This window comes from Muntiacus reevesi, chromosome 5 (genome assembly GCF_963930625.1).
Source record: "Muntiacus reevesi chromosome 5, mMunRee1.1, whole genome shotgun sequence".
NCBI lineage: Eukaryota > Metazoa > Chordata > Mammalia > Artiodactyla > Cervidae > Muntiacus > Muntiacus reevesi.
Window position 1 is genome coordinate 43,010,517 of NC_089253.1, and position 111,654 is coordinate 43,122,170.

At 58.1% G+C, this 111,654-nt stretch overlaps 13 protein-coding genes, 1 long non-coding RNA gene and 1 other non-coding gene across 24 annotated transcripts; 7 read left to right on the forward strand and 8 right to left on the reverse strand.

The window, feature by feature from the left end:
• The first annotated feature begins 5,447 nt into the window (after positions 1-5,447).
• RAD9A (RAD9 checkpoint clamp component A) lies at positions 5,448-10,762 on the forward strand. 2 transcript variants are annotated; one of them, XM_065937888.1, is made up of 11 exons: positions 5,448-5,598; positions 5,684-5,754; positions 6,226-6,354; positions 6,799-6,913; positions 7,001-7,100; positions 8,524-8,633; positions 8,750-8,859; positions 8,941-9,005; positions 9,097-9,237; positions 9,968-10,181; positions 10,451-10,762. In XM_065937888.1, exons 1-11 carry the CDS (start codon positions 5,565-5,567, stop codon positions 10,544-10,546), a joined length of 1,185 nt encoding a protein of 394 aa, XP_065793960.1. In that variant the 5' UTR covers positions 5,448-5,564; the 3' UTR covers positions 10,547-10,762. The 2 variants fall into 2 exon arrangements, with proteins under 2 accessions (XP_065793960.1, XP_065793959.1); XM_065937887.1 differs by having other exon boundaries at positions 8,750-9,005.
• A 427-nt stretch (positions 10,763-11,189) lies between these two features.
• On the reverse strand, positions 11,190-14,653 carry PPP1CA (protein phosphatase 1 catalytic subunit alpha). The gene is made up of 7 exons (XM_065937889.1): positions 14,513-14,653; positions 13,870-14,001; positions 13,493-13,723; positions 12,751-12,855; positions 11,940-12,163; positions 11,724-11,858; positions 11,190-11,632 (listed from the first exon to the last, which is right to left on the reverse strand). Exons 1-7 carry the CDS (start codon positions 14,565-14,567, stop codon positions 11,522-11,524), a joined length of 993 nt encoding a protein of 330 aa, XP_065793961.1. The 5' UTR covers positions 14,568-14,653; the 3' UTR covers positions 11,190-11,521.
• Positions 14,654-15,627: 974 nt separating this feature from the next.
• Positions 15,628-21,374, forward strand: TBC1D10C (TBC1 domain family member 10C). Its single transcript, XM_065936581.1, has 9 exons — positions 15,628-16,095; positions 16,811-16,910; positions 17,121-17,228; positions 17,315-17,421; positions 17,608-17,722; positions 18,399-18,464; positions 18,573-18,762; positions 20,243-20,397; positions 20,697-21,374. Exons 1-9 carry the CDS (start codon positions 15,944-15,946, stop codon positions 21,042-21,044), a joined length of 1,341 nt encoding a protein of 446 aa, XP_065792653.1. The 5' UTR covers positions 15,628-15,943; the 3' UTR covers positions 21,045-21,374.
• A 3,584-nt stretch (positions 21,375-24,958) lies between these two features.
• On the forward strand, positions 24,959-25,031 carry TRNAE-UUC (transfer RNA glutamic acid (anticodon UUC)). Its single transcript has one exon. It is a non-coding gene; the product is annotated as a tRNA-Glu (tRNA).
• Positions 25,032-26,907: 1,876 nt separating this feature from the next.
• Positions 26,908-36,535, forward strand: CARNS1 (carnosine synthase 1). Of its 2 annotated transcripts, XM_065937890.1 has the most exons (10): positions 26,908-26,966; positions 27,410-27,447; positions 28,766-29,039; positions 29,819-29,908; positions 30,168-30,655; positions 30,888-31,062; positions 31,148-31,233; positions 31,953-32,184; positions 32,293-32,573; positions 33,622-36,535. In XM_065937890.1, the coding sequence occupies exons 2-10, from the start codon at positions 27,445-27,447 to the stop codon at positions 34,846-34,848; spliced, it is 2,856 nt and encodes a 951-aa protein (XP_065793962.1). In that variant the 5' UTR covers positions 26,908-26,966; positions 27,410-27,444; the 3' UTR covers positions 34,849-36,535. The 2 variants fall into 2 exon arrangements, with proteins under 2 accessions (XP_065793962.1, XP_065793963.1); XM_065937891.1 differs by lacking the exon at positions 28,766-29,039 and having other exon boundaries at positions 26,909-26,966.
• On the reverse strand, positions 28,807-32,542 carry LOC136169797 (uncharacterized). The gene is made up of 3 exons (XR_010663438.1): positions 32,412-32,542; positions 30,798-30,998; positions 28,807-29,598 (listed from the first exon to the last, which is right to left on the reverse strand). It is a non-coding gene; the product is annotated as an uncharacterized lncRNA (long non-coding RNA).
• Positions 36,536-37,385: 850 nt separating the features above from the next.
• Positions 37,386-43,248, forward strand: RPS6KB2 (ribosomal protein S6 kinase B2). The gene is made up of 15 exons (XM_065937894.1): positions 37,386-37,547; positions 37,841-37,881; positions 37,981-38,101; positions 38,513-38,581; positions 39,589-39,736; positions 40,796-40,853; positions 40,948-41,048; positions 41,126-41,216; positions 41,299-41,389; positions 41,505-41,612; positions 41,925-41,987; positions 42,123-42,200; positions 42,284-42,391; positions 42,485-42,597; positions 42,828-43,248. The coding sequence occupies exons 1-15, from the start codon at positions 37,470-37,472 to the stop codon at positions 43,015-43,017; spliced, it is 1,458 nt and encodes a 485-aa protein (XP_065793966.1). The 5' UTR covers positions 37,386-37,469; the 3' UTR covers positions 43,018-43,248.
• Positions 43,249-43,347: 99 nt separating this feature from the next.
• On the reverse strand, positions 43,348-45,707 carry PTPRCAP (protein tyrosine phosphatase receptor type C associated protein). The gene is made up of 2 exons (XM_065937895.1): positions 45,362-45,707; positions 43,348-44,177 (listed from the first exon to the last, which is right to left on the reverse strand). Exons 1-2 carry the CDS (start codon positions 45,500-45,502, stop codon positions 43,572-43,574), a joined length of 747 nt encoding a protein of 248 aa, XP_065793967.1. The 5' UTR covers positions 45,503-45,707; the 3' UTR covers positions 43,348-43,571.
• Positions 45,708-45,838: 131 nt separating this feature from the next.
• Positions 45,839-51,254, reverse strand: CORO1B (coronin 1B). Its single transcript, XM_065937892.1, has 11 exons — positions 51,139-51,254; positions 50,158-50,357; positions 49,619-49,741; positions 49,366-49,495; positions 49,011-49,192; positions 48,800-48,919; positions 48,015-48,119; positions 47,787-47,932; positions 47,474-47,531; positions 46,457-46,735; positions 45,839-46,301 (listed from the first exon to the last, which is right to left on the reverse strand). The coding sequence occupies exons 2-11, from the start codon at positions 50,353-50,355 to the stop codon at positions 46,176-46,178; spliced, it is 1,467 nt and encodes a 488-aa protein (XP_065793964.1). The 5' UTR covers positions 50,356-50,357; positions 51,139-51,254; the 3' UTR covers positions 45,839-46,175.
• A 3,992-nt stretch (positions 51,255-55,246) lies between these two features.
• On the reverse strand, positions 55,247-58,037 carry GPR152 (G protein-coupled receptor 152). The gene is made up of 3 exons (XM_065937085.1): positions 57,941-58,037; positions 55,722-56,794; positions 55,247-55,625 (listed from the first exon to the last, which is right to left on the reverse strand). The coding sequence occupies exons 1-3, from the start codon at positions 58,035-58,037 to the stop codon at positions 55,266-55,268; spliced, it is 1,530 nt and encodes a 509-aa protein (XP_065793157.1). The 3' UTR covers positions 55,247-55,265.
• A 783-nt stretch (positions 58,038-58,820) lies between these two features.
• On the forward strand, positions 58,821-61,934 carry CABP4 (calcium binding protein 4). Its single transcript, XM_065936666.1, has 6 exons — positions 58,821-59,198; positions 59,595-59,625; positions 59,710-59,853; positions 61,232-61,341; positions 61,647-61,794; positions 61,906-61,934. The coding sequence occupies exons 1-6, from the start codon at positions 58,821-58,823 to the stop codon at positions 61,932-61,934; spliced, it is 840 nt and encodes a 279-aa protein (XP_065792738.1).
• A 6,152-nt stretch (positions 61,935-68,086) lies between these two features.
• Positions 68,087-73,193, reverse strand: TMEM134 (transmembrane protein 134). 5 transcript variants are annotated; one of them, XM_065936582.1, is made up of 8 exons: positions 72,954-73,193; positions 71,923-71,987; positions 71,400-71,489; positions 71,165-71,241; positions 69,121-69,198; positions 68,906-68,950; positions 68,621-68,674; positions 68,087-68,481 (listed from the first exon to the last, which is right to left on the reverse strand). In XM_065936582.1, exons 1-8 carry the CDS (start codon positions 73,125-73,127, stop codon positions 68,399-68,401), a joined length of 666 nt encoding a protein of 221 aa, XP_065792654.1. In that variant the 5' UTR covers positions 73,128-73,193; the 3' UTR covers positions 68,087-68,398. The 5 variants fall into 5 exon arrangements, with proteins under 5 accessions (XP_065792654.1, XP_065792658.1, XP_065792657.1 ...); XM_065936586.1 differs by lacking the exon at positions 71,923-71,987; XM_065936585.1 differs by lacking the exon at positions 69,121-69,198.
• An 8,444-nt stretch (positions 73,194-81,637) lies between these two features.
• On the forward strand, positions 81,638-88,180 carry AIP (aryl hydrocarbon receptor interacting protein). 2 transcript variants are annotated; one of them, XM_065937899.1, is made up of 6 exons: positions 81,638-81,856; positions 85,003-85,182; positions 86,540-86,728; positions 87,125-87,301; positions 87,404-87,537; positions 87,869-88,180. In XM_065937899.1, exons 1-6 carry the CDS (start codon positions 81,758-81,760, stop codon positions 87,939-87,941), a joined length of 852 nt encoding a protein of 283 aa, XP_065793971.1. In that variant the 5' UTR covers positions 81,638-81,757; the 3' UTR covers positions 87,942-88,180. The 2 variants fall into 2 exon arrangements, with proteins under 2 accessions (XP_065793971.1, XP_065793970.1); XM_065937898.1 differs by having other exon boundaries at positions 81,639-81,856; positions 87,404-87,545.
• A 114-nt stretch (positions 88,181-88,294) lies between these two features.
• On the reverse strand, positions 88,295-102,272 carry PITPNM1 (phosphatidylinositol transfer protein membrane associated 1). Of its 2 annotated transcripts, none has more exons than XM_065937897.1 (24): positions 102,080-102,272; positions 101,043-101,165; positions 99,362-99,576; positions 99,155-99,276; positions 98,728-98,952; positions 96,709-97,035; positions 96,517-96,612; positions 96,327-96,431; positions 95,544-95,605; positions 95,195-95,451; positions 94,684-94,873; positions 94,475-94,582; positions 94,066-94,223; positions 93,776-93,981; positions 93,128-93,298; positions 92,325-92,489; positions 91,932-92,080; positions 91,681-91,791; positions 91,137-91,253; positions 90,803-90,951; positions 90,563-90,712; positions 90,288-90,471; positions 89,877-90,005; positions 88,295-89,255 (listed from the first exon to the last, which is right to left on the reverse strand). In XM_065937897.1, the coding sequence occupies exons 2-24, from the start codon at positions 101,118-101,120 to the stop codon at positions 88,992-88,994; spliced, it is 3,738 nt and encodes a 1,245-aa protein (XP_065793969.1). In that variant the 5' UTR covers positions 101,121-101,165; positions 102,080-102,272; the 3' UTR covers positions 88,295-88,991. The 2 variants fall into 2 exon arrangements, with proteins under 2 accessions (XP_065793969.1, XP_065793968.1); XM_065937896.1 differs by having other exon boundaries at positions 88,296-89,255; positions 96,327-96,434; positions 102,080-102,271.
• A 1,270-nt stretch (positions 102,273-103,542) lies between these two features.
• Positions 103,543-105,890, reverse strand: CDK2AP2 (cyclin dependent kinase 2 associated protein 2). Of its 2 annotated transcripts, none has more exons than XM_065936588.1 (4): positions 105,205-105,890; positions 104,789-104,889; positions 104,568-104,700; positions 103,543-103,958 (listed from the first exon to the last, which is right to left on the reverse strand). In XM_065936588.1, the coding sequence occupies exons 1-4, from the start codon at positions 105,284-105,286 to the stop codon at positions 103,831-103,833; spliced, it is 444 nt and encodes a 147-aa protein (XP_065792660.1). In that variant the 5' UTR covers positions 105,287-105,890; the 3' UTR covers positions 103,543-103,830. The 2 variants fall into 2 exon arrangements, with proteins under 2 accessions (XP_065792660.1, XP_065792661.1); XM_065936589.1 differs by having other exon boundaries at positions 103,543-104,074; positions 105,205-105,888.
• Positions 105,891-111,654: the final 5,764 nt, after the last annotated feature.

Consider the following 111,654-nt stretch of genomic DNA (forward strand, 5'->3'; position numbering starts at 1 on the left):
ACAAGCCTGAGCTTTCCCCTTCCCATCTGCAGCCTTAAAAAATTCCATCTCCTCTACCCTTCATCTCGAGCCCTGCAGACGGAGGGGAACTGGTGTCTCAGCTGTGCTCGGAACCTGGCAGTGCCAGCCCCCAGCAGCTGGCCAAGATGGCGAGGGCTCATCTTCTCCCTACGGGGGGCAGAGGGCACGCCGAGGGCCCAGGATCAAGCGGGGAAAAGGCCCCCACCCTGCACCTCTTCCCGGGGCTGGCTGACTCCTACCCCTACCTAAGCTCTCCCTCTGAGCAGTCTCCAGTTCCTGGCCTCCAGACCTTTCCTCTGTGAAGTTACTGTGGCGGGCGGTCCCTCCCAGTTCCTAGCGTGGATTCACCCTGGCCTCAGCTGTGTTGCTGATTTATTCTGTCCCTGGTCCCGACCCCAGAATATCGTGGGGGGACACTCCAAAAACAGAGGAGTCAGGACACAGTAACCAGAGGAACAGCAACACTGACCGTGTGGACAAAGGGCTTTATGAACATTGAGAAAGTTCATCTTCACGGCCCTCTAAGATAGGGACTGTTAGCTGTTTCTCCCCCAATTTACAGATGAGAAAACTGAGGTCCAGAGAATATAAAAGCAAAGCATTCATTTGCACAGAACCTGAAAGCGATGAGGCCAGGATTCACACTCAGGCACACAAGGGCCTAGAACCCCATGGTCCACCTCAACAGACAACGTGGCTTCAAGTCTTGTGAACTTTCAGAATCCGACATTCTGGTCATCCGACCTACGTTTACTAAACCACTGCTACGTGCCAAGCTTGTTCTGGTTGCTGGGAGAAACGCCAGGGAACAAAAAAGGCCCAGGCCAGGCTTGCCTCCGAGGGCTGGAGGCACCTGGTGTGCCACAGACCCATCAGCTCAGTGCCCGTCAGCTCAGAACTCCGTCCCACACCGGGAAACCCCAGCGTCACCACGCACACCCCATCTCCCGTGTGTGCACAGCCCAGCCTCGGCAGCGTCAGGCCCCCTGGAAGGGATTTTTGTCCTGGACTCTCTTTCCCACACTTAGAAAAGTGTGTCTAACACGTTTGTTTATTTGTTTGTTTTTTAGTGTGTATTCAGATTGCTGCTGCCGCTGCTAAGTCACTTCAGTCATGTCCGACTCTGTGCAACCCCATAGACGGCAGCCCACCAGGCTCCTCTGTCCCTGGGATTCTCCAGGCAAGAACAGGGGAGTGGGTTGCCATTTCCTGCTCCAGTATTCAGACTGACCCTATTAGAAATGTTCATTTAAAAAATTATTTATAGATGGTTGCGCTGGGTCTTCCTTGCTGTTCCAGGGCTCTCTCTAGTTTCGATGAGCGGCGGCTACTCTTGGGTGTGTGCGGGCTCCTCATTCTGGGGGCTTCCCTTGTGGGGCATGGGCTCCAGGGCTGGCGGCTTCTCATCCGCCGTACCACCAGGGGAAGTCCTAACATGTGTTAAATGAATGAATTACTGAGCTCTGAGGATTCTATGATTTCAAACCTAACAAGTTGGGTGAGAAGCGGCGGTTGAAATTTCCAGATAATTATTTTAGAAGTTTGAAATGGTAACCACCTTCCTCCATTTCATATCTACTCCCAAGACACACACACACACACACACACACACTCCCAACATAATCACATACTGTGTACTTGCAGGAGGCCATCTCTAATGTGGGGTATGGTGAAGACTGTAAGAATGTGGGGTTTTAAAAACTCTTGAGACAGCATCTCATTCAACCCGCTCACTTTATCAAGGAGGAAACAGACCCAGAGAAGGGCCTTGACTTGCCTGAGGCCGTCTGTGAGCAGGGCTGGAGTCCCCTGTGCCTCCTCCCTTCTGGACCTGGAAGGCCTTCTTGGCTACGCCAACTGCCATCCTGGGGAGGCTGCCTGACCTCTGATGAGAGAGTTCCCTTCCAGCCCCACAGCCTGGGGTAGCAGGCCTGCCAGTTCCAGCTCTTCCCCAGAGTGGGGGTGGCTAGCAGAGGGGCTCAGAGCAGTTGGAGGGCCCCTTGTAATCTCGGCACATCAAGCTGGGAAGGGGCATCTCATGCCACCAACCACATTGCACAGTCGCAAACACGGGAGGGACTCACCCAGAGTCACAGCGGAGTCAGTGCTGAGGACAGACCAGAGACCCAGGACTCCCGATTCCCAGCTCTAAGCTCCTTTCTGGTGTCTGAGCCCTTCCGAAGGGTCAGGAGGTTCCTGGCTTTGGCAGGTGTGTGTGCGCGCACGCACACATATATATAGCTTAGGAAAGACTCATCAGAAGTTCAAAAGCATTTCTGTCTCCTTCTCCCTCCCTACAGGCAAAGCTATGGCTTTTCCAGTGGTCATGTATGGATGTGAGAGTTGGCCCATAAAGAAGACTGAGCACTGAAGAACTGATGCTTTCTAACTGTGGCGTTAGAGAAGATTCTTGAGAGTCCCTTGGACAGCAAGGAGATCAAACCAGTTAATCCTAAAAGAAATCAACCATGAATATTCACGGGAAGGACTAATGCTGAAGCTGAAGCTCTAAAACTTTGGCCACCTGATGTGAAGAGTCAACTCATTTGACAAGACCCTGATGCTGGGAAAGATTGAAGGCAAAAGGACAAGCGGGCAACAGAGGATGAGATGGTTGGATGGCATCACTGACTCAACGTACATGAATTTGAGCAAACTTCGGGAGATGGTGAAGGACAGGGAAACCTGGTGTGCTGCAGTCCATGGAGTTGCAAAGAGTCATACACGAATGAGCAACTAGACAACAACTTCCTCCCCCCAGAGCCTCGCTCCAAAGCCTGGAGGCTACAGGACCCTACAGCCCCTTAAGAGTCAGAAGCAGAGACCTGGCTGTTCGATGAGTTACAGCTCCCCTCCCTGCCTCCCAGGGAGTGTTGGATCTATCTCCTGTTCCAACTGGGCTGCTCAGGCAACGGCTGGGGAAGCAGTGGAGAAGCCATGAAGGCTCGGCTGATTCTCACTGGAATAAAAAAGAGAGAGGGTGAGATCCAGGGAGGAGGAGTAAAATAAGGAGAATAATAATGAATGCTAGGTTCTCTGTTTGGGGGGTGGTGGACTGGACAGAATGTGGGGTGACAGCTATCATCCATGGAAGGGTAGGACTGTGGGCAGGGCTTGGAAGTTTTATTTAATCACAGCACCGTGCTAAGAGGCAACCAGAGTCAACTCAGTTTCACTTGGATCACACACCTATTCACTGAACTCGTACTTACTGATCACCTGCTGAGGGCCGGGCCCTGGGGGAGGTACGGTGACGCAGTAACAAACACAACAGACTCAGTCCTGGCCTCACGGGGCTGACATCCTAGGGAAATGGTGAAGGACAGGGAAGCCTGGTGTGCTGCAGTACCAATCATCCCAGTACAGAAGTAGACATATGTGAAATAATGTTGAGTTGTGCTAAGTGCTGTGGATGACTCGGAGAAAGGGATTAGCTGGATGATGGGGAGGGGGCCTGGAGCAGGGAGGCAGAGAAGGCCTATTTGAGGATGGGCACCTGAAGCTGAGCCCTAGGAAGAGAAGGTGCCTGCGTGTGAGAAGGGGGAAGAGCATTCCAAGTGGTGGGAACAGCTTATGTGGACAGCCCAAGGTGGAGAAGGATGTGGTTGCTTCCCAGCCCAGCTGCAGAGGGAGGCCAGAGACAGGTAAAGAGATGGGCAGGGCCAGAACCTTCCTACAGGTTTGGGGTAAGGGGTTTAGTTTTTGGTAGCTTATTTATTTATTTAGGCCATGCTTTGTTCCCTAACTAGTGGTTGAACTTGCGCCCTTGGCAGTGAAAGCTCAGAGTCCTTACCAGTGGAGCCTCAGGGAATTCCCAAGGGATTTAGATTTAATGGCAAGTGCAGTAGTTGGAAACCACTGCAGGATCTAAACCGGGGAAAGGCATGACATGATTGACATTTTAGGAAGGTCACTTTGGCGCTGTCTGGAGAGTGGAGTGGAGGGGCAGGGAACCACTCAGAGTGCTCCCACCATCATTCAAGTGAGACATGATGGTGGCCTGAGCCAGAATGATGGTTATGGACATGGGAGAGGAGGACCAATTTGTCATCTGTTTGGGAGGCAGAGCATTCAGGGCTTGCTGAAGGATTATAGTATGTAAGGGTTGGGTCAGGATGGAATCAAGGATGAGTTCCAGTTTACTGAGCTAAATGCCTGGGTACAAGTGGTACCATTTACACTGAACCCCTTAAAAGGCAAGAATAATCTCCCGCAGTAATCCAGGGAAACCTGGTGAGGGAGGAAAACTGAGGGTAAGGAGAGGAAGTGGGGTCCAGAATTGCAGGCCCGGAGCGCAAGGGTCCCGCAAACGTGGCTTCCTTACTGGCGACAGTGCCAGAGGAGCAAGGCCCTAAAGGAACGCAGGGGTGCCCGAGGGTCCCTCAAAGCACACCAGGTGCTGCAGGAAACCAGAGGTCAGGAGCCCATCCATGACTTGCCCTCCTCTTCACTCACTTGAGGACCGATGCTGAGGACGAGGGGAAGACCTGACCGGAGGACTGCTGTGTACCTGCTCAGTGGTGTCCCACCCTTTGCGACCCCATGGATTGTAGCCCATCAGACTCCTCGGTCCATGGGATTTTCTGGGCAAGAATACTGGGGTGGATTGCCATTTCCTCTTCCAAGGGATCTTCCCTACCCAGGGATTAACTCAGCCCTTTTGGCACCCTCCCTTGGTCTTTTTCAAACGGCCAGAGACGCAGGGGTCTATCCTCATAAAACGTTTCCAGCGCTTTCCATCAGAGACCCTCTTTTTCAGCAGCCCCCATCCCCCCTCTCACAGACGCACTTCCCTCCCAACGGAGGGAAAACCCCACGCGCTGCTCAGAGTCTTTCCTCTCGCCTTCTCCTGCCGTCCACATCCTTCTACCCCTTTCCGTCCGAAGAAGCTTCTGTTCTTCGGGATCAAAGGAGGATCGCCGAAGCCACGGCGAGCAGCCACCTCCCGCCCCGGGATGCTGTAGCAAGGTGCGTTACTATCTTTTCAGAGCTGGTAGTTGCTGCTTCTGTCCGCGTCCCCGGCCCGCTGGGACGGGGTGAGACGGTCTTGCATCGACCCCGTACGCACCCCCCGGCGCCCGACAGACGTCCAGGAAATCCGTACTAATTTTGTGACCCCGGCCGGGCCCGCCTGCCCATCTCTGGATTCCGGGCCCACAGTTCGCTCCCGGACACCCTCTGGGCACCTCGCGTTCGGGCGCGCGGCCGCTGTGGTCCCAGCTGAGCCGTCCGGCTGCCCGGGGCGCTCGAGGGCAGAGGGTGTGCCCGGACGCCCTGAGGAAGCCGGCACTCCCGGGTCACGTGACAGGACCCGCCCCGGGCGCAGACTCCGTCACGTGACGCGCAGCCGGCGAGCGTCTTTCTCACGTGACAGAGCTGCCGGCCTGCGGCCCAATCAGGAGGCGGGGGCGGGGCTGCCGGGGGCGGTGCGCGGGAAGGCAACCCCAGGCCGCCTGGAGACGCGGGAGCGATCCGGAGGGGTCGTTGAGCTGGGGTTCGGCCCGGAGCCCGCCGCCTGCCCCATCCCGGTCACTGGGGGCAGCATGAAGTGTCTGGTCACGGGCAGCAACGTGAAGGGTGAGTCGGGGCCGGCCGGGGGCTGGAACCACGTGGGACGGCCCGAGGCGCCCGCAAACCTCTGTCTCTCCCCTCCTCCCCGCAGTGCTCGGCAAGGCCGTCCACTCCCTGTCCCGCATCGGGGACGAACTCTACCTGGAGCCCCTGGAAGACGGGGTGAGGAGACCGGGTATGGGGGAGTGGCGTGAAAGTCCCAACAGGGAGCCCTGATCGGGGCTCGAGGCTCGCCCCATCAGGCAGGGTGCCCATGGGCACGTTTGCTGAGTTTAGCAGGGGCCTCCCCTGTTGCTGGGACGTCCCTTTGGGCCCTGTCATCTTCCCAGGCTGGTGTCCGAATCGAGAACCCTTGCCCTCCCTAAAGTGCCTGGTGGGGGTGATTAGGTAAAAGGCAGGGGGGCTGAAGGCTGGGTCGTGCCCTTGCTGTGGAAGGGGCAGCGCTGAGGCCCACTCGGGATTGGGGAAGGCTGCATGGAGGACACCACGGATGACTGGAAGGAGAGGGTGGGCTTCCGCAGGTGATGGTAGAACGGAAGCCGTTGGGGCAAGTGCCTGGGCGAAAGCTGGCCTGAGGGCTGGGCCCAGCACTGCTGGTGACCACGTCTTTCTCCCCACTTTTCCTGGCCCCAGCTCTCCCTCCGGACCGTGAACTCCTCCCGCTCGGCCTACGCCTGCTTCCTCTTTGCCCCCCTCTTCTTCCAGCAGTACCAGGCGGCCACCCCTGGTCAGGACCAGCTGCGCTGTAAGATCCTGATGAAGGTGAGGCGGGTCCCTCAGCAGTGGCAGGCACTCCCCCAGGAACCCCTCCCCGTAGTGCAGTTTGCTCCGGGGCACACAGCAGGTGCCTGCAGGGGGAGATGTATACCGGAGCAATCCGGTGCAGAACGCAGGGCCAGGACCAAGTAGAGACATCCATGGGGATAATGGGCCACATGGAGAGGGTAGCTGAATCTGCCAGGGACCTGCAGGGAGTAAATGACTTTGAGGTTGGTCCTTGAAAGATAAGCACGTCTTCTGAAGGCATTCCAGACCAGGGTAAGAGCACGAACGAAGATCTGAAAGGGTGCAGATATCTGCATGTGTGAGGGGTCCTTTCCTGGTGTGACAGTGCTGAGCCCATGATGGGCCAGAGCCCAAGGGGACTGGACGTGAGAGCCAGTTGGTGGAGGCGCAGTGCTGAGCGGATGTGTTTCCCTCGCCTAGTCCTTCCTGTCTGTCTTCCGCTCGCTGGCAATGCTGGAAAAGACTGTAGAGAAATGCTGCATTTCCCTGAATGACAGGAGCAGCCGCCTGGTAGTTCAGCTGCACTGCAAATATGGTGAGTGAGCAGCTGGCTGACCCAGGGGTCCTTGCAGTGCGGGGTTAGAGGTTGGTGAGCCCACTGAGACCCTGTCTGCCCATCCAGGGGTGAGGAAGACTCACAACTTGTCCTTCCAGGACTGCGAGTCCCTGCAGGCCGTCTTCGACCCAGCCTTGTGTCCCCATGTGCTCCGTGCCCCAGCCAGGTGAGCACGCCCCTGGGTGCACGCTGAGCCCTAGGCTTTTCTCTTCCTTCTTTTGGCCTCAGGAGTCAGTTTAAGGAGGCACCTCCTCTGTTTTTCCTGCAGGGCATCTGTGACCCTTCAAGCGTTCATCTGACCGGGTTTGCTTTCAGGGCCTTGACTGGCTCTTTAAGGGCAGAGACTGGAGTTAGGAGGGGCCAGATGTTCCCTTGTTCCATGTTTCTCTCTGTCTCCTGAGTCTGTATTCTCCACCTCAAAGTCTGACTTGGCTTTCTGACCGCTCAGACCCACTCTGACTCCTCTTTCAAAGAACAGGTCTCCGGCTTGCCCTCACATCTCCTCTGGCCTGAACACCTTTGAAGGTCCCTTAATTTTTGTGGCTCCAGGACTTGTAACCCTTCTCTGATCTGGTTATCCTTCTGGGACGATCCCCATTCAAGGGCAGCCTCTCTTCCTACCTGGCTGGGTCCTAGCCCTGAGGGGTCCTCAGGCCGCGGCTGGACAGGGAGGTCACGGTCCTGGAGGGCTGCCTGAATAAGCAGCTATAGGAGAGGAGCTGTTGTGGGCAGCCACAGGGACCATGCAGGGCCTGGGAGATGGGGAGCCCAGCAGACGCCAAGGTCCCTGGAGAAGACCAGATAGGAGTGGGTCCCCTCCCACCTGCCCATGTGCAGGGTGCCCCTTGCACTCGAGTAACCCAGGGTCTCACGTTTCTTTGCTTTTGGTAGCCCCAGGATGTGGTAACTTGAAGGTCCCTTTGAGCCCTGACTTGGTTTTTCTGAGTTGTGTTGAAATAGCACTGCCCAAAAAAAAAAAAAAAAAAAGAAATAGCACTGCCCAGGATTCCTTTGGGTAGAGAAAGAGGTAATCAATCCATGGTCCGGGTTTGGAGGATTTTTCTTTCTTTTAAAACAAGTGATGGTTTCTCTTTGTCTTATGGACAATTTCAAATTCATATTAAGCAGATAACCAACTTCTGTCCCAGTTGTCTTGAGGCAAATTCCAGGTGTTATTTCACCTGTAACTCTTTACCAGCTTGTCTCTACTAGACAGGGACCTGCAGACTGTTTATAAGGCAGTGTTTATGTGGACAGTGTGGGTCTGGTCTCCCAACCCTGGATGGGCAGGTGCCGCCTGCCTGGTTCAGTTCAGCCCAAACCGCCTGAACTTCTTGCTGCCTTCTGTGACCCTGTTCTTGTCTGCCTCCATCTCTTGCAAGAGGACTGCTCTCCCACAACATCCTGGGAGCCTTGGATGAGGCAGGGACCGTGTCCTGCTGCTCCCATGCTCCACCCCAGGGCCGTACTAGGCCTGGCCTGGTTCTCTTCGGACGTTGCTGTGCCTCTCTGTCCCGCCTCAGGTCCTCTGAGAGCAAAGCTGCTGGGTGGGGCCGAGCCTCAGGTGTGATGTTGTGCCCCCCTCACAGGGTCCTGGTGGAGGCTGTTCTCCCTTTCCCCCCCGCACTGGCTGAAGTGACGCTGGGCATCGGCCGTGGGCGCAGGGTCATCCTGCGTAGCTACCAAGAGGAGGAGGCAGGTGAGGGGACCGATGGGGCCTGGGGCAGAGAGCAGAGACTGGGTGGGGGCGGGCAGAGAGCAGAGACAGGCTGGTGGGGCAGAGCCCGGCTTCCTCCTGTCGCTGCCTGCCCCCAGACAGCGCTGTCAAAGCCATGGTGACGGAGATGAGCATCGGAGAGGAGGATTTCCAGCAGTTGCAGGCCCAGGAAGGGGTAGCCATCACTTTCTGCCTCAAGGAATTCCGGGTGAGGTTCCTGCTGTGCGCTCACTGCCCCGTCCACCCCTCCTCCCTGCCCTGCCTCCATGCTCTGCTTCTCCGTTCCCAGGGGCTCCTGAGCTTCGCAGAGTCCGCCAACTTGTCCCTCAGCATTCACTTCGATGCCCCGGGCAGGTAAGGCCCAGCCTTGGGATAGGGAGGGGAGCGCTCTGGGGTGCCAGAAGCCGAAGGGCCTTGACCATGCCTGGACCTGTCACCTGCCCAGGCCAGCCATCTTTGCCATCGAGGACTCTCTGCTGGACGGCCACTTTGTCCTGGCCACACTCTCGGAGCCGGACTCGTACCCCCAGACCCCGCGTGCCCAAGAGGAGCTCCAGCAGCCAGAGCCCCGGCTTCAGGCTCACAGGTGAGAGCTCCGCCCACCCTGTGCACCCAGGCTGGAGCCTGCCACTTCTAGCGTCTGCACCCCCCACCCTGTGCACCCCCCATCCCCACTTCCTGTCGAGCCCCAGCCCTTACAGTGCTCCTGCTTCCAGCCCTGCAGGCTCAGCCCCACTGGTCAGCTGTACTCAGAGATCCCCCCACCCAGGGAAGTGTCCCCAAGGTCGGGCTGGCTTCCTTCTCTGGCTGAGACCTCCTCCCAAGCCAAGGAGGGAAAAGGGCTGCCGGGAGGCAGGGGGCTGCCTGGGATGGGGGAAGCAGGTGGCTGAAAGGGCAGGTGGGTTGGGGAGGAGGGGCCCAGCGTAGTCTAAGCGGAGGAAGTTTGGCCTGGCCCTCCGCCCAGCATGTCCCTGGGCCCCAGTGCTCTCCAGTTCCTGTCCCCTGGGAAGGTGGGGGCTTGGGCCCCAGGTGGCCCAGCTCATTGGACTTGCCGCTCCCCTCCCCCAGCCGAGCTGAAGCGGCCCCCAGGATGCCTCCCTCAGGCCTCTACCTGAACTCTGATGAAAGGATTCTAGGTCGACCCCCTCCGGGAAGCAGCCACTTAAAACACCACCCCCCATCCTTTCCCCTCCCACCAAATCAGGAAGTAATAAAACTAAGAGGTCACCAGTGGTCACTAGGCTCCTGCAGGCCCTGGCTGAGCCCTCCAGGCGGGGCCCTAACTGTCCCCTGGCTGATACTGTCTCTGCCTGTAGCACACCCCACCTAGACCTGGATGACTTTGCTGTCGACGACATGGACTCTTACATGATCGCCATGGAAACCACCGTGGGCAGCGAGGGCTCCCGGGCACTGCCCTCCATCTCCCTTTCACCTGGCCTCCAGCGCCCCTGTAGCTCCAGCCCCCACTCAGAGGAAGAAGATGACATGGAGCCCAGCACAGTGCCTGGGACTCCCCCGCCTAAGAAGGTAGGGGCGAGAGGCAGAGGGGCTTCCCTGGTGGCTCCGACGGAAAGAATCCACCAACCATGCGGGAGACCTGGGTGCAGTCCCTGGGTGGGGAAGATCCCCTGGAGGGCATGGCAACTCACTCCAGTATTCTGGCCTGGAGAATCCCCATGGACAGAGAAGCCTGGTGGGCTACAGTCCATGGGGTTGCAGAGTCAGAGGCTGGGATGGGAGGCGGAGGGAGGGAGCAACCTCCGGAGCTCATTCGGCTTCCTCTGTTCTCTCGCCAGTTCCGCTCGCTGTTCTTTGGCTCCATCCTGGCCCCTGCACACTCTCCTCAGGGCCCCAGCCCTGTGCTGGCTGAAGACAGTGAGGGCGAAGGCTGAGCTGGAGAAGTCCGTGTTTGAGGACTGGGCCAGATGAAGCCCCGCCCCACCCCTCTCCCAAGGCCAGCCAGGGCAGGTCTGCTCTCCTCCTTGGTGGGTGGTAGAGGTGCGCCCTGCTGGAGCTGAGCTGACTGGTCCTGCCACCTCCCCCAGGGCCTTGCCTGGCCTGGGTCTTGTTGTTTCCCTTCAACCTGCAATCATTCATTCAACCCTCAATCTATCATGTCTCTTCCCAGTCTCGGTGCTGAGCTGCCCTCTGCAGGGAATTCCCTCACCTCTTAATCGAACCCTGTGGCCAGAACTGGGGGACTGCCTTCTCTAAGCCCACCTCCCTAAGAAAGAAAAAAATCATTGTGGGGCTTTTGCCCCTGCTGATCCACTTTCTGCCAATCATGACCTGCCCCTCCCTTAAATCCTGAGTGCACCAGTGGGATCTCCTGTGACTGGCACACACTGTTTTGCTTGCTTTCCCTGAACTCTTTGGCCGTGGCTTGGAAATTCCAAGGGACCCTGTGGACCTGAGCATGTGGCTGGGGTTTTCCTGGCTGGGGCCCCAAGCCCAGCAAGCCTCCCAAGTGGCTCTGGGCGGAAGGGTTGCCAGGCCCAGTGTTTGGGACAAGGGAGACAGAGGCTATGGCAAGAATCCAGCTTTGACCTTTATTCAAGAGACCAGATGGGTTGCCCCAGGATCTGGCTGCCAGCCCTGAGCCCAAGCAAGGCTGGAGATCCCCAGTCTGGCCCTGCTTTGCCCTGAGCTGCAGCCTTAGCCCCAGGATCCTGCCTGCAGCCGCTGTAGGTACAAGCGGGAAGAGCCCTGGGGGACTGGATGCTGCTATTGATTCATAAAAAAAGAGAAATACACCAAGCCTCCGTGTTCCCCATGATGGGTGGGCCTGGGGGGCCAGCATGAGCCCCCTGCAGCCACGTGATTTCTGTACAATCCACCATCTGGGGCAGAGGGCGGGCACACGGAGGCTATTTCTTGGCTTTGGCGGAGTTGCGGGGTGGGGTGATGGGCCGGCCTCCAGGGTTCAGGCCACTGAACTGCCCATATTTCCCCTTGTTCTTGTCGGCGGGCTTGAGGATCTAGAAGAGACAAACTGGTGAGGTTCAGGGGGCCGAGCCATAAGCCCCAGGGCCCACCCACCCCCAGCCCGACCCCCAGCCCGACCCCCACCTGGAAGGAGCACATGAGCGTCTCGTCCACACTCATCATGGCACCTGCGTTGTCAAACTCGCCGCAGTAGTTGGGGGCTGAGAAGAGTGTCACCAGCTGCCGCTTGGCAAAGAACTCATAGCCGTCTTCTACTACCTGGACGAGGGTGGAGGCGGTTAGTTCAGCAGGAGCCGGCTGCCAGTCCCGCTCTCACCCAGACGGGGGCTGCCAGCCCACCTGGTGTGCCCGGCAGATGAGGTCCAGGTCATGCTTGTGCAGGAACTTGGCCACCACCTCGGCTCCAAAGGTAAAGGAGACGCCGCGGTCGTTCTCGCCCCAACCCTGCACATCCTTGTCAGGGTCAGACCACAGCAGGTCACAGAGCAGGCCCTGGTCGGGCACGTCGGTGGGCCGCATGATACGCCGGATCTGCTCCATGGACTGTAGGTCTGGGGACAGGCCTGCAGGGCACGGGGGGCAGGTCACCTCCTCCAGGCAGCCTCTGCCAGTCAGCCTCTGCCCCCCACCTCTCTGCCCTCTCCAGGATTCCTGGGAGCCTACACAGGCAGAACTCATCACCTTCTGCCTCTTCCAAGTCCCTGTCCTTTCAAGGAGCACACAGCTCCCTGGAGAAAGGGTTAGCCGCTCAGTCGTGTCCGACTCTTTGCAACCCCACGGACTGTCCAGGCAAGAAAGCTGGAGCGGGTAGCCATTCCCTTCTTCAGGGGATCTTCCCAACCCAGGGATCAAACCTGGGTCTCCCGCATTGCAGGCAGATTCTTTACCATCTGAGCCACCAGGGAAGCCCTGGAGAAAGGGGACAAGCAAACTCCACGCAAGAAGGTGAGGCCATGACACAACGGTGCAGCCTAATGCTGCAGCGCGAGGGGACTTCATGGAAGAAGTACTACCCATACCAGGACTCCAGGGAGAGTTGTTCCTGGCTTCTGGGAACACATCTTCAGCTGATGACGCCTCTGTCCCCAGGGTTGCTCGCCCCAGGAGGCTCATCCTTCCCAAGCATTCACACCCCCAGAGCCATGCTCACCTCCGTGGCAACAGAAGATCTTCTCGTCCACAATGGCAGCAATGGGCAGGCAGTTGAAGCAATCAGTGAAGGTCTTCCACAGTTTGATGTTGTAGCGTCTCTTGCCTACCCAGGGGGAAGGAGACAGCTCACCAGAGGGCCTCTCTGCCCCACCCTCAGCCCTGGTCTCCAGGCCTTCCAGGGCACATTGTGTGTTGCTCAGACACAGCTAGGAGGAGAGAACAGAAGGCAAAAAAGGAAACCGAACACCCGCCCCCCTACTCCCAGAACACCCACTGCCTCCCAGACAATTCTAAAGCAGCTGAGTCCCCAGGAACCCCAGAATTCCACTTCTGGCACGACCTCAAGGTTGGCACCCACCCCCAGCACAAGAGCAGGGCCAGGTTGAGATGGGGTCTGGTTCATCTCGGCTTCTGGCTAACAGAGGAGTCCAGTCCTGACAGGCATCCTAAGTGCTTAAGTACCGGATGCACTGGGGGGGGAGTGTCAGCAGATGAGGCCCTGCCTCAGAATCCTGGCAGCCCTTCAGTCAGCAGCCACCGGCCAGGTCCCTCCTGAGTGCCAGGACCCGCTCTAGGAGGGCAGGGGAGGGCGGCATGGGCTGGTCTACCTTCACGGCGCTCAGCTTAGCAGGTGTTTGTCAGACGCTGACACCCCAGCACCAGGTCAGCACGAGGGTCGCACTGAATGGCAAGGAGCGCCCTTCAGGCCCAGGGCAGCCCCGGACGCTCTGCCCACTCACACTCGTCATAGAAGCCGTAGATGCGGTTGATGCTGGCACACTCGTGGTTCCCACGGAGCAGGAAAAAGTTCTCTGGGTACTTGATCTTATAGGCCAGCAGCAGGCAGATGGTCTCCAAAGACTGCTTGCCCCTGTCCACGTAGTCCCCCAGGAACAGGTAGTTACTCTCTGGAGGGAAGCCGCCATACTCGAACAGCCGCAGAAGGTCATAGTACTGGCCATGAATGTCACCTGTGACCCAGGGAACCAGGTCAGCACTAGGGGCAGCCTAAACGTGAACCCAGGGTCAGAGTTGGGCCCAAGGGAGGAGGGACTTGGGAGGGGGGGCAGGCAAGGCCGCTTTCAGGAGGCCACGGGGACCTGGGCTGGAGGCTCACCGCAGATCTTGAGGGGTGCCTCCAGCTCCAGAAGAATGGGCTGGCTCAGGAAAATCTCCCGGGATTTGAGGCACAGACCACGGATCTCGTTCTCTGTCAGCTGTACATTCTTTCCAGGCCTGGAGCCCTGCACTGGGGGCGGAAAGAGGCGTCAGGACGCAGGTTCCTCAGGCGAGAAGAGGGTGAATGATATCGGTGACCCCACAGGCACTTCTGGGTGGGGGCGCCTGGGCCTCCCGGCCCCGCCTTGCCCAGGGGCAGCTGTTGCTGCTGAGCCTCCTGGGACCCCCAAATGCCCTCAAGGCGCTCGCGAGGGGACTGCTGTGCGCAGAGGCCACCCAAAACCTCCAAGCACAGGACCCCTTCCTGGGGGACTAGGCTTCTCGGGTTTCTCCCTCAGCCAAGAGCCCAGGCCAATCCTTACGCGCCACCCCCAACGCCGATCCTGCTCTGGAAAGGGGAGCAACCCCAGACCTCCCAGCGCGCCGCGATTGGGGTGGGGGGAGGCGACGAATGTGGCCACGGGACCTCGCGGCCCGTCCCCGCCCAGTCGAAGCTGGCCCTGGGAGGGGCGCGCCACTTCCGGGCCGGGCAAGGGACCAGGGCGCGGCGGGCGCCCACCTCCCTCGCCGCCCCTGCCAACCTTCCAGCAGGCGTCCGATGATAGAGTCGAGGTTGAGCTTCTCGCTGTCGGACATGGCGGCGCCGCCGCTCTAGCCCAGCACCTCCGGGCCCAGTCCTGCCTCCCGCCCTCCCGCGGCCTCCTTCCGGCCTGGTGCTCCTTCCGCCCGCCCGGGCCCGCCCCGCCTCCTCGGCCGCCCGCCCCGCCCCGCCGCGCCCGGCCCCGCCCCGGTCCGCCCGGTCGCCCGCCGCCCCTGCGCTCTAGCGCCTCCACTGGACGCCAGGCCCCGGGCCTGAGGCGACCCGGGAGGCGGGGCCTCGGCTAGGGGGCGGGGCTCGGTTGACCTGTGGGCGGGGCGCAGCCTACAAGGGGCGGGGCTTCACGGGGCGAGGTCGACTCTAGTTCCGCCCTTGAGGAGTTACCCACCCTTGCACTGAGGATGTGCGGCCGGAAGTAGTGTGAAGTTGTTTTTCTCTTTCAAGGGCCCAGTAGTTCCTCCCACTTCTGCCCCGGGCTGGAAGGTATTGTGACCTCATTGGTATCTCATTGGGTCTCTCCAGAGAGTGCAGATTAAGTCCACGAAGTGCAGGAAAGGAAACAGGCTCAAAGATAGCAAGGGTTGTCTTCAGATTGACGGAGGAACTCGTACCTCTAGGGTCCCTGTGGCCTGCAGACCGCTGACCAGACCCAGACACCTGTCACTGAACTCCGAGCTCATTTTGGTCCCCATTGCCTAATGGTGCATGCTACATCATTATTATTATTTTTTCATGTCTCATCCTTGTGTTTTGAGTAGCGCAGTAATGCCTTACTGTTTGACTTGTCGAAAGCATTAACAAAAGAGGAAACGTTAAATAAAGTGTAATGCTCACTGGAACCCTGAATTGAGTATTTTATTTGCCGGTGACCTCACATCTGGAGGCGGCGTGGCCTCTCTATCTCTGGCAGGCCCTGGCTGCATCACACCCAGCACAAGAACCCAGGCCTGCACCCACCCAACCCACCGGGGTGGTGGGAGGAGCCCATGGCCCAGGGCCACCGGGGCAGGCCGGAAGAGCCCTGGAGAGGAAGGGGTACCCCCCCCACGCACTTGGGAGGGGCCCCCAGCGGGTTGCTGAAGCTGTGGCTGAGGAGGAAGTGAGAGGAGGAGGTGAGGTGCAGCAGGGAGGTAAGCTGGGCTGCTGAGGACAGGGGCTGGGCCTGGGTCTCCAGTAGGGGGCCTGGTCTTTCTGCACCATCTGGGCCTGTGCCGCACCCCAACCCCGCAAGAGGAGAGGGGACCGAACGGGTGTGGTGCGATACCCTGCAGCCTCTCCTCCTAGACCAAGCGAGCAGGTCCTGGGGCTGAGGCCTGGCTGAAGAGGCGCCCCGGCCCCAGGCTGGCCAGGAGCCCCCGCTCACACTGGCTGTCCCCACATCTTGCAGCCTGCAGCACCAGGGGTTGGTGGCGCCATGGCCCAGGCCCTGGGCGAGGACCTGGCGCAGCCCAGTGAGCTGCAGGATGACTCCAGCTCTTTGGGGTCCGACTCAGAGCTGAGCGGGCCTGGCCCATATCGCCAGGCTGACCGCTACGGCTTCATTGGGGGCAGCGCAGCAGAGCCAGGGTAAGTGGGGAAGGGATGAGGGGATTACGGGGTGCTGGGCCTGATGGTGGAGGCTGAGAGCTGAATTCTAGAGTGAGGCCCAACCTCAAGGGTCCTCGAAGGGTCTGGGGACTCAGCTAGTATCACCTGTTTTCGGGTTCTAGATGGAATCTCAAGGTTAGCAGGGCTGTGGGGGGTGGGTCCCTGTGTGTCTCTTCCTCCCAGTCTCTGAGGGTTCCCAGAGGGGCTGAACCCGCTTCTCCTTTCAATCCGGCCCAGGAATCCCGAAGTCATAGAGCCCACACTTCTTTCTCTACCAGTCCTCCCCCTTCCCCAGGTGCTGATAGGAAGACAAGTTCGGAGATAAGATAGGGAGGTCACACCGCCATCAGAGACAGAATCAGGCTCAGAGAAGACTCCTGGTTTCTAGCTCTTGGGCTCTGTCTACTCAACTTCCCCGATGAGTTGTCTGTGTCCCCATCCTGGGGGACAGTCAACCAGCCCCTCCCCCAACACACACCTACACACCCTCTTCAGTGTCTCCTGCTGCCGCCCACATCGGAGCCACATCCTTTCCTGTCCCCATGACAACCACTGGCAACTCCTGGGTGACAGGTCACTCCCCACCCCAGAGATTCCCAATCTCAAGGGCCAAGAGTTGGGCTCACCCAGGTAGCAGGAAAGGTGGTGGATGTGGCTGTCCCGTGTCTGGACATCTGGTGCCGTGTATCCCCAGGCCGGGTCACCCTCCTGCAGACCTCATCCGCCAGCGGGAGATGAAGTGGGTGGAGATGACTTCACACTGGGAGAAAACCATGTCTCGGCGGTACAAGAAGGTGAGGGGAGAGCGGTCCCACGCGGGCCTCCTTGACTTGTCCCCCTTTGCCTGGCAAAATTCAGCCTCCTGTGTCCCAGCACCTCCAGCCTTCGCTCCTTGCTCCTCGCGGAGACTCTTGCCCGCTAATAGAGTGTGCCTGAGGCCTGCTGAGAGGAGCAGGGGAATCTGGCGTGGCTGGCCTAACGGGGTGCCCTGGCCTCACCTGCAGGTAAAGATGCAGTGCCGGAAAGGCATCCCCTCGGCCCTGCGGGCCCGGTGTTGGCCCCTTCTGTGCGGGGCTCACGTGTGTCAGAAGAACAACCCTGGCACTTACCAGGTGAGGGGACCGGCGGGGGTCCCAGCCCTCTCCCCTAGCCCTTCACCCCTCTGGGCCTTCACCTCCACCTTCTTGCCCACCTGCAGAACCTGGCTGAGGCCCCGGGAGACCCGCAGTGGATGGAAACCATTGGCAGGGACCTGCACCGTCAGTTCCCGCTGCATGAGATGTTTGTGTCACCCCAGGGTCACGGGTATGAAGCCGGAGATGCCCAGGGACCCCCAGCCCCCAACCCCCAGGCGCTTTGGCCGAGTCCCTGACCCTGGCATCTCAGAGGACCCAGCAAGGTCCCTGAGGGGCCGAGGCCTGGGCAGGGGCCGCCAGAGGGTATGGGAGGGATGCCGGGAGGACTGGCCCCTGACGGGGTCTTCTGGCACAGGCAGCAGGGGCTCCTGCAGGTACTGAAGGCCTACACCCTGTACCGGCCGGAGCAGGGCTACTGCCAGGCCCAGGGCCCTGTGGCCGCTGTGCTGCTCATGCACCTGCCCCCGGAGGTGAGTGCCCTCAGCCCTGTGGCAGGGACCCCAGACCCGGACGCCCACCCCCAGGAACTCTGACTTCAGTTACCCGAGACCCAGTGACCTAGGGGCCAAGGCAACCTGTGCCCTGGACTGTGACCACCCCCCCCCATCCCCTGGAACTCTGGCCTCCGGGACCTAGGATCCTCAAGTCCCACACAAACCTGTCCTAGTGAGTGAGGGCCTCATGATTGCCAACCTCAGTGACCGCCAAGCCCAATGACCTTGATTCCAGGAACATCGAACCCTGACCTTTGGCCCAATGATCTAAAAGTCTGGATGTTACCACCTTGACCTTATGACCCTTGATTCTGAACCCTGTGATCATGATCCCTGACCCCAATGACCCCAAGAACCTAAGACTTGAACTTTGGGACCTCCGCTACCCTTGACCAGTGAGCCCCCACCCTGTGACCCTCAAATTCAGCCCTCTGAGCCCTGTGACTTCCGACCCCTACACCCCTTGGTAGGCCTCTTTCTAGGCAACGGGGAGCTTTGTGGTAAGACCCACCCCCCACAACCCCACCCCCAGCACTGAGACCAGGCTCCTGGCTCCAGAGTCACCCCAGATGGTGTCCAGGCCCTCCCCCGTGCCCCTCTCCCCCTGCGGGCCCCTCTGCAGTGGGCACTTAAGGCCTGTGTCCGCCCCCAGGAGGCCTTCTGGTGCCTGGTACAGATCTGCGAGGTTTACCTCCCTGGCTACTACGGGCCCCACATGGTGAGAGGCTGGGATGGCGCCCGAGAGCACGGGGGAGGGCTGGCTGGGGGTGGGAGCCTGGCCACTGGGTGGGGCCTGGGGTCGTGGTGCTGACGGACGTGGCTGCAGGAGGCTGTGCGGCTGGACGCCGAGGTGTTCATGGCCCTGCTGCGACGGCTGCTCCCGCGCGTGCACAAGCACCTGCAGAAGGTGGGCGTCGGGCCCCTGCTCTACCTGCCCGAGTGGTTCCTGTGCCTCTTCGCCCGCTCCCTGCCCTTCCCCACGGTGCTGCGTGTCTGGGACGCTTTTCTCAGCGAGGGTGAGTGGGGGGCCGGCCAGGGGGGCGGGGGCGGGAGGGGGTGCCTGGTGGGCACGGAGGGTGAAGGTGCCAGCTCCGCTCTGCCCCGCCGCCACTGCCGACCCTGATCCGGGGCCTGGGTGCTGGGGTGTGCCGAGGGTAACCCGCTCTTGGCCATGCATCACCAATGGGAGGAACAGCAGCCCCCGCCGCCAGCAGTGAGGCCACCACAGGGAGGGCTAGAGTCAGGGAGGCTTCCCCGAGGTCGATGGGGCAGGAGCTGGCGACACCACAGCAGTGGCACAGCTCGGGGACTGGGCACGGTGGGGGCACGGCAGGTGGAGCCCCCAGGCCCTCAGTGTGAGCCCTCGGGGGCCAGGCGCGGCTCTGGGAGCCAGGGCCACTTGAGTGAGTGAGACCTACATTCTGGTGGGGGTGGGGATGGGAGGCGGCGGTACCAAATTAACAAGATATTTATAGATTGTCATAAGTTCCGCAAAGAAAATAAAACAAAGGACGTGCCAGAGTGTAGGGGAGCGGCGGGAGAGGGCTGTTCAAATATGCTGGCGGCCGCCCCTTGGAAGAGGCAGCCACGCGGAGCCTGGTGGAGAAGGAGAGGCAGGCAGGACCCTGTCTGCAGAGTCCCGGCCACAGATGACTTGAGGGGTGCGGGCGTGGGGAGAGGTGCCAGGCCAAGAGCGGGGGGCAGTCAGAGCAAAGCTGAGCTGGACTCTGGGTCTTTGGAGCTCTGCCTGGTATCCCATCAGCGGCACACTTGCATTCCGTTCTATACGGTTTGTCCGGCGGTTGCATGGTAGAAACCATCAGTGCATCTACTGAGCAGCTGCTCTATGCCCAGTTGGCTTCAGACTGGCTTAGCGTTCTAGCCCCGGATGTCCAAGTCCCCGTCCGCTTGTCCTCCCCTGCAGACTCAGACCTCGAGGGTGGGGCGGGCGGGGCCCCCGTGGAGGCACCCTTGCCGTTTGATGATGGTGACGACATTAGTAGTCCTGTTGTCCGTTTACACAGCATGGTGGTCACCATGCCTCACTGGTCCCCCGACTGCTTTTCTCAGCAGACCCGAGGCTGCCAGGGAGGGGCTCTGAGGCTCCAGGAGCAGGCCAAAGTCACGTGCATGTGCGTGCCTGCGTGTGTGTGTGCACATGTGCTTAGGGGTGAGGCGCTCTGGCTTGAATCTTTCTAGAATCAGAAGCTCACAGATCTGAGCTGGAAAGGCTGTCCCGTCACCACCCAGCCCCTCGCTGGATGGGATGAGGAGCCGAGGCCCAGAATGAGAAGGCCTGGTGTGAGGCTGTCAGTAGCCCTTGGCTCCTGGCAGGCCGCGCTGCCCGCAAGCTTCAGTGGCTGCTGGGACCCGCTGGCCGGTGCCCCCACATGGCCGACCGGCTCTCAGTCTAGGCGGCAGAGCTGCAGGAGGGTGGAAGGAGTCTGGCTAAGGACAGGTTCGGGCCCGGGCTGAGAGAGCCCCACCGGCCTGCAGGTGTGAAGGTGCTGTTCCGCGTGGGGCTGACCCTGGTGCGCCTAGCGCTGGGCACCGCTGAACAGCGCCTGGCCTGCCCGGGACTCCTGGAGACGCTCGGCGCCCTTCGATCCATCCCGCCTGCCCAGCTGCAAGAAGAGGTCTTCATGCCCCAGGTGGGTGCCCCTTGCCTGCCCCCTGCAGTGGCCCGGCAGCCCCCTGCACAGCTGGAGAAACTGAGGCCCAGAGGGAGTAGTCACAGTAAGCATGGGGCTCCCTGCTTGTTCTCTGAGCAGCAGAGAATGTGGAAACCCCAGGCCTCAAGTGGCTTTTTGTGGCTCCCTTAGTCTGTCTCTTTGTCTGTCTGTCAGCCCCTCAGCCCTCAGCCACTTCCTGGGGCTGTGTACTGCCCGCCCTGCGGGGATCTCATCGTTTCCTGCCCTCCCCCAGGCTCAGTATCAACCACTCCCCGCAGGTGCACGGCGTGGCCCTGTCCGAACTGGAGCTGCAGCGGGAGATCAAGGCCCAGCTGGCCCAGCTGCCAGCATCAGCATCCGAGCCACCCCCGAGGCCGCAGGCCCGCCTGCCCGGGGCCCCGGCCATCTTTGAGACCCAGCAGCTGGCAGGAACCCAGGGGACCCCCCGGCCTGAGGTGCCCCGCATCGTGATACAGCCCCCAGAGGAGCCCCAGCCACCCCGGCGCAAGCCCCAGACCCGAGGCAAGACTTTCCATGGGCTGCTGACCCGGTCCAGGGGCCCCCCTATCGAGAGCCCCGCCAGGTCCCATCGAAGCTCCACCTCCTTCCTGGACACCCGATTCTGAGGGTAGGTCCCACTTTTGAGGGTACCGTGGACTCAGGGTCCCCCTGATCCCAACTGCCTGAACAGTGGATGCCAGCCTCGAAGTGGGCACCGCACTTTACAGCTGGGGTTGGATGCCTCGCTCCTTTCCCGTGGACTGCCTCAGGCCTGAGGAGGATGGAAGGCTGCAGAGTGGGGTTTGGAGAACCCAGGCCGCCCTCCACCCACAGGGCTGCCCCGGTGCTTGGGCCCTTGCACACATCAAGCTCGCACTGGAGGTGTGCGCGAGAAAGGGCACGGGCTGGGCCACGGGGACCCCAAAAGGCTCCTGAGGGGTCTGGAATAAAGTCTGAACAGAAGCCTGCATGTGGTCAGGTCAATGCCCTCTGCCCCCCCAACCCTCCACCAGCCACCCCCTCCCCTCCACCTTGGCTCCCCTCACGGCCCCGCCCCTCCTAGTCCCGCCCGGCTCCCCAGGGCACAGGGAGGCTGCCGGTTGGCTGCCGGAAGGTGTTTACCAGCTACAGGAACCCACAGCAAGCGCCCAGCCTCTTGGGGCCAGGTGAGGCTCCTGTGCCTGGGCTCCCCCAATGGACGCTGGGCCCACATGTGGGACTCTGTCTCCTCTTCTGCTCCCTCCCCTTGCTGATTTCAGGAGCCCCCCCAGCGGTGGGAGCACTCTAATCCAAGTCTGCACCCCCCCCCCCCAACCCTGGGTCCTGGTCCCGTCCTCAGAGAGAGCTGGCTGAGAACAAAGGCCTAGTGTGCCCAGACAAAGGAGAAAGGCCCCGCCGGCCCTTGCCCCCTCCCGAAACCCTAGCCGCACCCCCTGGGGACTGCCACCATGGAAACCCCCTCCCACACTCGCTAATTGCCCCCGTGGGTGCCCGAGGTGCCTGGGACAGGAGCCATCGCCGGGACAACGGGGCTGGTTCCAAGGCAGGCTCGTGTCCCTGCAGGGCCGGTCTCGGTGCCCTGCCTCCTTGGGTGCCCTCCCCCGAGGGCGGAGGGCGGAGGGTGGGGGCATGGTCAGACTCGGGAGTACCCGGAGAAAGTGACTGCAGTCTCGCTTCAATGGTGGAGTGGTCAGTGCACACTTCTCAATGGCTGTGCTGGAACACGTTGGCACCCTCAGGCCCCTGATTCCACATGGGCTGCTGACGAGTCCACGGCCGCAGGAAGACGCTCACTCTGAGTTGCTATTGTTGTTTAGTTGCTAAGTCGTGTTGGACTCTGCAACCCAACCCCACGGACTGCAGTACGTCAGGCTTCCCTGGCCTTCACGTCTCCCGGAGCTTGCTCAAACTCATGTCCATCCAGTCGGTGATGCCATCCAACCGTCTCATACTCTGTTGTCCCCTTCTCCTCCTGCCTTCAGTTTTTTTCCCAGCGTGAGGGTATATATATACTTTTCTTCTTTTAATTTTTATTTATTTGTCTGCATCAGGTCTTAGTTGCAGTACAAGGGATCTCTAGTTGCAGCATGTGGGATCTAGTTTCCTGACCGGGGATCAAACCTGGGCCCTCGGCATTGGGAGCGCAGGGTCTTAGCTGCTGGGCCACCAGGGAAGTCTCTGTTTATATACTCTTAGGGTGCTTACTATGTGACTGGCCAGGTCCATCCCACTTTCAAGGAGCCTCTGGTCTGGAGGGACTCACACGGAGGTCCAGACACAGAGCTGAAGTTTGCCTGGGCGGAAACTGAGTTTGCCAGGAGAAGAGGCAGTTGGGCCTGAGCTTTGCTGCCTATGGCAACCCGCTCCAGTATTCTTGCCCGGAAAATTCCATGGACAGAGGAGCCTGGTGGGTTACAGTCCATGGGGTCACAAAGAGTCAGACACGACTGAGCAACTAACTTTCTTTTGCTCCCCCTCCCCCTATGTCAGCCACCTTGAACCTGACACCCACCCCCACCTGTCCTCCAGGGGGTGCTCTGTCTCTCTCCTGTTCCCACTCAGGGGACTAGCAGCCCCAGTTCCCTGCACCTCGGCCTGGAAGGGGGCTCGGAGGAGGCCGGGCACGCACCTGAGAGTACTCAGCCTGTGGGAACCAAAGCTGGGCTGGCATCTGCCTGGGTCAGCCCAGGGGACAGGGACAGGAGTGTGGGGGAAAGCAAAGAAGTGGAAGGGCAGACGAACCCCTCGTGGTTGGGGGGCATGGTCTTATCTCGACTGCCACCCACCCCAAATGTCTCCCCATCCCCACACTGTCCAGAGGTCAAGCTTGGACTTCCTGTAAAGTCCTGCTCAGGGTGGAGTCCTGTCCCCAGGCCGCAGGTGGTCTTGAAGCAAAGCCACAGAAGCGGAGCCCAGAACAAAGGTCACCTCCAAAGCTGCCTAAAGCGCCCCTGATCATCACTAAGAAGCTTCCTGACTCCTAATTTGGCAAAGATGCCCACTCCAGTAAACACCCTATGACGCCCCAATCAATCACATAACTCCCACCTTCCAGCAGGAATTTTCTTTGTCTTGAGGCTATAAAAATTGGATATTAACCCACAAAAACTGTCGGCTTTCTCTGCTCTGTCAGGAGGTTGGCCCACGGCACTCACAGTGCCCACTTTCTCTCTGCTCTTTGTTCTTAATAGACTCACTCCCTTCTGAAATGCTCTGTGTCTGGAAATTCTTTTCCAACCCGCGTTCGGACTGCCTCAACACATAGGAAAGGCTGTCTCACTCTCTCTGAGCCTCCATTTCCTCCTACCAATAGTGGGATAACAGCAGCTCCCACCCCGGCCCCAAGAGCACTCCACTGGGGTCATCTTTACTGGGATTACTGTCTAGTGGAGCTGGGCAGTAGCTCAGGCATGGCCTCGCCTCACCCCACCCCTACCTGGCTCAGCTCCGCCTCGGGTGACCTCCAGGCTCTCCTGGCGTAGACAGAGCAAGACTGTCCTGCCAGCCTGCTTGCCCCCACCCCCGCCGAGTCCCAAGGCTGCCATAGCTCGACCCTGATTTTCCTCTCTCTGTCCACAAGGCAGATGCCATCACAGCTGATGCCCAGTCAGAGCAGTCTGGGGGTGGGCATAGGACCACGCCGCTCTATGTGCGTATGCTCTGGCATAGGGAAGACCCCGGCCCTGCCCCTCACCAACTGTGTGGCCCTCGGCAAATCACATCGCCTCTCTGAGCCTTGATTGCCTCATCAATAAAAGGCAGAGAATCACAACTGCTATGGGGTAGGGTTAAGTGAGATACGGCACATAAAACACTCCGTAGTGCCTAGGACAAGTCAAAAAACATTTGCTAACACTATTGCCTTCTGCTAGGCGCCCCGTGCCCAGCCAAGCCTGGGCTAAAGTAGGCATCATAATCCCCATTTAAGGATGAGAAAACAGATGCTGCACTGCTTGTGTTAAAAACAAGACAGCAGGAACTTCCCTGGTGGTCCAGTGGCTAAGACTCTATGATCCCAATGCAGGGGGCCCAGGTTTGATCCCTGGTCAGGGAACCAGATCCTACATGCTGCAACTAAAGATCCCACATGCTGCAACTAAGACCTGGTGCAGGCAAATAAATAAATGTTAAAAAACAAGAACAAGACAGCAGGCCCAAGATGGAGTCACTGATGCTAAGCCCTCCATCACCCAACTGAGACAACTTAATTACTGGCTCAGTTGGTAAAGAACCCATCTGCAATACGGGAGGCCAGGGCTCGATCCCTGAGTCAGGAAGATCCCCTGGAGAAGGAAATGGCAACCCACTCCAGTATTCTTGCCTGGGAAATCCTGTGGACAGAGGAGCCTGCTGGGTTACACAGTCCGTGGAGTCAAAAGAGTCAAACACGACTTAGCACCTAAACCACCACCACCAATACAGCTCCAACTCTCCTGGAAATTCTATCTTTTAAGGCAATCAATCTGGAATCACCTGACCAGCACTAGTGAGGTCATCTACTCCTGCTGTCCCCCCAAAATAAAGTGACTTTGCAGAGAATTCCTTGGCAGTCCAGTGGTTAGGACTCTGTGCTTTCACTGCTGAGGGCCCAGGTTCAATCCCTGGTTAGGGAACGAAGATCCCAAGCCACGCGGCAAGGACAAAAGAATAAGGGGGAGAAAGTGACCTTGCAATAAGCAACCCGCTTTTTTGCCTGAGTATAACTTTTGTGTCTGCTCCCTTCTGCCGATTAAAGTCTTTATCTGCACAACCCCTTGCAGCTCCTTTCTGTTAGCTGGATGGAATGCTGCCCAATTCATGACCCGCTGGATAAAGCTGATAAGATCTTTAAAATGTGCGCTGCTGAATTTTGGTTTTTAATACGTGCTAAGTGTCAACGCTCGTGCTCTTTGGTGACGTCCATGCCCTCACCCCTCATCCCTTCCGTGGGTCTCCGTGGAGCTCAGGGTACCCACACAGAGAGAGGATGGACCTTCTAGGGTGGCCGTGCCTCATTCCAGGAGCCTGGGCCGGCCACGGGGAGGAGCAGAGTGTGGATCTGGAGCAGGGGGGCCCAGAGCAGCCCTGAAAAGCTGGGTGGGGGGCTCCAGATAAGTCACTTCTCCCCCCAGTCCCTGCTTTGGTAGACGGGGGTGGTCCTCACAGGCTGCTCTGTCTATAGCTGTAGAAAGAGCTCAGGGCAGCCATCTTTGCCCCCACAAGGGCTGCGGGGTCATCGGTCCTTCCCCTCCAGCCCGGGAGGCTCTAGGGACCCACCAGGGGATCTCTGGAGAGAGGGTCTGCGGGGGAAGACCTGTAACAATCGCCTCCCTGTTCTGGGTGCCCAGCACAGGGAGCTGTGATCATTTTAACTCACTCCTGGGAGGCAGAAACACACAAATAGGAAGAGCAGATGAAAGGGGAGGTGCCGAGGTCCCGCAGCTGGATCCAGGGGGGAACTCACCTAGGGGGACACACCTAAGGAGAGGGTGTGAGCCTCTGGCTGTGTTTTCTGGGGGGGGGGGGGGGAACATGTGAGTGTGAGTCAGGTCTCTTGCAGTGTGCTTCTGTGGCTGTTTGGATGGGTGTGTCGTAAGGATGTGTGCCTTGGGAAGATAGTGGGTGTAACTGTGGGTGTCCAGTGGACCTGAGTGCTGATAGGCAGGGCAGATCGTGTAGACACCCCCTTTCCTTTCCTGTGCTCAGACCCACGGGAACTCCCAGCCCGGCCACCCCCTTCCCTCCTGGCCGCCCCTAGGGCAGTGGGTGTCCCAGGGAACTGCGACTGCCCTCGTGGGGCCATCTTACCCAGTGGTCACTACTCTGGAGGGGTCCGGGAGAGTTAAGGAGGGACCCTGGGGATGTACAGGGACCCCTGTTCAAGAGAGCCTTTCTAGGCATGCCATCTGCTATGGGGCAGGGTGCTCCTTGGCAGACAGCTGTGGTGGGGGTGCTTGGGGAGTTCAGGACTCCATCCAAGGGCAAGGCATCAGACTGTGAGCCCCACCAGCTCTCCTGGGCACTCCACCCCCAGGGTCAAGCCCTGGTACCAGTCTCTGCCAACTTTCCCTTCCCTCCCCGCCCTCCCCCTCTATCCTCTCTGCATCGCTCTTCTACTGTGGGTCTCTCTGTTTATCCCCCTCCATCCTCTGTTTGTCTTTACTGTAGCCCCTAAGTCTGTGACCCTCTGGGATGCTCGCCGTCTGTTAGAACCTGGCCCTCTCTTCGACTTACTGTGGCTCTAAATGTCTCCTGTCTGTCCCCCTGTCTTTCCCTGGCCCGCCGGCCGCCCTACCTCTAACCAGGTCGGGCCGCGCCCACCCCGGCCCCGCTGTGGCCTCAGGTTGGGATGGCTGGCGGAGGTTTTGGCGGGAGGGGTGGGGCGGGTTCTCTGGCTGGAGGCCTGCGGGCCCGGCCCCTGCGCCCCGCGCCACCCCCGCCCGGCACTGGGCATGCCCCGGTCGCTTCTATATAAAGCGGCGCCGCCGGGGCCGGGCGCTCTGCCGCCGCCGAGTCCCGCCGAGTCCCGCCGGGTCCGTACGGCCCGCAGAGCTGCTACTGCGCTCCAGGTACCCCGGCTGCTGCCCGCGCCCCGGGGAGAGCCAGGGAGGGGGCTGGGGGCAGGGGCCGCGGGGACAGGACCTTGAGCGCCCGCGACCCCCGGGGGGACCTGCGACACTACCTGCACCCCGCCACCCCGCCTTTCCCAGGCAGCGCGTGCACACACGGGGGACCCGGTGCGTCCCGCCGCTGGAAGGGCTGAGTGCCAGGACCCCCAGCGCTGCCGCGCGCAACTCGGGATGTGTGAGCTCTGGGTGCGCCCCCTTGGGGTCCCGGTGTCAGAAATCCCTCTGTTTCCTTGGAGTGGGGGTGGGGCAGCCTTGGACACCTCGGAGTTCAGGCAGGAGAGGCACGGTGGCTGCCACCTCTCCACCCGCAGGGTCTTAGGGGCTGGACGCCGCGGGGTAGAGACCCTGGCTGCCCTGATTCCCCGTTTGTCTCTCTCCCTCAGCCTCTCCCACCAGTCTCAGCCTCTCCACCTGTACGATGGTGAGTCTCCTCTCCTCCCTCCCCACAAAGCCTGAGACCCTAACCAGGGGGAGGACACAGAGGGCAGCAGCGGGCACTAAAAACCTAGCCCTGGCCTGGCCTGTGCAGGCAGCTCAGACCCGAGACCAGCTGCGTGCACACCACTCGACTCCCCACCATGCGCCACGGGACAAGCAGCTGCTGGGGTGCCAGGCACTCCGTCTCTCCCCATCAGCCCCGGGAGGCGGGCACTCTCCGTGCCCTTTGGCATTCATTCATTCTGCCACATTCATTATTGCCGTGTGCCCGGCCCCATTCTAAGTTTGGGGACATAGCAGTGAACCCAGTGTGGGCTCTCAGGGAACGCAACTTCTAAGAGGAGGCACCAAGGCTCAGAAATTTGGCACCAGGAAACCGGGATTCAAGTCCAGGTTGGAGGCCCAGAACTCTGCCCTTCCGGCTGCCTGCAACAGGTTGTCTCCTGATGACCGAGGGGATTCTCTGGGTCCAAGCCATATCAGGGCCCCGGGGGTGGGCAGGGAGGGCACCAGGCAACCCCAAGGCCCAAGGAAACCTCATGACTTGTCCGGGGAGGCCCAGCCTTTCCCCTGGAGGACAGGCCCACCTGTGTCCCCACCTGTTCACCCTGAGCCTCTGAGCAGGAGTCAGGACTCAGCCAGCCTCAGAGGGGCAGGGTATAAGATTTCATGCAAAGAGCACATTTCCATGACTCAGAACATCTGAAAAGAAGGACACCAGCTTTTTACTTACCGGTGCCTGGCCCAAGACTGGCCGCATAGCAGATCCTCGGGCCTACTTGGGGAAGACGCTGGGCCGGGTTCACCTACATATTTAGGTCTTGGCAGAACTCCATGATGGCCTGTGGGTCAGTGAGGCCAGAGAGAAGAAAACAGCCCAAGAGTGACCGCTTGGTTCATTCGTTCATTTATTCTTCAGTCATCAAATGCTGAGGTGCATGACAATGTGCCAGGGCTGTTTCAGGTGCCAGGGCTACCTTGATAAACAAAACAGGCAAAAACCTCTGCCCCTGTGAACCAGGCTGGGGCAGACCTGGGTGTGGGATGACAGGGCAGTGGTCCTGCTAGAAGCACATTGCTTTCTGCCCCCACCCCTTGGGGCACCGCACGTACAGTTTGCAAAGCGCTCCCAGCTGCATGTTCCTGCTGACAGGCCTTCACCCTCCAATCCAAGCCCATCCTCTTTGGTTCCCAGGCCTGGGTCTGCCCAAGGTTAGGAGACGGGGGGGCTTAGACCCTTGGGTGACTTAATGTGGCCCTTGCCCACCCTGCCCAAGACCCACCACTTCTGCCCCCCTCAGCTCTCCCTGGATCCGCTGGGTCCCGAGTGGGACTGCCCCCTGGGCTCCAAGGACCTGGAGGAAGAGGAGGGCCCTTGGGGCGGGGGCTCTGGCCTGCCGCCCCCGGGCTGCTTCCCTGGCTCCTGGCGCCACGACGTGGGCCTGGACTGCAAGGGCTCCCCCGAGGGGGCGGACGCCCAGGCCTGGACTGTGCACTACTACAGCCTCCTGCAGAGCTGTCTGCAGCAAGCGGGCCTCCCGGAGACCCAGGACCGCAGCCAGGTGCCCCGCACAGGTGCCCGAGGGCTCCAGGGAGGGGGGCACCCCGGGGGGCGGGGGGCACCCTCAGCCCAGCCTGCTTTCCACCTCTGTCAAGGTCAGCCCCTTCCCCCCAGGCTCGGACTCGGTCTGAAGCCAGGAAGGTGAGGTCAGTCCAACTCTGGCAGGCAGGCGTTTCAAAGGGCAATTGGCACCAGTCAGGTCAGAGATCAAGGCTTCCCTCCCACCCCCATAAGATCCAGCCCTGGGACTTGCAATCCATGTCCAGTGGGGCCAACGCTTCTGTAGAAGTGTCTCGGGAGTTGCTGTGGAGGCAGCTAGCAGTTGGGACCCAAGATTTCTCCCCAGCTTTATCTGTTTTATGTATCAGGCAGCCACAGAAGAGCCTGTGTGGACAGAGACTTTACAGCTAGAATAGGTGAACATCACAGGCTTGGTCTCAGAGTAACAGATGGGGAAACTGGGGTGCAGCGACTCCTCACCCTGCTGCGGACCAAGGGCCACACAGAAAGTGGCAGAGCTCAGGCTAGAACCCAGATCTCCAGGCATCCAGCCTCCAGCGTCTTCTGGACCAGCTGCAGAGAGAAGGGGGCAACGTCACTGAGCGGGGGTGGGCAGGCAGCCTCCCCTTCCCTTTCCAGCCTCCTCTGTCCCCTTTACTGTTCTCATCCAATAACCGGGAAGGACCTGGGGGGCCCAAGTATGAGGCCAGGGCCACGGGGGCAGGGAAGGGCAGGCAGAAAGACAGCAAGGGGAGCCCCTGGTGAGCTTGGCATCATTTTCTTCTTTCCCAAGGCTGCCCTGGGGCGGAGGTGACCTTGTGCATTCTGGGGTCCCCCAGCACCTTCCTGTCCGTGCTGCTGGAGGCTGGGGTCCAGAGCCCGGGTGAGTGTATGCCCAAGTTCCCCCACCCCCTCCTACGGAAAGGGCAGCCCTGCCCTGGCCCGGCCACATCCCAAAATACCCGCCGACCCTGGCAACAGCCTGCATTCCACTGGACCAGCTGCCTTGCTCCGGAGGCGGGGTGGGGGGGGTGGGTTCTGGGAGCAGCTGCCCCCTATGACCCAGGGGCCCAGGCGGGAGGTGGAGGGCATGGGGGCATCAAGCCTTCCCTGGCCAGCAAGCCTCCTCTCTCTGCCCACAGGAAACATGCTCCTTTGCCTGTCCCCCGCTTGGCTGACAAAGGTGCCAGACCCGGGGCAGCCGGGTGAGGCAGCCCTGCTGGTCTCCAAGGCCGTGAGCTTCCACCCGGGGGGCCTGACATTCCTGGATGACTTTGTCCCCCCTCGTCGGGCCACCTACTTCCTGGCCGGCATGGGGCTGGGGCCTGGCTGGGGTCGAGAGGCGGCCGAGCTCGCCCGCGACCTGACCTGCCCCACCGGAGCCTCAGCCGAGCTGGCCCGGCTGCTAGAGGACCGGCTGCTGACGAGGCGGCTGCTGGCTCAGCAGGGTGATGTGGCCGTGCCAGCTACCCTGGCTTTCACCTACAAGCCACCGGCACTGCTGCGGGGAGGGGATGCCAGCCCGGGACTACGGCTGGTGGAGCTGAATGGCAAAGAGGGCCAGGAGACACTGGTGAAGGAGGAAGTGGGGGCCTTTCTGCATTCCGAGGCCCTGGGTGATGCCCTGCAGGTAACCGGCTGCTGCCCCTGAGCCTGTGCAGATGCCAATGGGAGGGGACCCCCTGGATGGTTACAGGTCTTGCCAGGAAGCCGTCCCCAGCTTTGAGCCCCCGCCACTGCCCCATCTTTGTGATAACCACCTGCTTTCTTACCTCCGTGTCCTGACTGGCTCCTATGGTATGAGTGTCCCACCCTGCAGAGACCTGGGTGGTGAGGGCACCGCCTTCCCCTCCCTGTTGCAGGTGGCCGTGAAGCTCAGTGGCTGGCGCTGGAGAGGGAGGCAGGCCTTGCGTCTGTATCCACGAGCTGAGCAGGGCCCAGTGGTGGACACAGTGCTGGCGTTGCTGGAGAAACTGGAAGAAGAGGAGAGTGTCCTGGTGGAGGCTGTCTGCCCACCTGCCCAGCTCCCCTTCCCAGGTGAGGGCCGCCTGGGCCAGCCCAGGGTGGCGCTTGGCTCGGCCTCCTGGCTGCTCTGTGCTCAGGTCTCACCGCCTCTCCCCAGGCAGCCCGCCCCCCGGCCCTGACCTGGCCCTGCGGATCTGTGCGGTGGTGTGTCGGACACAGGGTGACAGGCCCCTGCTGAGCAAGGTGAGCCTGGCTCGGTTTCAGGTCACGGTCCTGCTGCCGCATCCGTTTACTTTCACTGAGTTTCTGGGGGACCCCTGGGCAGGGAGGACAAAATCTCCGGGGTGAGGACTTTGGTTGCCTCTGGAAGGCCTCCTGGTCTGACGCGGTTCTTTCCTCTTCCACCCATTAGGCACCCCTCCCACATCAGGAGTCTTACCTGGTATGCCATGCTGGCTACCAGGGCCCAGGGCTGAATCCTCTTCCCCTGGAGCTCTTGCCCACAGAAGAGACTGACCCAGGGTCCCTGATACCCCTTAGGAGGGGTCTCCAAGCTGGGGAGTTCAGGGAGGCTTACGGATCCTCCTGGGTACACAGTTCTGGGCCAAACTGAGAAGGAGAGATTCAGCCTTGCCCTCAGGGAGCTTTAGGGTTGGGCCCACCAGGCTGGCATAGCGCTCCCCTCACCAGCGCCAGAGCTGAGGACCTAGGAGCAAGCATACTTGGCACCCTTAGGGAATAGAGACCCCCAGCTGGGCCTGGACGCCTGGAGAGAATCCCGCAGGCGGACCAGATGAGCAGTGACAGGGAGGGTGGTTTGTGCAGTCTAAGTCACACTGGAGGACAGGACTTGTTGAATGTCTAGGGAGGAGTGTGGCCGGGATCGTGGCATGGGGGAGGTGTGCTGGGGGCGGGGGATGGTCCCCGGAAGGACCAGCGCCCTGAGTCGCCTCCCTGCGCAGGTGGTATGCAGCGTGGGCCGTGGGGACCGGCCTCTGCGACATCAGAGCTCCTTGCCCCGGACGCTGGAGGCGGCGCTGGCCCAGTGCGGCCTGGCGGAGGCTTCTCAGGTGGCAACCGTGCGGCAGCGCGTCAAGGCGGCGGCCGAAGCGGCGCTAGCCGCCGTGCTGACCCTTGAGGCCGGCCTGAGCGCTGAGCAGCGCGGAGGACGCCAGGTCCGCATTGACTTCCTCGGTGAGTGCGGGGCCTCCGGGGATGAGGACCGGCGGAGGTGGGGGGCGGATCCCCCCGGAGGCCCGAAGGCGGCCTGCACTGAGCCCGCGCGACCCCTGCCCGGCCCAGGGGTGGACTTCGCCTTGACGGTGGCTGGTCGTGCGCTGACCCCCGTGGCCCTGGAGGTGAACGGAGGCCTGTGTCTGGAAGCATGTGGCGCGCTAGAGGGGCTATGGGCAGCGCAGCACCTGGGCCTGGCGGCCGAGGAGGCGGCGGCCGCGCCGCTGGTGGAGACGATGCTGCGACGTTCGGCGCGCTGCCTCATGGAGGGAAAGCAGCTGCTGCTGCTCGGCGCGGGCGGCTTCAGCAAGAAGTTCGTGTGGGAGGCGGCGCGCGACTACGGGCTCAAGGTGGGCGGGGCTTTGAGTCCCGGTGGGCGTGGCGGAGGCGGGGCCCGGGCGGTGTTGGCCTCGGGGCGGGGCCTATGCGGGGCGGTCCAGCTTGGGGCTTCCCAGGCGGAGCTAGTGCTTAAAGAACTCGCCTGCCGGTGCAACAGATGTTGAGACTAGGGTTCCGATCCCTGGGTGGGGAAAATCCCCTGGAGGAGGGCACTGGAGTGCTCCACTCCAGTGTTCTTGCCTGGACAGTCCTCATGGACAGGGTGCCTGGCAGGCTACGGTCCATAGGGTCGCGGAGAGTCGGACACGACTGAACCCACTTAGCACAGAGCATCAGCACAGGGGCGGGGCCTGTTGCCCCGCCCAGGTTAGAAGTCTCAACTTTTTTTTGGCCCCTCGCTGAATTTTGTTCCCTCTGGGAGTAAAAAGCACCCCCTCGGGCCACTGGGCCACCAGTCCCAAGCCCTAACCCTGTTGGTTTCCCTACAAACCCAGGCCAGACTGTGCCTGCCAGTGGGAGTTGACCAACCCTTTTTGACACCGTCTCTCACCTAGATCACTCCCCCCACCTCCCTCCCTCCTGCAACTGTCTTTCCTCGGGCTAAATCTTATCCCCTGGTGGCTCAGACGGAAAAGAATCCATCTGCAATCCTGGAGGCCTGGATTCGATCCCTGGGTTGGGAAGATCCCCTGGAGAAGGGTATGGCAACCCACTCCAATATTCTTGCCTGGAGAATTCCATGGGCAGAGGAGCCTGGCAGGCTACAGTTCATGGAGTCGCACAGAGTCAGACACGACTGAGCGACTAAGCACACAGCAAATCTTACTGAGCTCCCAGTTTAAGCACTGCCTCCTCTAGGTTGCCTTCCGTCCCCTCTAGGCTGGATTAGGTGTCTCACCTCTGTACTTTTCACTCAGTCTTCATCAAACACACTTTGAGCGCCTAGCACTGGTGAGCCCTTCTCCCCCGAGGGCTAGGACCATATTCCAGGCCCCATCCCACTGCCCAATGCCTCACACGAGCTGATCTTGGCATGTCACTGTTCTGTGGTTTCTGCAGATACACCTGGTGGAGTCCGACCCCAACCACTTTGCGTCCCAGCTGGTGCAGACCTTCATCCACTTCGACGTCACGGATCACCGGCGGGATGAAGAGAACGCCCGGGTGCTGGCGGAGCTGGTGCGGGCACGCGGCCTGCAAGTCGATGGCTGCTTTTCCTACTGGGATGACTGCCTGGTGCTCACAGCCTTGCTCTGCCAGGAGCTGGGCCTGCCCTGCAACCCGCCGGCTGCCATGCGCCTGGCCAAGCAGAAGAGCCGCACCCAGCTGCACCTGTTGTGCCGCCGTGGCCCACCCTGGCCCGCGCCCTCCCTCTATGCTGTCCCCTGCTGTCCACTGGAGAGTGAGGCCGATGTGGACAGGGCTGTCCGCCAGGTGCCCCTGCCAGGCGTCATGAAGCTGGAGTTCGGGGCTGGCGCGGTGGGTGTGCGGCTGGTGAAGGATGCCTCGCAGTGCCGCGAGCACTTTTCCCGGATCGCCCGAGACCTGCAGGGCGAGGCTGACCACCCGGGCATTGGGTTGGGCTGGGGCAATGCCATGCTGCTGATGGAGTTCATCGAGGGCACGGAACATGATGTGGATCTGGTGTTGTTCGGCGGGCGGCTGCTGGCTGCCTTCGTCTCTGACAACGGCCCCACGCGGCTGCCTGGCTTCACTGAGACCGCAGCCTGCATGCCCACTGGGCTGGCCCCAGAGCAGGAGGCACAGCTGGTGCAGGCCGCCTTCCGCTGTTGCCTGGGTTGCGGGCTGCTGGATGGGGTCTTCAACGTGGAGCTCAAGCTGACCGGGGCTGGGCCACGTCTCATTGAGATCAACCCCCGCATGGGCGGCTTCTACCTGAGAGACTGGATCCTGGAGCTTTACGGTGTGGATCTGCTGCTGGCTGCGGCTATGGTGGCCTGTGGCCTGCGACCTGCCCTGCCCGCCCACCCCCGCGCCCGGGGCCACCTAGTGGGTGTCATGTGCCTGGTGTCCCAGCACCTGCGGGCGCTGAGTTCCACCGCCAGCCCCGAGACCCTGCAGGCTCTTCACGACCAGGGCCTGCTGCGCCTCAATCTGCTGGAGGAGGCCCTGGTGCCTGGCGAATATGAGGAGCCCTATTGCAGTGTGGCCTGTGCTGGGCCCAGCCCGGCCGAGGCCCGTCACCGCCTGCTGGGCCTCTGCCAGGGCCTGGGCATCGATGGGCCCCACTACCCCGTGGCCTACTTCTTGTCCCACTTCAAATAGCGCTGGGGCCAGAGGACAGGGGCAAAGTGCTGGAGGGGGGCGCTGTGGTACCCTCTGCTCCCTGGAGCCCTCCCTGCTTCTCTTCCCGCGGCCCCGCCCCGCCCTGGGCTGGTCCACTCCAAGGCCCCAGGTCTTTCCAGAGCCCAGGGCTCTTTGGACACCAAGGCCTCCTGGACTTGAGGGCCACAAAAGAAAAGATCTGGTGAGCCGCCGCGGGCCTCCGTCCAGCCCCACGGCTGCCCAGGACGCTAGCCATGGAGAAGCCGCACCCGCACACACAGAGACACACACCCTGCCCCCAGGTTGGTGGGAGTAGGCCCAAACTCAGCCCATCCTCCCCACCCCTCCAGATCTGTTTCTCTTCCTGCTGCCTACAGAAGACAGCCCAGCTGGCCCCTTGCCTTGAACAAATCCCGAGAAAACCTGAGACTAAACCCCTCATCCTCCTACTCTCACCCCCTCATTTAACAAATTCTAGATAGTTCTAGAGCCTGCTGACAACTTTTGGCAGTGCCCCGTCTGCCTTATTCGGCCTGAGCAGTAGAAGCAGGTGACCTGGGGTCAGCAGTAACCATCTCCCCTCCAGGCAGACACTATTGCCCCATTTTACAGACGAGGAAACAGGCTCAGAGAGGAAAAGCCACTGCTTCAGTGCCACTGTGACTGAAGGGAGGAGGAGAAGATGCACCATCCAGATTTCTGCTTTTATTAAGCTGTACCCGCCCACTCAGCTTCTTGGCCCCGCCCACCTCCTTGCCCTCATTCATATGTGGTCCTGAGACAGGCGAACACCCCTCCCATGCAGTGTGCACCTTACCCGCCAAGCTCTGGTGCTTTGGCCTCAGGCACACCTAACCTGCATTGGCAGAGAAGACTACACTCCTGTCCTCATTCAGGGGAGGCTGCTCTAAGAACTCTTTCTCCGTGCAGCACAGGAGCTGTGGACAGCTCCACAAGCATCCCTCTCCAAATAAAGGCTTATGGACTAGTGACATGAGCAGAGTTTGGGCCAGGTTCTTGCCACTTGGACAACACTTCTCAAGCCTGGGTAGACAGGGGACATGGAAGGGGGAAGGAGAGGTAGTTAAGGGCTAGCTGTAGCATCTAAAAAGTCAAAGTGCTAGTCGCTCAGTAGCTGGCGAGGCTCCTCTGTCCATGGGATTCTCCAGGCAAGAATACTGGAGTGGGTTGCCATTTCCTTCTCCAGGGGATCTTTCCAACCCAGAGGATTGAACCTGGGTCTCCTGCTTTGCAGGCAGATTCTTTACCGTCTGAGCCACCAGGGAAGGATAAACTGCTACACTGCCAGGCCTCTCAGTTCACCACTGGAAAGGGGCATGCCAGGGGCACCCACACCAGGACCCAATCCTGAGGGTTTCCTGAAGGTGGAATTACAGCAAGGGCCAACCCCAACCAGATAACCCTTCTCCAGGCTGGAGACTGAATTCTGTCCATTTGAATTCATATCTAGCCTCCACGGTCCAACTGGAATGCACATCCAGACAATTTCCAAACTGTCGGAAATCATTCAAGGTCTGATCTGGCCCAATTCACACCCCCAGAATCCCATCCAACAAGAATCCGTGCCCACATCTAAACTGACAGACCAGGTTTGGCATGTTCATTATTGTAGTGTTGCCAAATACAAGTTCTTGTGCCTGACGCACAGCCCAAGCCTGTATTTATGGGTGGTTTGATGAGACTCGAAGGAACCCATCTGGGGAGGAATCTGTGGCTCAGACAGTAAAGAATCTCCCTTGAGTGTGGGAGAAAGTGAAAGCGAACTCGCTCAGTCGTGTCCGACTCTTTGCGACCCCATGGGCTCTAGCCTACCAGACTCCTCAGTCCATGGCAATTTTCCAGGCAAGAGTACTGGAATGGGTTGCCATTTCTTTCTCCAGGGAATCTTCCCGAGCCAGGGATTGAACCCGGGTCTCCAGCATTGCAGGCAGACGGTTTACCGTCTGGGCCACCAGGAAGTACTCAGGTTCAATACCTCGGTCGGGAAGATCCCCTAGGGGAGGGCATGGCAACCCACTCCAGTATCACTTTCACTGGCAACAAAGCCCAGCAGTGAGCTGAGTACGGAGCAGTAAATGCTCTGACTTTCAAGTTCTCCAGCCGAGGAGCACATTAGCGAAGCCGTGATGCAGCCGCCAGCTCCCTTTCAGGGTCGAACAGAAATACTGGACCTGCCTCTCACCGCCACCCAGACAGCCCGGCAGCGCAGGGCTCCACCGGGGCTGGGAATTGTGTTTACGCTCAAACCTGCATGCACTTCCGACTATCCACGCCCAAACTCGCCCCAGAACCAAAATAGTCGCCTCCCAGGAGGCTCTCGTCCGGTGCCGCCCCCGAGGAGCTGTGTTGGGAAGACGGAGTGGCCGGCCGAAACCTGGGTCCGGCTGGATTCCGCATCTCAGCACTCTGGAACTAACACTCCCGAGATGCCTTACGGCAGACGCCATCTTTTCCCGCCGCAGACTCGGGGGCGGGGCAGTCTCTTGCGTCATAGGTGCGCGAGGCTGTCGCGGAATGATGACGTAAGGCCCCAGGCTCCCGGCCTGTCAGTCAGAGCGCAGCTGGGTGCGCGCCGGTGGGCCCGCTGGGCCGGCGCAGCGATGGCGGCGGTGTTTGACCTGGACCTGGAGACAGAGGAAGGCAGCGAAGGCGAGGGCGAGCCAGAGCTCAGCCCCGCGGTGAGTGGTCCGGCCGGGCGCCGTTTGGTCCCGGCTCGATCCCGTCATCCAGGCGGTGGGATCGCCCGGGCACCCCGTAGCAGAGTGGGCTCGGCTCCCGCAGACGCTGGTTCGTCTCAGACCCCAGCCACTGTTGAGATCTGACCCTCCCCACACCCCGATCTATCCCGCACGCTCCCGGCCCTTCCCCTGCGTCTCCCTGTCCTGACCCTCTCTTCTGGGCTAAGCAGTCCAGCTTTGGGGAGAGGGAGCCTGGCACCTCCCTTGGCTCTTACCCCCTCGGTTTCTCACAGGACGCGTGTCCCCTCGCGGAGTTGAGGGCGGCTGGCCTGGAGTGAGTGAGGGTCGTGTTGGGGGAGGAGGGAGTGGGCTGGGGAAGGGGACCTGAGGACCGCAGGAGCGCATTGCCCCCGTTAACCTCCTGTGTCTGCAGGCCTGTGGGACACTATGAGGAGGTGGAGCTGACTGAGAGCAGTGTGAACCCGGGCCCTGAGCGCATCGGTCCCCACTGCTTTGAGCTGCTGCGTGTGCTGGGCAAGGGGAACTATGGCAAGGTACTGGCTCTCCTCCTTCGTGACTGGCCTCATAGCCTCAGTTTTGCTGCACCAAAGGGTCTCAGAACTAATTAGACTTGTAGGGACTACCCTGGTGGTCCAGTGGTTAAGACTCTGCACTTCCAGTACAGGGGTGCAGGTTCTTTCCCTGGCCTGGGAACTAAGATCCCACCTGTGGAGCTGCCAAAAAATTAAAAAAATAAAATAAAATTAGACTTGTAAATCAGCCTCTGATTGAACTCAGAGGGAAGGAAGGAAGAGCAAATCCTCTCAGAATTGGCCTTGAAATCTTTACTGTCCCACCCCTGGGTGGGCCTAGGCTTTCTTGGTCCCAGGACCAGAGCTTCAGGGTGGAGCTTTTCGAAGATAGGTATGGAGAGGGAGGTTGATCCTGTCTCCCCTGCCCTACAGGTGTTCCAGGTGCGAAAGGTACAGGGCAGCAATCTGGGCAAAATATATGCCATGAAAGTCCTGAGGAAGGTGAGTCATTCATTTTGCCTACAGCTCATCACTGAGTGACTGCCATTCCCAGTGCACTCCGTTGGGCTTTTTGGGGACAGCAGTGATTGTGGGAGAGGAGATGGTCACTGTCTTGAACATTTGCTTGTTTATCGTCAATTTCGATTATGTTGTTTTGCTGCACTTCTCAACTGTGGACCCTATGACCTCCCAGGGGACATTTAGCAATGTCTGTGTACATTTTTGAGTCATGACTAGAGGGGGGATGCTACTGGTACCCAGTGGGTTGAGGCCAGGGATTCTACTAAAGATCCTGCAGTGCAAAGATAGTCCCCCACCACAAAGAATCGTCTGCCCCAAACATCATGAGTGCAGAGGCTGAGAAACACCATGTTGTTCAGTCGCTAAGTCATGTCCGTATGGGTTCTGCTTCTTGGAAGAACTGACCCACTGGAAAAGACACTGATGCTGGGAAAGATTGAAGGCAGGAGGAGAAGGAGACAACAGAGGATGAGACGGTTGGATGGCATCACCGACTCGATGAACATGAGTTTGAGCAAGCTCCAGGAGTTGATGATGGACAGGGAAGCTTGGCTTGCTGTAGTTCATGCGGTTGCAAAGAGACGGACATGACTGAGTGACTGAACTGAACTGAAGTCATGTCTGACTCTTTGTGACTCCATGGACTGCAGCATGCCAGGCTCCTCTGTCTTCCACTATCTCCCGGAGGCTGCTCAAACTCTTGTCCATTGAGTCAGTAATGCTATCTAACTATCTCATCCTCTGCTCCCCCCTTCCCCTTTTGCCCTGATTCTTTCCCAGCATCAGGGTCTTTTCCAATGAGTTGGTTCTTCACATCAGATGGCCATGCTACTAGGATAAACCAGTCCCTGGAAAGCATGGTTGCTGATAGCAGTAGACTGTGGAGAAATATAGCGGGGTGATAGAGGCTGGCCAGGGAGGGTCATGACTGAGGCGGCTGAGGGAGTTCTGGGCATCCACCTTCTAACCCATCCCTGCCTCTGCAGGCCAAAATTGTGCGCAATGCCAAGGACACGGCACACACGCGGGCTGAGCGGAACATTCTGGAGTCGGTGAAGCACCCCTTCATTGTGGAACTGGCCTACGCCTTCCAGACTGGCGGCAAACTTTACCTCATCCTTGAGTGCCTCAGCGGTACGAACGGGGATGCAGCCGGGGGGCGGGCAAGGCCAGAGAACCAGTGCAGGGAGCTCTGGCGGGGAACTGGGAGAGATGTGGGGAGCAGAATGGCGGGGGGCCCCCACCTCATCCATCCCTCCATCCATCCATTCATGCATGCATACATTCATTTATTCAGCAAACGTCTGTCCAGAGCCTCTTGTGTTCCTCCCCTGTGTTGGGGCGAATGGGAATGGTGGGAGTTGGTGGAGATGTCCAGAGGGTTGTTCTGTCCATTTCCACTGCGACTCCGTCATGTCCTGGTCCTCTCTCCTGCGTGCCCTGCATCCAGTTAGACCCCGGTGCAGGTGGCTTATTCTCTCAGGGTCCATCCTCTCTGCTCTCTCGGGGGGAGGGGAGGAATCCCAGTGCTTTCTTAATTGGCCTCCAAGGCTCCAGCTCACTCCCTTCCTAGTGTCTTCTCCACGAATCCCAGGGTTGCCATCTCAGAGCACAGGATTGTCCCCACCCTCCTGCCCAGAGCTCTGTGCCTCCCCGTACCTGCCTGGATGGCCTCCTTGGGCCCAGTGTCTCCTGCTTGCCGGAAAGTGATTGGAGCCTGTTCTTCCTGCTGGCCCCAGCTGTACCCATGAACCCCGGGGGCTTCATTCCCTGCATGCCATCTCTGCATGCCCTTAAGTCTCACCGCTGCCATGGACTTTCTCTGTCCGCTCACGTGGGGCTGGATTGTGTCCGCCTGCCCCCTCGGTGAGGGTTTTGGGGTTAGGCTCTCGGAGCTGTAGCCTCGGGTTGGCGTATCCGAGCGTCCATGTGTGTCCGTCTCCCCATTAGACTGAGCGCCCTGAGGGCTGTGGCTGGGTCTCTTCATCTCTGTCCCCAGCTTCACCCCACACAGGGCCGGGCACCGAGTAGGCGTCGGTAGATGTTTGCTGAATTGAATTGAATCCCCACGGCAGCTCTGGGAGGCAGGTAGGGCAGGAATTCCGAGCCCCACTCTCCCCGAGAACAAACCGACACTCGGCGAGCAGAGGAGCTTGGTCCCGGCACGCAGCTGCTAACGTGTTTGTGTCACAGGCGGTGAGCTTTTCACGCACCTGGAGCGAGAAGGCATCTTCCTAGAAGACACGGCCTGGTGGGTGTTACCTCTTGCCTCTCTCCTGAGGGGGTCCAGGGCCTGGGCCTGGCTCCAGCCCCACCCTGGCCTTCACTCTGTCCTGTCCCTGCAGTTTCTACCTGTCAGAGATCACACTGGCCCTGGGCCATCTCCACTCCCAAGGCATCATCTACCGGGACCTCAAACCTGAAAACATCATGCTCAACAGCCAGGGTGCGCAGATGTAGGGAGGGTTGAGCCCCATGGAGGGCAGCGGGGCTGGACCCTGACCCTCTAACATTTTCCCTCAGGCCACATCAAACTCACGGACTTTGGCCTCTGCAAGGAGTCGATCCACGAGGGCACCGTGACCCACACCTTCTGCGGCACCATCGAGTACATGTGAGTGGCCTCCGGTGGGGCCCGGGGCGGCAGCGCAGCCAGGCAGGGCTTGGTCTGACTGGCGGTTCCACCTGGCCCCCAGGGCCCCCGAGATTCTGGTGCGCAGCGGCCACAGCCGGGCGGTGGACTGGTGGAGCTTGGGGGCCCTGATGCACGACATGCTCACTGGATCGGCAAGTCCAGCCTCCTCGGGAGGGTGGGCGTTGGGGCGGGAGGAGGGGCCCCTTCCGGGGCAGGGGCGGCCCATGGGAGGCCTGCAAGGCGCCTCTCACCCTCTGCCTTCTCCAGCCGCCCTTCACTGCAGAGAATCGGAAGAAAACCATGGACAAGATCATCAGAGGGAAGCTGGAGCTGCCCCCCTACCTCACCCCGGACGCCCGGGATCTTGTCAAAAAGGTGGGGTCCCCCCTACCCTCGGTCCTGCCCCATCTTCTCTCCCAGGCCCTGCGTGCGTGCCTGACCCTCCCTGGGTCGGGGTTGCTGGACCCCCCACCCCGCTGACACACACACACCAGACACTGTACGTTTGGAAAGAGAGCACTTGCTATGGGGTCCGAGACGTCAGCTGTCATACAGACCAGCTGCCAACCCTGGACAAGTCTCTGCGCGTGCGTGCTAAGTTGCTTTGGTCATGTCTGACTCTTTGCAACCCCATGGACTGTAGCCCGTCAGGCTTCTCTGCCCTGACCCTCTGCCTTTGTCCTGCAGTTTCTGAAGCGGAATCCTAACCAGCGGATTGGAGGGGGCCCTGGGGATGCTGCTGATGTGCAGGTGAAACCATCGTGAGGGGGCATGGCCGACCTCCCGGGGTGCCTGGATGCAGTGGGCGGGGCCTCAGGGCAGAGGGTGTTTCTGAGGGAGCCAGGGTTTGAAATGTTGGCATGTTCCTGGGTGCTCTGCTCACAGAGGCACCCCTTCTTCCGGCACGTTAATTGGGATGACCTCCTGGCCCGCCGTGTGGACCCCCCTTTCCGGCCTTCCCTGGTGAGTGGAGGCCCCGCTGGCCTAGGGGTGGGTGGGGGCCCCTTTCCTGGATGCCCCTGACCCTCCCTCCCGGGCACCCACAGCAGTCGGAGGAGGACGTGAGCCAGTTTGACTCCCACTTCACGAGGCAGACGCCGGTGGACAGTCCAGACGACACGACGCTGAGTGAGAGCGCCAACCAGGCCTTCCTGGTGAGGTCGGGGGCCTGAGGGCTGGGGGCCAGGCCGGGCCGGGGCCAGGGAGCCACTGACCCTGGGCATCGCCCGGCCTGGCCTCTGCCCCAGGGCTTCACGTACGTGGCGCCCTCGGTCCTGGACAGCATCAAGGAGGGCTTCTCCTTCCAGCCCAAGCTGCGCTCCCCCAGGCGCCTCAACAGCAGCCCCCGGACCCCCATCAGGTACCGTGGGGGCGCGGCTGGCTCCAGCCGTGGCTGTGCCGCCAACCCCAGGGCCGCCCTGGCCATCTCGTGACCAGCCTCAGCCTCCGCTTGCCCGTCTACTGTGGGGACTCCTGTGGGTGGGCACGTGACCACACAGCCTGAGCTCCAGGCGGGGGAGCAAGGGGGGAGAGTCGCCTCTCCTGGCCCCAGGCCAGAAGACACTGATTTGGCCTCGATTTCCCCTGCAGCCCCCTGAAGTTCTCGCCCTTCGAGGGGTTCCAGCCCAGCCCTGGCCCACAGGAGCTCGTGGAGCCCCCACTGCCTCCCCTGCTGCCTCCACCACCGCCGCCACCGCCCCCGAGCACCGCCCCCCTCCCCATCCGACCCCCCTCAGGGACCAAGAAGTCCAGGAGGGGCCGCGGGCGCCCTGGGCGCTAAGAGAATGGGTGGGGATGCGGGAGGCGGGACCCTGGGCCAGTTCCAGAGACCAGGAGCCGTGCCTCAGGGTGCAGGAGTGACTGGTGTGAGTGGGTCTCGGTTGGGGTGGCCGTGACCCGGAATCATGACCACCAGGGGCTGCAGGCTGTGGCTGCCGGTCAAGGGGCCGCCTGCCTGGCCTCCTGCAGTTGAGCCGTGCCCTTGGAGAATTAAAAGTATCAAATCATGGCACCGACCTGGCTCTTCCTTGGCTTCCGGGGCAGAGGTGGTGCCCAGACGAATCCCAGTTCAGGGATGGGAAGGGTCATGACAGGACCACAGATCCGTGGAGCTGGAGGGATTTTATTTCCGCCCAGAGCCCCTGGGGATGAATGGCCTTGCTGGAGGGGCCGGGGATATGCAGACTTGGGGACAGAACTACCGGGGGGGCTGGGGCGGGCGTGACAGTCCGAGGCTCTCCAAGCGGGGGTGACCTGAGTCCAGGGTAGCTGCGTCCAGCTGCGGCAGCTCAGAAGCAGAGGGACGGTGGCTGGGGTGTGGCCGCAGGGCCGTGCCTACAGCGCGGTAACATGGAGGCCCTGGCCGCCGGCTGCCCGGGAGCTGTCGTCCCAGGCTGCGCTCCCAGCGAAGGCGTGCAGGTCACTCAGCAGGGCCTCGGCGCTGCCCCCCGAGCCCGCTGGCCCCTGGCAACCAAGACCCAGGCCACCCTCCACGTCATCGTCGCGCGCTGCCCCAGCCGACTCGGGGGCCTGCGGCGGGCTGGGCCCCTCTCCCCGCCGGTCCTCTTCCTGGGATCCGGGCTCATCTTGGCCACTGACCAGATCGTAGTCGTCTTCCACATCTGGCTCGTCCTCCTGCTGCTCTGGGTCCTCATCTGGTGAGCCCAGCTCGGCCCGGAGCCAGCGGCCTGGCGGGCTGGCCCAGAGCAGGCGGCGAGTGCGGCCCCAGAGCGCAGCACCCAGGCGGGCCGGGTGGTAGTAGCCCCCCGAGTCCCGGCTAAGGCGGCGCCAGGCCAGTGCCAGGCCAGCAACCAGCAGCAGGAGCAGCAGCAGCAGCAGGACAACGGTGACTGAGGATTTGGAGTTCGTGGCACTGCCGCCCGAGCCCAGGGCCCCGGGCAGGGCCAGCAGCGTCCAGAGCCCTAGAGCGCAGGGCAGATCCTGTGGGGAGATGGTCAGAGGCTCACTGCCTGGGTTGGTTGTCTCTTGGGCAAGTTTGAAAAGCCCAAGTGCTTACTCAGTCACGAAGGCCCGTCCTGGCTCTGCGATAGCCGGCCACCCGTGCCCCACGCCTCCCACTGCACCACCGGAGCCTGCTCCTGGTGCCCTGGCCGCACCTTCAGTCTGGAACACACCGTCCCCCCGAGTGCCCCCCGGCTCCCTGCTCGCCCTGGCCCAGGGTGCCTTCAGTCAGGCCTCACCTCCGTGGATGCCTACCTTGACATTCACCCCTGTGGCCCAGCCCTGTTCACCCACCCCTCCCCAACACAGGGGGATCGCTCTGCTTGTGTGCCATGCTTATCATTTTATCTTCCCACCAGGAAGACAAGGATCTTTTTGGCTTAAGCACCTAAACGACTCCTAGCCCAGAGTAGGGGATCAAGAAATATTGGTTGAGTGGGTTAAGACTCTGCCCCCCCTCCCCCGGGAGGTGGGGGGATAGAAGGGAAGGAAGGCAAGGCTGGCTCTTCCTGAGACCCAGGAGGGAGGCACCCAACCCCGAGGCAACTCTTTTCTTCCATTTGGCCAAGTCCCAGGACGGGGGTCACTGAGACCCCTCTTCCTGCCAGCTGTGGGACTGCCCCAGCTGCAGCATTTCCGTTCGACTGCGTCCCTGGGGGCCTCAGGCTTGCAGGGCCAGGGGCTGGGGAGGCGAGTGCAGCTGCCGGAGGAAGCCTGCGGTCGGAACAAGGCAGGTGGGGGGTGTGAGGGGGGAGGGGTGCCGAGGTGCAGGCAGGCCTTTCCCCACCCGGCTGCCTGCCTGGCTCCCTGGCTTCTGGGATGCAAGTCCTGACGGTGCGCGTGTCCCAGGCTCCGGAGCAGAGCAGGTGAGAGTCCCTCTGGGGGGTCTTGGGGGGGGGGGGGTTGGGCACACAGAGCGGGGCGCTGAGGGCCACCCCCTGAATCCCACGGAGGCCCAGGTCTAAGGTGAGGTGAGAGGCCCAACTCCGCCCCATGTTTGTCCCGCCCCGGTCACCCACCTCTGCCCACGAGCAACCCTACCTGACTGCTCAGTGTCCCCAGGCCTGTGGGGGGGTCCTTCCTTAGCTCCTGGGGGGCCCAGACGTTCCAGCCCTGACCTCCTGCAGCCCCTGCCCCCAGGACCCAGTCGGCCCCATGCTCACCATCAGGCTGTCGCCTCTCAGCGCTGGGTTCCCACCTCCAGCTCTGGCTGTGTCGAGTGCGAAATGAGAGCAGCGACGGCAGCTGGGGTTCATCGGCACTTCCGCTTCCTGCCCAGAACACCCTGCCCGGCCCTCCCACATGGGACCCCGGCGGGCCCCTGGGGCCTCTCAGGACCACCCTGATTCACAGCAGATCCTCAGCGGCCTCTTCCCCTGCCAGGCTGGGGCCATGCGGCCTGTGGCCTGGCCTCCAAGAAAAGGAGGAACTGGGCATCCGGCTCAAAGCAGGGCAGGCCCTGGAGGCATCCGCAGGGCTTCTGCCTCCGTTTTCCTACCTGACAGATGTCAGGGAAAATGGTGGGGGGGATGCTCAGGGCCCCCTCTCTCATGTCTGTGATCCCTGGGGGTATCCCGTGTCCCCAGGTGCCCAAGCTTCCTTTCCCAGCCCCACCCTTGTAGCAGAAGGGCCAGCCTGGCTTTTTAGAAACAGCATTTTATTTGGAATGAAAATATAGAGCCCAACCCTCCTGCTTCCTCAGAGCAGGGAGCAGGAGGGCTGGCTGGAGGCGGGAGAGGTGGTCCCTCACAATAGCAGTGCTCCTTGGTACAAAAATCCTCGAACAGTAACGCTGACCAAAGCCCAAAGCCTGGCGGTGGCTCCAGCCTGGGCCCACGGGAGGGCCCCCCCAGAACCTGCCCCAGAAGCTCTCAGCAGGGGCAGGGGGGCAGCCCGCCTGCAGTCGGTGTGACAGAGGCTGAGTGAGACGGGGATGGGGGAGGAGGTGACGGGGAGCAGCGTCCGCGGGCCGAGGACCTAGGCATCTCCGTTCTCTATGCGGCCGAGCTGCTCCTCCAGGCGGCTGATGCGCGCACCCTGCTCCTGGACCAGCGCTCTCAGTGCCTGCAGCTCCTGCATCACCTCCTCCAGCTTCCCAGTCTCCTGCGGGAACACCAGCAAGGGGCCCGGCGTTGTGGGACCACAGCCCTCCCCACATCTACCACGGGGCAGGGGCCCGGGGCCCAGAGAGGGCAGTGAACGGTTTGGGCAGGCACAGCAGACCTGGGCAACACCACCCCGCGCCAAGTGGCACATACCCTGGCTCCGGCAAGGCTGCCGCTGAGCGCAGCGATGTTGGTGGAGGCCGCAGGCGCGGAGGGCCCCGGGCGGGGGGTACCAGGGGCCGTGGCGGGCCGGCTGTCCGATAACACGTTGCGCCGGTTGACCTTCAGGTCCCGCTGCTTACTGGGCACGTAGGCCTCCCGCAGGGAGATGAGGATGGGGCTGGCGTCCCGCCCGCTCACCCACTCCTCTGCCTCCAGGGCTGCCTCGGGCCCAGCCGTGTCTGGATACAGATCATCCTGGAAGAGGTCCGACTGCCCCAGGGGGTGGCAGAGGGAGGCCCGGGTCAGCTAGGGGCCCACCTGCAGGGTCCTCTCATCTGGACCCTGAGCAGACACCTCCTTGCCACTCTTCTGACCTCCGGGCTGGCAGCCCATCAACCCGTCTTCCAATGCCCTGACCCCTAGTGACCTTTCTAAAGCTCCAATCTGTCCTTTCACTTCCCTTCTGGATGCCACTAACAGCTCCCTCTGAAGACTCCTCCCACCTCCCCAAGCAGGGGCCAGCTATGTGCTTTATGGGACTCCGGGAGCCACGTCAGGGCCCTGTGGATTGTGAACTGGGGCAGGCCCCGTTCCCTGGACGGGCTTGGCACGCTATACAGCACTCAGTTAATGCTGGCTGCAGAGAAACGGAGCTTGTTCACGGCTCTCAGCTGGGGCCCCGAGGCCAAGTCACACGTGGCTGAACCCTCGCCTCCTGGGAGCCTCCCCTGTAGCCAGACTCCTGGCTGTCATCGCTCCCACCTCCATGCCTTCGCCTGGCTTACCACCCACCCCTCATGGAGATCATACCCCAGCCAGGAGGCTGCCCCGCGTCCGTCCAGAGCAAGGCCTCAGCTCACCCTGTGTCTCATCACACTGGCGTCCATGCGGCCCACTGACTACACTCGCACTTAGCCATGTCCCACTCACAGGCCTCACCTCGGTCACCCCCGTGTGGTCTGTCTGCTAGAGAAGGGAGCAGGTGGGCAGGGAACAAGGTGGCCTCACCTTCCTTGGCACAGTCATGACAATGGGCTCACACTTGCGCTCGTGCAGTTTGTAGAACCTGGGAAAGGGTGCGGAGGGAGGACCCGTGGGTGGAACCTGCCCCTCTACCAGCTTTCCTGGCTCCCTCTGCTCTCCGTATCGTCCTTCCCCTGGGCCCTCCCATGGCCTGACCCCGACTCCGGAGCCTCTGTGGGCCAGCTCCTGTTTCTGAGCAGCCTCCTGTGATCTGACCTTTCACCCTGGGTGCCTAGGGTCCAGCTCCCGCCCCCACCCCTATCCCCCTACAGCCGGCCTCCTCAGCGGCCCTTCTTACCGGGCAATCTCACACTTGCTGACCTCCAAGCCCCTCTTGGGCATGCTCCCCATGCCCCTCTGGGGCTCTTTGCTGGTGAATGTATTCAGGAAGTGGATGTAGGGGGGCTCGTCTGTGATCTCAAAGTACCGGATGCTGGAGTCGCCCTGGAGGGCGGGAGGGGCAGGGGTAAGCACCAGGGCCTGCCTCTCTTCTCTACCACCCCACCCCCATCCTGCCCGGCCCCACCTTGCCGCAGACGTAGACCACGTTGGTATCAGGGTCATAGAAGGGTAACAGAGCTCCGTTGCTAGAGTCCAACTCTTGCAGGGCCATGGGCTCCCCGAAGTTTTCCTGGCACATGGGTTGAGGGGCAATCGGGCCAGGTCAGAACCTGCTTCATCCCCTCACCATCCCAGCCCTGCTTCGACACTGGCCCTGACCAGCCTCACATGCCAGCCGGCACTGCCCCTAACACTCTCACCCTCTGCCCACACGTTGTGCCCCACTGGGCCCCGCTGGCTCCCCCCCACCCCGTGGTCCCAGTTTTCCCTGACTCTTCCAGGCCTTCAGACAACTTCCAGGCCACCAACCAGGTGCTCAGAAAGTCCCCAGGGAGCCAGGCTGCAGGGCAGCACTAGCCCCTTCCCTGGGGGGCCCCTGGAGGTCACTATACAGGATAAGGCTGGGGGACAGAGCACTTCAGAGGAAGGGCTGGGAGGCTTCCTGGAGGAGGGGGCCTCTGCACTGGGGCTCCAAGGATAGCCAGAGTAGAAAGAGACAAGCAAAGGAGGGAGGGCCTTTCAGGGGCCAAGAACACTGCTGCGGGCAGATGTGGAGGCAGGCGGGGGAGTCCAGAGAGCAGGGACAGGGAGAGAAGAGGCCAGCAGGGCTGGGGTCCTGGATGCCTGGATGCCTGAGGGTCCAGGCTGAGAACCTGGGAGGGACAGGCCTCTCCAAGTGACTTCCACCCTGCTTGCCCAGGGTGGAGCCTGTCCTGCGTCCGCCCCCTCAGGGAGGCCACAGCCACTCACTGGGTCCCAGAGCGCCAGCTGCCGCTCGCTCATGCGGCTGAAGCCCGTGGTGAACACCTTGCCGTCGGCCAGGAAGATGGCCCGCATGGGCCGGGCTCCCTCGTGAGCCTTCTCCCGCTCCTGCGGAGGAGACGGAGGGATTGGCCTGTGCGGTGCCCGGAGAGAGCCCCTCGGCCGGTCCGCGGTCGTCCTCACCCTCCGGGCCGCATACCGCCACCAGGGTCCCCCGGCGGGGGTCGATGACGCGCACGCTCTTGTCCTTGCAGGCGGTGCAGAAGAGGCTGCCGTTGCGGTTCCAGCTGACGTTGTAGATGAGGTCGGGGTGCAGGCTGTCCAGGCGGTACAGCTCCTCGGCCGTGCCCACGTTCCAGATGAGCACCATGTTGTCGCAGCCTGCCAGGCGGGGGCGCCGTCAGCTCTGACCACTCTCTGGGCACCAGAGCCGGCGTTTCGACCTCCGTGGGCCTCAGCTTTCACGTGTGATGGGGCTGGGAGAGGGTGTGGCGATGGGCGGGGCGGGGGCGGGGCCAGTGGCCAGGGGGCGGGGCCAGGGCCACAGTGCACACCTGCGCTTAGCAGCACATTGCGGGCAGTTGGGTGCCAGGTGACGATGCCCACTCTCTTGGTGTGCCCCTCCAGCACCACCACCGGCTCTGTCAGCGGGGAGACCAGCCCGTTCTCCGGGATCTGCCACACCTGTCGGGGCGCGGGGGTGGGGTGGGGGAAGCGGGGAGGTCAGTGGAAGTCCCTGCTTGACCCCGCTGCCAGGAGCCTTGAACCATACTTGCGACCCCGCTCCGCCACCGCCCCACGCCTTACCATGACCATGCAATCCTCCGAGCCGCTGGCGATGACTTCGTCATTGTGGGGGCACCAGTCGATGTCCAGGACAGGTCCTGTGTGTCCACACACTGTCGGGTAGGCCTTGTCAATGCGACCGGTCTGCAGGCATGAGGGGAGGCTGTCAAGGGGGCCCCAGGAGGCTCCGTCCCTCCCAGAGCTTGAGTCCTCCCCTCCATGGATGCGGAATGACAGGGGGTGATGCCGCCCGCCTGGCACACAGGTGCCCTAGGTGTGACTCTCGCTCTGCCTGCTCCTGACCCACCTCCATCTCACAGGTGTCACCAGGTGAGCAGGAAAAGTTGCCTCTGACCCTGATTCCTTGGCAATAAAAAAAAAAAAAAAAAAAAAAACCCACACCTTCTCCATGTGTGTTAGCACCTCCTGAGCAGTAAATCTGGATTCTAACACCTGCCCAGCAGTGTGGGGATGGGCACTTTATGGGCTGTGAAGTGCGTGGAGACCTGGCAGATGTAACCAAGCTGCCTCCGTCTCTCCCCAGCTGCGACGGGGCCCACCTTGCTTAGGGGGAGCACCAGGAAGGCGCCTCCCCCGCTGGCCTCCACAATCACTGCCAGGAACTTGGGGTTGACGGCGCAGAAGGTGCTGTCCCAGGTGACACGGGATACTCGGATGTCTTCATAGCACTGGTCATTCTTGACAGGCTGCCCAAACACATGTCGGAATTTGCTCTGCCGGACCACTTTGCGAAACATGACTGCAGGGTGGAGAAGCATAGGTCAGCCTTTGCCCATGCCGACAACCCCTAACCCTCCCAGGGCTCCAGGAAGGGTGGTGGGGAGGATGCAGCTGACGATCTGGTCCTTATAACCTGCCCAACTCTCAGTTTCCCCGGTTATAAAATAGGCTCACAGTACAGGTCTGGCTGCCTCTCTTCAAGGGGGATCTGAAGGTAGAAATGCATTGACCTCCAGCAAAGCCATTGCTGAGACCTGAGGGGTTTGGGGGGCCTCTCCCAGGCTCTGATATGTGTGGGGGAGGTGGGAGGTGCCCAGCCAGTGCAAGCCTAGCTTCTTGGTGGGTCTCAGTCGCCAGCAGGACCCTTTCCCCCCAGGATCTGGTAGCAGGGTGATGGGGAGGACAGACAGAAGAGGCAGGAATGATCTCTGCTGGGGCGCTGCATTAGGCCACAGTGCTGGGTCCCACGGAATGTGCAGTGCCTGCAGGAATGTGCACGGAACCCCAGGCCGGTCCAGGAGGTCCAGCAGGACTGGGCGGGGTCGGGGCGCCGCTCCCAGCCGCCGAGCCTCCGAGCTCGCTCGGAACTGGGTCCAAGGTGAAGCAGGAGTCTAACTTCAAGGATTCTGGCTCCTCAGCGGGGAGACTGAGCAGCCAAGGGGAGTTGGGACTGACGGTGGGGCGCCGCGGAGGGGAAGTGCTCCCAGACTTGCGACCCCCATCCCAGCTCCCCGCGATCTGCCCCCGAAGTCCCGCCCAACACCCCCGCCCGCGCCCCCAGCCCCATCCATCGCGCTCACCAGGGACGCCGAGAGGCTGCAGCACCGTCCTCGGGTGGCTCCGGATCCCAGTCTCTGGGAAGCAGGAAGCGGGAATCAGGAAGTGACAGAGGAGCAAGAGGAGGGGGGGGCAGGGGGCGGGGCGGGGCTCACGGGGGCGGGGCCGAGGTCACGCGTGGAAGGGCGGGGCTGGAGGCTGCGGGCTGGAGCCTGGTGGCCAGGAGCACGAGGAGAGCGGGCCGAAGACTCCGGGGGCACTGGGGCGGGCCCTGGGCGAGCCCCGCCCCTCCGAACTTCGGGTCCCTCTAGGGCAGAGCAGCAGGGGCCGGGATGAAGATGGGGTTGGAATAGTGCAGCCTGGCCGCAGACTCGAGCCGGCTCCCCGTCTTGCTCCTCTTGTCGGCCTCCTCAGTAGTCGCCAGGGTCGGGTGCAGCCCTGCCCTCCCAGTCCCCCGCCTCAATGCGTACTTCCCGATGGAGTCCACCTTGACTCCAAAATATACCCTGATGCTGGGAAAGCCTGATGGCAGAAGGAGGAGGGGCGACAGAGGATGAGACCATTGGATGGCACCACCGACTCGATGGACATGAGTTTGAGCAAGCTCCGGGAGATGGTGAAGGACAGGGAAGCCTGGTGTGCTGCACTCCAGGGGGTGGCAAAGCCAGAGTCGGACAAGACTTAGCGACTGAAGGACAATATATTCCTGTGCCTCTTAAGTTACAGAGGTACCAGCTCTTGGTGCAATGTAAATAAAACAGCGGTGTTTTATGAGGCGAGTGGAAGGCCCAGCCCTCCCATTCTTCCTGGTGCACACACACCTTTGGGTCCTGCCCGGCCTCCTTAATAAAAAGAGAAATAGTGCTATGACCTCCAGACCCCTCACACCTTCCCCGCTTTCCTCAGCCACCTCCCTGCGAAGCCTGGAAGTTTGTCCCAGACACCTCCCTCCCCCTGGCCAGCTCCTGAGACTGGCCTCCCCAATCTACCCATCCCCTTCCCACCCTCGGAGGCGTCAGTTCAGTCGCTGTATGTTCTTAATCACTACCTTGTGTTATATTGTATAACTATTGTATATTTGCTTTCATTTATTTTTTATTTTTGGCCACACTAAGAAGCTTGTGGCATCTTAGTTCCCTGATGAGGAATAAAATCCACACCGTCAAGAGTGAACGTGAGAGTTCTAACCACTGGAGTACCAGGGAATTCCCTAATTATCTGTGTATTTGCTGTTTGTCTGCCTCGTCCCACTAGGATGTCAGCAAATTGAGGACCACACTTGCCCTTGCTTCTCTCTGGATCCCCAGCACCTAGAACAAGACCTAGCACACAGTCTGTGTTCAATTAATGTATATTGAATGAATGAATGAACAGTAGCTCTGAATGCATAATTGAAAAATGTTCATATTCACAGCTCTCAGAGTCCATGTCCGGTCCCTATGAAGGAGAGGGAAATATGTCTCTCATCTGTAGAAGGCATGAGTCTTCCAATGGGTCACAGGAGCCCAGCCCCATTGAGTGTGTTAGGAGTAAGGTGGAGGGGCTGTGGAATGTGGGGGTAAGCCCTCCTTTCATCCCCTCTGGCCTTGGGGATACATGTTTCCTCCAACACAAAACCTTCTTCTGTGGGCTAGCAGGAGAACTCCTCTTTATTTCACAAAACCCTTCATGATGCAACTCTTTCTCCTGGATAGCAAGTACCCATTATGAGTGGGGGTCCCTCCTGGGACCTTGAAGGAGGGATTCTCCAAGAGGTGGGGTTAGGAGGATGGACCAGAGTTGAAGCCAGGTGGCTGGCACTGAGGATTTAATCCCTGATATGCCTGCCATGTGAAAAGGCTTCAGGATCCCTACCTAGGAGAAGGAGGAGGGGCACTCTGCAAGGGGGCCATAGCGCAGACCCTGCCCTCAGGAAGTGTACAAGTCCAATGGGACGGGGAGTGTGAAAACATTTGGAAAGTGGAGGAGGGGGCTGTGTGGTGGGGGGGCAATGCCTGGTGGGCAGGACGCTGCCACATGGGCTCTGGTGAGTCAGCACTGTCCCGGGCCTGAGTGAGACCCAGGGATGGCCACTGGCATAATCAAACTAATGGCTAACAATTATTAAGCACTTACTCTGTGCCAGGCAAGGATCTGTGAACTTCACAGGGATTAACACTCAGAAAATGGAACCACTATTATTATTCCCATTTTACAGATGAGGAAACTGAGTCTCAAAGAGGCTAAGAGCCTTGCTGAGGCTCACACCCCTGGTGAGTTGTGGAGAACCAGGATTCGAACAGCCTCTGAGGGGCACTGGAGGCCATGCCCTAATCCCATTCAAAATGGAAGGCTGGCTGGAAAAGCACTTGACAAGTGCTTGATAAATATTTGCTGAATGAATGAATTCAACAAATTTGTGCCTGTCCAGAAATCTCTCTCCCACCAGGTTCAGTGGCCAGAATTCCAGGAAGTACTATGATTATGCTGCTAGTATCACCACCACCACCACCCAGCCTGCTTCCATCCCTGGGTTTGGTTTATGATCACAACAGCCAAATTTGCAAAGGGAACATTATCACCCCATTTTACAGAGGAGAAAACTGAGGCAAAGGCAGGCCTGGGAACCAGAACCCAGATCGTACTGAACCACTTCAGCCTGCGTTTGTAGCAAGCACTGCTGGGAAGGGTAGCACTTAAAAGGTCATTGTCCTTTACACCTACTGGTAAGGGCACCCCTCAGCTTATAAAGGTCACAATGCTGAGCTTAAGGGAAAGGGTGGGGGGTGGGGGGCGAAAGGAGAAAGAGTTCATGGTTTTACAACCCCAGTGACTGGGAGAAAGCTGGGTGGGGTGAGTGCCAGAAGAGAGTGACGGGTATGAAAAGGAAGTGGGGTGGGGGAGTCTGAAAATAGACCTTTAGCACTTCCTAGTTTTTCTTGCAGGGTCTGCAGCTGGAGACGGAAGAGGCCGGTTCTGCTTGGAGACACTGTGTGACCTCCAAGGGCCCTGTGCTGTCCCTGGAGCCACTGGTTCCAGGAGTTTTCTGCTGGGACATCTTCCCGTCTCTGTATCTGGGCTGAGAGTGTGGGAGGGGCTCAGGCAGAGGCAGGACCAGTGCACTCTGTGCCTCCTCCGTGGTGGGGGGTGGGCAGGTGAACACTCATTGAACTCTTCAAATGTAGCAGACCTTGAAGTCCCCTGGAGCTGCCCAAGGCACAGAGGTGGGCCCAAGTTCTCTCAGGCCACCTGGCCAACTGCAGCCCAGAGCTGGTCATGGGCACAGCTGATCTGCCCGGAAGCTCACAGGATCCTAGGGGCTCCGGCCAGGTGCCCCCTCCTTCCATCATCCCCAGCCCCTGCATTCCTGGATGTCCACGAAGCATCTGTTCACTGAGTCCCTTCTGTATGCCAGTTCCTGCCAGCACCTACACACCTTCTCATTTAATCCTCACAATGCCAGATGCAACAGGAGCTCGGAGGGTGAAGTGGCTTGTCCAGAGTCACCGGGAGCCAGATTGGAATCCAGGCTTGCTCGCTCTTGCCTCTGTGCTCACCACCTTGCTGAAGGAAGTCTGGCCCCAGCCTCACTGCCTGTTGGGGTGGGGGATTGGAAGAGAAGGCTGCCAAGTCTGTTTGTGGGCCGCTAAGGCCCCGGGCTCCCGATGGCTCCTGCATGCCTCCCTTCTCTTGTAGGGACTTCCTCCTGGGCTCCTTGTATCCAGAGGTCGGCATAGGGAGGAGGGCAAGGAGGGAAGGATGGAAGGAAGGTCGGATCAAGCCTGAGGAAGCCACCCTGCCCGTCTTTCTCCTGCAGGACCGAGGCTAAAGAGGGGGCTGTCTGTGGGGCCTGGAGGGCATTGGAGAGCCGAACCCACAGGACACCATCACCTGTGGTAGCCTGCGTGGGGGGGCGGTGGTGGGCCACCGTGTCGGGGCCAAGCCTGCAGGAGCTTGCTGGGACCAGGGACGTGACGTTCAACAAACCGTTCGGGATTTTGGCTGCTTCATGTTCACGTCCCCCAAGTCCCGTCTGCCAGGCCCAAGGGACTCGGTAGGGGTTTTCCACGCGAACTTCCCCCACGGTACCCGTCCTCCTCTCTGATGGGCTGGTTCCTCCGTCTCCCCCGGCTCTTCTGCTGTCCTGGCAGGCCTGGACTTTCCCGAGCCCTCACGTGGGGCCCGCGCCCGGGGCCTCTTCTCGGGGAGCGCCGCTGGGGCCTTCTCCCTCAGAGGCAGCAGGCGCGGCCGGGTTCACGGGGGCCTCTAGGGTGGAATCCATGGCTGGCGTGGAGGAGGCTTCCTCACAGGCACTGGGGTCTGAGCTGGTAGTGGGCCCGGGGGGCTGGGCCTTGGGGCTTGCCTGTGACTGGGCCCCAGAATCCAGCTGGGGCTGGCCCTCGTCATCCTCCTGTGGCTGGGTCGCGGGGTTCACCCGGGTCTGGGCCGCGGGGTTCACCTGTGGCTGGGCCGCGGGGTTCACCTGTGGCTGGGTCGCGGGGTTCACCCGGGTCTGGGCCTCAGGGTTCACCTGTGGCTGGGTCGCAGGGTTCACCCGGGTCTGGGCCGCGGGGTTCACCTGTGACTGGGTCGCGGGGTTCACCGGGGTCTGGGCCTCAGGGTTCACCTGTGGCTGGGCCTCAGCCACTGGCCCTGGTACCGTCTGATCCCCAGAGTCCACTTGGGTCTGTGGCTCAGCTGGCATGAAGCTGCCCGGCCACTCCTCACAGAGCGCGGCAGCAAAGGACGCGAGCACGGCGCGCAGCAGGGCCCGGAGGTCGGCGCTGGCCAGGAGGCAGAGGAAGGGACTGAGGCAGCTGCTCAGCAGGATCAGGTAGTCAGAGTAGACCAAGGCCTCCCAGAGCAGGTAGCCGGGGTAGAAGTCCCACAGGAAGGCCAGGTACAACAGCTGCGCCAGCTGGTAGGGCAGCCGCAGGACCACGTAGGCTGACAAAATGGTCTTGGCCACACGGGCGAAGCCGCGGCAGGCCGGGGCCCCAGGCTGCTGGCGGCGGCAGGGCCGGCAGGCGGCCGCCTGGGTGAGCACGTGGCAGACGAGCAGCACCAGGAAAGGAAGGAAGCCCCCCAGGATCTCCAGCATCCGCAGCGGCAGCTCCTCGCTGTCCCAGAAGTCCAGGCAGATGACCAGGTCGTACCACCAGACGGCGGCCTCGGGGAAGACCAGCCAGGGCACGCTGAAGAGGGTGGCCAGCACCCAGACCCCGGCACAGACCCAGAGGGGCAGGCGGGCCGGGCGGCACCCAGGGTACCAGCGAGGGCACAGCGCCAGCAGGCAGCGGTCCAGGCTGAGGGTGGCCAGCAGGAAGAGGCCGGAGGAGTAGGACACCCCCCAGAGGAAGTAGTAGAAGCGGCAGGCGGCCGTCCCCAGCGGCCAGTGCCCGCCATGCTGGATCTCCATGATCTGGAAGGCCGCTGCCGCCAGGAACAGGAAGTCAGAGAGAGCCAGGCTGAGCAGGAGCAGAGCGAGCCGCGTGCCTGCGCCCTGCCGGGCCTGCGAGCCGGCCAGCCACGCCATGAGACCGTTGGCCGGCAGCCCCAGGAGCAGCAGGGCCACCAGGAAGGCCGTGTCCCAGCCACCCTGGGGGTAGTCCTCGTCGTCGAGCTCTGTGCGGGGCCAGCGGCCAGGGGCACCCAGGTTGGCTTCCATAGCAGGGTCTATCTGGGGTCCCCAGTGTCTTACTGCACATGGAGTGGGCACCTGGTGAATCAATGAAGGCATGAATGACTGAAAAGGAGAGAGAGGATGCTGAGCATCTCCGTGAAACTCGCTGTCCCTCTCTGGGTCATCATCATCACCTTTGGAGTGGTTAGCCTTTGCCAGGGACTTTAAACAGATTAGCTTACCTAGCCTTCCTGCAATTCATCCTACAGGGAAGCAGAGGAAGGTGACCTATGCAAGGTCAGAGATAGGAATGTGAGCACCAGGACTCTAATTATTCTACTACCTGGGATCCCGCTGCATCCACACAGACCAAACCAGAGGCTTTCAAATTCATTTCAATACGATCTTATAGCAGAACTCCTGTGTGAACTAAAAGAGCATGCTCAGATTAAAGGAGGGCGAGCACCCTTAGGACTCCAGGGAACAGTTTAGAAACCGCTTGGGAAATCCCTGGTGGTCCACTGGTTAGGACCTGGCCTTTCCCTGCCGTGGGCCTGGGTTCAGTCCCTGGTGGGGGGACTGAGATCCCTCAGACTGCATGGTGCGGCCAAAACAAAACCACCCCAAATGGTCAAAGCGTCGCAGGCTCCCTTTTTGTCTGTATCCTGAGTTCAAGAGTTTGAGATTCAGACTTCCTTGGTGGTCCAATGGTTAAAGATCCATGCTTTCATTGCAGGGGACAGGGGTTCAATACCTGGTAGGGGAACTAAGATTCTGCAAGCCATGTGGTACAGTCAAAACAAACAAACAAAAAGATTCCAAAGGGAAAGGCTGAGGGTCGCCTGGGCCCAAGAGTGGACAGGGAGTCTGGGGCGGTGGGGGGGGGGGGGCTCCCTTGTCCCCTGGGGTTACTCATTAGAAAATGGGGTAAGGGGCTCAGCAGCATGATGAGGATGAGGGTGGCTGAGTCCCAAGAGGCCTGCTGCCCTCACCCTACCTCCTTAGTGGGGGGAGGGAGGCTCCCTCTGAGGTGGAAAAACCAGATGTCCCGGAAATCCTGGGTCCTGCCTGTGGCCCATAGCTCAAGTCATTTGACCTTTAGCCTGTGGTCTCCCCACCCCCAGGGCCCTCACTCAGGCAGACCCCACTCTGCAAGCTCCAGTCCTTACTGGATCAGAGCCCAGGGCACCCCCTGAGGCCCCAGCTGGTGAGGCCTGGCTTACCTGTGAGGTGCAGGCCGCTGGCTGGAAGGAGCAGGGGGTGTCTGCCCCACGCCGGGGCCTGATGCCTGGTGCCCTGAGGCACTAAGGCTGCTGGCATGAAACCCAAGCTGAGAGGACATCAATCTTTCATGGGGCTGCTAACCGGGGAAACCCTAACCCTAGCCCAGTGGGGCCAAGTGACCAGCCAGGCCCCCCATCCTTGACAGGGCCAGATGGCCGAAACCCCCCTGCCTGGGCCCCTCCAGCTCAGAGCAGGCTCTGCGTCCCCCAGGGTGTACCTCCTCTGATGTCACCCCCGTGACCCTCAATCATCCGTGATCCCAAGCCCCTATGATCTGGCCTCTCTTCCTTCCTTTCACACACCCCCTGCTCCGGTCAGGAGGTCACCCACAGAGGGGTCACTTGTCCTCTCTCCCACCTCCCACCTTTGTACACACTCTTCCTCCTGCCTGAGCTGCTTCCCCATGTCCTGTGGTAGCTGAGTCCTGCTCATGTCAGACAACTGGGCTCTCTGACGCTTCAGCAATACTGCTCCCATTTAATAGATGAGGCAACTGAGACTTAGAGAGGTGAGTCTGCTGGGTCTCCCAGCTCATGAGTGGCAGAGCTGGAGTCCGAAGCTCACTGCGGCCACTCTGTCCTGGCACCCTATGTTGCTGAGGATGTTTCCCTTGACTGATCGGCTCTGCCGATCTGGCCACCTGCAGGCAGGGGGCGGGATTAGGGCCGGGACTGCCTGACTCACTTACCCTAATCCCCCTCAGGGCCGGATCCTTGGTCATCAGCCCTTGGGGTGGCAGAGTATAAGCAGCTTTATGGGTCCTGAGAAGCAGGGGTGCTCCCTGGTGCCGCTTCTCTGAGCCCTGTTACCCCTCTCCACATGGCTGAAGAGCAGGTGAGGGGGCAGCATGGCCCTGACCCAGCTCCTGGACCACAGAAGCCCCCCGAGGGGGTCCTCGCTTCCAGTAGTGGCGCTGAGGGGCCCCCCTTAACGAGGAAGAGAAGCAGCAAGAGGGAGAAGGGGCTCCGAGGGTCCCGTAAGGTCACCGGCAGCTCTGGGGAGCAGACCCCCAAGCAGGGCCCTGAGGCCCTGGGGAGCAGCAAGAACCCCTCCAGGACCAGAGAAGGGCAGGAGGGGCCAGTCCCTTCGGCCCCTGGGCCGGGCCCTCGTCGCCAGTCCCACCGGCACCGTCCTGGCCCCCAGCACGATGCTGCTCAGAGGACATACGGGCCCCTGCTCAACCGCATCTTTGGGAAGGTCAGGGGGGCCCGGACCAAGGTTGGGGTGCCTGGGGGTGGGGTTGGGACTCATGGGCTCAGGTTCAGCCCACCCTCCCCCTAACACTCAGGCCTCCTCCAATTTCTGCTCCAGACTCAGGAGCCGGGTTGTGGGGGCAGGGTTTCCGCAGTGGGGGGCGGGGGGGCCGGCGGCATGGCAGTGGGTGGAGCTAGACCACTAACCCAGGGATCTGTGGCAGCTCAGGGGGGCCCCCAGGAGCAGGAACGGGGTCAGCTCTTCTCCTGGGACTTCCGCTGCCTTCTCCGGCCCTTGTGGGACGGGCCCTGCCCAGGCCACCGCCTCCAGGGGCTGGAGGAGGAAGGCTGGCCAGAGCCCTGAGTGGCCCCGGGGACATGCTGGACTATGCCCCTGCAGGACCGAGAGCTGGGCCCTGAAGAGCTGGATGGTGAGTGCCCCCCGCTGGGAGCGGCGGGTGGGCGGTGTCTCAGAGTCTGGCCGGCTGCCTGCGCCTGACCTCCCTCCCCTGCAGAGCTTCAGGCCGCCTTCGAGGAGTTCGACACGGACCACGACGGTTATATCGGCTACCGGGACCTGGGCGAGTGCATGCGGACGCTGGGCTACATGCCCACCGAGATGGAGCTCATCGAGGTCTCTCAACACGTCAAGATGCGGAGTCAGTGCTTGGCCCCGCCTCCCCGGGGTGGGGCGGGGCGGGTGGGCGGAGCCACCTGGCTTTGCCACCGGGGTCCTTTCCCAGTCTCAAGGTTACCGAAAGGAGGGGTGTTGGGCGGTGGCCCGGCAGTCAGACAGGGGTGGTGGTGGAGTGGGGGGGGTGGGCGGGGAGTGGCGTGGCAGTCTCCAGGACAGTTGGACGACGTTGGCCCCAGGACACGGAGGGTAGGGGGACTAGGAAGGCACCGGGTGATCCACGAGAGGTCCTCGGGACTCAGGTTGGGGACCCCCATCTCTGACTGAGATAAAACGGTCCGTGCTGGTACCAGCCACCTGCGCTGTCTCTGCCTCTCTCTGATCATCCTGAAAAGAGTCTTTCAAGGTTTGCTGAGGCCGAACGGGAGAGAACCTTGGCCACTCCTTGCGATTAAATGTCCGACGGGCAGCCCTTGTGTGAGTATCAGTTCAGTTCAGTCGCTCAATCGTGTCCGACTCTTTGCGACCCCCTGGACTGCTGCACTGCCAGGCTTCCCTGTCCATCAACTCTCGGAGCTTATTCAAACTCATGTCCATCGTGTCGGTGATGCCATCCAACCATCTCATCCTCTGTTGTCCCCTTCTCCTCCTGCCTTCAACCTTTCCCAGCATCAGGGTCTTTTCCAATGAGTCAGCTCTTCACATCAGGTGGCCAAAGTATTGGAGTTTCAGCTTCATTATCAGTCCTTCCAATGAATATTCAGGACTGATTTCTTTTAGAACTGACTGGTTGGATCTCCTTGCAGTCCAAGGGACTCTCAAGAGTCTTTTCCAACATCACAGCTGATTTATCAAATATCAGGCTCCTTTCATCCCAGGACACCAGCAATTTTTTCCCTTACAGTTCCCAAAATGGAACGTGATTTACAATTGATGTGAATATTTAGTGTCATGCCTCTTTCTTTCTCCCGAAGCTATTCATGGACCATTGGTGCTTTTTATAATTGATGGCCTCCATAAACTACTTGTGTATGCTTCTAAGGTGTCTTTACTGCTACCTCTGATGTTCTGGCACTTTACAACCATGAACTCCAACCGCAATAGCACCCTGTCCTCCAATGAGCAGGCAGGTCCAGCGAGTCATCCGAGGTCACAGCATCAGTGGGAGAGCCAGGTTTTGAGGCCGGGGCTGTCTGGTTCCCCAGCCTGGTCTCAGTCCCCCACACCTGGTGCTTCACTGAGAGCCCTTGAGCATCTTGCCCCCAGCAGAGCCCCGGGCTGCAGCCTCCTACCCCTGGGGACATGGAAGCTGGTATCCTTTCTGGACACAGAGCGGGTGAGGGGCTGGGGTCCCTCCTTGGGCCCCAGTCCTCACCACTGTGACCCTCTGCCTGGGTCTGCAGTGGGTGGGCGTGTGGACTTCGAGGAATTCGTGGAGATGATGGGCCCGAAGCTGAGGGAGGAGACAGCGCACATGCTGGGGCTGCGGGAGCTGCGAATTGCCTTCCGCGAGGTGCGCGGGGGCGGGGGGCCGGTGGGTGGGTGGATGCTGGGTGGCATCCTTACTGGCCTCACGGGAGACTGGGAACCTCAGCCTCTGGAGGCCCCGAGCCCTGCTGCTGGTGGGACTAGGACTGTGAAGGGGGTTGGAAAGAGTTTGGCTCACTCCCGGCTGGGGGTCTCCCCAGGAGGACTTCCCCGAGGGCAGGGGGTTCGCGGCCTCAGTCTGGGAGGAGGAGGAGGGTTTGGGGGGTGTCCAGCAAGGTGGTGGCGGGCGCAGGAAGAGGGTAGGAGGGGTGAGCCCTGCCGGAATCGCAGTTTGACAGGGACCGGGATGGGCGGATCACGGTGGCAGAGTTGCGGGAGGCAGCACCGGCTCTGCTGGGGGAGCCACTGGTGGGTCCTGAGCTGGACGAGATGCTCCAAGACGTGGACCTCAATGGGGACGGCACCGTGGACTTTGACGGTGAGCGTCCTCCCAGACCAAGCCCCACCCCTCTGGGTCCCTGGCAGAGCCCAGTGCCTCCTGGGATCGCTGACCTGGACCGGCTCAAGCCCCGCCCCTTCTCTCCTGCAGAGTTCGTGATGATGCTGTCCCGCCACTGAGGTTCCTCCGGCCCCAGACACAGCAGCAAGGTTCATGATGCACATCCTCCCTTGGCGTCCCCAGGATGAAAGAGACCCAGCAGCGCCCGGGCTTCTGCTCTGACAGCCTCTGGCTGGAGAGCTGGCTTGTGATGTCACAACCCCACCCCCTGCCCCCCGCCCCTCATTCTCGCCTTCCTTCCACCTGAGCGGCCTGGAGGAAACCTGCCCTCGACCACCCGTCATTCTCTAGTGTGAAAAGGTTTGACTCTCTCCAGCCCCTTGGGAGGTAGGGAGCTCCCTGGAATTGGCAGCATTCAGAGATGGGGCAGTGTAGGGGGTGGTTCTGGTAAAATGGGAGCTGAGAAAGGTGGCTGAACTCCTCTCACTCCTTATATGTGGAAAAAAATTTTTTTAAGCTGAACTTGAAAGACAGGGATGGTCCCAGGCACCAGAGACAAAGAGAAAATCCAAAGCTGGGTGGTTGGGAGGAATCAAGAGGCTGTGGAGGCTTCAGGGGTGGAGAGGTTTGGGAGCCTGGGATTGGACACCCAGGAGGGACAAAAGACCTGTAAGAGGCTGGGGAGCAGGACATGACCTCCATATATTCCAGGGTCTCAACAGGTTACCCTGTTCTTGAAAAGGGGGGCAAAATATACCTCTACCCACAAGCATGAGAAAGTGACAAGGTGCAGATGTTCAACCTTGAGTGGAAAAAGTTACCCCAGTGAACCTGAAACTCAGGTCTGCATGTCAAGCAGGAGTGTGGTCTGTCTCTGAGGTGTGAAAAGCAGAAGAAATAGGAAAAAAAACAAAAAACTGCTGAGAAAGACACTCTTTCAACCCAGGGCACATAAGAGTTAAAAAAAAAAACCCAAATACCCCTGTCACTTCTGAAGATGAACTCATGACAGAGGATGACAAATCACATAAGGAAACAAATCATCACCATGAGGGAGACGCAGCAGATGCAGTAAACAGGAGAGTCAGCACTCCAAAGTGGAAATCATAAAACACTCCAAGAGAGACCATGAAGTAAATGCAAAAACAAACAAACAAAAAAACAGACAAAATAAACAAGAGAGACCGTATCTGTAACAGCATGGTATGAAAACTGAATAGAAAGATTAAAAAAAAAAAATGACCCAATAGAACTTCTAAAAATAGAGGATATGGCCATTGGAATGAAAAAAAATCAAGGGATAAATTAAACAGATTGGACACAATTTAAGAAAAGATTAATGAACTGGAAGCTGTATCTGAGAAATCCCCCATAGGTAGCATTGAGGGATGAATGACAGAAAATATTAAAGAGTAGTTAAAAGCTAGGTGAAAGAGTAGGGTGAAAAAGCTGGTTTAAGACTCAACATTCAAAAAACAAAGATTGTGGCATCCAGTCCCATCATTTCATGACAAATAGATGAGGCAAAAATGGAAACAGTGGCAGATTTTTTATTTTCTTGGGCTCCAAAATCACTGTGGATGGTGACTGCAGTCATGAAATTAGAAGACACTTGGTCCTTGGAGGAAAAGCTATGACAAACCCAGACATTGTATTAAAAAGCAGAGACCTCATTTTACCGACAAAAGTCTGTATAGTCAAAGTTATGGTCTTTCCAGTTGTCATGTATGGATGTGAGAGTTGGACCATAAAGAAGACTGAGCGCTAAAGAATTGATGCTTTCAAACTGTGGTGTTGGAGAAGACTCTTGAGAGTCCCTTGGACTGCAAGCATATCAAACTAGTTGATCCTAAAGGCAATGGCACCCCACTCTAGTACTCTTGCCTGGAAAATCCCATGGATGGAGGAGCCTGGTAGGCTGCAGTCCATCGGGTCGCTGTGAGTTGAACACGACTGAGTGACTTCACTTTCACTTTCACACATTGGAGAAGGAAATGGCAACCCACTCCAGTGTTCTTGCCTTGAGAATCCCAAGGATGGGGGAGCCTGGTGGGCTGCCATCTATGGGGTCGCACAGGGTCGGACACGACTGAAGTGACTTAGCAGCAGCAGCAAAGGAAATCAACCCTGAATATTCATTGGAAGGACTGATGCTGAAGCTCCAATACTTTGGCCACCTGATGTGAAGAGCTGACTCACTGGAAAAGACCCTGATGCTGGGAAAAATTGAGGCCAGGAGGAAAAGGGGGTAACAGAAGATGAGATGTTTGGATCGTGTCACTGACTCAGTGGACATGAGTTTGAGCAAACCCCAGGAGACAGTGAAGGACAGGGAAGCCTGGTGTGGAGGACAGGAAGTGCAGTTGATGGGGTGAAGGACAGGAAGCTGCAGTCCATGGGGTTGCAAAGAGTCAGACACGGCTTAGCTACCGAACAACCACCACCACAGTCATTAGGAGTCTCAGAAGAAGAAAATGTAGAAAATGGGCATGAGGCAATATTCAAAGAGATGATGGTTAGAAATTTTCCATAAAGACTTCCACAAAGACAAGGGCCCAGACTGAAGGAGCACATTGGAGCCGGAGAAGGATAAATAAAAGGAAATGTATATCTAGATGCATCCCAGTGAAACTGCGGAATACAAAAGGAAAATCTTGTAAACAACTCGGGAGAGAAGTCAGATTACTTACCAAGGATTAGCAACTAGACTCTCCAAAGACTTTTTTTTTTTCATTGACAACAGTAGATGCAAGAGGAAAATGGAATAAATTGTTCAGTGTGCAGAAGAAAAAGAAGTGCCTGCTGAGAAGCCAACACTTAGCTCATCTTAGTCAAGAATGAAGATGAAATATAACAACACAAGGCAGAAAGGGTTTCTCACCCACAAACTCTTGTTGAGGGGATGGCTTCAGTAAGAAGATAATTCAAGGTAGAATGTGTACTAAATAACAGTCAGAAAAGAAACCAGTAAATGTACTGGTAGCTCTAAAGAAGCATTAACTATAAAAAAAAATAATTTGGGGGATTTTAAAACAAGGAGGGACTAAAAATTAGACAAAAATAAAATGGCAGATGGGAAAGAATACTTTAGATATGCTGAAAACTTTTTCTTGTTTTTCCTAGAGTAGGAAGGTTCATTGAGATTTTGTTAATCATGTAAGGGTAACCACTAATATAACAGAAATAGAGATAGAATATTCCACTCTCAACAGTTTAAGCAATAGAGGAGGAAAACGGAGAAAGTGAAGACTTCTTGACTAAGCTAGTAGAAGTCTGGGAAAGAGGAAAAAAAGCAAAGAAAAATCTAGAGAAACATTAAAACAGAAGGTAGAAATAATTCTTAAAAAAATTACAATAAGTATAAGCAAGTGGTTTTTTTTTTTTTTTTTTTTTTTGGTTAAAAGATGGAGTTTCAGTCCCAGAAGAAAATATCAGTGTTAGACTGGGGTCCCTGTAAGTGATGGAGACCCCAAACAACAATGCTTTAAACTGGATGGACATTTATTTCCCTCACAGGAAGAGTCTTAGTTGAAATCCAGCTGTATGGTCTTCAGGCACTTAGACTTCTTCTGCTGGCTGCTCTGCCACTCTGAGGGTGTAGCCACATTTGTTGGTTTCCCACCTGACAGAATGGGAGCAGAAACAAAGAAGAAAGGGCACAATCAGCAGGAACCACTTATACCCAGTTAGGGAGGGCTCTGCGCCTGGGACACCTGGTTGCAAAGGGTGCTGGGAAATGCAGTCTTTATCTTGGGGGACCTTGTGCCCAGCTAGAAACCAGAAGGTCTTCTACTGCAAGGGCAGAGAGCAGATCTCAAAAGGCAGATACCCAGGCTCTTCCCCACAGCTGAGTGCACATATAAGAGACACATTCAAAGCATAATGACAACTGAAAGGCTGAAACTGACAGCTTGGAAAAAAGATTGACTAGGAGAGAATTAACCAAAACAAAGCTAGTGTGACTACAAAGTGGGCTATGGGGGGAAAAGCATCAGGGGTAAATGGAGTCACAATCCGCTAAGGAAATCTAATGTTCTTAAGCTGCATGCAACTATTAATGCACTTTCCAACTAAAAAGAAACCATATTTAGAGTTTGGAGATTCATTATTTCCTGAGGATGGTGTTGCTGTCAATCCAATTTGGATTACATAAACTAACCAGCAAAAATCAAGCACATTGGTCACATTAAAACTTTAAACCTTGCGATTCAGCGTTCTGTCGACACGTTCATATGGACCAAGTGTTGGCAACCTTTTTCTGTGAAGGGCCAGATAGTAGAGTTTAGGCTTTGTGGACCATATGATTTCTGTTGCTCTTTATAGTAGTTTGCATGGCTGAGCAGCCAAAGTCAATATACAAGTGTTGCTGTGTAGGGAATTTGACAAATCATAATTAATTGAATGCAACTTACACCAAAATTTGAATTTCATAAACTTCTGTGCGTCACAAAAGCTTATTATCCTTTGGCTTTTTTCCCAACCATTACTAAAATGTGAAAACCATTCTTAGTTGGGGTCTATATCGGGCCTGTGAGGTATAGCTTGCAGATCCCTGAAATAGTCTTTTTAAAAAAATTGTATTTTTGGCTGTATCGGGTCTTAGCTGTAACATGGAGGATCTTTCCTGCATGGCATGGCCTTCCCTCTAGTTGTGGCGCACCAGCATAGTTGCCCCGCAGCATGTGGGGTCGTAGTTCCCTGATTGAATCCGCATGCCCTACACTAGAAGGTGGGTTCTTAACCAGTGGACCACCAGAGAAATCCCTGAGATAGTCTTATAATATGGAGAATCACCACTTTTGGTTAGAGAAAAACTTCTAACAGAATCACTTAAAACTATAAAGTGACAAAGAATGATGAGCATAGCAACAACTCTACATTAATTGCTAATTTGCCCACTTTCAATGAATGGTTTTTATAACTTTTCTTTTTTTTCCGTGTTTGTTCTGATTATATCTATTGAAATGTAACTTTCTGTCTGATTAATCTGGTAATACAAACTGTGGGCTTATATTCTGTATCTTTTTAAAATTTCACTCTTCTAGTTTTTTATCTTACTAAAGCATTGGTCCATAATGCATTAGAAATGAAAACCGGTCTTTTACCTCCAGCTAACTTGAGAATCGTGCGTTTAAGAGTTCCTGCATCTAACCGGTGCCCCTCAAAGTGCCTTGATTGGTGACTGAGAGTGGGACGTCTAGGTTGGCCAGATCAGGTGTGAGAGCAGGGGCCTTGGTGTTCATTCAACAAAATCACAGAAATCTAAAGGTACTGTCCTGGCTGCTGCAGACACAGTAGAGGCCACTTCAGACCAAATACCATCTTAATGGCACTCATGTTTTACTGGGAGTGGAAGACTGTGAACACAAGAATACGAACAGGGTCTCCTCGGGCCATTCATTCGGCCTGTTGGTTAGCTGGGGACCATACCGGCTTGCTGACACCCCTTCCACTTAAGTCACAGAAGCCCTGGGTTATGTTCCTAACTCTGCCTTTGGCTGACCCAGTCTCTCTGGGCCTCAGTTTTCTTGGAGGATGACCAGAAATAATCCGTGTTAAGTGCTTAGCACACAATCTGGTGCCTTCTAAGAGTCTGATAAATGGCAGCTATTATGATCTCAGATTTCAGGGTGCTCAAAAGATTCTGTTTCCTGGTTATTGAGATCCGGAGGTGCTTGGTCCTTCCAAAATTCTGCTACGGTCTGTTTCCAATGTTTTCTGATTCTAAGAGTCTTTGATCATTGAGGCTTTCTGTCATACAGGCCCTGCTTCCTATGTCCTTTGCCCCTGCTTTTCCCAACCCCTGGGCTTGGGAAGTAGGGCAGTGGGTGGAGACGGCTGGGCGGCTGCCTTCTGGTGGCCCACATTTGGAGCTGGCTGTGGCAGCCCAGGGCCCCAGAGCCAGGCTGGAACCAGGATACCAGCCTCCAGGCCCCAGGCCTGCGTCATCAGATTGCCCCTGGCCAGGGCCATGGGGCGTGGCGGGGGGAGGCACCAGTGCTGCCTCTCAGTGGAGACCCAGCAGGACCAACCCGGCTAAGGGCGGGAAGATCCTTCTCCAGGCTTGCAGGGCAGAAGAGCTCAGGCCCAGCTCTGCTGCTAATGAGCTGTGTGACCTTGGGCAAGTCTTGGAGCGTTAGGGCTGTATGTGTACCATAGGAAGAGTCCCAGAGCCCTTCAGCCCCATGGTCAATCTTCTCCTTGGCCTTTCTGGGAGGGGGCTGTGGCCAGCCTGGTGGGCCGGTGGCAAGTAAAAAAGCCAACTGTGGGCTGGAATTAAGCACCGCTTTTATTAGCACAAAACATCACCAACCCAGCAAGCCCAGGGCCTGAGAATAAGTTAAGGCACAGAGAGGGGAGGGGCGACTTTCCCAGGCTCAGGTAGTGGCCCGAGACCCACATGCCCCAAACTTCCTGAGCAAACTCCCGAGACGGCGAGGGGGCTTGAGGGTCCCGACGGGGCTTTGCCCTTGGGATGAGGGAACCGAAGCCGGTCGCGGACTCCGGGAGTGCCCCTCCAGGGATGTGAGGAGGCCGCACACACTGGGGCCTCTCGGCGCCGACGCTGGATCCCGCCGTCTGCTCACTTCTCAAAGTAGGGCAGGTAGAAGAACTGGAAGCCCCGGTGACCCTTGACGGCGCAGTAGATGAAGATCACGTGGTAGACTGCAGGGCGGGGCCTGTCAGTGCCGGGCCCCGCCTCCGGCCCGCCACGCCCACATCCCGCCCTCGCCCACCGCCCAGCCACGCCCAGGGCCCGCCACGCCACGCCCACATCCCGCCCTCGCCCACCGCCCACTCGCACCTCCTGGGACCAGCAACAGGAAGCCCGGCACGAAGAAGATGGCGCTGGAGACATCTGCGGGAGGGCAGGAGGGGTCGGGTCAGGGCAGGGAGGCTCCCGGGCTGGCTCCAGGGCTGGCTCCCAGGCGGGCTCAGTGCCTGGGCAAGTCTCCCTCTCCGAGGTCAAAGGGGCCGTTTCTTGCCGGGAAGGTGCTGACCGCTGGAGGAGGTGGAAGGGCTTGCCAAGGACCCCTGGTGCACGAGAGGGGAGTGAGCGCTGCCTGCGGGGGTCGGAGGGGCCGCTTACCTGGCGAGGGGGCCACCTCCAGTCCCACGCCGGTCAGGATCAGCACTGCACACAAATGGAGCTGCGAGGGTGAGGGCAGGCGCCGCAGGAGGCAGAAGCTGGTGGCAGGGTGGGGACCTCCACCCGCAACCCCCCACATGGCTTAGATCTGAGGAATGGTGTCCCCCACCTAAGCTGAAGGCCCCCTGGGTAGAGAACCTCCAGGGGAAGCTCACCAAGCTCTGTGTTTTCAGAGCAGGTCCTGGGAAGTGTCGGTGAAAGGAGAGATTTTTGTCTGCTCCTTGGTGTGGCTCCTTTAGTCAGCCAGCAAACATTTATGGAGTTTAACTGCTGAGTGCCTGGTACTGGGAATCCCACGGGGAACTGCAGATGAGGTCTCTGCCTCCAGGCCCTTCCAGAGTGGAACAACCAACAAGAACCTCCAAGCTACAACCCCAGTGATCAGGCAGCTCAGGAGCCTGGGGAATCAGACAGGGCTTCTTGGAGGCAGTGGCATCTGAGCAGGATAGCAGCAGCAGTAGCAGTCACCATTCAGTCACCTTTTACCAGGTGCTACCAGGCACTGGGCTAAGTGTGTGACATGCAGTGCCTTATTTGTCACCTTGATTGAATGGACAGGTATTATCATCCCCATTGCGAAGAAGAGGAAACTGAGGCACAGTGTTCAGGGGGAAGGGTGGAGTAACTTGTCACCGGCTGTATTGGGAAGGTGGAGGTAATCTGACTCCAGACGCTTTGTTCTGGGCACCCCACAGGCAGAAAGTGAGAGCAGTGTTCCAGATGGGGAAACAGCTTAGCAAAGGCCCAGAGTCTGGAGGGAACCTGGGGCTTTCTAGGAACTTCCAGCTTTTGGGGAGACTGGAGAGGCAGAGTCCAGGTTTCAGGAGTTTGGCAGGGCCTGTAGGCCCTGGAGAGGGATGTGGACTTTGGTTAATGACAGTGGGCACTGGGGAAGCTGAGGAGGTCATGGCTGGATCAATTTTTCAGATGCTGAGAAAGTCCTGGGTCCCCAGTTATAGGATGGGATGGGCGCGGAGATGGGGAGCTGGACTCTACAGCCCTGAAGATTGGGGGGGGAGTACAGCACAGAGGCTTGAAGGACCACCATGGACTGCTGTGTGGTTTGTGTCCTGCACAGAACACCTCAAAAAGGATGGGATGGCGGCTGAAACGCACTCTCAGTATCCTGGCTCATGGCTGTGGGCTCTGCCCACTCAGAGGAGGCATCTTTTTCTAATTTCTCTTTCCAATTTATGGGTTGTGGTGGCCCACAGGCCTGGCAATGTCACTTATGTGGGTTTAAACCCCAGCTCATCTACCTCCCAGCTGTGACCTTTCACCTGTGTCCTTATTTTTGAACTGGGATAGTAATAATGTTTGCCCTGTCGGGTGATGAGGATAAAATAAGGTAAGGCAGTTAGCCAGTGTGACTCACACATGTTGGGAAGGTGGCGGCTCCCTCCCCTGCACACACACCCAGAGCTGAGGCAAGGATGCTGCCCAGCTTTCCTGCTAGGGGGCTCTGACCTTCCTGGAGGGCGGAGAGCGACTGCCACAGTTGGGCCCACGTTATAGGATCCTCTTTGTCCCAACCCTAGATTCTTTCAGGGGGACCCTGATTCCTCAGCCCCACAGAATGAGGAGAAAAGGAGTCAGAAAACATCTGACTCTGATTTCTGCCTGCTCTGGGCCTCAATTTCCCTATCTGAGTAATGGATGTGGGGGAGAGGTCCTTGTCAGTTCTCAGACTCCTGAGGAAGAGAACTGACAGGTACCCCGTGGATAGGGCTGGCGGGGTACTCCGCAGTCCCGGCCACTGGGTCAGGCATATACTTGCTCACCTGCATCTACACTTAGGTTCTGGTTCGTGGCCCTACCTCTCACTTGCTGTGTGACCTCCGTAAGGAAGCCTGCCCTGCACCTGGCTCAGAGTAGACACAGGATAAAGAGTAGCTGTTCCTCTCTCTTCCCTAATGGATTAAACAGACTTTTAAAAAAGGGAAAGTTTGGAGCATGGAACCAGGTTCCATTTTCAACTATGTGTGATTTCTTGGCTGTGTGACCTGGAGGCTGCACCTGCCCCTTCCAAGGCCTCAGCTTCCTCGTCTGTAAAAGGGGGGTGGGGTCATGCCAGCCAGCTGCCTCCTCAGGGTGCTGGGTGGTTCACGGGGGGTGGGGAGGTGCAGAACCTGAGCAAAAGGAGGGTGGAGCCCTCATGAGGGTAGGCAGAGCATGCAGGGGGTCCTCAGGGGCACTCACCCAGCCCCAGCAGGAGAAGCAGGAAGGAGGCCAGCACTACCCGGTGGTTCTTCTGGATCAAAGGGTGTTGAGTCCAGCTGGATGGCAGCAGAGCAGGAAGAGTGTGGACACGGTGACAGAAGGCCCACCTCCTCCCGTGGGCACCCTCCCCCACCCACAGGACCATGGGGGAGTAGCCGGGACTGCCGGTGTGGGGGCAGGGGCCAGCGGTGGTGGGGACAGGGCAGAGTCTCACCTGCAGCAGGCATTGTAGGAGCGCTGAGTGCTGCTGCTGATGCTACTAAAGGACCACTGGGAGCTGCGGATGGATGTTCGGCCAGAATCCCTGCAGGGCGAGTGGGCCCGGTGAGGGGACAGGGGAGGTGAGGAAAGGGACCTTTGGGACAGGAATCATGATGACATTGTGGGGGATGGGGTGGAGACTGGGGCTGGGTGTTCCTGCAGGAGAGGGGACACTGAAAGAGGTCCTGGGTGAAGAGGAATTCAAGGGCTGGGGGTTTCTGCAGGACAAGTCACCTGTGAGAAGACAGGGGCCAGACCAGGCCGGGGGTTTCTGCAGGATAAAGAGCCTGGTGGAGGTGGGCAGGTGAGGCTGGCACTAGGATAGTGTGCAGGACAGGGGCCCCATGCAGGGGTCTCTTTAGGACAGGATGTGAGAGAGCTGAGTGAGGTGAGGTGGACGACTGAGCAGGGGCCTGGGGACAGGAGCCAGAAGCCTGGGGCTAGGAGTACGGGGTGGGTCCCCACCTGGCCCTGACCTGGTGCTGACTCCCCCATCCGGCTCTGGAGAGGCCTGGGCTCCATCCTCGTCATTCTCCAGGTTCTATTCCAGAACACAGGGCTCAGAGGGGTTACTGGGCTCAGGCCCTTCCTCACTCCCCTCTGGTGGAGAGGAAGAAAGGGAGCCCACACAGCTGTTTGCCTGGCCACTTGACAGCTGCTCCCTCCGCCCTCCCAGCAGAACGGGTTTGGTGATTCACAGAAACTGAAACCCAGGTAGGAGTGCGAGCTGGGGGCTTTGGCAGGGAGGAGTCAGCAGGGGCTAGCTGAGGCTCCCAGGGCCAGATCTCCCAAAGTTTGGGAGTCAGGGTGGGGGTGTCAGCATGGCATTTCGGAGGCCCAGTATGGAGGCCCTGGATTTGGGAGGCCAGGGAAGGGCAGGCCAATCGTTTCCAGGTTTGGGGCACAGGAATCTTGTTCAGGTTCTCAAGACAAGGAGTCTAGAGACGGTGGAGGTCCTCTGGGAAAAGGGGGATTTCCAGTTTAGTGGGCGCCATGGCACGGGCAAGGACTCACTCATAATGTGAGTCAGGGCCTTCAGCTCTGGAGGAAAGAATGGGGTGGGGACTTCCAGAACAGAAAAAGGGGTGCTGGTTCCCGTTGGATTATATGGCCTGGGGCTCTCAGGGCTGCTTCTGAGTATGGACAATGTTTGGTTCAAGTACTTCTGTGCAAGTACTTTTGTTCAAGTACTTCTGATGAGTTCCCCATCCCTGTGGGGTAAGGAGAGGGAGGGTTAGTACCCAGGATGGACGGGGTCTCAAGGTTGGGGTCTCCAGCTGGGGTGGGGGCGAGCTCCTGGATGTGGGCTCTCCAATAGTAGCTGGGGACTGAAATTAGAACTGAGAGGGTCTGGGCAGGGATTTGGATCAGTGGCCACCTCCCGGGGGCGGTCCCCCGCTCCGGCCGAGGCTTCTAGTCAGATTCTCGAGTTGGGGTTCTCCGGGGTCCGGCCTGGGGTCCGCCCAGACTCAGGCGAGGGTGGGGTGAGGTGGGCCGGGCGGTTCACCTGGTAGCGCAGCCGGGACTGCTTGTCCTCGTCGGCCACCTCGAACCGGGCCCGGCGCTCGAAGTGCAGCGGCCCGAAGCGGGCGACCCCGCTGGGCTCGAGCCCAGGGCCCGCGTCCTCCAGGGACAACTCGAAGGCGTCATCAATGCTGAACTGAGGCCGGGAGGCACTCATGGCACGGGCCCGCTCAGGCGCGCTGCGCGGTCGCCATCTGCGCCCGCAGGCCCCGCCCCCGCGCGCAGGCCCCGCCCCCGTGCCGTCGTCTAGGTTGCTCGACGGTCCGGCGCCCTGGCCGAGGCCCCGCCCTTACATAACGGCCCCGCCCCCCTCCCGCCTTCAGCAGGCCAGAGCTGCCGAGCGCCGAGCAGACCGATGGACTGGGCCCTCTCTCGTCCGGAGCGAGCTGGGCTCGCCACGCCGCCCAGCGGCCGCCTCAGTCAGCGACAGGAGGTGCCGCTCTCGGAGGCAATCCCTGGGTGCATACAAGGGTCTTGGAGGAGCTGCCACGCGCCAGCCTTCCAGGCCCGAGCTAGAGCTGTCTGCATCCCAGCGCGCTCTTTGAGTGCCGAGGAGACTCCTGAGGACTGTTTTCCCACCCTTACTCACCACGGCCCTGCTCGGGAGAGGGATTGTCACCACCATGCAGGTCACTTCAGTCCAGTCGCTCAGTCGTGTCCGACTCTTTGCGACCCCGTGGACTGCAGCACGCCAGGCCTCCTTGTCCATCACCACCTCCCGAAGCTTACTAAAACTCATGTCCATCGCGTCGCTGATGCCATCCAACCATCTCATCTTCTGTCGTACCCTTCTGCTCCTGCCCCCAATCCCTCCCAGCATCAGGGTCTTTTCCAATGAGTCAAGTCTTCGCATGAGGTGGCCAAAGTATTGGAGTTTCAACTTCAGCATCAGTCCTTCCAGTGAATATTAAGGGCTGATTTCCTTTAGGATGGTCTGGTTGGATCTTCCTGCAGTCCAAGGGACTCTCAAGAGTCTTCTCCAACACCACAGTTCAAAAGCATCAATTCTTCGGCGCTCAACTTGCTTTATAGTAGTTCAACTCTCACATCCATACATGACTACTGGAAAAACCACAGCTTTGGCTAGATGGACCTTTGTCAGCAAAGTAATGTCTCTGCTTTTTAATATACTGTCTAGGTGCAGATGTGGAAAAAGAGAGCTTATGTGGCTTGCACTGGCTTCCACGCAGCAGGCAAAGTGGTCTTTTAAAACATATCTGGTCCTTTTCTCTCTGTGTGTCTTAAATAAAACTTTTTTGTTTTTTAAATATGCTGCCAAGTCACTCCTCTGCATAAAACCATCCCTTGGTTTTCCATTGTGATTAGAATAATACCTGAACTCTTGACTAAAGCCCACACAGAGCTCTGAACAGTTGCTGCCTACCTCTCCCAATCTGATCAAGTCCCCCTCTGCCCCTCTTTCACCTCATTCAGCCACACAGGCCAAGCTCTTTCCATCTCAGGGCCTTGGCAAGTGGCTTTTTCCTATACCGGGAAAGCACTTAACCCTGCTCTTTCACTGGGGTGGGGGTGAGGGGGATCTTTTCATCATCTGTGTCCCTGCTGTAATGTCACCTCTCAGAGAAGCCATGCCTGACTATGCAATCTAAAGTCAGTTTCATACCACACAGCACTTACCTGAAATTATGGTGTTTTACACTGTCTTATTCACACTGTGTCCACTCTGCCCAGAACAGTGTTTGGCGCTAAGTAGATCCTCAATAAATATTTGTGGATGACATGAACGAGCGCTTCATTCCCAGTTCCCAAATGCTCGTGAGTAGTAGGACTGGGATTTGAACTCAGGTCCCCCTAGCTCTAGGGGTGCTCACGCTCCTCCATCTACCCACCGTCTTTCATTTTGTGACTTCATGTACAGAGCTGAGTCAGTCCTGCAGTTTGTGACACACCATCACTGTGAACAAGGCCCCTCTTGAGTTATGTTCGCTTATTTTCCCTCCTTCACCCCTGTTTTTCCTCCTGCCTTCTGTGGGACCCCACAGCACTGTGCTCAACCCGCTGCTTTGAATCCTGTCTGGCTCCACGTGGTATTGGCTCATACGTGGGTGTGTTTGCAATTTACATAGTATCCTGTATAAAACTCATTCTGTTGTTTACATTTTTACCTTCAACACTAATGTTTTCCACCTGCACCTCATTTTTGCTTCTACTAACTACATTCGGCATACCGTGTTGAGCATCCAGCACTTTTATTATCCACCACAGCCCTCAATGATATACACTTAGCTTGGCCTCAATGCCTCCATCACATGAGTCGCTGTTGTGAACATCTTCACATTGTCCGCTTTTGAAGAGTGCAAAAAGCCCTCTTGAAGTAGGACTCCCAGGCCGTAGGGTAGATGTGCCACTGACTTTACAAAGTATCATAGATGGTCTCTTGAGTAGCTGTACAAATTTGCACTCCCACCATACAGGTTCCAGTTTTCTCTAGGCCCTCAGTATTCCAACTTTGTAATGGCCGATTAATCTAGATTTTTTTGAGGGAGCTGCACCCAGAGGCATGTGGGATCTTTGCACCCTGACCAGGGATTGAACCTGTGCCCATGGCAATGGAAGCATGGATTTTTAACCACTGGACCACTAGGAAAGTCCTATGACTGATGAATCTAAAGTTGGGTCTCTTTTTCATCTGGTGTCTCTGACAACGGGAGAATTTGATCAGTTCTTCACACACATGTCAGTTGATGGTGGTTCCTCTTTTGTGAATTGTCTGTTCCTACCCTTTGATCATTTTTTTTTCTGTTGTGTTTCTAGCCTTTTTCCTGCTGCATTGCATGTCTGTACTTATCTAATTAATCCCTTGCTGGGTTTTGTTGCATATATCTCCTTGTTCATCTTTGTCTCCTTACTTTGTCTAAGTTGCCCTTAAAGAACCATCGTCATTTTTGTATAGTCAAATCCATCAGATTTGTCGCACTGGCAGTCCAGCCTTCTATGCGCTCGCTAGCTTTGGGATCTCGGAGGGCCAGGACAAGGTGGAGGGGAGTGAGGCACTCATCTTGGGTGAAAACTTTAAGGTGACACCAAAAAACTCAGTAAGCAAGATGAGCAATATTTTAATACATTTATCTTTTAATATTTGTTTGTTCAACTGTGTCATGTCTCAGTTGCGCACACAGAGTCTTCATTGTGGGATGTGGAATCTTTTCATTGTGTGTGGGCTCCAGAGATCCAGGGCCCGTTAGTTGTGAAGCTCAGGTTTAACTATATGTAGGATCTTAGCTCTCTGACCAGGGATCAAACCTGTGTCCCCTACATTGGAGGGCGGATTCTTAACCACTGGACCATGAGGGAAATCCTCAATGCATTATTTTTTTAAAAAAATCAAATTTGTTCACAATGAACAAAATATCAAAATTTTGAATAAAAATGGGATTAGATCTTACATGATCCACTGTACCCTGATCAGGACCTTGCTTTGAGCAAGTTACATGACCTTTCTGTGCCTCAGTTTCCTCCTTTGTCAGATGGAGCTAATAATAGTGTGTTTCCTTCTCAGGGCATTAATTTAAGATTAAATTAGCACATAATCAGCAGCATAACACAGTGTCTGGCACATGTCAATACTTGATCAGTGTTGAGGATTAAAACAATTCATGAGATCCTTAACCCTATAGTTTCTACCTTTGGACAGGGTGCAAGAAGACATCCAGATTTATTTCAATGTAGAGTGAGCTTAAATAGCATATTAAAAAGCAGAGACATTACTTTGCCAACAAAGGTGCATCTAGTCAAGGCTATGGTTTTTCCAGTGGTCATATACTGATGTGAGAATTGGACTGTGAAGAAAGCTGAGCGCCGAAAAATGGATGCTTTTGAACTGTGGTGTTGGAGAAGACTCTTGGGAGTCCCTTGGACTGCAAGGAGATCCAAGCAGTCCATCCTAAAGGAGATCAGTCCTGGGTGTTCATTGGAAGGACTGATGCTGAAGCTGAAACTTCAATCCTTTGGCCACCTCACGTGAAGGATTGACTCATTGGAAAAGACCCTGATGCTGGGAGGGATTGGGGGCAGGAGGAGAAGGGGACGACAGAAGATGAGATGGCTGGATCACATCACCGACTCGATGGACATGAGTTTGAGTAAACTCTGGGAGTTGGTGATGGACAGGGCAGCCTGGCGTGCTGCGATTCATGGGGTCACGGAGTCGGACACGACTGAGCGACTGAACTGAACTGAACTGAGAGTGACTTTGCTTCCTCAGCACTATCTACTAAACAATCAGTTCTTTCTCCTTCTGAACTGTGGTGCCATTTTTATCAGACATCAAGCATGTCGTTGCTAACATACATATCGATTTTAAGGTCTGATTTTGGTTCCTCTGGTTCGCTTGACTAATTCTCAGCCAGAACCATGTGCTTTTTATTACTGTGGTTTGCCCTGAGGTTTAATATGGCAGGGAAAGTCCTCTGCTTTGGTCATCTTTTTCAAACTTGATCTAGCGTTTCACAGACTTTTATTCATCTACAAAAGTATTACAAAAATCTTCTATAAATATCCTCCCAATTATCACTGGGATTTCACTTAATTTTTAGATTAGTTTCAGAAGAAATCACAACTTTAAATGTTAAACTGTTCCAGTCATTAACAAGGTATGCCACATCAGTTATTTGTATTTTAAAGTTTTTTTTTTTTTTCTCCAAAAAGCTCTGGGCTGTGTTATTTCCTAAATACTTTCTGATTTTTATTGCTGTTTATTTTCTACTACATTTTTGGGTGGGTTATTGATAATGTTAAGAGTGTTATTAATTTTGTAACATTGCTGACTCTAATTTATTAGAATTGTCTGTAGATTCTGTTGGATTTTCTATGTAGATATAATCACTAATTTCCTTTTCTTGGTTTATTGCTTTGGCCCGGACTTCCAATACTTTGCTAAACAACATCATTGATAGGGAACATTCCTTACTTTGTTCCTGATCTTGAAGGGAATGTGAGTATTTATCTATCATACTTAATTGCATGTGGCTTGTGTCATTCTCATAAAGTTCCTCTTCTGCCCTATGAGTTTTTATCATAGTCACCAAAGCAAATTTCATCAAATACTTTTTCTGCATATTTTGAAATAATTATATGAGTTTTCTCCTTTAATTCACTGATTTGATGAATTATAATAATGGATTTTTTTTCTTTTTGGTTAAAGGGCATGGCATGTGGGATCTTAGTTCCCCAACCAGGGAGGAACCGAGCCTCCTGCACTGGAAGTGTGGTCTTAACCAGTGGACCACCAGGGAAGTTCAGTAATGGATGTTTCTAATGTTAAACCATTCTTGGTTAAATCATTCTTGGAATGAGCCTTACTTGATCTTTTTTTTTTTATTCCTTTTTCTTAAAAATTATTTATTTATTTGGTTATGTTGGATCTTAGCTGAGGTGGGCTCCAGCACATGCAGACTCAATAGTTGTGGTGTTCGGGCTCAGTTTCCCGAACATGTGGGATCTTAGTTGCCCAGCCAGGGATTGAACCCACTTCCCCTGCATTGCAAGGCAGATTCTTAACCACTGAGCCACTGGGAAGTCCCCTTTTTTCCTTTTGAGAAAGCATTTTAAAGTTTTAATTGTGGGTAATACACATGAAATTTATTGCCTTAAACATTTTTTAAGTGCAAAGTTCAGTAATGCTTTGTTGTTGTCCAGTTTCTAAGTCATGTCCAATTCTTTGTGACCCCAGGCACTGCAGCAGGCCAGGCTTCCCTGTCCTTCAGTATCTCCCGGAGCTTCCTTCAATATCTCAAACTCATGTCCATTGAGTCAATGGTGCCATTCAACCATCTCATTCTCTGTCATCTCCTTCTCCTCCTGCTCTCAATCTTTCCCAGCATCAGGGCCTTTTCCTGTGAGTCGGCTCTTCACATCAGGTGGCCAAAGTATTGGAGCTTCAGCTTCAGCATCAGTCCTTCTAATGAATATTCAAGGTTGATTTCCTTGAGATTAATTGGTTTTATCTCCTTGCAGTGCAAGGGACTCTCAAGAGTCTTCTCAAAACTAAACGAAACAAAACAAAACAAAAAGAGTCTTCTCCAACACCACGGTTGGAAAGCATCAATTCTTCAGCACTCAGCCTTCTTTATGGTCCAATTCTCACATCCGTACATGACTACTGGAAAGACCATAGGTTTGACTATAAGGACCTTTGTCGGCAAAGTGATGTCTCTGCTGTCTTCCTTTGTCATAGCTTTTCTTCCAAGGAGCAAGTGTCTCTTAAATTTCATGGCTGCAGTCACCATCCACTTTTGGAGCCCAAGAAAGGAAAATCTGCCACTGTTTCCATTGTTTCCCCATCTATTTGCCATGAAGTGATTGGACCAGATGCCATGATCTTTGTTTTTTGAATGTTGAGTTTTAAGCCAGTTTTTTCACTCTCTTCTTTCACCTTCATCAAGAGGCTCTTTAGTTCCTCTTCACTTTCTGCCATTAGGGTGGTGTCATCTGCGTTTCTGAGGTTGTTGATATCTCTGCTGGCAATCCTGATTCCAGCTTGAGCTTCCTCAGCCCGGCATTTCACATGATGTACTCTGCATATAAGTTAAATAAGCAGGGTGACAATATGCAGCTGTGATGTATATCGTAGTAGTGTTGCAGTGCCATTGAATATATTCACAGGAATTGCCTAGTGGCCTACTGGTTAGGATTCCAGGTTTTTGTTGCCATGGCCTGGGTTCAAACCCAGTTTGGAGAACTGAGATCCTGAAAGCCATGTGGCAAAAAAGCAAAAACACAACAACAAAAAACTATGTTCACATTGTTGTATAACCAGTCTCCAGGATCTTTTCATCTTGCAAAACTAAACTGTACCCATTAAACAACTCCTCATCTCCTTCCCTCCCCCCACTCAACTACCGTTTAACTTTGTCTCCATGAATTTAACTTTGTCTCTAGGTACCTCATATAAAGGGAATAATGTATTAATAATATTTGTCTTTTTGTGAATGGCACTCATTTAGCATACTGAGGCATTTTTATATATATTAGTGGATTCATTTAGGATTTTTCATATCTATGTATGTGTGCGTGCATGCACAGTCATGTCGGACTCTTTGCCTCCCCAAGGACTGTAGCCCTCCAGACTCCTCTATCCATGGGATTTCCCAGGCAAGAATACTGGAGTGGGTTGTGATTCCCTACTCCTGGGGATCTTCCCGACTCAGGGATCAAACCTGACTCTGTATCTCCTGCAGTGGCAGGCGGATTCTTTACCCCTGCGCCAACTGGGAAATCCTTCATATCTATATTTATTAGTAAAATCGGTGTAGACTTAACTTGCTTTATGGTTTAAGTATCTTTTTTAGAATCAAGATTAAACTAGTCTCATAAAATATCTTGGTTGACTTTCCCTCTTTTTCCATTTTTCTGGAACAACCTGTGTAAGAATACAGACTACTCGTTGCTTCAGAATTCGGCAGAACTTGCCTGTAAAACTTCCTGTGCAAGTGAAAAACAAAAGCTAAAAACAAAACATGCTTCCCTTTCGCCCCAGAGGTTCCACCTCTCTCGGGGGACTTCTTGGGGGAAATGAACCAGCATAAACATCTGAAGCCCTCAGCACTTGGGGCAAAGGGGACGGACATAATTCTTCCCAGTTACGGAGTGAGGACAGTGCACAGACCCCAAGACATTCCCTTTATTTGGTTACCTAAACCTTGGGCTGAAAGGAGATCCAACCAGTGCATCTTAAAGAAAATCAGTACTGAATATTCTTTGGAAGGACAGATGCTGAAGCTGAAACTCCAAAACTTTGGCCACCTGATGGGAAGAAATGACTCATTGGAAAAGACCTTGATGCTGGGAAAGACTAAAGGCAGGAGAAAGGGATGACAGAGGATGAGATGGTTGGGTGGCATCACTGACTCTATGGACATGAGTTTGAGTAAGCTCTGGGAGTTGGTGATGGACAGAGAGGCCTGACATGCTGCAGTCCATGGGGTCGCAAAGAGTCGGGACACGACTGAGCGAGTGAACTGAACTGAAACCTCGAAAGTGGGAGAAGACTCTTAGAGCTATTCTTCACTAGTTTCCAGAGGCGGAGAGATACGGTTTAGCCTCTGAAGTGCCTCATTTCTGTCATTCCTATATTCCCTAATATTCACTGGGGACCTACTACATGCCAGACACCGCGGTGGGCCCCGTGGTGACGACACGGCTAGCCCGGACCCCACAAGCGGCTGTCGGTCTCCTGGGGAGACTAGGATTCCCACGGGAATACAGAAACCCTCCTCCCCCTCCTTCTTACACCTAGATTGACTGACTGATGGAAGAGAAACATTCAGGATGGACATGCACGACTACTGTGCTAGGCAAGCTAAAAGAAAAAACAACAGGAATACACAAAAATAGTTTTAGGAGGTGGCCTTACGCATGCCGGCCTTCCCTCCCCCCAGCTCTGTAATGCTGTCGTGCTACTTCTGCAACTTTAAATAGCTTGGCACACGGCCACTTGGGAGGACCCAAACCAAATCGGTTCAAGGACACAGTTCCTAGGGACGCCCCAGGCCCCGCCCCGCCCCGCCCCGCCCCGCCCCGCCCGGCAGACTCCGGCCCCGCCTCTCTCACAGGCCCCGGCCCCGCCCCTGGCCTGACACGCGCGCTCAGCCGCGGAGCAGAGAACCAATCACAGCCCGCTTCTACGTTCGGGCTCTTTACGGCGTCTGCCCTTAGCCAAAATGGCGCCAGCTCGGAAGTTGCCGAAGTTCTAGAAGTTGCCGAAGCAGGTCCGGAAGCTGCCGAGCGAGTCCGGAAGTTGCCGAAAGAGAGCAGCGGGGAAGGAGGATGGCGGATATCATGGCAAGACTCCGGGAGGACGGGATCCAAAAGCGTGTGATACAGGAGGGCCAAGGAGCGCTCCCTGACTTTCAGGATGGAACCAAGGTTCGTGTCGACCCGCTTCCCCTTAACCCGTCGGTGGCGCGGTGCGCATGCGAGGCGGGAGGAGGCCTTAGGCGAGAGATCGCGCATGCCCAGACAGCAGTGGTCGGTGACCCTACCGCTCACATGCCGAGCTCGACGCTGATTGGCTTGGAATTAAGTAGAGGGTGAATTCGGATGCGTGAGCTCCGCCCCCTGGCTTGGCCGGCTGGCCACATAGGCCAGGGAGGCCGTCAGTCATCAATAAATATTTTGCGGTAGGTGGGGGGTGTTGATCCCACTGCTTGCACAGACCCAGCTCTGGAGAAGACCCCAAATGGGAAGCCTGGGTTCTGGGAGGGGCCCCTTGTTAAAGGTCTGCTATAGATGGAAGGAAGGGCCTTCTGAAAACGTAGACCAGCTCCCATTGCTTAGATGGGAAAACTGAGGCCCTGGGATGCACAGACCCAGAGAACAGGCTACGGGGTCGGTTCTACCAGAGGAGAACCCTTTTAACAGCTTTTCTACCGCTCTTCGTGGCATTGGGTCGAGACAGATAAGGGCTGAGAAATAAAGAGCCCCCCATCTTCCTCCTTTGCACATCCAGGATCCTAGCTCCAGCCTCTTCCACCCCTCCCTGCCCCAATAAGGTACGCCTCCAGGCTTACCTCCTGCTCATGCAGGTCCTTCTGGAGGGCCTTTCCCAGTCGCTGGGCCTCCTGGGGACAGCCCCTGTGCCCAAAAGAGCAGTCACACAGGACATGCGTATTGAGTGAATGAGTAAAAGTCCTGGCACTGAAAATAACTGCAGTGACATATCCTTTTTTTTTTTTTTTTTTTTTTGCTGTGCTGGGTTTTCATGGCTGAGCATGGGCTTTCTCTAGTTGTGGAGAGTGGAGGCTACTCTCTAGTTGCCTCCTTCACAAGCTGCTCACTATGGCGCGCAGCCTCAGTAGCTGTGGTACACAGGCTTAATTGCCTCATAATATGTGGAATCTTCCTGGACTAGGGATCGAACCTGTGTCCCCTGCATTGGCAGGCAGATTCTTAACCTCTGGACCACCGGGGAAGTCCTGAAGTGACATATCTTGTTGATGACTAGAACAGTCGAACATTTAAAACCTACAGGGGACACCAAAAGTAAGAACTACTGTGCTGACAAGAGCTGTGCAGAGATGGCAGAGGTAAAGCTCCGAGCCTGGCTCACAGGAGTGCCCTGAGGCCGAGCTGCATGGCCCTGGTGATCGGTGATACATAGAGGGATGCTTCTGCAGATGAGAGAAGGGATGTGGGTGAAGTTCCCCATGGGTTGGGGCGGGGGGGGGGGGGGTGTTGGTGGCCTTGAAGAAGGTCTTGGCAAGGGAGATCTTGGATGGAACAGACACCAGTTGGAGAAAACACCAAAAATAGTGATGATCTGTGAACAATGACACTGAAAGAATAGGGACAAATAAACTAAAAAGACAAAAACAATCACCGGCATTGATTGAGGGTTCACAAGAGCATGGTGCTCGATGCTTCACAAGTTTGCTTTCATTCTTACAAGGCGAGGTAGGTACTGTTGCTAACTCCGTTTTACTGATGCGGAAACGGAGTTCAGAGGGGTGGCGAGGGGTGGGAAAGAGTGTGGGTTCCTCTAACCATATCCTGTGGAGGGTTCAGTCTCGAGACTTCTCTTCAGTCACCCTGAGATGATCTCATCCAGGTTCGTGTCTTTTAAGAAACTCTCCATACATGCCTGGATCATTCTCAAATGTGTGTGTCTAGCCTTCCCTCCCCCTTAAAGTTGATATCTGGTTTCCTACTCACCTTCTCCACCTGGATGTCTCATTGGCAACTTAACCTGCTCCCCTCAAGCCCTCATCTCAAGGAAGGGCCCTTCCAGCCTTTTGGTTGCTCAGGCCAAAAACCTCCCAGTCTCCATGCTTCCTCCTCCTGTTCTCACAGACCCACCCCACCCCACCCCCCCACCCCCGGCCAGCAGATCCTCAAGATACACTCAAGATCTGACCACTTCTACCACTCCCACCGTGGTTCAGGCTGCCTTCATCTCTCCCCTGGGTTATTCCAGTAATGTCTTAACTCATCTCCTGCTTCTGTCTTCCCGGCTTTCCTTCCTGTCTCATCCCCACAGCAGCAGAACCTATATCAGATTATGTCCCTCCTCTCCTTGGAGCCAGTGGCTCCCACTTCAGAGTGAAAAAACAAAGTCCTCACCACGGGCTTTAGGCTCTGTGGGGTCCCTCCCTGCTGACCTGATGACCTTGTACCACCCCTCCCCCTGGTTCACTCTGCTCCTGCTGCTGTGCTGGCCTCGCGCTTCGTGAACACACCACACACTGCCCCTCTGCAAGGCCTTTGCACCTGCTGTTCTTTTGGCCAAGAAATTTCCCGCCCCTTCCTACCTCAGCATCTCTCTGGCTTGCTTCTCCTGTACTCCTTTCAGACTCTCTGCTTTCTCTCTCTCTCTCTCTTTTTTTTAGGGGGAGGGGGAGGGCACACAGTGCAGCTTGCAGGATCCTAGTTCCCTGACCAGGGATCGAACCTGAGCCCCAGCAGTGAAACTGTCAACTCCTAACCACTGGACTGCCAGGGAGTTCCTTCAGTGACTCCGGCTCCCTGAACTCACTGTGCCTTACCCTGCTGCGTTTTGATGTCTGATCCATAGCATTTTGCTCCACCTCACAGAGCGTGTTTTGTTTGAGGCCCGTCTCTTTCCTTTAAAAGTTCCCTGTGAGCTACATGGGGGCGGGGGCTTTTGTCTGTTTTGTCAACTGCCAGGCCTAGCACAGAGCTCAGGCAGGTAGTTGTTTAGTCACTAAGTCGTGTCCAACCCTTTGCGGCCCCATGGACTGCAGCACGCCAGGCCTCCCTGTCCACCGTCTCCTGGAGCTTGCGCAAACTCATGTCCATTGAGTCGGTGATGCCATCCAACCATCTCGTCCTCTGTCAATATTGTTGAAAGAATGGCTAAAGCCAGACCCCTTGGGCTCTCATCCCAGCCCATCCACCCATTCGCCATGTGACTTGGACCCCTTCCCTCCTGGGTGGCGCGGTAAAGGTCAGGTGGTGAGCCCGGTCCCTTGTGCCACCTGCAGGCTGTGAGCTGGCCTTGTCCTTGTGGCTGTGGCAAGGCCGTGCCCTTGTCTGATCCCGTTTGCGGCCCGCAGGCCACGTTCCACTACCGCACTCTGCGCAGTGACGAGGAGGGCGCCGTGCTGGACGACAGCCGGGTGCGTGGCAAGCCCATGGAGCTCATCATCGGCAAGAAGTTCAAGCTGCCTGTGTGGGAAACCATTGTGTGCACCATGCGGGAGGGGGAGATCGCCCAGTTCTGCTGCGATGTCAAGGTACCCCGTGCCCCGCGCCTGCCTGCGTCTGTCTGGCCACACCCAATTCCCCATCCTCTGCCCTGGCCGGGCCATCACCAACTCCCTCCAGGGCTCTGCACTACCAGGACACTGGCCTCCCCAGTCTGCCTTTTCCTCTCCTTCAGCCGGACTGCAGCCAGGGACTGGTTCTCAAATGCAATGATCGCTATAGCTCCTTGCTTCAATCCCCTCTGCTCCTGGTCACTGTTGAGTTGAAGCACAAGCCATAGATGCCCACGTGGCCCCTGCAGGGCCTCCCTCTCACTCACCTCCCTGTGTTCCCATCTCCTTCTTAGCCAACATCTTCCTTCCTACTTCAAACTAATTCCTGGGTCACCACCCCCAGGAAACCTTCCCTGACTACTGGTGTTTGACTTGAACCCCTCCTCTGGGTTCTCCACCCCTCATACTCTGCATGGCCAGGATCTGGTCCTTTGTCTGCATCTAGGCTACTTCAGGGCAGGGATTGGGCCTGTTTACCTTGAAAGTGCCCAGTGTGGGCCAGCCCAGAGCCAAGACTCAGAACATATCTGCTGACTGGTTGAACATTAGCTGAGCAGTCAGCCCCGAGCCGACGACAGGGTCAGTGAGAAGAGCTGGTTAGGCATGGGAATGGTCTGACTTCTGCCATCCCAGCAGATGTTCCTAGTGAAAGGTCAAAAGCTAGGTCCCTGGGACTTCCCTGGTGATCCAGTGGTTAAGACTCTGCACTTCCAATGCAGGGGGCGTGGGTTGGATCCCTGGTCGGGGAACTAAGATCCTACATGCTGTGTGGCCAAAAAGTAAAAAAATAAAGTGGGCCGACACTGGAAAAAAAAAAAAACATAAAAAAGCTAGGTCTCCAATGCCTGAGGGTCCTCCATGAGGATTTTGAAGTTGCTGCCCTAATCCCAACTCAGAGAGGGGACCTGAAAGGGATGGGGGTGGGGCCAGAGAGAAGAGATGCTGGGAACAGAGTATGGAAGGGCCCCTGGAACGGTGAGGAGCCCAGCTTGTGGGCTGCAAACCTGGGAGGAGGACAGGTAAGAGGTAAGAATTCCACTGGACTTGTCAGAGCTTGGGAGACAGGTTGGCAGTGGGAGCGTGTGTTTGTGTGTGTATGTGTGTGTGTGGCGGGGGTGGGAAGCGTGGGTGTTTGGCTTGAAAGTGATGGAGGGCTGGGAGGCCAGGGGAGTCTGGAGGGAAAAGTCTTCCTGGGTGTCGCCTGAACCAGGTGCTGGTTCTCTGGGCCTGTGTCCCTTCTCAGATGGTGATGGGGCAGAGGGCGGGGCCTCTTGAGCCCACTGCCAGCCAGCACGTGCTGACAGAGCCCCCCATGCCCACTCATCCCCTGCAGCACGTGGTGCTGTACCCACTGGTGGCCAAGAGTCTACGCAACATCGCAGCCGGCAAGGACCCGCTGGAGGGCCAGCGCCACTGCTGTGGCATCGCCCAGATGCACGAGCACAACTCCCTGGGCCACGCCGACCTGGACGCCCTGCAGCAGAACCCCCAGCCTCTCCTCTTCGACATTGAGATGCTGAAGGTGAGGGGCCCCCAGGCCAAACCCCTACCGCCGAGCTTCAGAGAGGGTGCCCGCCCTGCCCGCCTGCCCAGAGCTGGGGGCCTCCCTGACTGTTTGGGGGCCTCCCTGACTGTTTGGGGGCTGGGGTGGAACAGGCCCAAGGACGCCTGGCAGTGCCCTCCCTCCTGGGGCCCCTCCCCGCTCCGCAGGTCTCTGCCAAGACAGGGCTTTTCACCATCTTGCTCACTGCTCTCTTTCTAGAACCCAGCACAGTGCTGGGCATGCGGGAGATGCTACATACTTATTTGTTGAAGGGTCACTGGATGAAGAAGTGATTCTGCTTCTGGTACCCAGTGTCCTGGGCCCGGCCAGCCCAGAGGCTGACCCCGGGCCCTGAGCTGGCCTATGCCCCGGCAGGTGGAGAACCCTGGCACGTACCAGCAGGACCCGTGGGCAATGACGGATGAGGAGAAGGCAAAGGCGGTGCCAGTCATCCACCAGGAGGGTAACCGGTTGTACCGCGAGGGCCACGTGAAGGAGGCCGCTGCCAAGTACTATGACGCCATCGCCTGCCTCAAGAACCTTCAGATGAAGGTGCTGCCTGGAGGCTGCGGTGGGTGAGGGGAGGGGTCAGGTGGGGCCCAGGGGGCCCAGGTTTCAGCATCTTTTGCCCTCTCCCTGCCTCCGTGCCCCCAGGAACAGCCTGGGTCCCCCGACTGGATCCAGCTGGATCAGCAGATCACCCCACTGCTGCTCAACTACTGTCAGTGCAAGCTGGTGGCCGAAGAGTATTACGAAGTGCTGGATCACTGCTCCTCCATCCTCAATAAGTATGATGGTGAGCGCTGGGCGCTGGGTCACCAGGGCCAGGGGCCGGCGGGTGGTCAGGCAGGCAGCCTCCTCCATCGCCTCTGGGCCTTCAATATCACCCCCATTCTGAACTCCCATGGGAGCCTGACCCAATCTCTCCCACCCAGGTGGGGCCTTGGGCCCTGCTGTGCCAGCGAGGTAGGAATGGGGCTTGGGGGTGGGGTTGGCATCCTCAGGGCAGGAGGGCTCCGTTCACGCCGGGCCCCTGGTGCCAGAAGTCAAGGTGGGGTGCTGGCTGGCCCCCCTTTCTCATGCCCTCGTGTGTTTGCCGCCCACTGGCACCCCCTGCAGACAATGTCAAGGCCTACTTCAAGCGTGGCAAGGCCCACGCGGCGGTGTGGAACGCCCAGGAGGCCCAGGCTGACTTTGCCAAGGTGTTGCAGCTGGACCCGGCCCTGGCGCCTGTGGTGAGCCGCGAGCTGCGGGCCCTGGAGGTGCGGATCCGCCAGAAGGACGAGGAGGACAAGGCCCGCTTCCGGGGCATCTTCTCCCACTGATGGGGCCCCGCCGGCCCGGCTGCCCCATCCGCTGCTGCTGCCAGCCCACCCCCACCCCACTATATCATGCTTCTCTGTATATAAAGGCCTTATTTATCTGTCTCTCTCTCCCTCTCTGGGCCTGCCGAGCTGATCCACTGGGAAAGCTGGGGTCATTGCCCCTCATTTCCTGGTACTCGGGTGGTTTGGGGAGGCAAACAATTGGGATTCTAATCCCAATTCCCCGTTCATCAGCTCTGAGACCTCTTTGGGCCTCCATGTGCCTGACAGACGAGCATGGTCTCTGTCACAAGGGAAGTGTTTCTTGCTGGCCAGGGCCAAGGTGCCTGGGAGCCTTCAGTCTTAAGCAGGGAGAGGAAGCAAGTGCAAGCCAAGAGGCTTAGTGCCTGGGTGATGTGGGCTCCCAGCGTGGCCCTCCCCATTGCCCCCTCCCAACCCCCAGTCCTATGGCCTCATCGCATGCAGGCAGTGGTTCCCATGAGAAGCCAAGTCTGGGCCCCTGGGAACTGAAAGGCCGGCTCAGGTGGGGAGGGGAGGCTGACTCTCCAGGCCCCAATCTAGGCCCTGCCCTTTGACCTGCTGCCTGACCCTGGGCACATCCCAGCTCCTCTTTGCCCTTCAGCATCTCTGTTGAACTAGAAACTGAGCTGGGCCGCCCTGTGATGCTACACTGGTGGGCAGTCAGGCGGAATGCAGGCGGCGTTTATTTCCGTGGAGTCACACACGCTGGAAAAGCCTCTGGACCCTTGCTGCTCCTTCCTCCAGCCCCCAGGGCTGGGTCCCCCAGCATGAAAGGGAACTAACACTGAGGGCAAAGAGATGCAGGCTGTGGGGCTGGGGGCCAGCCTTCCACAGGCAGCCACAGGGGCTCCTCAGGTGTATGAATAAATAACCCAAGTCCAGCCACGGTTGGGACCTCACTCTTCACTGTCCAGCTTGAGGCTGATGCTCCGTGCCTTGCCTCGCGCCAGGGTGGTGGGCGGGGTCCCTGGGCCCTCCCGCTCTGCCTGGCTGGGGCCCCTCGAGCGGAGCAGCTGGCTCTGTTTCCGGAGGAAGTCCACAGGGGCAGCCCCACCATAGCTGCTCTTGGCCAGGGCGGCCCTTGAGGGTCCCGCGGTGGGATGAGGGTGGGAGCCAGCCTCCAGCTGGCCCAGATGGGCCACGTAGCCATCGGACAGGAACTGCGGGCAGAGGTAGGCAGGGTGAGGGGATGGCTGGTCTCGGGCCCACACACTGCCCTCACCTGCCCTTCCTAGGCTCTGGGCAGTGCTGGCTGCAGTACCGGGCTGGCACAGCCTGACCAAACCCCGCCGGGAAGCCTGCCCCTCCGAGCCTCGTCCTGAGTTTCCTCATCTGTAAAATGGGGTTTTGGAGGGAAGTAACAGCAGCTGACATTTAGCAAGCACTTGCTTTGTGCCTAGGCCAGTGCTCACTGACATGCAGTAAATTATGGTCTCTTCGTGACAGATGCGGAGATCTGCGCAGGTTTATCCTTTCCATTTTATAGACAGGAAAGTGAGGCTCAGAGAGGTCAAGGCTTGTGCCCAGAACCATGCCAGCGTGGAACGAGCACCCAAGGTCTTGCTCATACTCCAGCTTGAGTTACTCATTCTGGCCTGCCCGGCAGATTCCAGCTGCTCCTGACCTCCCTGATCCTAGGAGAAGCCCAATTTCCTTGAAGCCGGCCAGCCTGTTCATGCCTCCCTCCTAGGTGCTTCTTAACAACATAAGTAGTCCTCACGGCCCAGACTCAGGCTCCCAAGCCCCAGCTGGCTCTCAGCCCCACCCTCATCGGCCCTCACCTGGCACTGCGCCTGCAGCTTCCGCACAGCGCGGCCCACGATGTAGGTCTGGCTAGGGGGCAGGCCCAGCGCCGCATACACGGCCACGTCTTTGGGGGACCCGTAGCCGGCCACGAAGTTCAGTTCCACCTGTGGCCGGAAAGGCCAATCAGCAGACCCCGTGGGGCGGGGCGGGAGACAGGGGGTGGGGTCTGGTGGGCGTTCAGTGCGGAAGGCTTAGGGGCGGGGCCGCTGAGTCTCCATCACCAGGTCTAGCTGGGACGGTGGGACCAGCCTTGACCTCAAGGACTCGAGAGATCCCTGCGGGGATGTGCGGTCTGTTGGCCTGGGAGCCGGGGCCATGCGGGTGGGAACAAATGGGCCTACTCCCGGGGCAATCGGGGGTTCGGGGGCCCTCCCCAGCCACCACACCTCCTGCACCAGGCTCTGCAGGAACATCAACTTCTGGCGCAGTGGGTCGTGAGTGAGGCCGTCGCAGAAGGAGACGACGCCGTGGGGGAAGTTGTGCTGCGACAGCCAGGCCACCACGCGGTGCTTCTGCATGTCGGGACGGCCCGTCACGTACACGATCAGGTAGCCCGCGTCCTGCCAGTGCCTGCAGGGTGGGGCGGCGGTCAGCCCCGAGCGCCAGGGTGGGGACCAGTCCTCACCGCGAGCCGGGGAGGGGAAGGGGCAGCCTTTCCTACCTGACCACGTCCACGGCGCCGGCGCGCACCTTGGGGTCGCTGCCCATGATGGACACACTGGCGGTGAAGGAGCCGTCGATGCTGAAGACCACGGCCTCAGTGCCGCGGGCCACCACCGTTAGGCAGCACTCGGCGTAGGTGTGGTCGCCCCTACGGCCCGGAGGAAGGGGCTGTGTGAGCGGCGTGGGGGCGGGGCCCGCGGGACCCCGCCCTGCAGAGGCCGGGCCGCCCCGCGCTCACCTGACCACCATGCGCACCGGGTAAACGCCGACGCCCAGAGCACGCTCCAGGGGCACCGGGAAGGTGAGACGGCCCGAGCTGTTGGTGACCTCGGTGCCGAAGTGGATCCACTTGCCCGACAGCGGCTGCGTCATGATGTAGATGTCCACCTAGCAGGGAAGAGGGCCGGAGGGTCCCCCTGAGCGGAGCGGAGGGAGGGGGAACCCCTGAGCGGTGCGGAGCTGAGCGGGGGAAGGAGGACCGGGTTGGGGGATCAACCCGGCAGCTCCCGCTTGGGGCCAGGTCAGCCCGGAGGGGGCCGGTCTACATGGGCCTGAGGCCTCTGTGTCCTAACCTTCTCTCCCGTGAGCGTGACCACATCCAAGGGTCCGTACATGAAGCGCCCGTTCAGCACCTGGGGGCGGCCCTCGCACACCACCGTGTCGCTCGCTCGGTGGTTGGAGGTGACGTTCTGGCGGGAGGAGACAGTGTGAGCCCGCCGCCAGGAGATGACAGGGAGGCGGGAAGAGCTGATGAGGGGGACCCGCGCACAGACGTGTGCGCGCGCTGCCTGGAGGAGGCGGGCCCGCTCGCTGCGAGAGAGGGGCGAGGCCCGAGGGGTGGGCACTTCTGCTGACCCCGATCAGAGGTCGTGGGGGGTCCTTGTTCGGACTGCAGTTCCAAGGGGCGGAGGCGATATAGACCCAGTGCAGAGGCTGAGAGAGGCGAGGCGAGCGCCCATCCGAGGCCGGACTTGGCGGAGGGGGCGGGGAAGAGGGAGGGGAGGAGACTCGGTGGTACCCGGGGGCGGGGCCGAGGCAGGAGGAGGCGGGACCTGGGAGGGGCTTAGGGGCGGGGATCCCAGGGAGACTTGAGGTCGCCAGGGGCGGGGCACGGACCCGAATCTTGACTTGGGTGCGTTTGCGCTGCCACTTCTCCCTGGGGAAGGCCGGGCTGTAGATGGACGGTTCCTCACACTCGGTCAGGTGTGGCCGCTCCTTCTCGATCACCTGCGCGGGATGGGCCCCAGCGAGGCCACGTGAAGTGGGGGGCGGGGGAAGGGTCCCTGGGACTGCCCCTCCCCCAGCCCCGGCTCCCTCTCCTTGCCCGCTTCCCACCCCTACCCCCCACCCCGCATCCCTGGGCCCACCTGTCGCAGGATGAAGGCCACCACGTCGGCCGACTCCCAGTAGCTGGCGTGGAAGAGGTGGGGCAGCGTGACGGTGGGGAAGGCGGTGAGCGCCTCCGGGCAGTACAGCGAGTAGTCAATCCGCTTGGTCCCCCACCAGCGCTCCAGGACTGCTCGGCCACGGTGGGCAGTGAGTCAGGGATGGCCTCCCACCCCGGGCCCACCTGTCTGGCCTCTAGGGCTCTTCCCTCCCTCTCTTCCACCATCCCTGCTCTTTGCTGAGTCCAGAGTTGGGTGCTGGGGCCCCCTCGTTCCAGAGCAAAGGGTGTCTCTGCTGGGCTTCAGCAGTGGAACAAGTATCCGCACCCCCACCACTGCCCCCCACCCCCAGCGGGGATGGCTGGCTGGACTTACTCTTAACCACCTCACTAGTGGTGCTGGGGGCAGTTGGCTGGGCTGGCGGGTCACCGCCCAACTCACTGCCCTTCCAGAAAGCACCGCTGGCAGACGTGGGCGTTGAGGGCACCAACATTTCCAGCTCCTCCAGAAAGAGGCCTGAGTGGGTCTGCAGAGTGTCGGCTGTGGGTGGAGGGCAGCCTCAGTGGTGGGCAGGGCCAGGCCTCCTTCCTGTCTTCCCACTGGGGTTCCAGGACCGCTCTGCCTGCACCTCCCCCACCTCCGCTGCCAGCCTTCCCTGGTCAGGTCTGGGCTGAGGCTGAACTGCCCCAGCGTGTGGGTGGACGCGAAGGGTGGGGGCATTCTCCCCTCTTAGCTCACCCCAGCAGCATTCCTGCCAGAATGCCTGCCACCATCACCCCAATCCAAGCCCGCTTGTCTCATGGGGCCAGATGGGTGCTCACTTACATGCATGTGTACACAACCCACACCAGGACGTGAACTCAAGTGCCCATGGAGACACAACTGCATCCCTAGACACGGATACAGCACCCCTTCACCCCCCGCCCCAGTGGTGGGTGGCTGCTCTCGAAGTCACTGCCTCCTTTCTTTAGCCCAGTCACCACCACTGCCCCCAGCGTCTGGGCAGAGGGTCTTGGGGATCCAGACTGCCCAAGGGGCCAGGGGAGGGCTCCTGGTCCTGGGAGTGGTGACCTGAGAGAGTAACAATGATGTAGGAACTACCTCTTGGGGCGGGGGGTGGTCTATCTCCATCCCTCACTGTTGGGGCCCTTCTCCTCTTTTTCTGGTTGAGTGCGTACCCAGCAGCAGAGATGAGCCATCTCCCAGAGGGAACTTCTGGTAGCGGGGCACTGCCAGGGGGGCGATGGCCTGGAACTTGGGGGCCAGCAGGGGCTCAAGGCGGGAGGCGCAGGGGTCAGCTGCGTGGAAGAGGTTGTAGATCTGCTCGCAGGCTGGCCGCATCTGGGCCACTGGTACCCAGAAGATAAAGGAGAGAGGGGGTTCAGCTGGACGTCCTGGGAGGTAGGGGTGGTGGGGAGTAGCTCCCTGACATGCTGGGTGACCCTGAAACAGCGCTTCCCAGACTGTACTCCCTGAGAGGTCCCTGGGGTCCCGCTTAAAAGTGAGACAGGTCTCGGCTAACAAGGGATGAGAGCCTTTGATTTGCTGATGCTCGGGATGAAGCGTTCCCGAGGCCTCTTGGACCCCTTCTCAGGAAGGGCATCTGGGTGTATGAGTTCCTCCTGGTGCATGCTGGGAAACGTGGCCTTGGCAAGTCCCTTCTTTCTGGGCCTCAGGTTCCTCCTCTCTAGCCAAGCCACTTAATTTGTACAGTGGGGAATGGCGTAAATCCTCGAATTTCTGGTGAGAGGGAGAGGTTGGAGGAGCTAAGGGGAGAGGCAGATGGAGGAGGAGGCGTGCCCCCCACCTGCACCCCAAGGGCTCACCCTCCAATGTGGGCATCACGGTTTTGCGCAGAGCCAGCACCAGGCCGAGTGGGGAGCCAAAGAGGAAGAAGCCGGAGACCTTGAAGTCAAGGCGGGCGGCACAGGGGGCACCGTCGGGAGCCTCAGAGGTGGCAGTGGGTGGGCAGGAGGCTGTGCTCGCCCGCCGGGGCTCCCCAGAGGAGGTGGCTGGTGGAGCTGCCTGCAGGCTGCGTGCGGAGGTGGCCGTCAGCGCTGCCGCCTCTGCAGCCCAGCACAAGCCCAGTTTGGGGTTGATGGAGTGGGAATATCACCTGTTTTGAGAGCCCTCAGGCTCGGGACCAGCCATGTCGCTGGGGGTGCACTGGGTGGGCAGGGCAGAGGGTTCTGGACTGGCCCGGCCCAGCCCCTCGGCCCCCTCTGCCAGGGGATCCCGCACTGGGCCTGCCTCCGGGGAGAGCAGCTCATTGTTCTAGAAGGAGCAGGAGACAGAAACATCCTTAGAACTGGAGATAATCAATTTCTACTTATTTGGAAGTGAGGAAGGAGGCGTGGGGGTTGGGCAGGGACTTAGAGCCCAGAGCCCCAGAGGGGATGGACAGAGGCAGCAGGGAACAGGCTGGAGAGAGGTCAGATTCTGGGGACAGAGAACTAGAGCAGGGGAGTCTCCTCGCCGCCGCCCCGCCCCACTCCTCCGGTGGAGGCGGGTTCAGCCACACTGACCATACTTCCACGGCGGCTGCTGCTCCGGCTCCCGGTGCCCACGCTGGCACTGTGGCAGAGCGCATCAAAGCCCAGGATCCCACCGACGCCGTCCCCGATCAGGACCACCTGGGGGAGAGGGCAGCGCGGTCAGGAGGGGCTGCAGCAGAGGCAGGAGGGTGGGGGAGGCTTGGGCGGCAAGCTCCCGGGGAGCACTCCTAACCCCTGACCTGCCCGCAGAAGCCTGCGCCCTCGGAGGAGCGCAGGAAGGCCGAGTAGGCCTGGTTGGTGCGGGCGATGACTGTGGCCACGGCGCCCTGGTATCGGGATGACGAGGTGGCCAGCAGCGGCAGGGCAGCCAGGGGAATGTGGTCCTGGGAGCGGGACAGGCTGTCCCCATCATGGCTGTAGGGGCTCAGGCTGTAGGAAGAGGGGTGGAATGGATGGATGGGAGCATCCAGGCCCGCCTCTGCCCCCTCTAAGTCCCCCGACCTGTTGGCAAGTCCCAGCACCATGGGGGCTTTGTGGGGACCACCAGTATCCCAGAGGGCTCTGTGATGGAGCCATAGGCTAGAAACTGTGGTCCAGCTGGGTGGGTGACTGGCCCAGGTGTCTGGTTTCCTGGCCTCCTCCCCTCGCCCCCCTCCATGGGGACCTCTCTGGTTCCAGGAGCCTCCAGGTGGCTGTCCACACCTCAGGGACCCTGTGTGTCCACCCCCCCTTCCACCCCCTGACCAGTACTTGGAGACGAGGGCATAGGCGGCGGCGCAGATGGGTGGGCAGGGCACCAGGCGCAGCGCCACGTGGCCCAGGGCCTCGGGAAAGTGGACACGGGTGACAGCCTCGAAGGCTAGGCTCAGCGTCTGCACGTCTGCCCGCTTGGAGTCGGCATCTCCCGGGCCCGAGTCTAGGATGCTGCCACTGTGCAGGACGAGGAAGAGGGCGTGGACCGCGCACGTGTCTGCCCCCAGCTCCCCGGCGCTGTCTCCATCTGGGCCCTGCGGGGGGGCACAGTGTGACACCAGCATCAGAGCGGTGGCTGGTGGGTGGCCGGGCAGAACTGAGACGCGGGGTGGACGGCCATACTCACTTCTGAGTCCCTGGGTGCCCGGGCCCCGTCCCCTAGGTCTTTGGTGCCCTCGGTTCCAGGGTCTGTGGGATGGGGAGAGCCAGGGAGAGAGACTGAGGGCTCTGTAGGGATGCCCTCATCTGGCACTTCAGGTGCCCCTCCTCTCTGTCTGCCTGGGCACTCCCCCCGGTCCCCATCTCCCTCGGACCTCCCCCTCTCACCCGACCCCCCCAGGTCATTTCACACTTCTAGGCCTTTGCACAGGCCAGCCAGTCCCTGCTGTTCCCAGAGACGCCTTTCCCCACAATGCCCATTTGCCTGGAAGATTCCTTCTGATCCTGCCCTGTCCCATGTGGTAGCCACGAGCCACATGTGCCTGTTTAAGTCAAAGTGAATTAAAATACTATGTAAAATTCAGGTCCCCAGTCACACTCACCACATTTCAAGAACTTAAGAGTCACATGTAGCTAATGATGAGTACCTTTCCATCATGTCAGAAAGTTCTTTTGGACAGAGCTGGTCTAATTCTTCGAAATCTGGTTTAGATCTTACTTCTTACATGAAGACTTCCTGGACTCCAAATGAATTCTTCCATTCTTTGTTCTATGTCTTACATTCCAACCATCCATACATCCACCCATTATCCACTCATCATTAATGATCCACTCATCAGGGTGTGTTTAAAGAGCACCCTTTCTGGGTGGACATTCATCTTAGGACCCCGTAACATCTAGGAATGAGCAGTTCTCTGATTCCACCACTTAGGGGGTGCGGATGGCCGGTGACCGGATAGGGGATCTTTACCTGGTGTCCCCTCAGCCTCCATGGGGGAGGCAAAGGCGTCTATGAAGTCGTTGGAGTTCCATTTGGTCATCTCCTTGGGGAAGACCTCGTCACTGTCCGAGAAGCCTTCTGAAGAGACCAGGGACTGTGTCATGGGGTGGTAGGAGCTGCTCAGGGATCCCCCCGCCCCCGACAGGGCTGAGGTGCTGACCATGGGCATCAAAGAACTCGTCCTCGGAGCTGTTCTCAGAGTCCCGGGCGATGTTCTGCATGCGCCACTCGGACAAAGTCTGGGGAGACACGCCCCCTGCAGGGCCACGTGGGCCTCAGTCTGGGCATCTGGCCAGCCCGAGGGCCGCTATCCCCCGACACCCCACCGCCAGTCCCTGTGCCTCAGCCTCACCTCCATGCTGGGATGAGTAGGAGGAACGGGAGGATGAAGACCATTGCTTGCTGAAGCTGGCATCGGGCGAGGCATCGGGGCAGGGGGGTGCCTCGGGCCCGTCGGGGGTGCCAGCGTGGCTGGTGCCGGCCCGGGCCTCAGTGCTCGGCTTCCCTGGGGGCTGGGCCTCGGGGCCCTCACTGCCTGTGTTGCACTTGGCCATACGCTGTGCCAGCATGCGGGCAGTCTCCTCCTCTAGTGCCCGGATGTCAGCCATGCTCAGCTCTGTCCACTCGTCCTGCCAGCACCAGGCCTGTCGGTGGGCCCGCAGCATTACCCGGCGCAGACCTGTAGGTGCCCAGACATCAAAGCCGTGCCCTCCCCACCCCCACCCCCGGCCCTGGGGTTTCCTGCCGCTACAGCCGCATACCAAGCCCTTGAATTCCCTTGAATTTGGGTAATGGCTCCCTTGCGCACACCATCCACCCAGAGCCACGAAGTAGGGCAGGGTGAGTGCTGTCCAGGAGATGGGAGTGGGAAGTGGGGCACTCTTGTTCCTGTCCCACCTACCTCCCTGCCCATGGCCTCTTTTATCTCTCCAGACATCCCACCTCTTAGCTCTGAGCCCACCCCGACACCCCAGGAAGCTGGGAGCAATGTTTGTTCTTGCTCTTTCAGCTGGCTTCCTGCTGACTTCATCAGAGGAGTTAACAATTAAGGCGTTAACAGTTAATGAAATTGTTGATGGTTAATGAAGGTGTTAATAGTTAATGGAAGTGTTGGCACTTAATGAAGCAAAAACACTATACCCATTCTGGGATATTTTCATCTTAGCAGAGGAATAAAGTTAGAAACCTCAATATCTAGGAAATAAAGTAATAATGATTGAATTATAAACTTCTGGAAGGAAATGCATTAGAATCTTAGTAATGGTTATATGTGGGTGATTTTCACTTTTTTTTTTTTTTTGGCTGCATCACATGGTGAAAGTGAAAGTGAAAGTTGTCTCTTTTGTGACCCCATGGACTGTATAGCCCACCAGGCTCCTCTGTCCATGCAATTTTCCAGGCAAGAATTCTGGAGTGGGTTGCCATTTCCTTCTTCAATGGTATGTGGGATCTTAGTTCCCTGATCAGGGATCAAACCCAAGCCTCCTACATAGAAAGCACAGAGTTTTAACCACTGGACCGCCAGGGAGGTCCCTTAATCTTATTTGTGCTTTTTGGACTTTTTCCAAATTTAGGATAAAGAGCCTGTATTACTACTCTCTGAGCTAAATTTCCTCATCTGGAATCATAATAGCCTTTACCTTGAGGGGTGTGGGGGGTATGAAAGATATCTTGTATGGGAAGTGATTAGCAGAGGATTTGGCATCTTGTGATCAATATCAGCTTTTGCTATCTGGCCCAACTTTTTCCTTATTTACAAAAGGGACAATTAAGGAAGCAGCTCCCTGGAGGGGAGATTCCATGAGAGTCCATGGTGGAGTGGAACCCAGGTCCCTGGGGGCCCCCATCCTTCTTCCTGTGGGGAGCCCACCATCAGACCTGGGAGGTGGGGCAGGGCTAAGCCACGGGAGTATGACCTAGGGCCTGCTGGAGACCAGAGCAAGAGGATGGAACTCAGAGCTGGGGTGGGAGGGACTCTGACAGCGTCTAGCTTCAGCTTGCACTCCACAGCATGTTGCCACTTACAGCTGGTGACCCTCCTGAGAGTCTCTAAGCCTCTCTTGACCCACAGAACATTGGTGTCTTAGAATTTCAATGGATGAGCAGCCTCATCTCTGAGTGTCTGAACCTGCATGAACCTCAGAGATCACGTCGCCAGCTTCTTGCCCTCCTGACTCTTCCCTGTACCTCAAGGCAGGCTCCCCCAACCCCAGCTAGGCTGCGCTGCTCCCCTCTGCCCCAGCACCCAGCCTATCAAATGGAAAGGCTGGCTTTGTGTTTCTGTGTCCCCGGCAGACTGGGAGCATCCCTGCCTCAAACACGCGGCCTAGTGCACGCTGGGTAAGTGAAACCTCCCGGGACGGGTGCTCACCAACATCATGGATGAACTGCTCGATCTTGGCCTGCATGCCCCAGTAGCGGAACTCGACCTTGCACAGCTTGTAGGCGCACATGAGGGGCCCGGTCTGAGCTGCTGTGCGCGCCCAGTCATCAGCCAGCGGTCCTCGGCCTGTCTTGGCCGAGCGGTACAGCCGGGGGTCCTCTTCTGCTTTGTACTCGCCTGGGGCCACGGCATCCCGCACGATGTCGATGGTATCTGGGGGGTTCAGGCAGCCCTGAGCAACACCAGCCCCCTCCAGCCCGTGCTACTCCTCCCCCACCTCGGGACTGGGAGGGCAGCTTTTCACGCACAGAAAGCCTAGGCCAGGAACTGAGCCTGGGACTTGTCAGAGGCCACCTGTCCAGGTGGCAGGTGGCCTGAGCGGGGCTTTGGGGTCATTACTGGCTGTAGGTCTCACCCAAGATGCGCTGTCTCCGCTCAGCCCCACTCAGGTTGAAGACATTGGGCTGCTGCCCCCCATCGGGCAGGTAATAGGTCTCAATTTCAATGGAGAATTTCTCCACAAAGGGGCAGGTGTACCTGGGCAGAGGGCAGGGGTGAGGGTCACCGGTGGGTCCATCAGGGCCATTCCCCTCCTGGCCCCTGACCCGCCCCACCCACTCACCGGGTTCGGGTGTAAGGATAAGCATTCCAGGATTCCTCCTCCACCTGCAGGGCGGCCTTGGGCAGCAGTGCCCGGAACCAGCCTGGGATGTGGGAGCCCACGTGGTACACCTTGTGCGTGTACTGTCCACTGCCGCCCGGCCCATCCGTGTAGGGCCGGTTGGCCAGGATCTCCACGCCACTGCCCTCGCCACTCGACTCCTCTCGGCTCTTTTTCTGCAGCCCAGGGCAAGAGGAGGACGGGCAGCTCAGTCCTAGCTCCGCTCCTGGGATGGGCTCCCCAGCTAGGCCTGGTCCCCTGCACAGCTCTGAGGCCCAAGTCCCAGCCTTTCTAGCTCTCTGAAATCCCATCCTGCTCCCCTGTAGCTCCTGGGGTCAGGATTACAGCCTCTGACCGGTCCCCTCTGGGGTTCTGCAAGCCAGGACTTGTTTAGTCATTCAAGTATTTGCTGTCTCTCTACTCCAGGCACTGTCTGGGCTTATATTCATTGGTATCTGTTGATGTACAGAGTAAAGACCCCTGCCTGCCCTTGTGGAACTGTACACTCCAGCGGAGGGAGACATAATAGACAGAAAACAGAAAAAAAGCATCTTAGAGGGTTCTAAGTGCTATGATAAAAAGAAAGCATAGACTAGGGTTAGGTGGATAGAACTGGGGGTTGCAGTTTTGATAGGATGGTCAGGGAAGGCCTCACTGAAAAGATAACATGACCATGATTTGAAGATGACTTGGGGGGAAAGGAGGGTGCTGAGCAGATATGGGGTGGGGGGCGGGTATTTCAGGCAGAGAGAGAGCATGTGTAAGCTCCTGAGGGGGATAGGCTGCATGCCCTGCCAGCAAGGGGCCAGGGTGGACAGGCTGGAAGAATCAAAGAGAGTAAAAGGGATCCCCGCCTTTCTAGGACCCCAACACCAGCTCCTGCCACACCCCTCCTAGCTGGAGAGCACTCAGATCCTGTCCTTATGTAGCTCTGGAGTTTGAACTTGGCCCACCCAACCCTCTGAGGCCAGATCCCAGCCCTCTTGCTTGCTCAGACTCTGGTCCCACATTTCAGGGGACGCCTCTGGAATGGGCACCGGTCTCCTCCCCTCCCCGGGCGCCTGTCCTGGCTCACGCTTCTCCACCCAAGCCTGGCTCCCTGCCTGCTTCCTGTCAGCCCAGACCTCACCCTCTGGGGTCCCTGCCTGCTCCTCTGACAGTCTCAGAGCCTGAGCCTCAGCCCATCTCCCTGACCGCCGGGGATGGCCAGGATCCTTCACCCTCTGGGAAACCCCTCCTAGTCTTTCTCTACCCCCTGGGACCCCTCCTCACTTTCTGCCCCCCACTCTTGCCTCCTCATGCGCTCCTCTCCCTACCCCCAGAGGATTACGGATTCTAAGGAGGATTAAAGGAGATCAGATGGGGGCTGAGCGTTTAGCAGGGGCTGGGCACTCGGGGTGGGGAGTGCCCTTCCATCCCTCTTCACAGGGTCCTTAACCACCCCACCCCTCCCCCACATCCGACTGGGGACGCTCTCCTGCTCTGTCAGGCCTGATCCCTCCCAAGCCCTGGGGCTGGACTGGAGGGGGATTGAGCTGGGCCCGGCCCCTAGTCCCAGGTGTGGCCTGCGCGCTCCTGCGGATACCCAGCATGAAGCATGCCCCCATCCCCTCCTCGGTCTCCTACTTGCCACCGCCCTCACCTGGATCATGTAGAGCTGGGCCACCTGGTACTCGTCCAGGCTCATGGGCAGCAGGATGTGGTACTCCTTGATGAGCATCCTGAAGGCGCTCGGTCGGCCGGCCGCGCGCGGCCTCCGCGGCTCCTGGCGCAGGGCACCGCGCGGCCGTCAGTGCGGGGCGGCGGCGCGCGGCCCCGAGCCCCGCGCGCGGGCCGAGGGGCTCAGGCGCGGGGACCCCATGCCCGGGCTCGCCACAGGGCAGGCGGCGGCGAGCCCAGCTCGGCAGCCAGCGCCGCGGGGGGCCGGGAGCCGCCGCGAGACTGAGCGCTGACCTCTTTTCCGCGCAGCCCCCGCCCCCCGCCCGCCCATCGCCATGGCAACCGCGCGCTGACGCGGGCCCCCAGGAGCCGCGGGAGGTGGCCGGCGGGGTGGCGGGCCAGCCTCCCTCTCCGGCCGCAGCGGCGTCCTAAGCCCCTCGGAATAGCATCTTTTGGGGACCCGCCCCCGGGAATCCCGGGGCCCCTCCTTCCGGGCCGCCTTCCACCACCGGCCCCTCGGGGCCCGCCCCCTGCATCCCTTTCCCCGAGTCGGTCCGTGTCCCCTACTCCTGGACGTCCACTTAGAACCTGTCCCCCGCGCGTCTCTCCGCGGAGCAGCCCCTGTGCATCCCCCTCTCCCCGCACTCGAAACTACCTTCAAAGACCAGATAACACCTCCGCCCCGAGACCTGTCTTCCCCACCCTGGAGGGCAGCCCAGTCCCCACTCTCCCCTTTCCTCGCATCGGTCCTGGACCCCCGGCACTCGTCTATGCAGCTGCCTCATTCTCCTTCTCCAGGGCTGACCACTCTTCGGGCTCTGGCTAAAAGTACCCCACGGGCCCCCGCCCTGCAAGCCCCGCTCCGTGTCCACCTGCGCCCCGACTTCGCTGCCGCCCTACCCCCACCTCGCACCCACTGAGCAAGCGAGAGGCCCCGTTACCCCCACTTCCCTCTGCTCCCCGGCGTCCCCGTCCCCCGCCGTGCTCTCGGTCGGCCCGCCCTCCAATGTCCCGGCTCACCTCTCGTCTAGGGTAGACGCCCCTCACCCGGTACGGGCGGGGGCCGACGGGCCGCGGGTCGGAGCCCCGAGCGCCCCCAGCCCCGGCCGCGGATTCCAGCAGTGGCCGGACCCTCTGGAGGCGCAGCGCGGGCCCATGGCCCCGATCTTCCTCCGGGTCTGCCCGCCGGCACCCCTCCGGTCCCTCCCCGCCGCCCGCCGCGTCACTGCGGCCGCCCCGCCCCCTTCCTGGGCCCGCGGCCCTCCCCACCCCGGCGGGGTCCGGGCAGCCCCGCCCGCGGCGGCGGAGGGCGGCCAACCTTGCTTCCTTCCCCAGGACGGCGGGGGAAGAGGCCCTTCTCCAAATGCTGGAGCTGCTTAGTCCGGCTGTGTTCTTTGGGATCCCCAGACACGCTGGGATCCTACCTCCACCCTGGCCCGGCCCTCCAGTGTGCTATGGAAATATGACAAGAGTCCCATCCCCAACTTCCCGGGCCCTGGGAAGCCGGGGCCCAGGGTGAGGGAAACGCCTCCCCGTCCCAAGTCTGGCCAGCGGTTGGTCTCTGACATCCCTGGCCTAGCCGGTGGGGTTCCGGTGTCCCAGACCTTCAGGTCATTCAGAGGGCTGCAGTCACTTTCACTTCCAGTCTTGGGGCTCCTCCCGGAACGGGGCCCCAGCGTTTTCCCCACCTGTATCTTCCGGGTTCACAAGTCTGGCCAATGGCTCCCAGACCCTGGGCAAAGGCTACCAGGGCCTAGGGTTGGGCTCTTGGGACCACACCCAGTTGGTTAGAGGGCACTGGGATGATGCAGGGCGGCCGGGCGCAGGGTCTCACCCACACTGGGGAAACCAGTTCTCGCTCAGGTCCTGGGGGTTGGGAAGCAGCCTGGCTCCCTTTCTTTCCTCTCAGGACTCAGAGACAGGGTGTATTCCGAGCCCCAGGGCTGATTCCAAGCTTAGGATGTTAGGGTGTTAAGGCATGTGAGGGTGGAGCTTCAGTGAACTGGCATTTCCAGCCTCCAGGCACCTTTCGTCCAGGGAAAGAACCCTCTGGGCTCAGGCTGGAGACAGAGCCCTCCAGCTGTGGAAGCAGCCCAGGCCTTGTGCTGCCCCCTGGTGGCATCTTGTGAAGGAGGGCAGGGCACTCAGCTATTGGAGTTCAACTCTCCACAAACAGCCGGCAGGCCGAGGGCCGGGGAAGGGCAGGCTCCCACTCAAGGTCAATGGGCAGTGGAGGCAAGGCAAAACTAGACTCCGTGGGCCTCCCTCCCACTCACTGTACCCCTTTCTCCCTCCCAGTCTCTTCTTTCCCTTTCTTCGTGGCCCACCAGGCTTAGCAGAAGCACCAGGCTCAGAGAAACTATGAACTGTGGGTTTCTCTGGTGGTCCAGTGGTTAAGATGCCAGGCTTCCAGGGCAGGGTCACGAGTCCACGGTGCATGGATAAAAATAAATATAATAAAATAAAATAAAAAGACTACGAGCTGAGAGAACAACTCCAAATTATATTTTATTTATATAAAAAGGGTGTATTTAGCAAAAGACACACTGAGAAAAGAGTTATTATGGCCCAGGAGAAAAGGCAGGGAGGCGAGGGGCCTTCTGAGGCCCTGCTGGGGGAGAAGGGGTCTGGGCAAAGTGGATAAAAGTCCTGGGTAAGTGCTGAGTGGTGGGGGCCACAGAAAGGAGACAGCTCCAGTTGGATCAACACTGTTGGCAGGTCATGGGTGAGACTCACAGTGACCTCGCTGCTAACTCTTTCGGGGGTTCCAGTTAGTGCTGCCGACTGGAGTTAAGAGCCATCCCACTGGATCCTGGAGGGCACCCACCAAAGGACACAGGACAGCAAGCCCAGGACGGGAAGTGCAACTCGGGGTGAAGGCCAGGGAGAAGCAGGTGCTCTGCAGTGGCCAGGAAAGATCCAGAAGCTGAGGTGGAGTCGAGTCCTGTTACGTGCGGGCGTTCCGCTCTGTCTCTGCCAGGCACTCTCTGACGAGGGCCCGGGCATGGATGATGCCTGGGGTGGGCATGGGCAAGTAACATGCAGGATCTCAGCGACCCTCCACAGTCCCAGGTCTGCCCTCCAGAGGAAGACCCCTCCCTCACACCCCCTTTCCTTTCAGTGAAGGGGACTATAACGAGGGACTCGATGACATTAGAGGTTTAGCCATTAACCAGCAAATTTACCCCGCTGAAATACAACGTTGGATGGCATCACCAACTCAACGGATATGAGTTTGAGTAAACTCCAGAGTTGGTGATGGGCAGGGAGGCCTGGTGTGCTGCAGTCCATGGGGTCACAAAGAGTTGGACACAACTGAGTGATTGAACTGACTGACTGAAATTCCCTGGTTCTTCCTTAGAAACTGACTCAATTTCAGTTCACTTGCAACGCCTCTCTGGATAGTGATCCTGGCCCTTGTCTAGGCTTGGCTCAGGTGGCCTCCAGAAGTCTTTCCTTCCCTAGCTTGTGAAGGATTGTTCAGTGTTTGTCTCCTGGCCTCACTCACCTCTCTTCAGGCGCTCCATGGCGCTCTTGCTGCCAGCATAGGTGGGCCGGATCTCTTTGCCCATCTCTTCTATGACGGACAGAAGGTCGGTGTAAGTGCTCTGGGAGCCCTGGGCGCCAGGTGGTTTCATTGCCTACGTCAAAAGAGAACAGGGCAGTGAGTTCAGGCCAAGAGGGCGCCTCCAGTCCTTATCCCACAGGCAATCCCTCAGCTCCACTCACCTGCACATAGCCCATGGAGGGAGGTCCAAAGTCATTAAACAGTGGTCTGAAAGGGGCAGCGGCTCCCGGCACAGAGCCCGATGGTGATGGGACACTTCCAGCTGCAAGAGGAGCGAGTAAGCAGTCAGCGCTGGTCAGAAGCGCCTCCTCCCGGCGCTCCAAGCCTCGGACTAGATTCGCCCCATTCCCTCCAAAGGTACGCTCCATTCCAGGTCGCTAAACTTCAGGACAAGCCCCCTCCCTTGAGCTGCGCTCATCCAACAACCCTTACGCGACCACGCCCACTTTACAGGTCAGCAAACTGAGGCTCGGCGAGGACAGGCGGCGGGCCTAGTACATTGCAGAACTCGGGCTGTCTTCTCTTCGGAGACCTCGGCCGCCCGGGCAGGCAAGCAGGGATGGAGCTGGGTCCTCACCTGTCGGGACCGGGGTGCCGGGCCCAGGCGTGCTGGAGCCGGGGGTGCTGCTGGGGGCGGGGGCGATGGGCTTGTAGGACATCCCCAACTCCTGGGTGCGGCGGACGCCGGCCGGCCGCTCCTCCCGGGTTGGCTGCCTGGCCTCTGAGCCGCGCTCTGATTGGCAGGCCGGCAGCACGCCCCTGGTAAATAGAGCTCGGGCCGGAAGGGCGGGCGGGCACGAACGATCCTTCACTCCCAATTGGCGCGCGGAGATGTCACTCGGCCCTCCTCATTGGCAGAGACCGGCCCCAACAGGCCGCAACCGCTGCTGATTGGCCTCCGCCTTCCGGACCTCGCACCTGTCTGCTTCGGATTGGGCGGTGGCCGACACCCTCCACAATTGGAGAGTTCGCGGCCCGGGCCGGCGCGCTCTCAACCCGATTAGTCCTCAAGCCTAAGGGGCGGGGCTTCGGCAGCCTCAGAGCTGGGTCTGGTCCGCCGCGGTTCGCGCCGAGCCGGGCTTCCCCGGCGCGGGTGCCGCCCTCGCACCTCACTCACGTTGCTTTGTACGTCAGTGTCCCGCTGCCCCGTCCCGGTTCGGCTGGGCTGTGGCCGCCGCCGCCGTCACCGCCGCGGCGCGCGCGCGCGTGCCTGTCCTCCGCTCTCGGTGCCGGAGGACGCAGGGCTTTGACGTTCCCAGCCCCGCGCCCCACCCCGTGCGCTTTTACGTCACCTTTCACCGGTTCCACAACCTGTCCCCGATTCGCGCATGCGCCCTCCCCGAGGCCTCCTCATATGTTCCCATGGCAACGGGTCCTGTCCCTACGCGGGTGATGCGCCTCTCCCTTCCAATTGCCTGGACCTCGGGTCTAGGCTGGTGTAAGGTCCAAGGGCGACTTCAAAGACTCCTCAACCTGCCCCCCCGACCCCACCCCACCAAAGCCCCATGCCGGTGCCTCATCATGACAATCGCAGGAACAGCTCACCTTGAATACTTAAACTGTTTGCCCGGCCCTGTACAATGGACCGTCCTGGATCCTGGACTACAGCACCATCTGTAGGGGTCAGATTGATGGTTGGAAGCTTACATCATGTCCGCTAGCTGTTTGCCCTTGGGCAAGTCACTTCAATAGGCCTCAGTTTCCCCGTCTGTAAAATGAAGACATTCAGTTTAGTTCAGTCGCTCTGTCGTGTCTGAATCTTTGCGACCCCATGGACTGCAGCATGCCAGGCCTCCCTGTCACATCGCCAACTCCCAGAGTTTACTCAAACCCATGTCCATTGAGTCGGTGATGCCATCCAACTATCTCATCCTCTGTCGTCCCCTTCTCCCTCTGCTTTCAATCGTCCCCAGCATCAGGGTCTTTTCCAATGAGTCAGTTCTTCGAATCAGGTGGCCAAAGTATTGGAGTTTCAGCTTCAGCATCAGTCCTGCCAATGAATATTCAGGACTGATTTCCTTTAGGATAGACTGGTTGGATTTCCTTGCAGTCCAAGGGACTCATAAGGTTGTTGTGGGGATTAAATGCATATTCATAAAATGTCTACTGTTTCATTTTCCTTTTCCCTATCCATATCTCCACTCAGATCCCTCCCCTCAAATCTCATTTCTCACAACCCTGGATCTTAGACTCTCTTCCAAACATTAACCCTTTTGCCGAGACTCCTTAAAATCTCGTGCCCCTCCCTGCCCCCAGTTCTGTAGATTTTTCTCATCCCCAGGACATTGTTTATTCATTCAACAAACATTTTCTCACTCCATCCTCCATCTCAGGCCTTGTGCTGGACACTGATGGAAATGAACTAGTCATGGTTTCTGTCCTCAAGGAGATCCTAGTCTCAAAGACAGACAGACAGGGAAGTAAAGCCACACAATAGAGTAAGACAGTGTGGATTCCTGGGACAAGGAATTCCAGAGGGACAATTCCTTTGGAATTCAGAGTAAGGGTCCAGCCTTGTGACATCACAGAAGTCTTCCCAGTAGAGGTGGCTTTCAACAGGTGAGTCAACAAAGAAACTGATGTTTTTATACAATGGACTCTTATTCAGCAATAGAAGGAAATTATCCACCCACAAAAAGACACAGACATATTGCTAAGTGAAAGAAGTCAGTCTGAAAAAGACACATGCAGTATGATTCCAATGATATGACATTCTGGAAAAGGAAGACTTATACAGAAGGTAAACAAAGTATTGGTTGCCAGGAGTTGGTGAGGGGTAAAATTGAATAGATAAAGCATAATCCGGAAATTAGAAATGAGTGGAATCCATAAGAACAAAGACAAAAAGCACTGCACCCTAATTGATGAAGTGGTTTCCCATGGGAGTATGGGCTAACAATTCTCGATGTTGGAATGAGAAGTTACAGGTAAGTAAGGAGGATGAGGAGGCTAGAATGATCCATGTGGTAATGGACTAGAGTTGGAGATAATAGGAACTCATGTTTAGCTTGATATAAATATAGTTGGTTATATGCAGAAATATTTAAAATTTTTTATATTCGCATTAGTGTAAATATATATATATCCTCATTCTATTAGCTTAGAGTGCCTAGAAGCAACTTAACATCCGGATCTTGATTTCAAATACCATTCTCCAATAAAATGAAGCAGAGTTCCTTGGAGAAATGGCTGACTCTAGGACTGGGACAGGAAATAGGCAAGATAATTCTGGAGCAGCTAGTAGTGCCTGAAAGTAAGAAAATGCTAGAACAACACTCAAAACTCCCAAACCCAAGCCCCTACAGTGATGGGGATATGTCAGTGGGGCACAGGAGCCAAATGAAAGAGCTCTCAATGGCCAAAGGTGGAACACTTTGAGCAAGAAAATTAATACAATAGTACTGGATTATAACTTGTATAAAATAAATATGAGTCCATATTGATATAAAAGAGAGTGAGCAAATAAATAAATGGAGAAGAGACAAATCGACCTTTAACAGGATTGTATGTAACAGGAGAGAGAAAATGAAATGAGTAATTTTACAGTGCAGAAACCCAACAGAAACACTGCTCTAAGCAAAGTGATCAAGATCAAAATCAATAATGATGTCATGTTGATAGTATAGGCCCTTCATATGCTGGGATGAGAACCCCATTCTTTTTTAAATATTTATTTGGCTGTGCTGAGTCTTAGTTGAGGCATGTGGAATCTAGTTCCCTGACCAGGGCAATTGAACCCTGGCCCCCTGCATTGGGAGCTCAGAGCCTTAGCCACTGGACCACCAGGGAAGTTCCAAGATCCCCATTCTAACTGTGATAAAAGCAAACAAATGTCCCAGTTTAGGGACATTCTATAAAATACCTGACTGGTATTCCTTAAAACTGACAAGATAATTAAAAAAGAAAATTCTGTAAAACCATCACAACCAAGAGAACCCTAAAAAGACATGATGTTTAGTGTAACATGGTGTCCTGGAAGGCACTCTGAAACACAACAAGGGAAGAAGTGATGAAATCTGAATAAAATGTGGTCTTTAATAATAATGCATCACTATTAGTTCATTGGGCTTCCCTGGTAGCACAGACCGTAAAGAATCTACGTGTAATGTGGGAGATCCAGGTTCGATCCCTGGGTTGGGAAGATCCCCTGAAGAAGGGAATAGCTACCCACTCCAGTATCCTGGCTTGGAGAATTCCATGGACTGTGGGGTCTCAAAGAGTCAGACATGACTGAGCAACTTTCACTTCACTTCTTTAGTTCATGAGCAGTGACAGAGGTACCATTCTAATGTAAGATGTTACTAGAGTATCATGGTTCATTCTGTGTGTTGACCTGACTAGATCACGGGGGTGCCCAGGCCATAGGTCCAACATTATTTTGGAGTGTCTTGAGGGAGCATCTGGATGAGATGCATTGAATCTGAGTACTAAGCAAAGCAAATGGCTCTTCCCAGTGTGGGCTGAAGATCTGAAAGGAACAAAAGGGCTGAGCAAGTGGGGAGTTTTGCCTGCCTGACCTTTGAGCAGAACTCAGACTGGAACTTCCAACACTGACTTTTCTGGTTTTCGGGCCTTTGGGCTCAGACTGGAACTGTATCACCAGGTCTCCCATATCACTAGCTTGCTGACTGCAGATCTGGGGATGGCTCAGTGCCCATAATTGCCCGAGCCAATTCCTTAATAATAAATATCTTTACACAGTCACATCTCCTATTGGTTCTGTTTCTCTGGAGAGCCTTGACTAACACATGGGAGAAACTGGATGTGAGGTATTCAGGAGCTCCCTGTCCTGTCTTCAATATAATTCTGCAAACTGGGATCTACTCTAAAATAAGTGGATTAATATCCTTATCGGGTGATGGCTACCTGTCTGCATATGCATGCAAAAATTCACTGAGCTATACATTCATCCATGTTACTGAACATACATTATACCCCAACTATTTAAAGTGAAACTGAGACTGCTCTGGTGGTCCAGAGGTTAAGAATCCACCTTCCAGTGCAAGGGACATAGGCTTGATCCCTGGTCGGGAACAAAGATCCCACATGCTGCAGGGCAACCAAGCCTGAGCACTGCAGCTGCTGAACCTGCAAGCTCTAGAGCCTGTGCTCTGCAAAGAGATGCCCCCACATGCCGCTGCAAAGACCCAGTGCAGCCAAAATTAAAAATAAATAAATATATCAAGTGAACTTAACGTAAAAATCTCAACTGACAGCTTCTCTTGGAAAACCAGGAGATCCTGTAGCTCTAGCCTATTCCAACTGGCAGCAGTCAGCGGAGCTGGACGGCAGGTGCCCCCTTTAATCGGGGGAGGGGGTTCTTGGCCCCACATAGATGCCGCCTGCTTATTGGTCCTTCCAGCCCTGGTCCCTGCTCCAGCTGTGTCTACTTGGAACTTCTGGGCTAATAGCCTTTTTGGGGTAGGAGGGCATATGGGGGGTTTGGGGGAGCTGTGGGCACTTCTGATGCCAGCAGACACATGGCAGCCAATTAAAATCTCCCCACCAACCATCCCCCCTCCCCGCTTCCAACCATAGCACCTGCCAAGCTGGGGCCAGTGGGAGGCTGACCTTGAGCAGGGTCTGCTCTTCCCCTGGCCCATGTCCATCATTGTCCTCAGCCCCTGCAGAGGGGACAGACTTCTTCTCGGGCAGCAATGCCATCTGTGAGGGTAGGAAGAGGGAGGGTGGACCACGGCTCCCAGACAAGCTGTGACTCCCCCCTCATCCCCAAGCCTGCCAGACTGGCAGGAGAGATCACCTAATTGGGGATTAAGGATTAATTGTGATCTGCCAGGCAAGTGGTGATGAGGCTGCTGCAGCCAGCCCTGGCACCTCGGTGTCCAGGCTCCAGACTGAGCGAGGCTCTGGTGGCGGCCCGCCTGCTCTGTCTCAAGGCCATTTTGTTGGCAGTAGAGGTGGTGAGACCAGGCACAGACACTGAAAGCTCCTCCCCCTTCTGGGCCTAGAGGTCAAGTTCATTCTTCCTCCCAGCAGGTGGGAACGGTGGCTGGTCACGCAGGTCTAGAAGAGGCCTCAGCCTGTCCGAGGTCCACTCCGGCCTGAAGGTGCCCTTTCCGGTTTGCACTGTGACTCTACAGTCCCCAGGCCTGGCTGAAGTCCCCTGATGCTTCTTCCTAATGTGTGTGACTGTATGCCAGCTCCTCATCCTCATGGAGCCTTCCAGCACCAAACACAGGGGCCGAACCTGCCCAGGGGGCAATGGGGGACCATGGCCAGTTTCTGGATAGGAATGTGACAAAACACAAATGGCATTTTGGAAGAAAAACCTGGCAGCATGTGCTGCACGGCCGGGAGCAGGAAGAGGGCAGTAGAGCTGGGAGAACTCCGCACGTCGCTGAGACCCGGCCTCCTGGGTCCCTCGATATGGAAAATGGGGTTATGACGACCATGGCAGGGCTGGAGTGAGGAGCTGTGTCATTTGGTTTCCCTGGGAGGCAGACACCAAGATGAAGTTAGGAACGTCAAAAAGAGGAAGTCTGATGAAGAAGGACTGGGCAGAGAGTCGCTGATTCGAGGCTGACCTGACCACACCTTGGCAAACCTAGAGGGGAGCTCGGAACAGAGACCAGCTGTGTGCTCAGTCAGTGGTTGCAGGCTCCCGGGAAGAGCGAGGTGTGTGCCCAAAGGCTGAGATCATACACTGAAGGGGCCTGTCAGCTCCCTCACTCCCTGCAGCCCACCAGCAAGTATTTTCTTGCAGGGAGCTCTGAGCTGCGCCCCTCTAAGAGGAAATGGGATGGAGCTTGGGAGAAGCCCTTAGGCCTGTGGTCCTCGGTTGTAACCCCGGATCCAGCAGGAGCCCTTCACAGGGTGAGGGGTCACTATGTACCCAGCTCTGGGAGAAGCAGGTTGGGTTTACTCATCCGGGAACATTTCTCAATACTTGCTCTGGGCTGGCTGCAGGATTAGGGAGGGCCCCTTACCCACCCAAAGTTCACAATCGAGAGGACTTCACTTTGGGGGCCGGATACCTGCAGGATGAAGGAGTGAGCAGTGGAAGCTG

Excerpts from the sequence above, each read along its gene's own strand:
- RAD9A (XM_065937887.1), top strand. The coding sequence starts at position 5,565 with ATGAAGTGTCTGGTCACGGGCAGCAACGTGAAGG. Across the intron at positions 6,914-7,000 it reads TCAGCTGCACTGCAAATATG|GGGTGAGGAAGACTCACAAC; the intron begins GTGAGTGAGCAG and ends CTGCCCATCCAG. Across the intron at positions 7,101-8,523 it reads GTGCTCCGTGCCCCAGCCAG|GGTCCTGGTGGAGGCTGTTC; the intron begins GTGAGCACGCCC and ends CCCCCCTCACAG.
- PPP1CA (XM_065937889.1), bottom strand. The coding sequence starts at position 14,567 with ATGTCCGACAGCGAGAAGCTCAACCTCGACTCTATCATCGGACGCCTG. Across the intron at positions 13,724-13,869 it reads GGCACCCCTCAAGATCTGCG|GTGACATTCATGGCCAGTAC; the intron begins GTGAGCCTCCAG and ends CCTGGGTCACAG. Across the intron at positions 11,633-11,723 it reads CGCTCATGTGCTCCTTCCAG|ATCCTCAAGCCCGCCGACAA; the intron begins GTGGGGGTCGGG and ends TGTCTCTTCTAG.
- TBC1D10C (XM_065936581.1), top strand. The coding sequence starts at position 15,944 with ATGGCCCAGGCCCTGGGCGAGGACCTGGCGCAGCCCAGTGAGCTGCAG. Across the intron at positions 17,229-17,314 it reads ACAACCCTGGCACTTACCAG|AACCTGGCTGAGGCCCCGGG; the intron begins GTGAGGGGACCG and ends GCCCACCTGCAG. Across the intron at positions 17,422-17,607 it reads GTGTCACCCCAGGGTCACGG|GCAGCAGGGGCTCCTGCAGG; the intron begins GTATGAAGCCGG and ends CTTCTGGCACAG.
- CARNS1 (XM_065937890.1), top strand. Across the intron at positions 31,063-31,147 it reads TGCCCAGCTCCCCTTCCCAG|GCAGCCCGCCCCCCGGCCCT; the intron begins GTGAGGGCCGCC and ends GCCTCTCCCCAG. Across the intron at positions 32,574-33,621 it reads CGCGCGACTACGGGCTCAAG|ATACACCTGGTGGAGTCCGA; the intron begins GTGGGCGGGGCT and ends TGGTTTCTGCAG.
- RPS6KB2 (XM_065937894.1), top strand. The coding sequence starts at position 37,470 with ATGGCGGCGGTGTTTGACCTGGACCTGGAGACAGAGGAAGGCAGCGAA. Across the intron at positions 38,582-39,588 it reads CCATGAAAGTCCTGAGGAAG|GCCAAAATTGTGCGCAATGC; the intron begins GTGAGTCATTCA and ends CTGCCTCTGCAG. Across the intron at positions 42,392-42,484 it reads GCGCCAACCAGGCCTTCCTG|GGCTTCACGTACGTGGCGCC; the intron begins GTGAGGTCGGGG and ends CCTCTGCCCCAG.
- PTPRCAP (XM_065937895.1), bottom strand. The coding sequence starts at position 45,502 with ATGTGGGAGGGCCGGGCAGGGTGTTCTGGGCAGGAAGCGGAAGTGCCG. Across the intron at positions 44,178-45,361 it reads TGAGAGGCGACAGCCTGATG|GATCTGCCCTGCGCTCTAGG; the intron begins GTGAGCATGGGG and ends ATCTCCCCACAG.
- CORO1B (XM_065937892.1), bottom strand. The coding sequence starts at position 50,355 with ATGTTTCGCAAAGTGGTCCGGCAGAGCAAATTCCGACATGTGTTTGGG. Across the intron at positions 49,496-49,618 it reads CGGAGGATTGCATGGTCATG|GTGTGGCAGATCCCGGAGAA; the intron begins GTAAGGCGTGGG and ends GCGCCCCGACAG. Across the intron at positions 48,120-48,799 it reads AGCTGGCGCTCTGGGACCCA|GAAAACTTCGGGGAGCCCAT; the intron begins GTGAGTGGCTGT and ends CCCATGTGCCAG.
- GPR152 (XM_065937085.1), bottom strand. The coding sequence starts at position 58,037 with ATGCCAGCAGCCTTAGTGCCTCAGGGCACCAGGCATCAGGCCCCGGCG. Across the intron at positions 56,795-57,940 it reads CAGCGGCCTGCACCTCACAG|TAAGACACTGGGGACCCCAG; the intron begins GTAAGCCAGGCC and ends CTCCATGTGCAG. Across the intron at positions 55,626-55,721 it reads TGGCTGAGGCCCAGCCACAG|GTGAACCCTGAGGCCCAGAC; the intron begins GTGAACCCTGAG and ends ACCCAGCCACAG.
- CABP4 (XM_065936666.1), top strand. The coding sequence starts at position 58,821 with ATGGCTGAAGAGCAGGTGAGGGGGCAGCATGGCCCTGACCCAGCTCCT. Across the intron at positions 61,342-61,646 it reads TGCGAATTGCCTTCCGCGAG|TTTGACAGGGACCGGGATGG; the intron begins GTGCGCGGGGGC and ends CCGGAATCGCAG. Across the intron at positions 61,795-61,905 it reads CGGCACCGTGGACTTTGACG|AGTTCGTGATGATGCTGTCC; the intron begins GTGAGCGTCCTC and ends TCTCTCCTGCAG.
- TMEM134 (XM_065936582.1), bottom strand. The coding sequence starts at position 73,127 with ATGAGTGCCTCCCGGCCTCAGTTCAGCATTGATGACGCCTTCGAGTTG. Across the intron at positions 68,951-69,120 it reads CTCTGAAAACACAGAGCTTG|TGCTGATCCTGACCGGCGTG; the intron begins GTGAGCTTCCCC and ends ATTTGTGTGCAG. Across the intron at positions 68,675-68,905 it reads GGAGGTGGCCCCCTCGCCAG|ATGTCTCCAGCGCCATCTTC; the intron begins GTAAGCGGCCCC and ends GCCCTCCCGCAG.
- AIP (XM_065937898.1), top strand. The coding sequence starts at position 81,758 with ATGGCGGATATCATGGCAAGACTCCGGGAGGACGGGATCCAAAAGCGT. Across the intron at positions 87,302-87,403 it reads TCAAGAACCTTCAGATGAAG|GAACAGCCTGGGTCCCCCGA; the intron begins GTGCTGCCTGGA and ends CCGTGCCCCCAG. Across the intron at positions 87,546-87,868 it reads CATCCTCAATAAGTATGATG|ACAATGTCAAGGCCTACTTC; the intron begins GTGAGCGCTGGG and ends CACCCCCTGCAG.
- PITPNM1 (XM_065937896.1), bottom strand. The coding sequence starts at position 101,120 with ATGCTCATCAAGGAGTACCACATCCTGCTGCCCATGAGCCTGGACGAG. Across the intron at positions 93,299-93,775 it reads CGTGATGCCCACATTGGAGG|TGGCCCAGATGCGGCCAGCC; the intron begins GTGAGCCCTTGG and ends TCTGGGTACCAG. Across the intron at positions 90,952-91,136 it reads TCACGCTCACGGGAGAGAAG|GTGGACATCTACATCATGAC; the intron begins GTTAGGACACAG and ends CTTCCCTGCTAG.
- CDK2AP2 (XM_065936588.1), bottom strand. The coding sequence starts at position 105,286 with ATGTCCTACAAGCCCATCGCCCCCGCCCCCAGCAGCACCCCCGGCTCC. Across the intron at positions 104,701-104,788 it reads CCTCCATGGGCTATGTGCAG|GCAATGAAACCACCTGGCGC; the intron begins GTGAGTGGAGCT and ends CTTTTGACGTAG. Across the intron at positions 103,959-104,567 it reads CATGGAGCGCCTGAAGAGAG|AGCACCTGCTTCTCCCTGGC; the intron begins GTGAGTGAGGCC and ends TGGCCACTGCAG.